This window comes from Globicephala melas, chromosome 11 (assembly GCF_963455315.2).
Source record: "Globicephala melas chromosome 11, mGloMel1.2, whole genome shotgun sequence".
Classification (NCBI taxonomy): Eukaryota; Metazoa; Chordata; class Mammalia; order Artiodactyla; family Delphinidae; genus Globicephala; species Globicephala melas.
The window spans coordinates 5,449,685-5,593,863 of NC_083324.2; the positions used below are offsets into that span (position 1 = coordinate 5,449,685).

General features: G+C 44.0%; 2 protein-coding genes and 1 long non-coding RNA gene across 11 annotated transcripts in view; 2 read left to right on the forward strand and 1 right to left on the reverse strand.

Moving 5' to 3' along the window:
- Nucleotides 1–4,544: 4,544 nt before the first annotated feature.
- TAMM41 (TAM41 mitochondrial translocator assembly and maintenance homolog) lies at nt 4,545–59,583 on the forward strand. Of its 5 annotated transcripts, none has more exons than XM_030840849.3 (8): nt 4,545–4,913; nt 7,355–7,537; nt 9,916–10,008; nt 16,981–17,131; nt 33,151–33,296; nt 48,289–48,454; nt 49,967–50,029; nt 59,430–59,583. In XM_030840849.3, the coding sequence occupies exons 1-8, from the start codon at nt 4,779–4,781 to the stop codon at nt 59,504–59,506; spliced, it is 1,014 nt and encodes a 337-aa protein (XP_030696709.1). In that variant the 5' UTR covers nt 4,545–4,778; the 3' UTR covers nt 59,507–59,583. The 5 variants fall into 5 exon arrangements, with proteins under 5 accessions (XP_030696709.1, XP_060163486.1, XP_060163485.1 ...); XM_060307503.2 differs by lacking the exon at nt 4,545–4,913 and adding an exon at nt 5,171–5,340; XM_060307502.2 differs by lacking the exon at nt 4,545–4,913 and adding an exon at nt 5,374–5,586.
- On the reverse strand, nt 47,888–80,256 carry LOC115844089 (uncharacterized). The gene is made up of 3 exons (XR_009565741.1): nt 79,693–80,256; nt 75,845–76,492; nt 47,888–53,872 (listed from the first exon to the last, which is right to left on the reverse strand). It is a non-coding gene; the product is annotated as an uncharacterized lncRNA (long non-coding RNA).
- A 32,484-nt stretch (nt 80,257–112,740) lies between these two features.
- Nucleotides 112,741–144,179, forward strand: part of VGLL4 (vestigial like family member 4) — a 161,916-nt gene continuing 130,477 nt past the window's right edge. The window contains exons 1-3 of one of the 5 annotated variants that reach the window (XM_060307172.2): nt 112,741–112,852; nt 114,375–114,551; nt 134,368–134,433. In XM_060307172.2, the coding sequence (XP_060163155.1) occupies nt 134,370–134,433 (64 nt within the window). In that variant the 5' untranslated portion in view covers nt 112,741–112,852; nt 114,375–114,551; nt 134,368–134,369. Of the gene's footprint in view, nt 112,853–114,374; nt 114,552–120,474; nt 120,664–121,293; nt 121,319–121,603; nt 121,756–121,824; nt 122,182–134,367; nt 134,434–144,179 lie in introns of those variants that run through there. The other 4 variants (XM_060307171.2, XM_060307170.2, XM_030840840.3 and 1 more) reach the window with 4 other exon arrangements.

Sequence of the window (144,179 nt, forward strand, 5' to 3'; positions counted from 1 at the left end):
TTACCACAGGTATGGTACAGACCATCTCTGTATTTCACTGTAATTGGTTTGTATACATGTCTATGACGTTCTCAATTGCAGAAATTTTGTTTCAGGCACTGTGCTAGGTACTAAAGGATAGAAATATGAATAAGATATGGCCCCTGACCTCGGAGAGTCCCCAAGCCTTTTATAACTCTTCTTGATGGACACATTTCGTATTTAAGACCAGGGCTGGAGAGCTATAAGCAAAGGGTTACATGTGGGCATGGAGGACAGAACAGTTACTTCTGATTAGAAGGGGGTGATATTTGAACTGAGGAAGAGGAAGATTTCAATGGGAGAATGAATGAATGAATGAATCCCTTGGGAAAATAAACGGTTTGTGTTATTTTTATGGTACAAGAGGAAAAGAATTAGATTTGGCACTCTATTGGGACTTCCAGCAAATGACTTCATTATTCTACACTTCAATTTATCCATCTGTAAAATTGGACTAGTAAATGCTAATTTCCCAGGGTTTGTTTTAAGAATTAAATAAAACCATGTCTGGAAAAGTTCTTTGTGCGAAATGCTAAGTGCCATGAAGATACTAGGTATTCTTACGCTTCTTAATTCCTCTTGTACATTGTCTCTTCAGAATCCAACACGACGGAGAACATTTACTGAGAGCTTGCTCTGTGGCAGGCACTTTCTGGATACTGTTTCATTGGCTGTCCCAACGATGCTAAAAGGTAGGTATTATTTGCATGACCATCCTACAAATGAGGAAAAGAAGGCATAGAGATCTTCAGCTGTCTTGCTCAAGGTCACACAGCTATTAACTCCTGGGGCCCTGATTCAAACTCAGGTGGTCTCTCAGCGCCCCGATGAGAGACTAAAAATGTATTAAAGATGCCCTCAATCTGGCCCAGTTTTGACACATCCGTCAGCTGAGAATGGACAGATGTGGCAGGTGACCCACCTCTGATGAGACAGATCAAGACATTTCTCCTTTACGCCCGTTAGCAGGTCAACTGAAAATTTGGTTAATTGTAAGGATCACAGTACCTGAAGTTTCTTTTCCCAAACACTTTATGCCTTTTACTTAAACACTGATTAGAAGAAAAACTAAGGCATAAAAGTTTCAGAGATTTCACAGGGTTTTTTAGAAAATGGAATAGGTGAACATTCTCTTGGTGAAACCTAGCCTGACTTGGTCATTGTTAAGGAGCACAAAGCCAACAGCGGGATAAATCAGGAAAATGAGATCCAACGTGCAGTCAAGTGGCATTTATCTATATTTTAAAATGGCTCCTAATGCTTTTATTTCATTGGTTATGAGAGTTCCATAGAACCCTAAAGCGATTATATAGAACACTGGAGCTTCTTAATAGCTTCTAACTTAGCAAGCCACGGTAATTTAAAAGGAAGTGGATGAGCTGCTAGGAGCAGGGAGAATTCTGATGAAGAATACAAATGTGTTCTTGCTACATTGCTTCTGCCTCATTCTGGGGAGAGGCGAAATGCACACAGGAACGTGATGGAACTTTCCAGTTGGTGTTTTTGCATTATCAGGAAGGAAAGTGTTTATGGAAACGAAAATTACTGATAATTACGTGTGAAAGCCTGCAAGGGAAAAAAACGGAGCAACGTTGCAGAATCTTTATTTATATCCAGGGCTGAACTCCACTGGTGGGAGTGGAAATTGGTACAATTTTTTTGGAGGGGACTTTAGCAATGTCCTGACACTTTGACCCAGCAAGTCCCCTTCTAGGAATCTCCTTTTTAGCAATACTTGCATATATTCCAAAGCTCTATGTAAAAGGATGTTCACTGTAGCATTGTTTGCATGTACAAAAAAATGGCAATAATCTATATCTATCAACATGAAAATGTTTAAACAAAAGATGGCATATCCATATTTTAGAAAATTTTGCTAATAAATGGAATGAGATAGATCTACATATTCTGATATGGAAAGGTGTCTGTGATATTTTAAATGAAAAAAAGCAAATTGCAAAAGAGTATCTATCATGTGCTTCCATTTTAAAATGTTTTTAATGTTAATATATTCATAGAAAATTATGTTGAGGAATATGTACCAAAGATTACCAGTGGCGATCTCTGGCGGACGGTATCCAGATTTTTGTAATGTTTACATTTTTATGAGTATGGATTACTTTTGCGAAGAGAGGGGGAAATAAAATAAGCTGAATTATTTCCTCAAGGGAGGAAAGAAAAAAAAAGAAAAGAAGTACGCCTGCAGAGATTTATTCACTATCTTTAGGTGAAAGGTGTCAGTGTAATTCCACGGTGAGTGCATCTCAGATTCTGGCCATCTGGGCAAGGGTAGTGTTTAGTCAGAATGAACCAAAATGCCTGTGTTCCCAGAAGGGGACTGAGCCGCACTGTGTCTCCCTTCTGCCGTCCTCTTTCTGGCCTTGTGGTCGCCATGGCAGCTGCTCCTCAACCTTGGTTGATGGAGTAAAACCAGCTGGTTTCCCATTCCCTTCCCTTGCCTCACAAGGTGCACACTTTATTTCTTTTTCTTTTCTTTTTTTTTTTTTCTTTCTTTTTTTTTTTTTTTTTTTTTGCGGTATGCAGGCCTCTCACTGCTGTGGCCTCTTCCGTCGCGGAGCACAGGCTCCGGACGCGCAGGCTCAGCGGCCATGGCTCACGGGCCCAGCCGCTCCGCGACATGTGGGATATTCCCGGACTGGGACACGAACCCGCGTCCCCTGCATCGGCAGGCGGACTCTCAGCCACTGCGCCACCAGGGAAGCCCACAAGCTGCCGACTTTAGAAGGCTCTGAAACAAGGTGGTAAAGAGCTCGGCCTTTGGAGCTCAGGAGCCCTGGGTTCAAATCCTGACTTCACCACGCTCCTAACTGTGGGACTGGGGAAATCTGCTTCTCCTCTTAGGTGGTCTGTTTCCTCTTGTGAAAGATGATAGTCTAAAAGAACCTGCCTCAGGGGTCTTTGGAATGACGAGAATAGATAAGTATAGATAATGCTTGGAATAGAAAATAAACAATTGTCACCTATTATTATTGTCCTATCGATCGATCCTTCCTTGGTAGAATCTCCCATCTGTCTTCTGCTTGATAATCTCCTACCCATCCTTTAAGGCCTGGCTCAAATGCCATCACTGCAAAATCTCCTCTGGTCTCTCCCTGCACATCCAGAACTGATTGACGCTCCCTCATCATAGGTCCTGCAGGGCACTGGGTACCCAGCTTCACCACCGCATGTTATATTCTGGGTTTGCTTGTCTGTTTCCTCCATAGACCCTGAGTGCCTGTAAAGCTTCATTCCTAGTCATCTTGACTTACCTCAGAGTTTGAATTCCAATAATCATTTCTCAAATTGAATTAATCCCATCCCTGCCTCTATCACCCCAGGCCAGGCAACTTAAATCACAATGAAACTATGGTAACAGCTTCCTAATTGGTCTCCCTGCCTCTCTTTCCCCACTCTGATCCAGGCTAACGTTTGAGCCTGACAAGTCCCTGCTCAAAACCCTTCAACGACCGAGTGGAGTCGTAGGACATGGAGCCAGATTCTTCATTCCAGTTTTGCCACAAGCTGATGTGATCCCAAGCACGTTGCTTTCTCTAACGCTTAGCTGCTTCATCTGTAAAATGAAGGCAATCACATCCTCCCACAAGGCCGTAGAGGGAACTCAGTGAAAAATGCATGTGAGTGCATCACTGTTACCCAAATTTAGCTATTACTACTTCTGTTATTGTTGAGAGGACATGAGCATCAGGGAAGAAGGGAAGAGTATCTGAAAAGTCTCTGTCTGGGGACTCAAACTACATCCTGAATGGCCCTGTGACCTGGAGCAAGTTTCTCTAGTTATACACAAAGAGGTGAGCTCTTCACCTGGGGTCCCGTTTCCACCAGAAACTGCATTTAATGTGCCCTTTTGTGAGCCCAGTCCACAAAACGAAGGGGCAAATACTCCTCCCCATGCTTAAAATTAAATACAAATATCAGAGAACCTTGGTGCAGGCTTTTTGTTGTTTTTGCTTTTACCATTTATGGAACGCTTTAATACCCATTATCGGATCTGAAAAGGGCTTCAATGGCAAGAAGACACAGCAAACTCTTACCAGTAATAATCTCTGGATGGTGGGATTGGGGGTGATTTTAATCTTATTTGTGTTTTCCTAAACCTTCAAAATCTTCTGCAGTTTTCGAGCTGCATAGAGACATGGTTACACACGTTGCGAATGCAGTAAATGCCACTGAATTGTAAAGCGTACAATTTTAGGTTATATGAATTTCACCTCATCAGAAAGATGATGGGAAGCTGCAATACTACATGCATGATTTCCTAGTCACTTATTAAAGTGTGGTTTGAGGCGAGACCAAAAGAGAACTTTTAAGGTTGAAAAGCAGTTCAATCAGCTGTTACATTCCCCCACTCATGTTCAGGTCACTGTCCCAGGCTGCCAGCCTGCAGTGCGGTCCTCCGACCACCAGGGATCTCTGCGAAGGCCTCGCGTCCCCGCTCGCGAGCGAGCGCCTGCTCTTACTCTTGCGCCTTCGGAGCACTTGTGCGTGCAGGAGGCGTGGCCCAGGGTGGGCGCTAGACAGGCCAGGCAGACGCCTACCCGGTTGCCTGTTGGGTTCGTACCAGCCTCGTGTCTGACTGGTCTGCAGCCCCGAGTCCTTGCCGGGTCTTCCACTCCCCGCCCCCGGCTCCAGCCTTCTCCCGTCTGGGCCGGTCCCCGGCTTCCATCTCCCCCCCTCAGCGGGTACTCGTTCCCCGCCTGCTGCCCTCCACGGGTCCCTGTCAGAGCCCCGGCCCCATGGCTCTGCAGGCTTTGCAGAGCTCGGGGGTGGCCTTTCGCAAGATCCTGTGTCACTTCCCCGAGGAGCTGAGCCTGGCTTTCGCCTACGGCTCGGGGGTGTACCGCCAGGCGGGGCCCAGCTCAGACCAGAAGGTGAGCCCGGGTCGGCCCCACGCCGGGAATGTTCTCACGAGTTCCCTTTGCCTTCGGTCCCTCCAGAGCCGTAGAGCTACCTGTTTGCTCTGCGCACTCCACGTATCAACTGGCAAAGTAGAAGCCGTACAAAAGTGCTCCTAGTAGAACGACAGCGTCAGCTGAGTTTTGAAGGATACGTAGGAGTCAGCTTAGGTCTAGAGCGGGAGGTGCAATCATGCGGAGGGAAGAGCTGATGCGGGGACAAGATGGAAGAAAGGAAGAGAAATATTTGCCAGGAGCTAGTTCAGGTCTCCCAGCCTCGGCTGAACATTGGAGTTTTCTGGGAAGCTTAAAAAAATACTGATATCTGGGTTCCAACTGCGGAGATTGAGATTTAATTGGTCTGAGATGAGCCTGGGCTTCAGGAATTTTAAAAACTTACCAGGTGATTCCACTACGCAGCCAAGCTTGAGAATCACGTCTCTGGTTGTAGGAGAAAATACAAAATGATTCTCCTGACTTTGGGAAGCTGACGGAGTGATTGTAGGGTCAGGGCATGTGCAGTGACGTTAACTGACCGCAGAGTTAGTGATGAGCAGTATATTTGCCCCTGCTCAGGACGTGTAACAGGAGTCTGTTTAAGGCTACGCATTGTTCTCTTCAGAGTTGGCTGAGCACAGCAGTAATGAGGGTACGGTTTTCCTTGTGATTGCAGGTTTTTTTTTTTCTTCACCTTTGCTTCCAAGGTGGCGACAAGATTCAAGACATAGCAGACAAGTGGCAGGCAGGTATTTTCCATTTAAATGAGGCTTTTAATTGACTTTGATACAGCTTTTGAGCTCTTGCTGAATTAATGTAAAAGGAGCGGGAGTCTAGATGGAGATGTTTTCTGTCTGTACAGCTCGTGTTCTGGACTGGGTTTCTTTAATAAATGAAGGAAATGGTAGTGTGCAGTTTGCAATAGGGCCTCGTGGATTTGGACACCTGGCTGTAATCTTTCAGTTAACCTTCGTCTCTTCGCTTCCTGGTGAGGCCGTCTGTACTGTTGCTTGGATTTCCTGTTTCCCACCTATACTAGTATTTAAGTAATAGTTTTCTTTAAATTGAGAGCATATGAGAAATTACAGATGTGGGGCATATAGGTTGGGCAACCTAATTGTAGTTTGCAATAGGCTAGTTATTTTCTTGTAACATAAATTAACATAAAGTTTTAAAAAAACGTGTCCACCCCAAATCTTAAGTATCACCACTGGTTTGTGGATCACACTGTGGGAAACTCAGAACAGGCCTTGGCCTCCTGATTCTATGGCCGCCTCTTCATTTTCCTGTGTAGATTTTCCTTTGAGCAGACCTGGAATTCCCTCCAAGAAAAGGTCCTTCATTTTCCCTCACCTTCATTCCCTACAAGTTAACAAGTAAACTCCAGCACCTAAGTCTCTCCCAGATGAGCCCCTGCCCTCAGTGCCTTAGTGGCAGTTAGCCTCGTGTGGTGTTCCATCCTTTAGTCTCTCCTCCTCCCTTTCTACTGCAGGAACATTAGCATGGTAACCAGCCTCCCTCTCTGGTCCCATCTCCCGCCACTCCCCTGCCTGCGTCGCATTCCAGTCCTACCAGCTCTCATCTCCACAAGAGTGTTTTCCTCTAACAGTACTCCCTCCCTTCCTCAGGCCTCCTAGTACTTCACCAAGCCTACTGAACTCTTGCACATTCTTTTAAGACTCAGACTTATCAGAGTCTGGAAGGATATAAACCTGTAGGAAAATTCCTCCTTCTCTGACCCCACTCTGAGTGAAGTTAGTGCCTTTTGTGTTCTACCAAGTTTTTGCTAGCAACCTGTCTATTCTCCCCAGTAGACTTTGAGGTCTTTACCTCTATCCCAGGACCTATCAGAGCTCATCGTAGGTGCTCAGTGAGGGGTTGGCAAATGGGTGAGAGTTAAAATAACTTATTTCCCTTTACATAACACTTTATAGAGCTTGTCCACGTGGTGTTATTTGATCTGGGAGAAAAGTAGAGCACGTTTAACTAGATTTAGATGAAAGACAGTGTGGCCAAGTGGTCCAGCACAGAATTTGGGACCAGATTATGTCTGTCACTCAGTAGCCATGTGTCCTTGGGCAAGGAACTTACTCTGTGCCTTGGTTTTCCTTTCCTATAAAAATGGGATAATGACAGTACCTACCTTGTAGGATTGTTTTGAGGCTAAAAAGAGTTACTATATGTATAATATATAAAGTGTTTAAAAGAGGTCTGGAACATCACTTCAATAAGTGTTACTGTTATTATGTGAGTTGACAAAAACGAAGCTCAGATTGGTTCCAGAGACTTGCTTAAGTTTCTGATGACAGCCCTGGGTCGGCTGTTAATCACAGCAGCATAGAGTCTTAGAGCTTTCCACTCTGCCTAGGTGCCTTTCTAGGAATTAAAACTAAAATTATTCTCTTTTCTTCACCTCCCAGAACGCCATGCTGGACTTCGTGTTCACAGTTGATGACCCTGTTGCATGGCATTCAAAAAACCTGAAGAAAAATTGGAACCATTACTCGTTCCTAAAAGTTTTGGGGCCCAGGTTTATCACCACTGTCCAGAATAACTACGGCGCCGGGGTTTACTACAACCCATTGATCAAGTGTGATGGGAGGGTAAGTGACTGCGGGCCTTTGTCTTAACTTGGGTGGTTATTAACCTTTGTTAATAGAATACCAGCTAAATAGATGTGTTCTTACAGTTAGGAAATGTTCACACTTTTGCTGGATGAAGGTGGTGAATGTGACTGTTTTTATTTTTTGCCTTTGGCCAAATTTTTTTGGTTCTCAAATTTTAGTGTGCATCAGAATCACCTGGAGTGCCTGTAGGACGTACAGATTGCTGGTTCCCACCCCCAGAGTTCCTGATTCAGTAGGTCTGGGGTAAGGGTTTGAGGATTTGCATTTTTTAAAAACTGAGTGGTAATTGTCATATAACATTGTAGTAGTTTTAGGTGTGCAACGTAATGATTTGAGATAGATATAGATAGATAGATAGATAGATAGATATAGTGAGATGATTACCCACAGTAAGTCTAGGTAACATCCATCACCACATGTATTTACAATTGTTTTTTTTTTTTCTGGTGATGAGAACTTTTAAGCTTTACTCTCTTAGCAACAAAGATTTGCATTTCTAACAAGCTTTCAAATGTTGCTCATGCTACTGGTCTGAAACAAACTTTGAGAGCCACTGGTTTGGGCAGTGGGAGGAATAGGCGGACCCACTGTGGATCAGGGTGGAAATTAATCTTATCTACATACAGAGGGGCAGACACTCCCAGAAAGAAGTTGGAAGTGGAGAGGGTATCATAGGCGAGGGTTTCATAGGTAGATGGGAGCATATGGTGCCTCTTGTTGCCATCGGGTGGGTGGAATTTGATGAGGGGTATTGGAGAGCAGGTGAGAACCCCGATCCCAGCAGAGGGTTGTGTGACAGCAGGAACCCTGCCCAGCCGTCTTTCATATGGAGGGCCCAGGCTCTAAAAGGGCTTCCCGGAACTAGGCAGGACCCCAGTCTGAGAGGACCAATGGGGAACTGAGTCAGATGCCTCCTAGAGGTCAGCTGGGCTGAGGGTGACTCTGCTGTGCCAGCTTTGCTCCATGCTGCTGATGGCTTAGAGCAGTCATCCTTTGATGTGCAGACGAGTCACCTGAGGCTCCTTTTGAAATGCAGATTCTGATTCATTTGGTCCGGAATGGAGCCTGGTATTCTGCATCTGGTGATGCTGGTGCTACTGGTCAATGGACCACACTTTGAAGGGCAGGAGGTTGGAGTACTGACTTGAGAAGGATTTTGAAGACCTATCTGAACGTGGCAGGAACGAGTGCTGTGGTTGATTGGTGACATCTTTGGGCCATACATTTACTTTTCTGGTTAAGGTCCCACCTGACACCACCTGTGGTTCGCAGATGAGGAAACCAAGGTTCACAGAGAGGAAATGACCTCCCTAAGGTCTTGCAGCTAGTTAGTGACAGGCCCCTGTGATGTTCCCATTACCTCTCAGCTGTTACGCACCTGCAGCAAGAAGGGCTGTCTGCAATACTGCGGCCAGAGTGGAGGGAAGAAGGTTATTCAGCACAACGTTGCACATCCACTCTAGTCCTGCCAGACGCGTAGCTGTGTTCTTTCTCCATATTAATATTATGCTGAGCCGATCTGTAATTAGTAGTTTCAAATCATATTACAAGCTCCAGTAACCCAATGTTTGGGCATAATTATGTGCCAAAGGGACTGTACTTTTTAATTGAAATTCTTTAGCTACTTTTTAGATATCTGCAGCCTGAGAAGGCTGTTTGGGTACTGAAGTTCAGTGAAGTGAGTCTGAAGATATTTGTTGAAGCAAATGGGATTTCATAACCTGGAACAACTGCATTCAGGGTTTGTGTGAATTACTATTGAAGTGAGCTTGACCATAATTCCATGTGTTCAGCACTGATAAAGAGGTTTTATTTTTGAATGTTGCTTTGTGATTATAAAAGTGTTTGAAATAGCCTATAGTGAAAGAGAACTTCACCATGTAAAGGATGTCAGTGAAAACGTTAAAGAAAATTTCTTGTGCTCTGTCGTGAAGCAAACATTGGAAGCCCAGACTGAAATTCGGGGACCTGGTTTAACTCTGCTATATGTGGTACCATCTTGGGCACATCATCTGTTCTCTCCGAGCTTCAGGTTTCTTATTTCTCAAGTGAGAAACGTGAACTATGTTATCACTTCTTGAAGTGTCTGTGGTGAAGGACCGTCACGAGAGCCTGAGTTAAAACAGTGGTCACTTCACCTCGAATACCTGAGGAAACACACAGTCTTGGAAACTAATCCTTTGCAGAAGGTTTTGTGGAGATGTGTATTTTTACAAGGTAGGCAGTTTGAGTGGCTTTGGAAATGGAGCTTCTGCTCTGGTCAGAAATTCATTTTATTTCTTTACGTTTTGTACTTGCATAAGCATCAGTGTGGTATTTTGCTATTTTTCATGCCCATTTCTTTTCTTTTCCAGCTTATCAAATATGGCATTATTAGCACTAGTGTTTTGATTGAAGATCTCCTCAACTGGAATAACTTATACATTGCTGGACGACTCCAAAAACCGGTGAGTGAGTGTTTTATTAGGGACGTCTCTCCTCTCTGAACCTCACCTTCCTTTAATCTTTGTGATTGCAATGACGTAGAAATGAGTTTCACACTCCTTTCCCTCCCTACAGAACTTGTTGCCAGACAGTATCCAGGTATTACCTACACTGCTCCCTCCCTCCCTCTCAAGATTCTCCAGTTGTCTGAATGCATCAGGTTCAGAGTCAGTCCGTTTGGCTGCGGAGGATGGCAGAAGAGGTGTCCAGTGCCTTGGCGGAGCCTCGGTCGGCCTCCCCAGATCGCCACCTCTTCTGGAATGCAAGTGCCATGGGGCACTGTTTGCCCCATGTGCTTTGTCCCAACAGTGCCTGGGACGATGCCTGGCTTGTAGTACGCATTCAGCAAGTGTTTGTTGAATAAATGAATGAGGCAGGTCATCATTCTGAGGCTAGTGGACTCTGTTCCCCTTTATTCTCCTCCTCAGGCCCTACCCTCATTTGCGACGTTGCTGGAGGAGGCTGTAGGGGCAGGCTTCTCCGGCTTTACTAGAAATGGAAACAAACAGAAAACAGGAAAAAAGTCGAGAGGACTTGAAATTTTGACTCGCATTCACAAATAATCAGGTTTCCTCTTTTTTCCAGTTGTATAGTCTGTTTTCTGAGAAGGGATATTTTCGTAGTTTAAGAACTATTTGAGGACTTCCCTGGTGGTCCAGTGGTAAAGAATTCGCCTTCCAATGAAGGGGGCTCAGGTTCGATCCCTGATCGGGGAACTAAGATCCCACATGCCGCAGGGCAACTAAGCCCACGTGCCACAACTTTTGAGCTCGCGCACCTCAACAAGAGAGCCTGCGTGCTGCAAACTACAGAGTCCACACGCTCTGGAGCCCGCGCTCCACAACTAGAGAGAGAAAACCCGCATGCCACAACTAGAGAGAAGCCTGCACACTGCAATGAAAGATCCTGCATGCCGCAGTGAGGATCCCACGTGCCACAACTAAGACCCAGTGCAGCCAAAAAAATTTAAAAAATAAAAAAAGAAAAAACTAGTCGCAGTTGTCTGCGACTGCCTCCAGTTTCCCTTTCCCGCAGAAATCACGGCTAACTGGAGAATTCTTAGGATAACTAGACAGTTGCTAATCTCCCAGCAAGGAAGAATTTTCTCTGTGCTGTCAGAGGGTCTTAGGTCCCAAAGAGGGTTCAGGAATTATTCCCAAATGCCTCTCATGGGTGACTATGCTGCTCCTTTTTTGTCAGCTATGGCAAGAAATTAGAGAAATTTATACAGTCCTAGCTTGCTTGGTTGTGTCATAAAATCTCTGTTGATATATGTGGGAGGTTCAGATTCTCTTGCCTTGTATCTGGGCTTAAAATTTAACAGTGTAGATCATTAAGACATACAGAAGCATTTGATCAGGGTGATAGTTACATGGGTACATCCATGTGTAAAAATTTGTCAAGCCGTGCTGATTAGATTTCTTTGCTTTACAGTATATAATTTTTACTCCACTAAAAACACATTTTAAGTCTGGAAACAATAGGTTACTGATTTAATTTCATATTTATGTAGATGAATTTCTCATTTCTAGGCTGGATAACTAGTAAGCCTCATAATTAAGCAAATAAATGTAATTGGAAATTTGTAAATATTCCTTTTCTTTCCAAGTTTCTTTTTAAATATACAAAATATGTAGTTTGATGGGACGATTAATAAACGTGGAATTAGAAGCCTTGGGCCTTATTCATTCCTGCTACTTATTAGCTGTTTATGTGATCTTAGGCAAGTTGTTTTACCTTTCTGGACCTCAGGTAGTTTCTCTGTAGAATGGGAGTAGCAATCCTTGCCCTGCCTACTTCACAAAGGTGTTGAAAATTGGAAGCAGAATGGTAATGCTGGAAAGGACACAGGTGTTTTAGAATCAGACAGATCTGGGGTTTGGGTCCCAGCTGTGACACTCCCCAGCTGTGTGACCCTGCACCAGTGACTTAATCTCCCTGGGCCTTGTGACACCCTCACCTGGGGACAAGGCCAGTGACACCGACCTCAAAAGGTGTTTGAGAAATGCCTAGATCTAAAATGTCTGGCATCTACTAGACACTCAGGAAACAATCTTTCTCTTCTCTCTGTCCTTGCCTGTCTCAGAGTTATTTTGAGATAAAATGAGATATTGAATGTGATATTATTCTCTGTACTATGTTTTGTGCTTGGAATAGTTCAAGTTTTTTTAGAAATAGGCTGTAGAAAACTATAATGCCATGAAATCTCAGAATGTAAACACTGGAAATGACCTCACATTTCATCTAAATGTCATGTATCCTAAAAAGATTAAAACATCAATTCAAGGCAAGTAGTGACAGATACACTTATCATACAAAACTGCATTTCTCAGCTAACTTGGAGAAGAAAACGTTCTTTGTAACAGTGACTGCCCCTCCGACTTATTAAGAAGCTTCTAGCACAAGAAAATTAAACAATCTTAAAAACCATTTGAGGTGTTGAATATGACACGATTTTAAAAAATCAAAAATCATAAATGGGTGAATTAACTCTTCCACCCACACCTGCCTCCAGTTTCCCTTTGCCGCAGAAATCACGGTTAACGGGAGAATTCTTAGGATAACTATCTTTAAACTATTTTTACCTCTAGGTGGCAGCAAATATTAATCAAACTCCATGAAACAAATCCGATGGAAAGAAAGGGTTGGTAGCATTTTGGACAAAAATAATGGGTGACTGTCTTAAGAAAGAATTGTGAGAATGAGTGTGAATTTTTTGTTTCTATGTGTTTTAAAACGAGTTACATTAAATTATATTGTCTAAAGCTCTAAAATTATCTTCCATATTGCAAATAGAGTAGAATTTCTCAGTCACTAGCAATTTAAGTCTTTAAAAGGAATATGCAGAGGATATATGGGAACTCTCTGTACTTTCCATTTGGTTTTGCTGTGGACCTTAACCTGCTCTAAAACATAAAGTTTACTATCAAAAAAATATATAAAGGAGTACTTGGCTTAAAAAGATGGACATTTCTGGAAAAAGTTGAGTGCAAATTAAATTTCTATCAGACTTTACCATTACCTTACCTCATAATTGAGGAGATAACCCATTTTTACTTCTAGTGCAGCTTTAAGTTTGAGTTATTTACCAGTCAGTTTTCCAAGTCAAGAAACATGAAAAGTATTTAATAGAACCTTGTTGTGGCCAATCTTTTTTTAAGTCAGAAGAAGTCTAAAGTAGTATTTTCACTTCTGTAATTTATTTAATGTAAGTTGGATTTTTGTATTTCACGTTGTTTTGTATTTCATGTATAGATAACATGGCTTGAATTTTTAAAGCATTCACGTTGGCAAACAATGGTATTTTGCCACCTTGTTAAGAGGATTTTAATTTATTTTAATGTATTCATTCCAATATATTTTCTCTTTTACTTGCTAGTCATATAGCTTTTTATAACAGGTTTACTGAGATATAGTCACATAGCATATAATTCAGCCCTTTAAAGTGTACAATTCAGTGGTTGTTAGTATATTCACAGTTTGCAAGCATCACCATATTGTAACTTTGTTGATTTACTTTCTTGTAGATAGTAAAATCCCAGCGGTATAAAAGGTCCCTGAATGGGACTTGGAAAGCCCAGCTTACTATCTTGGCTCTGCCCGGCTGAGAGCAAATCTTTGGACTTCTAGCCTTGGAAATGAAAAGATTAAGCCATTCATTTACTTATTCAAAAGACAACTAAGTTTTTTTCTCTGTGCATGCCAAACGAATTTTTTTTAAAAAATCACCACATTGCTAGCCTCAAGAGCCCACAATCCAACAGGTAGATGATAAGGTTTTTTTTAATTCAGCTCAAATGTTCACTATTTCTTTTTGGTCCTCCAGCAAAAATTAGCCTTTCTGTTCATTTGGAATGGAAAACTACTGCGGGAAGTGTCATTTGCTTAATGGTCGAGTATTTGAACACTGAGGTAGGACTGTGTTCTTTGTGACTATAACTTCACTCTTTGCAATTCAAGCTCTGTCTCCATGTGACTATTATAGAGGAGACCACATGTGACTTTCTCTTTTTTTCTATCTTGAAAGGTACTCACAAATCTCTCAAGTTGGGCTTTTGAAAGTCCCTTCAAGTGTTGCCCCTTCCTCTCTCCAGTAAAGATTTTCCCCTTGGCAGTAGTGCTAATGCTATATCTGTGGTTCAGTTCGGGGCATTCCCAGTAAGATACAAACAGCTATTCACAAATCTGAGGACTTTCTTTTTTTCCCAGGCCTCTCTGGCAGTGTCCCAAGGGTTCACTGGCTTTTCACTCTGAACAACAAATAACAGTGCTTCTGAGACAAGTTGCTAGTTCACCTTACACTGGAGAACCAGATCAGCACAGTAGCAGAGTCTTCTGAACTGACATTTTTCCTTTGAGTAAGGATGATTTTATTTTCACTCTCTTAACCTTAAGTAGCAAACAGACTGCCTTTTTTTTTTTTTTAACAACCTCACGTAGACACTTTCTTGGAGAACAAGGGTATTTTATTGAAAAGGAAAATTTCCCCAAACTTTTTCCTTTGCATCTTTGTTAATAAAATAACTTCTGTTTTCATTGAGTTTCTGTAAAAAGTTCCCCCCCACACACACACACAGAAGAGGGTGAGGAATTATTGAGCAGGACCTGGTGAATGAGGATGAAAATAGGAATTTGGAAGTAAACAGGCTTCACAGGCTCACTTCACAAATCCTGGGTCCTGGTACGGTGTGCCACTGTTCCTCGTGGGGAGATCTTTTAACCCTCTGGGCCTCAGTTTCCCCATTAGTGAGATGAGGAGGTTGCCCTCCTAGATCCTTGATTCTGTATGGAGTATAAGGAGGGAACGTTATTCAAGGAATAGACATAGGAATTATAATAGGACCTTAAATTTTGTTTTAATCATCTTTCAAAATTAAAAGTTAACAAGAACAGAATGCATGAGGATAACTCAAAATATTTAGATCTGGATTTGCCAAGTACAAGGGTGTTACCCTGATTTTTGCCATCAACTCATTATGCAACCTTGGGCAGATCATGCTGCTGGACTGCTTCTTGCTTTGACTATCTGCAGATGTTTGCAATAATACTGAACTCACCCAAGTGCTGCAAGCCTTAATTCAGGGCCATTAAGTCCTTGTAATTATGAGGGAGGAGGTGGTAGTATGGAATTAAGCGGCTTACCTATCACATGAGAGGTTTGTATGTTATAAATATTCCCTTAAAAAAAAGTAGGGACAAAAGGTAAAAGACAGATTTTAGGTTCTTAAGCCAGATTTATAAAATAGTTATGTTTTCTAATATTGCTTTTCACAATTAATAAAAAAATTAGAGAAGAAACTATACTTGGGGATATACATCATTCCTGTCTTTCCTTGCTATCTAATAAAATTTTAGTTTGGAGTTTCTCATACTGTATGTGTCTTTTATGTGCCATCTGAATTTTGTCAGAAATTATCTATATTTGATAAATAAAAGGCAATTTAAGCCCTACTTTCTAGAACATGAGAAAAATGTGGTGACAGCACTAAATGATTTAGAGATGGTGGTTACATTTCAGATACATGGGTGTCCTTATTAGGGATTTCTAGATCCTTCACTTGTTGAGAAAATCAGTCAGAAGCAACATGATAGTTTAAGATTATGTCAGGAGTGCAAATTGGCACAATTGCTACAAAGAGCAATTTGGCAATTCTAGTTCAAAGTAATTATACACCTTAGAGCAGTGGTTCTCAAAATGTGGACCCTGGGCCAGCAGCATCAACGTTACCTGGGAACCTGTTAGAAATGTACATTTTCAGGCCCTAGCCAGGCCTACTGAGTCAGAAACACTGGAGGATGGGCCTAATAATATGTGGGGTTTTTTTGGCTGCGTTGGGTCTTTGTTGCTGCGCATGGGCTTTCTCTAGTTGTGGTGCACAGGCTTCTCATTGCGGTGGCTTCTCGTTGTGGAGCACGGGCTCTAGGCGCGCGGGCTTCAATAGTTGCGGCATGCGGGCTCTGGAGCGCAGGCTCAGTATTTGTGGCACACAGGCTTAGTTGCTCCGTGGCATGTGGGATCTTCCCGGACCAGGGATCAAACCCATGTCCCTTGCATTGGTAGGCAGATTCTTAAGTACTGCGCCCTCAGGAAAGTCCCATAATATGTATTTTAACAAGCCCTGCAGGAGATTCTGACGCTTACTAAAGGTGAGAACCCCTGGCTCAGAAAAACGCTTGCGTGTGCAACAAGAAACACACAAGGAATCTCACTTCAGCTGCGGCTTCAGATGAAACATCTCATTTAATCTCCCCAGCAACCTTATAAGCTTGGTTCGGTTATTAACCCTGTTTTACTGATAAGGAATGATGCCCATAGTCAAAGAGCTAGTAAGAGATGGAGCTAGGACTTGAACACATTCTCTGAACTGCAGTGCAGTCTTTAAAACCAATCTGAACACACTGGAGCAATTTGTATCTTGATGGATTGGGAGAAGTCAAAGACAGCAGATTCTACTGTAGCTAATTTTCTTTCCCTTTTCCTTAGTCACATTCAAAATCAGTTCAAAATAGAGCATGACCTGCTTAGGTTATGTATGGTTAAGAACAGAGGTGAGTTCTAAATAAAGAAGTAAAATGCCTTTTTCCACCATAAAATTAAGTGAAGAACAGTGAGATTAAAAAATAAAAAAATACTAAATTTCCCAAAGGTCATTTATTCCATTTTGTGCTGACTTCTTTTTCAAAACTCATGTTGAATTTCCTCATTTAAGAACAATATTTGTTTTTCTTTCCTATGTCACGAGTTCTCTGATTTGGGCTTAAAACAGGAGACTCTGGAATTGCTTATTAGAATAATAAATATTTCATGTCAACTGGCCTAACTCAAAGATCATCAGGGCTAAGTGTTTAGGACAGTTCCAGTGTATGTGTAAACACATAGATTGGGCAGTACTCCACTTCTGGAATTTTTCTTCTGAATGTTCTGCTTTTTCCAGGTGAAAATCGTAGCAATGAATGAGAACGTCGCTCTCAGGTCGGCCCTGGATAAAAATCTGAAGAGTGCCGTGACTGCTGCTTTCCTCATGCTCCCCGAAAGCTTTTCTGAGGAAGACCTGTTTATAGAGATTGCCAGACTCTCATATTCAGGTCAGTAGGTTTCATGCCTGTACTTTCTACAGGAAGGAGATTCGCTGTTGGAAGACCGTGCAGGCCAGACACCCCGCCCCTCGCCCTGCACTGGAGCTGCAGCAGCCGAGGCTCGAATCCCACCACCTCTTTGAAGGTCGAGGCAGGAGTTCTTTGATTTGCCTCCTTGCCCCCAGGGTCTCTTCCTTTCCACTTCTCTACATAGGGTCACCTTTTTGTTGTTGTTATTGTTCAATTTTATTTTGAAACAATTTCAAAGGTACAGAGAAGTTTCAGTAATGATCCAGAAAACTGCCATGTGCCCTTTCCCCAGAAATGTTTCGCCACACTTGTTTTATCACTCTGTATCCGTGGTTTTCCAAAGCTAGTGGGCAGCTGAATCCTCTGGAGGGCTTGTTAGAACAGACAAGACAGCTGACTTGCGAGGTCTGGGCTGGGGCCCGAGAATCTGTATATCAAGCAAGTTCCAGGTGATGCCTGGTGCTCCTCCAGGGATCTCACTTTGAGAACCACTGCTCCCTCTGTATGTGTAAATGCGCCATATTATATATATTTTTTCTGAACTACTAGAGAGTAGGTCACAGATATCGCGTCCCCTCTAGGCCAGATTCTTCAGTACGTGTTTCCTAAGAACAAGGACATTCTCTTACATAACCAGAGTACAGTCACCAAATTCAGGAAATTTAACATCAATATAGGACTTCTGTCAAATTGCTGATCCTTATTCCAGATGTTGTCAGTTGTCCCAATAATGTCCTTTATACTGTTTTTTTCCTTCAAGTACATGATCCAGTCAAGGATCATATATTGTACTTCGATGCCATGTCTCTTTTTTTTTTTTTTTGGTGGTACGCGGGCCTCTCACTGTTGTGGCCTCTCCCATTGCAGAGCACAGGCTCCGGATGCCGCAGTCTCCGGATGCCACCATGTCTCTTTTATCTTTTAATTTGTAATGTTTCCTCAGCCTTCCTTTGTCTTGCATGACATTCACACATTTGAAGTCTACAGACCAGTGATGTTGATGCCCTGACAAGCAGCGTTTTCTCCTTTCTAAGCGAACTCTGGGGAGACATTTGAAGGTGAGGCAAATACGCTGCTTCTTACTAAACTTGCCCTCCTAGTGTGAGTTTCCACTGATGGTCCTTGCTTGAGCCAGTCTTTACTATGATGGGCACAAAGTGGAGACTTGCCCACTCCGTCTTTCCTCACGTTAAAGAAAGCTTGCCCTCCTTCCCCAGTCATCTCTTTATTTATCTAAATATTAACTTCCTTTCCCCTTAAACCAGTTGTGCTCCTCAGAGATGTCAGGGCACAGGGGAGGCTGAGAGGGCGGATCCTGACCCCTCACCGCACCCCACTGATCTTTTTAATGTGTTAAGGGTCCATGTAAAACTCCGTTTACAGAAAAGTAGCCTGCTACCTAAAAAATAGTTTGAAAACCACTATCTTAAATAAATATCGTCTTTCCCAACTTTTAAGTATGAGTCAAAGAACTCTGTACTCAAAAAATTGCAAAGCAGGCTTCCCTGGTGGCGCAGTGGTTGAGAGTCCGCCTGCTGATGCAGGGGACACGGGTTCCTGCCCCGGTCCGGGAAGATCCCACATGCCGCGGAGCGGCTGGGCCCGTGAGCCATGGCCGCTGAGCCTGCGCGTCCAGAGCCTGTGCTCCGCAACGGGAGAGGCCATGCAGTGAGAGGCCCACGTACCGCAAAAAAAAAAAAAAAAAAAAAAAAAAAATTTCAAAGGCAGTTGACTCATTTTGTGAATCCCTGTACAGATAAGATTTCATGGAAACACAATGCTGAAAGAGACCTGAAAGGTCTTGTTCTTCAGTCTTTTTTCCAAAATGTGTGTGCTGTGACCACAGCTGTCATTGCAACACGGCCGAGAAAGGAGGTGGCATAACCTTGGTCTTGGTTGCTTCCAGCTTCTCATGGCAAAGGCAGGGGAGCAAGCGTGGCGTGGCTGCCTCCAGGGTGAACATGTGGGGAGGGCCTCTGGGTACCTCCCTCCCCACGCTCCCCTGTGAGACAGCGGGGACCAGAAGCCTTTTGTCGACTTCTGTGGGAGAAGATGCAGAGCCGTTCTCTGCTCTGCCCACGTTGTCAAGATCAGCATAGTGTTAGGTGGATTCCAGTTCTCTGTAAATTCAGAACACTGACTAAAGACATTTATCGAATCTTATCACTGCTCCCACCTATTTGCAGACTTTAAGTCGGCACTCAGGCTGCTCTCAGTCTTGAGCTGAGTTTTGCTCTGCCTCCTGGAAGGGCTGTGTCTTATGCTCCTGGTTTCTCCTGTTGTTCAGTAAACACTTGCTGATTCACAGCAGTATCATCCTCTGTTTCGCTTCTTCTATAATATTTATTAAGGGCTGCTGTATAGAGACACTGTTCCAGACACAGATAAGGAGGTCAGTAAGTAGGTAGATAGATGTGTAGGTAGGTGGATGGATCATTTATTCCTTTATTCCATTACTGAATCCTCGTACTACAGCCCTGTTTGTTCAACAGATGTGTGTTGTGTTGTGTGTCTTCCCTGTGGCACACACTGTGCTAGGCCTGGGTGCTCACTAGCAAGCGTGGCGCGAGTGAAACTCCTCGTGGAGTTTCTGGTCTTTTAGGGAGAGGCAGGCAGTAAAGAAGCAATAAGGCAGTTTGAGATCGCGCTAAGTGCCATGAAGAGAAGAAAATATATCAGGCTGAGGTTAAGGCTGTCTCACAGTGGGTAGCCCGGGAAGGCAGTCTGAGGTGGTGATACGGAGCGTAGGTGGAAATAGTGACAAGGAGCCGGCCCTGGGCTTTTGGGGGAAGAGCTGGCAGAGGAAGCGGGCTGCTCCCCACAGCCGGGTCTCGCACCTCGCTGTGTGTGACTCCAGCCCCTCGGCCTCCGGTCACTTCCGTTCCTCACCTTGCCGCTTCCTGTTATTTGTGATTGCTTAACCCAGATTTGCATCTGAGAATTTGGCCAAGTAGCCTGCATTACTCATTTCAAAGAGGTTGGCTTCTTTTTCCCGCAAAACTTAGGACACAGTACTTGCCAATCCTCTCCAGGGGGACTACTTCCAACACTGTGTAGTCCCTACCTTATGAATGAGACATTTTCCAGAAAGTCTTCTGTAAGCCAGTTGTTTAGACTGGGGATATATTTTCCCATTGAAACAACACTGTATATGATGGTTGTTCCTCAGCCAGGACACAGTGTAATTAATGGTTACCTAGCCTATAATATGATGGAACTATACGAGGAGAGTGCACATGGGGAAGGATCTAGGCCCTGCAGGCATGTGTCCTTCATAGGTATGAGACTTGCCCCAGGCGATGTGTTGAAAGGCAAGCTTTTCTACCTGCCTTTCTTAGGCTTCTGAGAACCCAGTATCCTTGAATTGATCAGATTCTATCCCTTGGGCAAACTACCTAAACCTCCCAAGCCCTCAGAATATTCCAGACTTCAAGTTACCCACCAATGTATTTTTATTTCCAACTTAGACATTTATTTTCCACCTGGTTCCAGTTGAGAGAGAGAATATGTTGTCCCTAACCTGTGAAATTCAACATTTCTCCCAGGCAGGGTCGGGAAGGACACAGAGAAAACAGTGTCTCCGTGTTATTGGACACGTTCCTGCCAGTAATTACTGGCAGAGGCAAGATCTGTCAGTATTGCTGGTAGTAATAATAACCCCTATATTTTATGCAGTATTTAAGGATCACTTTAACTGCCCTGGGGTCAGTATTTATGGCATTATTGTTATAAATGATGGTGAGAAAGGAGTAGGTGGATGATGAGAGCCTGCAAAATTGGGGAGGAGAAAGCTTTCTGATCCTTCAGTTATTCTTAGAAGTCAGCATTTAAGTAAACAAAAAGAAAACCAAGTGAACTTTAAAGGGCCACCTTGAACATTCTTATGGAAGTACAAACTATTAAATGACTAATTTTAGGTAATGATCCTTGTTGAATATTTATCAAGTGAATCAGCGCACCATAACATATGAAGAACTAAAGCTGCAGTTTCTGCTGTACAGAACTGCACAGTAATAAACGCATACAGCCATGGTGAGTCAGTGGTAGATTTAAAAAACAGCCCATGTGGAAAAGGCAGGGGAGTGTGAAAAGCATGGCTTGTTTAGGGAAGAAGGAGCAGATTGACGTGACTCAGGTCCATGGCTTATGGCAGGAGAAAGTCGCATTTTTTATTGTGTACCAGGAATGACTCTGAATACTTTTGATCTAATAACTAGCTTAATCCTCACCACAACCCTTTGATTGAGTGCTCTATTATTGTCGCCATTTAACAGGTGAGAACACCAAGGCCCAAATCTGTCTCAGGTCAGTTGTTTGGTAGATTAGTAGGTGGTGGAGCTGGAATCTTAGCCCACACTCTTAACCATTTAAATTCACTGCCTCTCTGGTATTTTGGAGAAGAGGTTAGGCCGGTGTTGGGCAGGGCACTGAATACAAAGTGAAGAGGTGGGAATTTCACAAGCGATACACAGCTAAGAGCCACAGAAGTTTTCAGGCATTGCAAGTTGGTCCAGGATTTGTTGTTTTGGAAAGATAATTTTGCCAGCACTGTGCAGGAGGGAAAGAGACGAAAAACAGGAAAGTTTTTTCATTCAGCATATAATTAGGGGAGTCTTCTCTGCCCGGCGCCCCTGTAAGCTCTGGGGATGAAGGAAATAAACAAGGCAGGCACAGTCCCTGCCCTCATGGGGCTTTCTTTGTAGGTAAAAAATCAGACAGCAAACACATGGCAGCACAGAATAGGGGAGGAAGGAGAACGTTACTTTAGTGTAACCAGGGAAGGCCTCTCGCAAGGTGACGTTGGAACTGAGCACCAGCCTCTGAGGACCCGTGAGCAGAGCCCGGGTGAGAGCTGGCCAGGCAGAGAGGCGTCTGTGGGGAGGACAGTTAGGACCGAGTCTGTGTCCGTTGCCCTGTATCCTTGACCTCCGGAGCTCTGCCATGGCTCATGGTAGGCATCTGTGCATGTGTGTTGGGTGGATGGACAGAGCCCAGCAAGTCTGGATGGTGACGAGGGCTCGAACTAGGGCAGTGCCTCAGAGATGTGAACAGTTTCACATGAAAATAATCAAGGTCAAACCCTTAACTGCTTCAATTAAGTATTCTATTGATATTTACTACTTTGCTTTTTTTTTTTTCTTAAGTCATAATATTACTTCATGGAAGGGAGCATTTGTAAAGTGTTAAAAACCCAGTCAGACTCCTGGGTTCACGTCTTAGCTATAACCTTAATTAACTTTCTGCCTCCTTGTAACTCAGTTTCTTTCTCCCTAAAAAAGGTTTTTATAGGGATTAAATTAAATCATACATGTAAAGTGCATAGCCCAGTGCCTGGCACATAGTAAATGCTCAGTAAATGTTAGCCCTTATTATTCTGGATACATGTTTGCTTGTATTAACACAGACACTTAGAAAGGGCAAGACTACAGTCAGACCTGAGTTTGAACACCAGCCTTGTGGAGGTGCTGGAACCTTTCTGAGCCTGTTTTCTTCTTTGTAAAACAGAAATAACAATCTCATAAAAAGGTTTTCAATGAGATAATATTTATAAAAGCCCCCAGCTTCATACCTCATTGATGGTTGGGGCTCAGAAAATGACTGCTATTATTATTTATTACTATTATTGTGTACTATTGCTGGCTATAGAGGTTTTCCTCAGGCTGAGACACCTTTATTCGCTCGATCATTCAGTGATTGGTGGGTGCTCAGGCTGCCTCCGTCCATCATTGTTTTATTAATGACACTGCTGCGAATCACTTTGGCCAAGTTACTTTGGTACAGAAGGGGGCAGAGTTGGAAGTTGTCTAACTTCCTTGGACACATTCTCCAAATTGGAATTATGTTGTCAGTTATAATAATTATAAAACTTGTTACATGTTGACAAATAATGCCTGTTGAAGTTAGAAGAGTACTTAAATCAGGTGGATTCACTTGGCCCTTTACAGTCCTTAAGAAACAAAAAACACCTTCAAGCACTGTCAGTAAGAGAGAGAATGGGTTTGTTTCGATGCCAGATTGTCTGAACGCAGTCTCAGCTACTTCTAGGAATAAGACAAAGCAGTGAGGAAGTGCCAGTTGAGTGATTCTTGGAGGAAAAAATTAGAAACGGGTGTCCGGACTCTAAGTGGGAGTAAACATCCCCATTTCTGGATCCTGGTCAAAGCTGGTAAAGAAACATTTTCTCTGGGGTGAGAGTGTTAAGATTTATTCCATGGCAGTCACACCATCTGTGGCCTTGCAAGCAGTGTCATTGAATGACTTGCATGTTGGGGATTGACTCTTTCAGTAATTTGGAAGCATATTTCTCCAGGCTTGGCAAGCTCGAGCTTGTGCTGAAACCTCACTTGGAACTCTTTTTACTCAGTCGCTTGCTAATTTCTGAGCATGCAACACTCCTGAAGGGATGTTAATCACCAGTCATATCTAATGTTTCTGGATTACTTACTGTGTATCAGGTATTGTTCTAAGTGCTTTACATGTATTAACTCATTTAATCCTGGAAACTTGTAAACTAACAACTACTGCTGCTTCCACTTTACATTTGAGGATACCGAAACCCAGAGAAGTGAGTTGCTTGTCCTGGGTCATGTAGCCTCTAGTCCTGAGCTTGGATTAGAACACAGGCACTCTGGTTCTAGAACCCTTGCTCGTAGCCCGTCACTGTTCTACAAAGTGTCTGTGAGGCATGTGTCATTCCTGGTTTACACCTGGGACACTCTTCCCCCAGGGCCCCTTGTGTCTCGCTCCCCATTTCCGGTCAGCTTTTGCAGCTTGTGTTTTCTTCGGCGCACTTTCCATCATCTGAAGTACTGTTTATTTGTTGGGATTCTTGTCTCTGGTCTTTGTTCTACCACTTAGGATGCTGAGGGCAGACGTTTTTGCCTTGCTTTGCTCACTGTCCTCCAGTGCTTACAGTGGTACCGGACATGTACTGGGCGCTCAGTAAATACTTGATGAATGAATGGGTGGATGGTTGTGACATTGGTTCCTTCCTGAACCAGTATCGTAAATCTGATTCCTCCCCGTCCCTCCCTACACCTCTCCGTTATGTGTTCTCTACAGGAAGAGAAAATTTTATTTATTTATTTATTTTAAATAAATTTATTTATTTATTTTTGGCTGCGTTGGGTCTTCGGCATTGGGTTTTTGTTGCTGCGCGCAGGCTTTCTCTAGTTGCGGCGAGCGGGGGCTACTCTTCATTGCGCTGCGCGGGCTTCTCACTGCGGTGGCTTCTCGTTGCAGAGCACAGGCTCTAGGTGCGCGGGCTTCGCTAGCTGTGGCACGCAGGCTTCAGCAGTTGTGGCTCGCAGGCTATAGAAGGCAGGCTCAATCGTTGTGACGCATGGGCTTAGTTGCTCCGTGGCACATGGGATCTTCCCGGACCAGGGCTCGAACCCGTGTCCCCTGCATTGGCAGGTGGATTCTTAACCATTGTGCCACCAGGGAAGTCCCCAAAAATTTTTATATGATTCAAATTTATATCACCAAGTACATCAGCTGTTTATTCTTATCTCATTCTCTTCCACGTGCCATGGAGGTATTTTGGGGATGTATTTCGAATGATGTGTTAGGCTGCCTCCTAGAAATACTGCCTTAGTCATCTTTTTTCAAATAAGAATTATTTTGTCCACATGCAAAAGAATGAAGTTGGACCCCCTAACATATACCCTACACAAAATTAACTCAAAATGAGTCATGGATGTAAGAGCTAAAACTGTAAGACTTTTAGAAGAGTCACTTTGGGTTATGCAGTGGTTTCTTAGGTATACACCAAAAGCACAAGCAACAAAAGAAATAGATAAATGGGACTATATACAAATTAAACTTCTGTGCTGCAAACAAAACTGTCAAGAAAGTGAAAAGGCAGCCAACAAAATGGGAGAAAATACTTAACAAATCATGTATCTGATAAGGGACTAGTATCCAGAATGTATGAAGAATTCTTAGAATGCAGTAAAAAGACAACCTAATATAGAAACGGGCAAAGGACATTTTTTCAAAGAAAGTATACAAATAGCAAATAAGCACATGAAAAGATGCTCAGCATCATTCGTAATTAGGGAAATGTCAAACAGAACCACAGAGACCCTGTTTCACACCGACTACAATGGCTATAACCAAAGTGACAGGTGAGAACAGGTGTTGACGAGGATGTGGAGAAACTGAAACCCTTGTACATTGCTGTTAGCACATAAAATGGTACAGCCGCTTTGGAAAAATAGTCTGGCAGTCCCTCAAAATATTAAGCTTAGAGTAACTATATGACCCAACAGTTATACTCCTGGGTATCTACCCAAGAGAAATGAAAACATATATCCAGACGAAAAGTCATACACAAATGTTCATAGCAGCGTTATTCATAAAAAATGGCCCCAAAGTAAAAACAACCCAAATACCCATCAACTGAGAGATGGATAACTAAAATGTGGTACATCCATCCAGTGGAATATTATTTAGTCATAAACAGGAATAAGTACTGATAAGTGCTACAACATGATAAACTTTGAAAACATTATGCTAATCATAAGAGACCATATGTTGTGCAGTCCCACTTATATAAAATGTCCAGGATAGGCAAATCTATAGAGACAGAAAGCAGATTAGTCTTTGCCTGGGGCTGGGGGTGGATGGGTGGAGGGAGAGTGACTGTTAATGGTACAGGGTTTCTTTTAGGGAGGCTGAAATGGTCTAAAATTAGATGGTTGCATAGCCCTGTGAATAAGCATGGAATTATGTAGTTGACATAGATGAATTGTATGGTGTGTGAATTACATCTCAAAAAAACCCACAACTGTTTAAAATGAGTATTATGCTGCTGTGTCGACTTCCAGTTTGGGCTCCTATTCCTGAACACTTTCACATGGGAGTCCCACGTCGTAACCTGCACTGAAATGCTCTGTTTTCATGTCACTTACCTCCTGGGCAGAGCCTGTATCTTTGTATCCCCAGAGTCCAGCACGGCTCCTGGCACTTAGAAACCACCCAGATATTTATTGAACTGAGATGACAGTGGTAGTGCAGTTAGTCTAAGAGGGGAAAGTTACCCAGTCAGTATCTTAAAAACTCAGGGCTTCCTGCACCCTCTGTCCTTGCCCTTCCCATATACACATCGTCACAACAATATCTGCTTCACTATTTACAAAGCATTTTCTAATACCTTAATCATTTGAACCTAAAAGCAATTTTGTGAGGTTAGTATGACTATTACAGACATTTTTCAGAAAAGGAAACTGATTCAGAAAGGTTAAGTAACTCAACTGCAGCCACCCTGGGACATTGCCAGACTTGAGAGCCGGGGCCTTTCCACTCACATCCCTGCCTTTGTAATAACGTCCCTGACTGCTGCAGACATGCTGGAATCATAGAGCAGGCCAGCTACAGATGGGTTACAAGCCTCTGAGTTTGTCTTATTTCAAGTCAAGGAGAGGTTACCCTTTTGGTTACCCATTGAATTAGACTGGCAGTTCTCTGGCTTGAGCAATTATAAACCCACCGGTAGAGGCATAAAATAAAAGTCAGCAGTCAGTTTTTCTCAATCCCTGTATTTTGTTGTAAACATATATTTGCAGGTAAGAAAAATTGATTCCTATGATGCTGGTTCATGCTGTGCTCACGATTTTATTCATTTTGTTCTGAAGCAGCAGGTAATAAGCCCATTTGCTTGCTGTTCCCCATGGCTGAGCACAGCAATTGGAGAAATTCAATTCAGCAGACATTTATTGATGTGCCTTCCTATGCCAGGCAGTGCGTGAGGAGCTGGCGGTTCAGGGACGAATAAGCTTCAGTCCGCGTTCTCAGAAAGTCCATGGTATTTTCCAGCTCCTTTCATTGTGGCATGCAGTTGTTCTTTGGGGAGGATTTGGATTTGTATACCCTTACATTTTGGTAATGTACAGTCCCTCTCTCAGAAAGTTACTATCTAAAATATAAGAACTTTTTGTTTGTGGAATGTACAGGGGAGAAGAAATGGCACAAATATTGAGAACTCAACAGTGATGCAATTTGATCTTTCACTTCCGAGCCAGCCTGTTAGATTCAGAGTTTGATGACATTTCACCCCTTCAGAGATTAATAGAAGACATTTATAGGCTCTGAATAAAAGCGTAAGGATTTACACAATTGAAAGTTAACCCAGCTGCCTCTCCATTCACATTTGCTGAGCTAGCACATCTGTGCATCTGCGAATTTATTTTAAAATGCCAGAAGTAGTGTGCCATCGTTACAGAAGTGAGGGAAATGGAGGAAAATTACGAAGTGAAGTAAAGCTATTACCTAAGACATTGCTGCCCTGATACTAAGAGGTGGCTGGGCCTTGGGCAAGCTGTCTTTGCAACCCCATCTCCTCATCATTGAAATTGAGAATAATCAGTACCTTCTTTTTTTTTTTAAATTTATTTATTTTCTGCTGTGTTGGGTCTTAGTTGCTGCGCACAGGCCTTCTCTGGTTGCGGCGAGCGGGGGCTACTCTTCATTGCGGTGCACAGGCTTCTCACCTCTGTGGCTTGTCTCATTGCAGAGCATGGGCTCTAGGCTCATGGGCTTCAGTAGTTGTGGCACGTGGGCTCAGTAGTTGTGGCTCACGGCCTCTAGAGCGCAGGCTCAGTAGTTGTGGTGCACGGGCTTAGCTGCTCCGAGGCATGTGGGTTCTTCCCGGACCAGGGCTCGAATACGTATCCCCGGCTCTTACAGGCAGATTCTTAACCACTGCGCCACCCGGGAAGTCCCAATCAGTACCTTCTTTACGAGGCTTTGCCAGCCCTGAACTAGACAGCCAGTGTGAAGCACAGGCCATTAAAAAGCCCACAATAAATGTGTATCTTATTAGAGCAAACATAACCATTTTAAAATAGCCCTTTTGTCTTGTTTTTCCTGTTTTTTACAGTTGTTTCCTTCTTGTACTTCTGTATCCTGGTTTCTTAGCTGCACATTATTACATGGTCATTTTACATCTCACAGTGTGTCGTGCCTGTAATTTTTAGTGGTTGCACCCTGCTCCGTGGTAGGTGTGGGTGCACCGTTCCCCTGTCGTGGGACATTTGGTTGCTGCCAGGATTTCAGTGTTATGAATAGTGCTTCAGTGAACCGTTGTGTGTGTGGAATGTATTCAGTTGCTTCTTGTGAAACCTCAGGCGGGTTCCATCATCCCTGTGTCTCTTTTGCCTTCGTGCTCGATCGGGATAGGGCCGCATCCACCGGAGAGGACAGGTGCGTGGACAAATGAGGTAATATGACAAAGCAAATGCTCAGCGAAGTTTGCCTCCTAACCTCTGTTTGGGTTTGTTGCTTGGGGCTTCCTCTCCAGAGATGAGGTTTCATCATTCACCGCTTCCAGAAGTATGTTAGCAGTTTATAAACTCAAAAGCATTATGTGAAAGAACCAATTTCTCTACACCCTCACTAGCAGTCGTCCCAGGGTTTAACTATGTAACTCTCTTCCCTTTAAAATAATAGTGAAAAAAACAGTCTTGTCTGTATTTGAGCAGCTTGTTAGGACAGGATTCACTTGAGCTCACTGCTCTAACCAGTCCCGACCTCATCTCACAAAGGTCGGGTTCCAGAGGCTGTTTGTAACTCTTTTTCCAAAGCTTATAGTCCCCACATGCTTTCTACCAAATTGTAGTGTAAGTTGGTCCTTTGAAGCTTAAAAATCCAGTGTATTTTATTCCTTACTGAAGTACATACTGACTATTGGATATCTTTTTATTTTTCCAAACAGACCAACAGTTTGCTCTAGAAGATCTGCTGTGGCTGGTCATAATTTTGATGATTCCCTTCCCTGCTCCCAAGAAAAGAAATCGGTGAGGGTAACCACATGTCCTGGTTTGCCCAGTTAATACTTGTCCTGATGACTTTGCATTGCCCACTTCACCCTCAAAAGTGACCTAGTTCGGATGATAAGTTACATTGTCACCCTCCCCCCAGGGGATTCCTCAGCAGCTGAGGTATCTGCCTGCTCTTTCCACCTCACTCCTCCCCCAGACTTCTTTCTATCTTCCCAGCAAAGGCTTCAGCCACATGGCTTTCTCCAAGCTTCCCCAGGGGTTCCTCACGTGTGCCCAGCCTCTTCTGAGTTAACGTTAGCCCAATAGGCATTCACACAAGTTTTCCCATTTCATCACTCTTTTGCCCCCATATCTTGCTGATGGTTGCCAGTGGCTTGGGCAGGGTAGGGCACTTTAAGGTTGTTTCAAAAGTTGCTCTTTATCCTTTGGAATTAGTATTTTGCAGCTCAGTTCATTCCACAGGCCAATGTAAGGTTCCTCATTTCTCACCACTTGCAATTTTTTTTAACTTTAAACTGAGCGTAGTCTTTTTTCTTCTTAAACTAAATTTCATACTTTTTTTCCAGATGCTTTGGCATCATGTAGAGGCAGCCTTTTGGTGCTTTTTTTTTTAATTGAAGTATAATTGACTTACAATATTATATTAGTTGCAATGTACAACACAGTGATTTTATATTTTTATACATTACAAAATGATCACCATGATAAGTCTAGCTATCATCTATCACCATACATAGTTATTACAATGTAACTGACTATATTCCCTATGCTGTATATTACATCCCTGTGACATTTCTTTTATAAATGGAAGTTTATACTTCTTACTCTCTCTCACCTATTTCACTCATCTCTCTCCCCCATCCCCTTTGGCAACCATACGTTTGTTCTCTGTATCTGTGAGTCTGTTTCAGTTTTGTTGTTTGTTTTGTTTTTCAGTTTCCACATATAAGTGAAATCATACAGTATTTGTCTTTCTCTGACTTATTTTGCTTAGCATAATACCCTATAGGTCAATCCATGTTGTCTCAAATGGCAATATTTCATTCTTTTTTTATGGCTAATATTCCATTGTGTGTGTGTGTATGTGTATATATATATATCCCATCTTCTTTATCCATTCATCCATCAGTGGGCACTTAGGTTGCTTCCATATCTTGGCAGTTGTAAATAATTCTGCAGTGAACATAGGAGTGCATATATCTTTTCAAATTAGTGTTTTGTTTTCTTTGGAAAAATACCCAGAAGTGGGATTCCTGGATCATACAGTAGTTCTATTTTTAATTTTTTGAGGAACCTTCATACTGTTTTCTGTAGTGGCTGTACTAATTTACATTCCTGAATGAGGGTTCCCTTTTTTCCACATCCTTGCCAACACTTGTTACTTGTAGTCTTTTTGATGATAGCCATTCTGACAGGTGTAAGGTGGTATCTCAGTGTGGCTTTATTTTGCATTTGCCTAATGATTAGTGATTTGAGCATCTTTTCAGGTGTTTATTGGCCATCTTTATAAAACTTCTTTGGAAAAATGTCTATTCAGATCTGCAGCCCATTTTTTAATCAGGTTGTTTGGGTTTTTTTGTTGTTGAGTTGTATGAGTTGCATATATCATTTGCAAGTATCTTTTCCCATTAAGTAGACTGCTATTTTGTTGATAGTTTCCTTTGCTGTGCAACAGCTTTTTAGTTTGATGTAGTCCCATTTGTTTATTTTTGCTTTTATGTCCCTTGCCTGAGGAGACAGAGCCCCCCAAAATATTGCTAAGACTGATATTAAAGCTCATATGGACAGAGTTTTATGGTTTCAGGTCTTATTTTTAAGTCTTTAATCCATTTTGAGTTTATTTTTGTATGTGGTGTGAGAAAGAAGTCCAGTGTCATTCTTTTGCATGTAGCTATCCAGTTTTCCAGTACCATTTATTGAAGAGACTGTCTTTTCCCCATGATATATTCTTGCGTTCTTTGTCATAGATTCATTGAATGTGTAAGTGTGGGTCTATTTCTGCACTCTCTGTTCTGTTCCTTTGATCTATGTGTCTGTTTTTGTGCCTGTGCCATACTGTTTTAATTTCTGTAGCTTTGTAGTGTAATTGGAAATCAGGGCGCATGATACCTCCAGCTTTGTTCTTCTTTCTCAAGATTGCTTTGGCTTTTTGGGGTCTTTTGTGTTTCCATATAAATTTTAGAATTATTCATTCTAGTTCTGTGAAAAATGCCACTGGTACTTTGATAGGGATTGCACTGAATCTGTAGGTTGCCTTGGGTAGTATGGTCATTTTAACAATATTAACTCTTCCAATCCATGAGCATGGTATATCTTTCCGTTTGTGTAGTCTTCAGTTTATTTCATCAATGTCTTATAGTTTTCTGAGTACAAGTCCTTTACCTCCTTGGTTAGATTTATTCCTAGGTATTTTATTCTTTTTGATGGAAGTGTAAATGGGATTGTTTTCTTAATTTATCTTTCTGATATTTCATTATTAGTGTATAGAAATGCAACAGATTTCTGTATATTAATTTTGTATCCTTCAACTTAATTCATTTGTTCTAATAGCTTTTTGGTGGCAACTTTAAGATTTTCTATGTGTAGTATCATGTCATCTACGAACACTGACAGTTTTCCTTCTTCCTTTCCAATTTGGATTCCCTTTACCTCTTTTTCTTGTCTGATTGCTGTGGCTAGGACTTCCAATGCCAGGTTGAATCAAAGTGGCGACTGTGGGCATCCTTGTCTTATTCCTGATCTTAGAGGAAATGCTTTCAGCTTTTCACCATTGAATATGATGTTGGCTGTATGTTTATCATATATATCCTTTATTATGTTCAGTGTGTTTCCTCTATACCTACTTGGTTGAGAGTTTTGATCATAAATGGACGTTGAATTTTGTCAAAAACTTTTTCTGCATCAGTTGAGATGATCATATGATTTTTATTTTTCAATTTGTTAATCTGGTGTATCACATTGATTAATTTGCAGATATTGAACCATTGTTGCATCCCTAGGATAAATCCCACTTGATCATGGTGTGTGATCCTTTTAATACATTGTTAAATTTGATTTGGTGATATTTTGCTAACGATTTTTACATCTAAGTTTATCATTAATGTTGGCCTGTAATTTTCTTTTCTCTTCTTTTCTTTCTTTTTGTGGCATGTTTGTCTGGTTTTGGTATCAGGGTGATGCTGCCTGCTTGTTTGGTTTGGCATCAGGGTGATGCTGGATGTTTCCCAATCTTGGAGGAGTGGCCTTATGTAGGAGACGTCCTGTGGGTCCCAGCAGCACTCTTCCTTCTGGTCACCAGGACTATATAGGGGTGCCCCCTGTATGGGCCACATGGGCCCTTCTCTTGTGGTGGGGCTGACTTCTTTGGGCATGCTCATAGGCAGGGCTGGTCCCTGGCCCAGTTAGCTGTCAGGCCCTGCCAGTGTCGTGGCCACTGGCTTGCTGGTGGTTGGGGCTTGTCCAAGGGTGATTGGCTGTAGGGCCTGGGGCTGGTTCTGACCCAGTAATGAGCAGGCCTTGTGCTAATAGGCTAGAGGGAGGACTCCAAGATGGCACTTGCCAGCACCAGTGTCCTCATGGTAGAATGAGCTCCTCAGAATGGCCACCATCAGCGTCTGTGTCCCCAGGAGTCCCAGTTGCCTCTTGGCTTCTCTAGAAGATCAGCAAGTTCACCACTTGCAATTTTTTAAATTATATCTGCTTTAAAGTTTATCTTAAATGTAAACCTTGCCCTTATCAAATATAATAAGGTTATTTATATTCATAAAGCACCTCAAAAGCCCTCACGCAAACAGCAAGAGGGCCAAGCTGAGTAAGCAGTACCAAGGACACAGCTGTGGTGAGGCACACAGCCCCCATCTCTGTGATTGGTCACAGGCAGAGTTTTGTTCACAAGATGAAAGTTTATAAATACAGAAGCTTCTGCATTGGAAAAACAAACACATATTAACCTCTCAATGGTGACTACCTTTTGTACTTAGGTAACTATATTTTAACTGCTAAAGGGCTTTGCGATTTGAGAGGCTCTCTTTCCCCCCGAACATGTGCCTGCATTTCTGGGGTACTGTGTTCCCAGTTTTAAGGTGAAAAAGCAAGTGTTTTGAATGAGAGATCCTGCCAGGTTGAACTAGTGCAGTGTCAGCTGGGGGACTGTAGTTCACAGGTCAGAATGTGAATTCGCAGTGGAAAATTCGTTTTTCTGTTTGTTTTAACCAGGTGACTTTCGGATGGTGGTTGGAGAGGATAAGGCAAAAGTGTTGAATATTGTGAAGCCCAACATAGCCCATTTTCGTGAGCTCTACGGCAGCATTCTACAGGAGAATCCCCAAGTGGTGTATAAAATCCAGCAAGGCAGCCTGGAGGTAAACTATCTGTGGGAAATCCTGTGGACTTATGTTCTTCCGTATATTTGAAATAAGGCTAAAAGGTACACAAATGACTAGTAAGTGACTAGTAATAAGAGGCTGCCTTTGGAGAAGGAGACCAAGGGCTGACATGAGGCGGGGGGAGGTGGGGACTGGTCCTCACTGTGTGTGTCTTTTTTGCCATTTGAAGTTCTTACTATGTATGTTAATTATTAATTAAAAATGAGTGAAAATAAACTCTGAAATTACCTTCTTTCCATCCCCAAGCCCACCTGCCTCCCCAGAGGTAGCCTTATTAACAGTTTGGCATGTTTTCTTCCAGATCTTGTTGCATGTACTTTTGTATGTATTTGTACATATACACATGTATGAAGCAGTTTGGTCTTTTTTGTTTGGTTTTATTTTACATAAATGTATTCATACAGGTTATTCTGAAGCTTGTTTTTTCCCCACTTGTTATATGTATCATGTCTTGGAACTTTTCTTTGATACATCAAACAAAACTTTCTTTCAAGGCATTCTTCAAAATATTAAATTTTTTGAAAAGAAAAATCAAAGAGCCTTTCCTTTGAGAAAAGTAATTTGGATTTAAGATTTTTTAAACTATAGAATTCATAGTTTTTTTATCTTTAAGTTAAGGAATACTATTTTACTTTTTTAATGCTCTTCCTCTTCCACATAATAGGGGCAACTAATATTATGTTGAATGACAAGTTAATGGCATTTCTAGAACTGAAAGGAAACTTTAAAAAAGTAGGAATTATTTTAAATGTAATGTTGGAGAATAACATGAATGCCCAGAATACCCACCACTCAGGTTAACAGATTTTGCCATGTTTGCTTTAGATTGAGGTATTTTGTTTTTAATTTTTACTTTTCTCAAAGTAATGCATACATATTGTTTAAAAACCAGGTGGCACCCCAAGGTTTGTAACAAAAAGCAGCAGTTCCCTGCTGTACACCTTCCTACTTGTCTGTGCTACTTCCCAGAGCAACTGCTTTCGTCTCCTTCACTGATTCTTCTTACGTTTACCTCCATATTTCTAAGTAATATGGTTTGATTGTTATTCTTGATTTTTTTCAACTTGTACTTTATTTTTGTCATCTTTCTATGGAAAATGAGGACTTTTTACTCTCTTATGCACCGCAATCAACACACATACATTCTCTCTCTCTCTTTCTCTCTCTCCTCCTCTCCCCACCCCCCACCCCCACTCCTCCACCGCTTATGCTCCATGTATAGTTATTACATAACTTTGGGTTAGGGTAATAGTCGATATTTACTTTATTGTGACACATAACTTTCTTCATTGCTAAGATATACTACTATGAAATTTCCTTTCCTGTACAACTTTGTTTTTCTTGGAGTTAATCACTGTCTCATTTTTTTCACTTGCTTAGTTTCTACGTACCTGTAACTAATTCACCCTCAAATTCTGCTACAGACCTGTAGAACATCTTCCACTGTAGACAAACACATCACGTGTGTTCTCTGTTTCTTACTGTTCTTGGGGACGTTCTTCCTGGAGCCCTGTGTCCCCTGTTCCTTTCGGGTATGGTTCCATTCTAGGCTTGATGCACAGCTCTTCTCCTGAAACTTTCCTTCATTAATACCCGAGAATTTCTTCCCTCTCCTTTGCAAGTTTTTGGTTTACTGGATCTTTTCCTCTTTCACAATTTACACTTTAATTTTGATGAAGTATACCTTTTAGTACTTCCTAACATAGGTTGTGAAGGACGTAAATTTTTTGAGACCATGTACATCTGAAAATTCTACCTCACACTGATTGATAGTTTGAGCTAGATATAGAATTCTAGGCTGGAAGTAATTTTCCCTCAGAAGTTTTAAGTCACAGCTTCATTTATTCTAGCTTCTAGAGTTACATTCAGAAGTCCCACACTAGAGACTGTCATACAGAATGAGGTAAGTCAGAAAGAGAAAAACAAATATCATATATTAACACATGTAGGTGGAACCTAGAAAAATGGTACAGAGGAACCAGTTTGCAGGGCAGAAGTTGAGACACAGATGTAGAGAACAAACGTATGGACACCAAGGGGGGAAAACCGCGGCGGGGTGGGGATGGTGGTGTGCTGAATTGGACGATTGGGATTGACATGTATACACTGCTGTGTATAAAATTGATGACTAATAAGAACCTGCAGTATAAAAAAACAACAAACAAACAACTAATACTAAACTTTCTTTGGGTTATTTGTATGGAAATATGTTAACATAAATGTTTCAGACATTACATGAAATTTCTAAAAATCTTATATGTTCTGGTATAATGTTATAAGTCATAATTCTAGTTATTACTTTAAAGTGTATATCTCAGAAATAACTAAATTTCCTTGTCAATTGCATTATTATGAACTTTCATCAAATCTTTAACCGTGGTCATTTTTAAGTCTTTTGTCATTTACAGACAGTTCTGGGTGTACTCTGATGCTTTTGCAAAAATGTTCCTATAAAAGGGTTTCATCTTCAAGGAATTCATAGAAAAGTCTCTGACAAGTACAGGTTTCTGGTAACTGACTGTACTGCTGAACTGAATGAATAAGGATTTTCATAGCTCTAATGGAAAACTGATGAATTCATAAAAGTGGTAACAAAAATCAAGAATGAAAAAAAAATTAATTACATGGGACTGAGTGAACTGATGAGGATGATTATAATTTTTGTGACTTTCTGTTTGAATTAAAAAAATAAAATGTCCAACACTATTCAGATTCCCTATCCTTTGGATGTGACCTTTTTAATCTCTCTGACAGTATTTAGGATCTTTTCCTTTTTTCCAGTATTCTTAAATTTCATGATGATTTGCCTTTGTCTTTGTGTGTATGTTTTTCATTTATTTTTAAAATTACTATTAGTTTTATGGCTGCACCATGCAGCTTATGGGGTCTTAGTTCCCCAACCAGGGATCAAACCCTTGCCCCCTGCAGTGGAAGCGTGGAGTCCTAACTGGTGGAATGCCAGGGAATTCCCATGTTTTTCATTTATTAGTCTGGCATTTCATGAGCCTCTTTTGGAAATTCACGAGCTTCAGTTCTAGGAAATTTTCTTTTATCATTTCTGTAATGAAATTTTCTTTCATCATTTCTTCATATCCATTTTCTTAGCTTGTTCTTTCTAGAATTCCTGTTAGTTGGTTGTTGGACCTCCTTGTTCGATTGTTTCTTTCCCTCATTCCTGTTTCTTTGGGGTTTTGTTCTGTTTTCCAGAAGAATTGTTTGAATCAATCTTCTAACACTTCTTTTGAATTTTTAATTTCCTCTGAATGTTCTTTTTTATAGCATCCTGTTCTTGTATGAATGCATTATCTTTCCTCATCTCTTTAATGATCTTTATTAAAATTTTTGAAGTTTTTTCTTGCTCCCTATATTGTCTCTGTTTCTCTTAGTTCCTTTTTTTCTATGGATTCACTCTCATCTGTTGTGTTAGAAGCTTTTCTCAAATGTTTGCACATCCTTTGTGGCCTGTATTTTAAAGAGCAAGGCAGTTTAAAAAATGCAGACTGGGAGTTCTTTGTGATAGATAGAGCATGTCAGCTAGTGAGCTTCACTATAGGATTTGGGACAAGGACCTGGCTGTTTCATTGGAGGACCCCAAGTTTCAGTATTTGTAGAATTTCTCCAAAGAGACATCATCTACTCTCTGGTTAGAGGATAGGGAAAGATAATGTGCCTAGCTGCCAACTTTTAGAAACTGAGCAAGAGAAAACAGCTGGGAATTTCCTTTAACTGTGAAAATAAACTTCCAAATCCCTCAGTTTGGCCTCTGAAAGCCTGGATGGTCTATGTTCTAACTGGCTTCTTATTGTGGGGAAATGCACAAGAATAAGATGAGTGGGCTGAGCTTCAGTTCCCAGAGATGCATCTAATCTTAAAGCTGCCACTGATACCCATCTTCTCCCGCCTCTGCTGCCCATTCCAAATTCCCCTCACCCTTTCTAGCATTTAGGCTGGTCTAGCTAGGTGAGGTGGCCCAGACTCTCATCCCTGAGGAGTCTGAGACTCTGGTCACCATGCCCATCTTGGACTGTAGCTACTACACTTTCCATTTACCATCAAAGTTGGGCAAGAGGTAATAAGAGATGTGTACCAGCAGCCCTACCTCCTGATGGTCAGGTTTAATTATTTCTGCTAGTATGGTGATTCATTTCTTTGTCTTCTGGACTTCTTGTCTGCCTGGGATTCTAAAGTGATTGGATGGCAGTTATAGCTTTAAGTTTGTTTGTTTTTAATTAGTTATCCATTTTGTACATATTAGTGTATATATGTCAATCCCAATGTCCCAATTCATCACACCACCACCACCCCCTGTGACTTTCCCCTCCTTGGTATCCATACTTTTTGTTCTCTACATCTGTATCTCTATTTCTGCCCTGCAAACCGGTTCATCTGTGCCATTTTTCTAGGTTCCATATATATGCATTAATATACGATATTTCTTTTTCTATTTCTGACTGACTTCACTCTGTATGACAGTCTCTAGGTCCATCCACGTCTCTACAAATGACCCAATTTCATTCCTTTTTATGGCTGAGTAATATTCCATTGTATATATGTACCACATCTTCTTTATCAATTCGTCTGTTGATGGGCATTTAGGTTGCTTCCATGACCTGGCTATTGTAAATAGTGTTGTAGTGAACATTGAGGTGCATGTGTCTTTTTGAATTACAGTTTTCTCTGGGTATATGCCCAGTAGTGGGATTGCTGGTTCATATGGTAATTCTGTTTTTAGTTTTTTAAGGAACCTCCATACTGTTTTCCATAGTGGCTGTATCAATTGACATTCCCACCAGCAGTGCAAGGGGGTTCCCTTTTCTCCACATCCTCTCCAGCATTGATTGATTGTAGATATTCTGATGATGCCCATTCTAACTGTGTGAGGTGATACCTCATTGCAAAATTGTAGTTTTGATTTGCATTTCTCTAATAATTAGTGATGTTGAGCAGCTTTTCATGTGCTTCTTGGCCATCTGTATGTCTTCTTTGGAGAAATGTCTATTTAGGTCTTCTACCCATTTTTTATAGGGTTGTTTGTTTTTTTAATATTGAGCTGCATGAGCTGTTTATATATTTTGGAGATTAATCCTTTGTCCGTTGATTCATTTGCAAATATTTTCTCCCATTCTGAGGGTTGTCTTTTCGTCTTGTTTATGTTTTCTTTGCTGTGCAAAAGCTTTGAAGTTTCATTAGGTCCCATTTTTTTATTTTTGGTTTTATTTCCATTTCTCTAGGAGGTGGGTCAAAAAAGATCTTGTGCTGATTTATGTCAAACAGTGTTCTTCCTATGTTTTCCTCTAAGAGTTTTATAGTGTCTGGTCTTACATTTAGGTCTCTAATCCATTTTGAGTTTCTTTTTGTGTATGGAGTTAGGGAGTGTTGTGATTTCATTCTTTTACATGTAGCTGTCCAGTTTTCCCAGCACCACTTATTGAAGAGACGCTTTTCTCCATTGTATATCCTTGCCTCCTTTGTCATAGATTAGTTGACCATAAGTGTGTGGCTTTCTATCTTGTTCCATTGATCTGTATTTCTGTTTTTGTGCCAGTGCCAGTACCATATTGTCTTGATTACTGTAGCTTTGTAGTATAATCTGAAGTCAAGGAGTCTGATTCCTCCAGCTCCGTTTTTTCCCCTCAAGACTGCTTTTGCTATTCGGGATCTTCTGTGTCTCCATACGAATTTTAAGGTTTTTTTGTTCTAGTTCTGTAAAAAATACCATTGGTAATTTGATAGGGATTACATTGAATCTGTAGATTGCTTTGGGTAGTATAGTCATTTTCCATGTTCCTGGATAGGAAGAATATTGATTCTTCCAATCCAAGAACATGCTATATCTATCCAACTGTTTGTATCATCTTTAATTACTTTCATCAGTGTCATAGTTTTCTGCGTACAGGTCTTTTGTCTCCCTAGGTAGGTTTATTCCTAGGTATTTTATTATTTTTGTTGCAGTGGTAAATGGGAGTGTTTCCTTAATTTCTCTTTCAGATTTTTCATCATTAGTGTATAGGAATGCAAGAGACTTCTGTGCATTAATTTTGTATCCTGCAACTTTACCAAGTTCACTGATTAGCTCTAGTAGTTTTCTGGTGGCATCTTTAGAATTCTCTATGTGTAGTATCATGTCATCTGCAAACAGTGACAGTTTTACTTCTTCTTTTCCAATTTGTATTCCTTTTATTTCTTTTTTCTTCTCTGATTGCCGTGGCTAGGACTTCCAAAGCTATATTGAATAGGAGTGGCAAGAGTGGATATCCTTGTCTTGTTCCTGATCTTAGAGCAAATGCTTTCAGTTTTTCGCCATTGAGAATGATGTTTGCTGTGGGTTTGTCGTATATGGCCTTTATTATGTTGAGGTAGGTTCCCTCTATGCCCACTTTCTGGAGGGTTTTTATCATAAATGGGTGTTGAATTTTCTCAAAAGCTTTTTCTGCATCTATTGAGATGATCATATGGTTTTTATTCTTCAAATTGTTAATAATGGTGTATCACATTGATCGATTTGCATATATTGAAGAATCCTTGCATCCCTGGGATAAATCCCACTTGATCATGGTGTATGATCCTTTTAATGTGTTGTTGGATTCTGTTTGCTAGTATTTTGTTGAGGATTTTTGCATCTGTATTCATCAGTGATATCGGTCTGTAATTTTCTTTTTTTGTAATATCTGTGTCTGATTTGGGTATCAGGGTGATGGTGGCCTTGTAGAATGAGTTTGGGAGTGTTCCTTCCTCTGCAATTTTTTGGAAGAGTTTGAGAAGGATGGGTGTTAGCTCTTCTCTAAATGTTTGATAGAATTCACCTGTGAAGCCATCTAGTCCTGGACTTTTTTTTCTTGGAAGATTTTTAATCACACTTTCAATTTCATTACTTGTGATTGGTCTGTTCAGATTTTCTGTTTCTTCCTGGTTCAGTCTTGGAAGGTTATACCTTTCAAAGAATTTGTCCATTTCTTCCAGGTTGTCCATTTTATTGGCATAGAGTTGTTTGTCGTAGTCTCATAAGATGCTTTGTATTTCTGCGGCATCTGTTGAAACTTCTCCTTTTTCATTTCTAATTTTATTGATTTGAGTCCTCTCCTCTTTTTCTTGCTGAGTCTAGCCAGTGGTTTATCAATTTTGTTTATCTTCTCAAAGAACCAGCTTTTAGTTTTATTGATCTTTGCTATTGTTTTCTTTGTTTCTATTTCATTTATTTCTGCTCTGATCTTTATGATTTCTTCCTTCTACTAACTTTGGGTTTTGTTTGTTCTTCTTTCTCTAGTTCCTTTAGGTGTAAGGTTAGATTGTTTATTTGAGATTTTTCCTGTTTCTTGAGGTAGGCTTGTATTGCCCTAAACGTCCCTCTTAGAACTGCTTTTGCTGCATCCCGTAGATTTTGGATCGTCGTGGTTTTGTTGTCATTTGTCTCTAGGTTTTTTTTGATTTCCTTTTTTATTTCTTCAGTGATCTCTTGGTTATTTAGTAATGTATTGTTTAGCCTCCATGTGTTTGTGTTTTTTACGGTTTTTCCCCTGTAATTGATTTCTAATTTCATAGCACTGTGGTCAGAAAACATGCTTGATATGATTTCAAAATTCTTAAATTCACTGAGGCTTGATTTGTGACCCAAGATGTGATCTATCCTGGAGAATGTTCCATGTGCACTTGAGAAGAAAGTGTAATCTGCTGTTTTTGGATGGAATGTCCTATAAATATCAATTAAATCTATCTGGTCTATTGTGTCATTTAAAGCTTGTGTTTCCTTTTAATTTTCTGTTTGGTTGATCTGTCCATTGGTGTAAGTGAGGTGTTAAAGTCCCCCACTATTATTGTGTTACTGTCGATTTCCTCTTTTATAGCTGTTAGCAGTTGCCTTATGTTGAGGTGCTCTTATGTTGGGTGCATATATGTTTATAGTTGTTATAGTCTCCTGTTGGATTGATCCCTTGATCATTATGTAGTGTCCTTCCTTGTGTCTTGTAACATTCTTTATTTTAACATCTATTTTATCTGATATGAGTATTGCTACTCCAGCTTTCTTTTGATTTCCATTTGCATGGAATATCTTTTTCCATCCCCTCACTTTCAGTCTGTAGGTGTCCCTAGCGGGGCTCTTGTAGACGGCATATACATGGGTCTTGTTTTTGTATCCCTTCAGCGAGCCTGTGTCTTTTGGTTGGACCATTTAATCCATTCATGTTTAAGGTAATTATCGATATGTATGTTCCTATTACCATTTTCTTAATTTGGGGGGGTTTGTTTTTGTAGGTCCTTTTCTTCTCTTCTGTTTCCACTTAGAGAAGTTCCTTTAGTTGTAGAGCTGGTTGTAGAGCGGGTTTGGTGGTGCTGAATTCTCTTAGATTTTGCTTGTCTATAAACCTTTTGATTTCTCCGTCAAATCTGAATGAGATACTTGTTGGGTAGAATAATCTTGGTTGTAGGTTCTTCCATTTGATCACTTTAAATATATCATGCCGCTCCCTCTGGCTTGTAGAGCTTCTGCTGAGAAATCAGCTGTTAACCTTAGAGTTCCATTGTATGTTATTTGTCATTTTTCCCTTATTGCTTTCAATAATTTTTCTTTGTCTTTAATTTTTGTCAGTTTGATTACTATGTGTCTTGGTGTGTTTCTCCTTGGGTTTGTCCTGCCTGGGACTCTCTGTGCTTCCTGGACTTGGGTGGCTATTTCCTTTCCCATGTTAGGGAAGTTTTCGACTATAATCTCTTAAAATATTTTCTCAGGTGTTTTCTCTCTCTCTTCTCCTTCTGGGACCCCTGTAATGCAAATGTTGTTGTGTTTAATGTTGTCCCAGAGGTCTCTTAGGCTGTCTTCGTTTCTTTTCATTCTTTTTTCTTTATTCTGTTCCACGGCAGTGAATTCCACCATTCTGCCTTCCAGGTCACTTTTCCATTCTTTTGCCTCAGTTATTCTGCTATTGATTCCTTCTAGTGTATTTTTCATTTCAGTTATTGTATTGTCCATTTCTGTTTGTTTGTTCCTTAAATCTCCTAGGTCTTTGTTAAACATTTCTTGAGTCTTCTCGATCTTTGCCTTCATTATTTTTCTGAGGTCCTGGATCATCTTTACTATCATTATTCTGAATTCTTTTTCTGGAAGGTTTCCTATCTCTGCTTCATTTAGTTGTTTTTCTGGGGGTTTATCTTGTTGCTTCATCTGGTACATAGCCCTCTGTGTTTTCATCTTGTCTATCTTTCTGTGAATGTGGTTTTCGTTCTACAAGCTGCAGGATTGTAGTTCTTGTTGCTTCTGCTGTCTTCCCTCTCATAGCTTTAAGTTTAATAGGATGCTTACTGTGTCCTCTGGGAGAAGCATTTCTTCTTTTGAAACTAGGATCTCTAGACCCACAGTCCTAAAGTTGTGGAGGTGGGAAGCACAGATGGCCCAGGTGGTCCCTGGGAATGACAGTAAGCAAGGCTGTTTCTCCTTTTACCCCGTGGTTCCCAGACTCATGTAGTCTAGCAGTTGGGAACATAGTACTCTATAACGGCCATGAATTTAGGGTATATACTGTGCCCCACTCTCACAGGGTATCATCTCTAAGCTGTTGCTCAGCTCTTCTTCAAAGCTCTTTCATTGGGTTTTTCAGTAGTGACACTATTGACATCTTAGGCTGAATAATTCTTTGTTGTAGGGGCCAAAAATGTCCCCCTTTTGAGAACTACTGCTCTCCCAGGCTGGCAGCTCTGGCACACTGTGTGGTAGGAACAGTGGAGCCGTGATCCTGTGCCCATCCTGCACCTGTGCCCTGTGAGCCCTGTACAGTGGTATTGGCTGAGTCCTGTGGGCAGGAAAGGCAAGCCCATGCTTAGAATATGAGTCACTTCCAGGCAAGAGGAGTTGCTGCCCGTTCCCAGGTGGAAGGGATCCAGTGTAGTCAACTTATCACCAAGTGGCTGGTTAGTCTCAGGAGATGGTCGTGTTATGAGGATCTCAGTGTTGGCCTCTGTTGCTGTCAGGATAGACTTTCAACCACAGCAGTGGCTCAGTCAGCCTTGGTGAGGAGAAGCCCCTGATATTGGATCTGGGCAGAGCCTCTATCTCTCCCGCCCACTACTCCTGCTACAAGCCGTTATGCCATCACTGGGATGAAAGAGCCTGTTGAATCAACTGGCTAAATTGTTCTTTTGGTTGTTGTTGCTTCTTCTGTGTTGGATGCTCTCAGATGGAAGCATTAACGTACAATACAAAGATCTTCATACTTTGTGTCCCCTCCCATAGGTCCATCCACATGCCTCTTCCCCCCAGATCCTGTCTTCCACCTTCTAATCTTCTTCCTTTTAGGTCCCTAACCAACCAGTGAACCATTGTCCACTCTTTGAGTCTTTGTATATTCTTATCTTGGGCCACTTTTCCATGTAAAGTGGGTAACCAGCTGTGCCACCTGCAGCGTACTCACTGGGACGATGGCTCCTCATCAGTGTCTTCCAGGGCCATCCCTGGGTGCGGCTGTAATGCATCATTTTCACCCCGTACATACTTCAAGCCAAATCATCCATGAAGCAAGCCCATCCTTTATCCTCCTCCAAAAGCCTCCTTGTAGCCGTGTGCATGAGCCAGTGGAGAAGTAGAACATTATGTGCTGGTGCAACAGTGGAAATGATGGGGGTCTGGGTTTCCTGTTTGTGCAGCTGACTTGTGCCCTCTGGCCTTGCGCACGTCCAATGCTGGTGTATCTCTTACGTCCTGCAGTGGATTGCTCTTGAGCTTCGTGACCTTATGACTTGGTGAATCTGGCAGATCCCAGTTCATAATGGGCAGTTCTTGATACATGGTCATTTGATGTCCCATGGTTAGAAGCTCTGTCTCTGCCGGGGTGTAGCATCTAGGAGCTGATTTCAAATGGTGTGTGGTTCTTCACTACAGGTGGCGTGGCCTTGCTCCAGAACCCTAGCAGTCTCCATTGTGATCTCCCACTGGGAGCCCACTGTAACTTCCCCTGGCTTCTCTGTACACTGAGGAGGCCTTTAGTACCATAGTTTACAGGGAGGTGTGCCCACGTGGTGGAGGGCTGCTTACCCTGCTGCCTGTATCTATCGCAGGGCTCGTTTTTGCTCTTGCCCCTCACAGACCTTGCATCCTTTTATATCGCTGGGTAAATGGCTCTGAGCATTATTCCCAAGTGTGGAATATGCTGCATCTAGGACCTGAAGAAGCCTATCAGGCAGTGTGCTTCCTTCTTAGTGGTGAGAGGTACGAGATGCCGTAAGTTGATCTTTACTTTGGAGAGGCTGTCCCAGAGCTCCAGGTCACTTGACCCCTAAACTCCTCCCTGATGTGGTGTGCTCTCACAATTCATGAGGTTTATCTTTTACCCGCTGGGGTGCATATATCTCCCAAGGCCTCCAGTGTACTTGCCCTTTAGCGCTCACCAGGTGACAGCAGCAACGTGTCATTGATGTGGTGGACCAGTGAGATTATACAGAGTATCCAAACAGTCTGGTTTTCTTTGAATATCTTATGACAGGGTGGGGGAGTTAACACGGCCCTGAGGCAGGTGGTAAGGCGCACTCTGGTCTGTCCTGTGCGGCCGCGAGCTGCTTCTCATCCTCCTTGCTCTGTGGATGGCAGAGAATGCGCTCGCCAGGCCTGTGGCCCCGTCCAGACACCTGAGGCTCTGCTGATACGCTTCAGCAGACTTCCCACATCTGCCACAGCTGGTACAGCGGGGCTTCTACTTGGTTGAGTTTGTGGTGGTCTGCTACCATCTGCCAGAATCCATTTGGATTTTGTGAAGGCCAGACTCAGTGGAGACATGATGGGACCGTCAGCTCTAGTATTAGTCAGGGTTCTCCAGAGAAACAGGACCAATAGGATATATAGAGAAAGATGTATTTTAGGGAATTAACTCACAGAGTTGTGAGGGTTGGCAAGTTTGAAATTTGCAGGGCAAGCCAGCAGGCCGGAGACCCAGGGAAGAGCGTGTTGTACTCTTGAGCCCGAGGGCAATCTGGAGGCAGACTTCCTTCTTCCTCAGGAAACTTTAGTCTTTTTTCATAAGGCCTTCAACTGACTGGATGAGGCCCATCCATGTTAACGGGGGTCATCTGCTACTCAAAGTCTACTGGCTTAAAAAGATACCTTTGCAGTAACATCTGGACTAAAGTTTAACCAAGCAACTAGGCCCTATAGCCTAGCCAAGTTGACATACAAAATTAAACATCACACCCCTGCATCCTGCAGGCCTATAGGTGGCATTAATCTCTGCCATTCCTCCTGTGATGTGGTTTTGTTTTTTCATTACTCTTTTGGCCAGGGGGTGAGAACGGCAGCTTCAGAGGCTTCCACTTGGCCTTCTGCACTGCGATAGCTCCAAAATGCTGTCTGAGAATGTGCTTTCCAGGACCACTCTTGGTACCAGTTGTGTAGGATCAGGATTGGGGAGATTAGAAACAAAGACTCCATCTGATCCTGTGATGGCACTGTGGAGCTCGATGGCCCTTCCTAGCTGTCCCCACTTGGGGCAAAGAGACCAAGCCTTTGGACTCCTGCATTTTCCAGTCTTTGGATACAGGCAGCTCCCTTTGCCTGAGGACAGTTGCGGGAGGGACTCTGAGGGAGGGAGTCAGCCAACTTTCCCAGCAGCTGGCAGAATGAGTACCTTGCCCCAAAGCCAGGATGTGGTCGGTGCAACACAGCATCCACTATCATATGCCCATATCTGCTTTTTTAAAACATCAGCCTTATTGAGATATAATTTACATACTGTAAAATTCGGTGGTTTTTAGTCTGTTTACACAGTTGTGCAACCATCACCACAATCTAGTTTTACAACATTTTCATCACTCCAAAAAGCAACCCCATGCCCAGTAGCAGTACCTAGCTTCCCCTCCCGGCAGGCAGCCACTAATCTACTTTCTGACTCCGCGGATTTGCCTCTTCTAGATACTTCCTGTAAATAGAATCATAGAACATGTGGTGTTTTCCATGTCTGCTTTTAAAATGCAATTTGACTCATAATTTAACTGAATGCTTTCACTTTTGTGTTTTAATGAGAATTGAAGAGTAAGGATAATTAAAATTTTGCAATTTATTTGAACATGTCACCTAATATTTTGTCTTGGAACACATGCTTTCAAACAAAACCTCCAGTGCATTCTTTTCCTCAAGAGAAAGCAGTGGCAAATAACTGTTTTCTAATTCCTCATATTACTCAGCCATTTTGGCATCTCTAAAATTCCTGGAAGTCTCATAGGTAAAGCCTTGAAATATAAGATCCTAGTGACTAATCTCAATACTTGGCCCCAAAATATGAGTCTATAAATGTCATTTCTAGCATCTTTTACAGAAATATTCACATTTTTTGTCATTTATCTAGCCAAAGCTAAGTGGAGGTTGAATCCTGTGAATTTAGGACCATCTCCATGATAAATATGAAATATTTAGGTTAAAAAAACCTTCACCTTATTGAAGCCACTATATAATAGCATTTTCTTCTTTTTTGCATAGATTTATAGATAAAACTAGAAAATCTAGACATTGGCATATACTCAGTAAATATTTGTTGAATGAAAAAGTGGTAGAATGAATGAATTCTAATTATTAAGAAAGTTGGTCATATCTGGAAAATCCAAATCTAAAATTTAATACATTCACGTATCTATTCTTTTTTCTTACTGTTCTCTTAAAGTTAAAACCTAAACGCTTGTTGAAAGAATACAAGACAGATTCTTACTGGGAGAATAATGTGATGAGCTGCTGAGGGCAGTGGTACTGCTTTTCACCTTGGCAGGGAGTCATGTTTACATGATTTTGGAAAAATTTAGTTCCATGACGTAAAATATATTAGACTAGGAGTTAGGGAAGCTGGGTGTGGGCTTAGCTCTATGGATAACTTTTGATTCACAGGTTTCCAAGTAAAGTCTAATGCATAGTTTTATATATGCTTTATTTCTGTATTTTTCTTTAAATTTGATGTATTTTAGAATACACTGGGAACAGAAACCATTGGTATAACTTACTGCTGTTTAAGAAATAATGACAACTAAGCTTTATTGGTGCAGTTATTCATCCTCTTATTCAACCGATGTTTTTTGAGTACTTACTATGTGCCACGGGATTAAAAGTGAATAAAGATTAGTCTCTGTCATCAGTTTATTCCTACAGTTTATGAAATACAGCATGGTACATAAAAGGCCCTACAGACAGGAGACGCGAATTTAGATCCCACTCTCTGATTGGCTGCATGTTACTGGCTATGTTACTTTGTGCCCCTGTGTTTAAAATGAGTACATGGGGAACTTCCCTGGTGGCACGGAGGTTAAGAATCCACCTGCCAATGCAGGGGACACGGGTTCAAGCCCTGGTCTGGGAAGATCCCACATGCCGTGGAGCAACTAAACCCGGGCGCCACAACTACTGAGCCTGCGCTCTAGAGCCCATGAGCCACAACTGCAGAGACCACATGTCACAACTACTGAAGCCCGCGCGTCTAGAGCCCATGCTCCACAACAAGAGAAGCCACTGCAATGAGAAGCCCACGCACCGCAACGAAGAGTAGCCCCCGCTCGCCGCAACTAGAGAAAGCCCGCGCGCAGCAACGAAGACCCAACACAGCCAAAAATAAATAAATAAATAAAATTTAAATAAATAAATAAAAGAAAATGAGTACTTGGGTGAGCCGGTGTGTCGATGAATTTTAGCTGAAATTTTACTTTCTTTAACTACCGGATTTAGAACAAATAGAAATTTTAAAACTGAGAGTCAAAAATTGATTCTTGAAAGAAATTTCTATTCTTAAGTACAAGTAGAATATCATAGGAAAAGAATTAACTTGTTCGAAGGAACTTAGAATCCTTAACACCTAGGCATTCAGTTTCAGAAAGGAGAAAGTCTCCTTAGCACCTGCCTAGTCTACTAGGTGTGAGTTCATATATGTTCATGTGGTTTTAAGGAGAAGCCATGTGCTTTGAATATTTATAGAATTCAAAGCACTTTCCATAGACGTTATCTTTTTTTTTTCCTTAGATCGATAAAAGCCCAGAAGGACAGTTCACTCAACTAATGACATTGCCCAAAACCTTACAGCAACAAATAAATCATATTATGGACCCTCCTGGAAAAAACAGAGATGTGGAAGAAACTTTATTGCAAGTGGCTCATGACCCCGACTGTGGAGACGTGGTGCGTCTAGGTACGTGCATGAATCTGACGGGGAGGAAGTGTTGGCTGGAGGGGGTCGGGGGGAGCAAACTTTGTGGCTGAGACGGGTTCTCTATTCTTTCTTGCCTAGTGAGATGGAGAGAGAGATTTCCTCTCAGAATAAGAAAGCACTAACAGTCTGGGGGTTTTCCCAACCTAAATTCTTGTTTGTTTGAAGTAGGGTGCTGAAAGTACTTCTATTTTCAGATCCCTGGGTCCTAAATCACTGACAGAGAGGGAAACAATGATTCTTTTGGTCCCAAGGGCATAATGTTTAGAAGTTATTTCAAAGACATGTGTTTGTTCCTCACGGTGGTCTGAGGAGGATGGAGACTGGTGATTTTTTTTTTATTGTGGTACGCGGGCCTCTCACTGTTGTGGCCTCTCCCGTTGCGGAGCACAGACTCCGGATGCGCAGGCTCAGCGGCCATGGCTCATGGGCCTAGCCGCTCTGCGGCATGTGGGATCTTCCCGGACCGGGGCACGAACCCGCGTCCCCTGCATCGGCAGGCGGACCCTCAACCACTGCGCCACCAGGGAAGCCCGAGACTGGTGACATTTTTAATGCTTTTATAACATCAAGAACACCACTCTCCTTGGCCGACGCCCCCTCGGTGTGGCTCCTGTGTGCACAGTAGGTCTGCTCCAACATGGCCCCTGTTCCTCACGTCATCCCCAATGTGGACCAAAAATCTGAGCCTGATCTTCAGAGACTTGCTGCCTTTTGAGGTGTTACAGGTAATTTACAAGGTCAGTCAGCAAGTAAGGAAATCATGAAATTGAAAATGATGAAAAAAAGAAAAGAAAATGATGCCCTCCCTCAGATGAGTGCACCGTTTACTGTTGAGTACGTATTTGCTGAGCTTCCCCAGGGAGCAGCCTGGCCACCTGGCAGGATGCAAGTCACAGTGACGGTGTCACATGGAGACACCTGCCCGTCGGGCAGAGCGGAGCATGTGCCTAGGGTGCCGGCTACCTCTTCTGAAGATACATGTGGAGGCGTGTCTTTTCTGGTCATGGTGTGAGTCCTTCTGCCTTTCTGTGGGCCTGAAGGACTGTCCTGCTGTCCTCACCGAGGAGTCCTCTGAGTGATTTCAGAATAAGTTTTCCTCCTAGGCAGAAACGTTTGGTGTTTTTTTCCCCAATCTTTCCACATCTTGGAATTGAGAGCCAGCAGACTTAAGCAGATTTAAAGTGAAAAAAATGACCTTCAAGGGTCACCTAACCCACTGGTTGTAAGATGAGGCGTCCCAGACCCAGAGTGGGGAGGTCATTTGCTTGTGTTCACACAGCTGGTCAGTGACACAGCTGGTCGTTGACACAGCTGGCAGCTCCAGTCTCCTGGACCTCGATCCTGATACTCTTTTCACTGTCACTCTGACACCAGAGATAGATTTGCTGGTTTTATTGGATAGCTGGAAAGAATATTTAGTTTCAAGTTTTAAAAGTGTTAGGATGACTCACATCTGGCTTTTTTGGCATTGTTATTGTTTTTTTCTCACAGGGCTCTCAGCAATCGTGAGACCTTCCAGTATGAGACAGAGCACCAAAGGCATTTTCACTGCTGGTAAGAATTGTTAAAAATCCACACTTAACGTACCTGCTGGATTGAGCAGCCTCAGTGCTCCTGGTTAAAATGTAAAGCTTTATCTGTATCCTGCAAGTACTTGCGAAATGCTGAATTTTGATGGTCATAACCTAGGACACGGCAGTAACATATAGACAGGCAGATGGCGCTGTAATCCGGAGTCTGAGGTGCTGCTGGGAGGATTTGCTGCCCCTCTGCGTTTTCCCAGTTACTCCTTATGTGCAGGTTTCCCCTTGCGTTTTCATATCTGTGGGAGTTACACATGATATTGTTGCAAAAACAGCAGTACCTTGCCCTCCCCGCCGGCCAGTGTTCCTCTCCAGAGACAACCACTGCTGACTCTCCTGGTGGGTTATTTTTGTTTTCACTGCTGTTTCTCTGGATAATGAGCTTATATTGCTGCTTCTCTCCTTTTAATTTTAGGCATCATCTGTGGACTTCTCACTCTAGCAGATTAGAATTCAACTGCCCCCACCAACGCGCACACACACACCCCCGCACCCATCCCTCTGTGTTCCAGATATGGTTGTGCCGTAGCTTTAGTGAAGCCAACCTTGAGTTTCCATTGTCTGACTGTGTTACTGTGATTCATAGCTGAGCCATGTGATACACTTCTCCTTGCCGTCACAGCTTTCTTTTCCCACAGAGGCTGTCGTCACCTGTCTCATGTGAGGAACCCTGTTTCCTGTATCTGGTGTCTTTGACTTTTGTGGCGCACAGCCTCATCATTTTGGTGAAGCGCACCATCCAGGAACTTCGTGGGAAAGGGGGCAGAGGAGGCAGATTTGGAGCCCACGTGTGGCCAAGCGTATCTTTAGTCCACCCTCACGCCTGACTGAGGCTCAGGCTGGAGATGATTAGAAATAGTTGTCCTTTAGAATTTTGATACCATTGCTTCGATTATCTTCTCACTTCTAGGAAGTTCTGATTCTTAATCCTTTGTGTATGTTCTTTGTGGAAGCCTTTTAGGTCTTCTTTTAACCCCAGGGCTCTGAAGTTTCTCAGTGGTGTGTTTCGATGTGAGTCTGTTTTTTATCTGTTACACTGAATACTCATTACCCTTCAGTTTGGAAACTCAGAGTATAAGAATATAGGAAAAATTTATTGTATTCGCTCTTCCCATCTGTTTTCTCTCTTCTCTTTCTGGAACGCCTTTTATTCAAACATTGGACCTCCTAGACTGGTCCTTTGGTTTTCTTTCTTTCGTGTCCTCTTTGTCCTTTTTTTTTTTTTTTTTTTGCGGTACGCGGGCCTCTCGCTGTTGTGGCCTCTCCCGTTGCGGAGCACAGGCTCCAGACACGCAGGCTCAGCGGCCATGGCTCACGGGTCCAGCCACTCCATGGCATGTGGGATCTTCCCGGACTGGAGCACGAACCCATGTCCCCTGCATCGGCAGGCAGACTCTCAACCACTGCGCCACCAGGGAAGCCCGATCTCTTTGTCCTTTTGCTTTGCTTTCTCCACTTGAGTTTCCATTGAGTTGTTTTATTTTTGTTATTTTAATTTCTAGGAGCTCTTCTCTTTTTTTGTTCTCTGAATATTCCTTCTTTTTTAAATTTAAAACATCCTGTTCTTGTGTTATGGGCTTAAACATTGGAACATATCTTTGGATATTGCCAAATTGCCAAAGTGGTTTATCATTTTATCATCCCACTAGGGGTAAACGAAAGTTCTTGTTTCTCCCCATTCTTTCCAACACTTGGTACTGTCTGATGACAGACTTTTCCAGTTCAGTCTCTCTTTATGCAGCTGTCTACTGAGCATCACTTATGTGCTCGCCACGCAGGATACAGGGTGAACCCTGTACCATCCTGCCTTCAGAGGCTTCATCATCTAGAAGGGGAGATGGACACATAAATAGAAGTTTGCATTACTAGGGATAAATGGCACAGAGGGAACCTGAAGAAGGAGTGGTCTTTCAGCCTGATTCTGGTCCCTGGCTTGAGATTGCCAGGGAGCTGCACGATCACACCTCTTAAGGCCTCGCTTCGGTTGCCTGGGGACACAGCCAAATGTTGCCGTCCTGAATCTTTGGAAAGATTCAGCCCGTCCACAAAGGTTTAGTAGCACGTGTGCCAAACCTACTCAGCTGAAGATTGTCCTACCACTCAGGGGTGCATAGCTTTGCATTTCCAGTTAAGATATTTATTTAATCTGTCTTCTTGCTGAGTTATCCTGGCAAGGCTGAAGATGAGGTACTTTTGTTTGCTTGGGTGGCTCAGGCTATTAATCTGTGTTTTGCATGATTGCACCTCCCTTACCATAATCCTTGGGTGAGGCTGGATGCTTCGGGTTTTTTTATTTTTGGCTTCCTGTGCTATAAGCAACTACTAGATTTATTGATTTTTTTTTTTTTTTAGTTGTGATAATGGTGGTGTTACGGGGTTAAAAAATCATTTTCTTGTGGAAATACATACTAACATATTTACAGATGAAATGACAGAATGTCTGAGAATTGCTTCAAAAGAAAACATGTTGGAGGGAAGTGGGTAAGGGTGGGGATGACTCGAGATTGGCTATGAGTTGATACATTGTTGAAGCTGGTGAACATACATGGGAACATAATATGCCATTCTTTTATAAGCTTGAATTCATCTCTAATAAAAGGTTTTTAAAAATCCACCCTCATCATCTCTATTTTTTTTTTTTTTTTTTGGCTGCATTGAGCCTTTGTTGCTGTGCATGGGCTTTCTCTAATTGTGGCGAGCAGGGGCTACTCTTCGTTGCAGTGCGCGGGCTTCTCAATGCAGTGGCTTCTCCTGTTGCGGAGCACGGGCTCTAGGCATGCGGGCTTCAGTAGTTGTGGCGTGCGGGCTCAGTAGTTGTGGTGCACGGGCTTCCTTGCTCCACGGCACATGGAATCTTCCTGGACCAGGGCTCAAACCCATGTCCCCTGCATTGGTAGGCAGATTCTTAACCACTGTGCCACCAGGGAAGTTCTATCCACCCTCATCATCTCTTGACACGTCAACCTGAAATGGATCTTTGGTCCTCTTTCCTCTTGTTCTTCCTGGTTGCCAGCAGAGGGCAGTGGGTATCATCTCATGGAACCCGCAGCCCAGATTTCCTTGTGGCAGTGGAATGCCCAGTGCTGCCTCCTCTGAGTGCTCACTGATTTTCTCCCTTCCCCTCTAAAGATGTCTCATTGGATTGTGGAACCAGAGGGACAGAATGTCTGCAGCCTGCTCTGAGGTTGCAGGAATTGTGGAAGGTGATGCGCGTTCCTTCAGATTTCGCTGGGTTTGCTTACCCTGTGCTCTGGCTTCTCTGGTTTCTGGTGGTTGAGGGCTGTGATGAAGGTGGCCCAGGCCAAGGGCAGGGGTTTGCGAGCCTCAGAGATTAGGGTTCGAACTCCAGCTTAACTACTGTGACTTGGGTAAGTTACCTAATTTTTCTTAGTTTTAATTTCATAGAGATAATTATGCCTGCCTCACTGGGTTGTGAAAATTATATCTCAAGACATATAAGAGCACCAGCACTGTGCCTGGTCTTTCCTTTTTGGTATCATTACCTAAAGGCTTCCTGCCGTCTCTTTAGAACATGCCTCCTTGCATTTTCCTATTCAGCTAGCAGTAGCCCCGTCACTAGGTCTCCAGCTGGAGTAGACTAGCAACCGTAGGCCCTGAGTGGCTGGTTTACTCTTTCTCTGTCCTCTAACTTCACAGCAAGCGTCAGAACCTCTCTCTCCTGTGCGCTGCTCTTTAGAAGTCCTCTGGATGTGGCCATAATTGCTGTTGTTCTGCCTGGCTTGTGCTGGGTGCATCTTCCTGAAATCTCCCAAGTTCTGCCTCTGGTCAGGTTTTCAGCCAGCTGATGTATCACCTGCAGAGTGAGAAAATCCCGGGTTATTTGGTTGCACTTTTCCTCCTTTGTAGCTCTTATCACTCCTCCCCTCTGCAGCCAGCCACTCGTAGTGGGGGTAAAAAGGAAGGGTCTCCTTAGCTAGTGAATAACTTTTATATTCAAATATTGTTAAATTCAGAGAGAGCGAAGCTAAGATGGTGATAAGAAGGCCTTGGCTCAGAGTTGTAGTTCACGTCTTCGCTCTGTAACCTTGGTATGTTAACAGCCCTTCTTCCTTGAAATGAAGGGGATACTAATACCCAACTCGTGGCATGTTGTGAGAGTGTCCAGTATGTACCCAGTACCTAGTAGGTGCTTTATAAACTTCAGTGAGTCTAGATCTAAGTATCAGTCTCTTCCTGGAAGAGATGGAAGCCAGGCTCTGTGTCAGCCCAAAGGGTTGCCCTTTCTAATGAACTGTGTTGGGTGACACGGCAGGTGTCCTCATGTGGTCTGACACTCTGTCTGTGTTAGTTCCCTGAAATTCCCCTACCATCAGATATACCCATGTTCCAAGGTGAGTACAGAACTACTTCCAAAACCAAACACTGTTTTTCCCTTTAGCCTGGGAGTCGGTTATTGGCAAGATAATACTGACTTCTTAGACTGTGCTGTTAATGGAGCAGCGGTTTTTATCAGGGTCTCGGGGCAGCAGCTGCAGCCAGGCAGCTCGGGAGAGCAGGAGACTGTTTAGCCTCCTGGTCCTTGCCTGCGCCGCCCTGCAGGGCAGCAGCACACCGCATCACGGCTCAGCCCGGCCAAGCAAACATCACGTTCTGATCAGCCACAGCCGTTTATGTGTCTAACCTGAATGAGTAGAGAGGAGTGGAATTCTTTGCATCTTTGCGGGACGGCGGCGGGGAGCTTGGGGAGAAATGGGTCAGGGGCTTAGCAGTTAGACTGAGAAGGAAGCAGGAGCCAGACAGGGGAAGGCCTGTAAAAGCCTGAAGGGGAATCCAGAGTTTCACTGAGGGGAGAGGGAAGCCGCTGAAGGATTGTCGAAAGACGGCTGTAGCGAGAGGATAGAGAGCAGCTTGGAGGGAGGTGACGCTGTTGCTTGGGAAACTGATCGACTGCGGCTGCAGCCCGCCAGGTGAGGAGGCCTGGCCGCCCTGACTCAGGGTTTTGCAGGAGAGGCAGAGGAGAGATGCAGGCAATACTTGGAAGACGCATCCCCAGGTCTTGGTGATGGGAGGGATTTGGGCAGTGAAGCAGAGAGGAGTCAGAGAAACTCCCAGGTTTCTGGCTTGGGGAGCGGAGGCGGAGGTACCTTTCCTGGGGTGAGGGAACGTGGGGGAGGATGACAAGTTTAATCTTTGAAATATTGCTTTATTTTTCCCCACCTGACTTTCTGGTCAATCAGAATTCACTTTGGAGTCAAATACCTATTTACCTCTGTAGCTTCAAAAGATTCAACTTAAACAAGACAGGTTTAGTCTTGTGCCTAAAAAGATTCCGGCACGCCTCGGCCGGTCCTTACCAGCCCTTTCCTGAAAGTGATAGAATGTATCATTGATTATCTTCTCCTTCTCATCTCTTATGACTGAAACATTTTATCCCCATTTTTTGGTACCTACATGTTTCAATAAGAAGAACACATGATAATAAAGATTTTTCTGGTGATGTATTTATCACTTAAACCTGTAAGTTTTAAAAATAAAACTGCCTCAGAAAAGATTTTCTTTGTAGATGTAGCTAACTGTGGTTGGAAATTAACTGGAAGAATGTTTGAGGCTTGCTGATTTTCTCTCCTAAATATCTGAAATATAGGATTATGGGAAGGTAGAGACCTCTCACAACCTGGTCTCATCTCTGCCTCACATTGTTTCCTGGAGCATTTTGTCTGTCACTGGACCTATCAGTTTAAGGTCACGCAGGGAATTCATAGTATTACATATGTAGTGATTTTGCTGTAGGTAACGTGAAACATACTGGAAACCAACAGAAGAAAAACCTTAGGAGCCATGTATTAGAGTAGATTTCCGTTTGCTTCCAAAACAAAATCCTGACTTTGGTTACTAATCAGTGTTCATAACGACCAGCTTTAGGTAAATAAGGATCTGCCTAAACAGGATGTCGCTAAGGAGATGTTTGCACCTTTATCCTCTGGGGAAGGAGCAAAGTCAACAATGATGGTTCTTAGAATAGAGTTTCTCTCTTAGCAGGCTGTCTTCCTTCAAGACGCATTCTAAATGCAGACTTCCTAAGTCACCATCATCTTTAGAAAGGAAGCAGAAACCACACAAAAGCTCAGTGTCGGCCAAGTAGAAGTCTGTGGATTATAAACTCTGTGAGGGCAGAGACCAGGGCTGTTGTTCATACCGGTGTCCCGAACAACTAGCTCCGTGTCCCGTATGTGTTGGTGCCCAAGAAATGCCTGTTCAGTGTATTTCAGTGACTGAATAAATGGAAGATTCTGAATTTTCTGGTAGTAGGGAAAGTCTCCATATATACAGAAAAGTACACAAATCATAAATTTGGTGAATTTTCACAAAGTGAACAGACTCGTGAACCCAGTACCTAGATGAAGAACTAGAATAGGGCCAGTTCCCCCAGAACCCCACTGTGCCCCGTCCAGTCACTGCTCCTCCCAGAGTACCTACTCTCCTGACCTCTAATGCCATGCTTCTGTTTTGCCCATTTTTGAACTTCATATAAATATGTACTCTCTCATGTCTTTCACTCCTTGTAACAGCAGTGAGATTCCTCGTGGTGTTGGGAGTAGTCCGTTTATTCTCATTGCATCCATCGTCTGACTAGAGCACAGTTCATCCCTTCTACTGTTGATGATCTCCCGGGTTGTTTCCAGTTTGGGGCTATTTCAGAGAGTCCTGCTATGCATGTTTTGGTACCTGTCTTCGAGCGAGCATAGGTATGCATTTCTGTTAGGTTTTTAGTTGCGGGTGGAATTACTGTATCATAAAGTGTGTGAATGTCCAGTTGTGGTAGATACTACCTAACGAGTGTCTAGGTTACACTCCAAGCAGCAGAGTTCCTGCTGCAGTACCTCTGTGACCAGTGCTTGATAGCAGGTCTTTTTCTTTTTAGGCCCTCTGGTAGGTGAGTAGACGTATCATATTGGAGTTTTAACGTGCACTTTCCTGATGACCGATAAAGTTGAGCGTTTCTTCACATGCTTACATGGTCGGAGATCCTCTTTTGTGAAGTACCTATTCTACTTTTGCTCATTTTTCTTTTGAATTGTCTGCCTTTTTTTTTTTTTTTTTTTACACTGAAATCTCTGTATAGTGTGGATACAGGTCCTTCGTTGGACAAGTGGAATGCAAAAGTCCCCCACTCTAGAGCTTGTTGTCTCGCTGTCTTAATGGTGTCTTTTGATGAAAAGTGCTTAATCTTACTTAGTCCAGTTTATCAGTTTTGTCCTGTAAGGTTAGCAGCTTTTTGTGTCCTGTTTAGGAAATATTGCCTACTCCAAGTTCATGAAGTTTTGTCCTCCACCTTCGTTGCAACTAGAATATTAAGGCAGGATCCTTCCTTCTAATCTCTTGGTTCTTAACCTCTTGAAAATCCTGGCTCCCAGTGAGACTCTGACTAAAACTCTGGGCCCTCTGCACAGACATGCACACGTGCGCACACTCAGCAAACCTCCCTGCAGCTTCAGGGAGTTCTCAGACTGAGGCCTGTCTGTTGGCCCCTCGTTGGAGAACCCGTAACCTAGTCCAACCTGTCAGTTTGCAGATGAGGAAGTCGATGCCCAGAGACGGGGAGTCTCCCTGTCCCCAGCGGGGACTAACATTCCGCTCTCCTGACTCCCATTCCAGCGCCCTTGCCAGATCCGTCCCCGGCTGCAGCCATCCTGAGAACATGTCTCTGGCAGAGCTGCCGAAGGGAGAGACTTCTTAATTAAGGGAGGTTTCTATCCACTAGCAGCAAAACATGGCTCCACAATGCCGCTCGTGGACTGTGGTGTATTTACCGTAAATGTTAAGCTCCCCAGAGTCTGTGAGGAAGGTTTGTGAAGCTGAGCTGGGACTCATTATGGTCGATGCCTCTTCCTCTCGCTGTGACTCAGTGCCCTGGAGTTGCCGCGTTGACCCTTACTGTGTGCAGCTACCTTGGTGTCTTGATCGGTTCTGCCTGGAATTTTAAAAAGCACCTTACGTAATAAGATTCCAGTCCCAGTGCTCGAGTGGGTGAGGTTTACCAGAGTGGTTGCTCCAGGGAGAAAATTAAAACGGGTGGAGGCAGGAAAAGGAGCTCTGAGTTTCTTGACGAGTCTCGGTTTGCAGGAGTCGGTCAGTGGACAAGCGGGGCCACAGCTTCTAGAAGCATTCACTAATGACTTTATCGGTGCCCTGCCTTTTTACCTGCCGCTGCCTGCAGTGGCGGCGTAAAAGGTCCTAAGTGCATGAGGCGGCCTACAGGTAACATGATCAGGTATTTTTGAGAGCGCTTACACGCCAGTGCTCAGAGCCTCCGGAACCAGTCCTGTTATACCTTGTGAGCGGTGCCCACACTACATGTCACACCTGCAGCGCAGACCACGGTCTGGATCCCAGGGTGAAAAAGACTGTTCGGATCTTTGGGCCACACCCTGAAACACAGACTGAATGATCTCATCCTCAGCACAAAGAAGGTCAAGCCCGTAACACCGTCTGCAAATGGGATCCTGTGAGTCCCGACAGATAGCAGCACCCCGCTTAGTCCATGCCGTCGGACTTCTTTCCCGTAAACTCCCCCGAGAGCCTCTCCTCTGGTTTCATCAGGCACTTGTGACTCAGTAGATGGGGTGCTGGAAGGGCAGGTGTCTGAACAAGGTACATCTGTTCCATCACTGCAGGTGTTTACTGAGCACCTGCTGTGTGCCGGGTGCTGCACTAAGTAATGGGGAACCCGGGATGAATAGGACAAGGTCCCTGTCCTCAAGGAGCTCCCGGTGTAGGCAGAGGGACAGGAGAGCACTGTGCAGTGTGGTGAGTGCTGAGCTGGGCGTCAGCACAGGCACCGTGGGACCAGGAGGAACAGTGGCTGAATCGGCTGGGGAGCCCGGTGCTTCCAGGGGAAAAATCTGAACGGGATCGCGGCGTCTACCAGGCAGGGTGTGGTGGGAACGCCCTTCACCGCGGGCAAACTGGCGTCACACGCAGGGACATGGCAGCAGTGCGCTGGGGGTGGTTGGGAGGCATCGGGGGCTAGAAAGGGGGCCAAGGACGCTCACTTACATATGGCGTCTTGTCTTTGCCTTCCTTTCTCCTCCTTTTTCAAAGAGCTGCTAAATTCAGAGGTTGCAGCATGCTCCTATCTGAAAGGACTCCCTTACCCCAGAAGCTTGGGTGCCTTTGGCATCCGTATCACTGCTTCAGCAGATGCGGAAATCACTCTTTTCCCTCCTGTTGATCACGATGGCCCCCAGGGTCTCCTGGACCCTGTCAGGCCCCCAGGCTCTCCTGGAACCCCAGTCAGCCCATCGCTGTTCTACTCCAAAGATGAGTCTGATCCGAATACCACAGGACCTCCACTGAGCATCTACTCAGTAAGCCTCAGTGTTCTTACTCTCTCTTCTTTTCTCTTTTAGGCCTGAAGAAATCAATGATTTATAGTTCTCTAAAACTGCGTAAAATGTGGAAAGGATGGCTGAGAAAAACATCCTGATTTTGCTTGCTTTTATCTATGTTATGTGTAGCTGAATAAAATGATCCTTTTTGACGGAACAGCGTCTGTTACTCTGACCTATTTGGTTGAATTTGAAGAGGTCTTGGTTTGCATGATACTGTACTGGATTTTGGAAATGTATGCGTCAGACCTTTATCCGGGGGGAACCAATACCTTTGAGGACTCAGCATGAGAAGAGTCCTCGTTACACACAGCACCATCTGGGCCCTGCTTTCCTGAGAGCTTCGGCTGTGGTCTGTTTGGCAACGAGGGTCAGAGGTCTAAGTGGCGGTGCACGCGCTGTGGACCGGCAGCCCCGCGCTAGGGCAGGAGCTTTGGCTCTGTCTGCCTCGGCTCCATCCGCTCACTCGGTTTTCTCCAGTGAGAGCGCCAGTCAGCATCTTCCTGGATCTGGGTGTTTAACATTTCTCCTTGTTCTCCATGAGGGTGTGTGGCAGTGACTCAAGTGAGGAACCTGCAACAGACCGGTGCAGAGCTTTCCCATGTAACAGGAGCGTTTGGGGAGCAGGAAACGACAAAGGACTCATCAGCTCAAAGAACTGGAAAGTCAGAGGTTGGTGGGCTTCAGAGTTGGATTGATTTAGGGGGTTAACAGACCAATTTCTGTCCTTTCTCCATCCTTTGCCACATTGACATCACACTAAGGCCAGCTCTCCTCTTAACTCTGAGACCCCTGACAACAGCCTCAAGGGCTGTGTGCACCCCCATCTGCATCTGGGGAGACAGGGGGAGTTCCTTTCAGAAGCCCTCTTAGAAAAGCAACAGAACTGCAACAGTTCCCAGCAAGCCTCTGTCTGGATTCCTGGGCCCTAATGGGTAACTTGCCCATCACTGCACCAGGAATGGCTGGGGGGAACCAGGCCAAGGAGCTTGGACCGGAGCCTGCCTCCCCTCCAGCTCATGGGCTGCAGGATGAGCTGACAGATGGATGGAAATGGGGGGATGGGGGGGAGGCAGCGTCTGTTCCCTCACCTGGCACATCATCTCTTCAGTCCAAGCTCAGGTTTTGTCTTTCTTTTCTCAGATTGTCTCTACCTCACCCTGTTTCCATTGCCCAGTGCTCTAGTGCAGACCCTTAGGTTCTTTTGAAAATTTGAACAATAGTTTCCTACTAATTTTTTCTACCTTTGGGTTCAGCTCATTCCAACCCAAAAGAGCTCAGGCTTAAGATATGACCAAACTGGGTTGAATCTTCGCTCCACTGCTGACTAGCTTTGTGACTTTGGGCAAGTTATTTAGTGTCTCTGAAGAGTTTTACCATCTCTGAAAAGGGAATAACAGTACAGACCTCCTTGGGCTGTAGTGAAGGTCCTGCAAGCCAAGTGTCCTATGTACTAGGACACTGCCTGGTAGCATTCAGTAAATGTCACTTCTGTCATTACTTTCTATTATTGTTTTTGTTACTGTTTTCTTCTGCAAGTGTTTTTGTTTTATTGGGTCAGGTTCTTCCTCAAGAAGCTAAAATGATTCCCCACTGCTTATGGGATAAAATAAGTATTTCTCATCAGCCTTGGTCAGTTCGGGCTGCCATGACAGATACCACACATTGGTTGGCTTATAAACAGCAGAAATTGATTTTTCACAGTTCTGGGGCCTGGAAGTCTGAGACCAGGTTTGCTGATATGGTCGGTTTCTGGTGAGAGCTTCTTCCTAGTTGCAGAGGCCTGTTTTCCCAGTGTCTTCTCTCACAGTGGAGCCAGCAGACCCAAAGCAAGGTCTCATGTTTCTTCTTATAAGGATACTAATCCCATTCATGAGGGTTCCACCCTCATGACCATGTTACCTGCCAAAGGCCCCACCTCTGAACATCATCACATTGGGGGTGGGGGTGGTGAGAGAATTCTGAGGGAACACAAACATTCAATCCATAACAAGATTATTCAAGACCTATAAGCTACAAAGTTGGTTCAAGATGGTGGAGTAGAAGAACGTGTGCTCACTCCCTCTTGCGAGAGCACTGGAATCACAACTAACTGCTGAACAGTCATCTATAGGAAGACACTGGAACTCACCAAAAAAGATACCCCACACGCAAAGACAAAGGAGAACCGCAGTGAGACGGTAGGAGGGGTGCAATCACAATAAAATCAAATCCCATAACCGCTGGGTGGGTGACTCACAGACTGGAGAACACTTATACCACAGAAGTCCACCCACTGAAGTGAAGGTTCTGAGCCCCACATCAGACTCCCCAACCTGGGGATCTGGTGACAGGAGGAGGAATTCCCAGAGAATCAGACTGCGACGGCTAGCGGGATTTGATTGCAGGATTTCAGCAGGACTGGGGGAAACAGAGACTCCACTCTTGGAGGGCACACACAAAGTAGTGTGTGCATCGGGACCCAGGGGAAGGAGCAGTGACACCATAGGAGTCTGAACCAACCTACCAGCTACTGTTGGAGGGTCTCCTGCAGAGGCCGGGGGTGGCTGTGGCTCACCATGGGGACAAGGACACTGGCAGCAGAAGCTCTGGGAAGTACTCATTGGCGTGAGCCCTGCCGGACTTGAGTCTGCCATTAACCCCACCAAAGAGCCTGTAGCCTCCAGTGCTGAGTCACCTCAGGCCAAACAACCAACAGGGAGGGAATGCAGCCCCACCCATCAGCAGACAAGTGGATTAAAGTTTTACTGAACTCTGGCCACCACCAGTCCCTCCCATCAGGAAGCTTGCACAAGCCTCTTAGATAGCCTCATCCACCAGAGGGCAGATCACAAAAGCAAGAAGACCCAGAATCCTGCAGCCTGTGGAACAAAAACCACATTCACAGAAAGACAGACGAAATGAAAAGGCGGAGGATTATGTACCAGATGAAGGAACAAGATAAAACCCCAGAGAAACAACTAAATGAAGTGGAGCTAGGAAACCTTCCAGAAAAAGAATTCAGGATAATGATAGTGAAGATGATCCAGGACCTTGGAAAAAGAATGGAGGCAAAGATTGAGAAGATGCAAGAAATGTTTAACAAAGACCTGGAAGAATTACAGAACAAACACCTAGAAGAATTAAAGAACAAACAAACAGAGATAAACAATACAATAACTGAAATGAAAAATACACTAGAAGGGATCAATAGCAGAATAACTGAGGCAGAAGAACAGATAAGTGACTTGGAAGACAGAATGGTGGAATTCACTGCCACGGAACAGAATAAAGAAAAAAGAATGAAAAGAAATGAAGACAACCTAAGAGACCTCGGGGACAGCATTTAACGCACCAACATTCGCATTGTTGGGGTCCCAGAAGGAGAAGAGAGAGAGAAAGGACCTGAGAAAATATTTGAAGAGATTATAATCAAAAACTTCCCTAACATGGGAAAGGAAATAGCCACCCAAGTCCAGGAAATGCAGAGAGTCCCAGGCAGGATAAACCCAAGGAGAAACACGCCAAGACACATAGTAATCAAATTGACAAAGAAAAATTATTAAAAGCAACAAGGGAAAAATGACAGATAACATACATGGGAACTCCCATAAGGTTAACAGCTGATTTCTCAGCAGAAACTCTACAAGCCAGAAGGGAGTGGCATGATATATTTAAAGTGATGAAAGGGAAGAACTTAGAACCAAGATTACTGTACCTGGCAAGGATATCATTCAGATTTGATGGAGAAGTCAAAAGCTTTACAGATAAGCAAAAGCTAAGAGAATTCAGCACCACCAAACCATGTACAACAAATGCTAAAGGAATCTCTCTAAGTGGGAAACAGAAGAGAAGAAAAGGACCTACACAAACAAACTCAAAACAATTAGAAAATGGTAATAAGAACATACATATCAATAATTACCTTAAACGTGAATGGATTAAATCCTCCAACTAAAAGACACAGGCTCACTGAATGGATACAAAAACAATACCCATATATATGCTGTCTACAAGAGACCCACTTCAGACCTAGGGATACATACAGACTGAAAGTGAGTGGATGGAAAAAGATATTCCATGCAATGGAAATCAAAAGAAAGCTGGAGTAGCAATACTCCTGTCTGATAAAATAGATGTTAAAATAAAGAATGTTACAAGAGACAAGGAAGAACACTACATAATGATCAAGGGATCAATCCAAGAAGAAGATATAACAATTATAAATATATATGCACGCAACATAGGAAAACCTCAATACATAAGGCAAATGCCAACGGCTATAAAAGAAGAAATTGACAGTAACACAATAATAGTGGGGGACTTTAACACCTCACTTACACCAATGGACAGATGATCCAGACAGAAAATAAATAAGGAAACACAAGCTTTAAATGACACAATAGACCAGATAGATTTAATTGATATTTATAGGACATTCCATCCAAAAACAGCAGATTACACTTCCTTCTCAAGTGCACACGGAACACTCTCCAGGATAGATCACATCTTGGGTCACAAATCAAGCCTCGGTAAATTTAAGAAAATTGAATTCATATCAAGAATCTTTTCTGACCACAATGCTATGAGATAAGAAATAAATTACAGGGGAAAAAATGTAATAACACAAATACATGGAGGCTAAACAATATACTACTGAATAACCAAGAGATCACTGAAGAAATCAAAGAGGAAATCAAAAAATACCTCAAGACAAATGACAACGAAAACATGATGATCCAAAACCTGTGGGATGCAGCAAAAGCAGTTCTAAGAGGGAAGTTTATAGCATTACAGTGCTACCTCAAGAAAAAGAAAAATCTCAAATAAACAATCTAACCTTACACCTAAAGGAACTAGAGAAAGAAGAACAAACAAAACCCAAAGTTAGTAGAAGGAAAGAAATCATAAAGATCAGAGCAGAAATAAATGAAATAGAAACAAAGAAAACAATAGCAAAGATCAATAAAACTAAAAGCTGGTTCTTTGAGAAGATATACAAAACTGATAAACCTTTAGCCAGACTCATCAAGTGAAAAGAGAGAGAGGACTCAAATCAATAAAATTAGAAATGAAAAAGGAGAAGTTACAATGGACACCAGAGAAATAGAAAGCCTCCTAAGAGACTACTACAAGCAACTCTATGCAAATAAAATGGGCAACCTGAAAGAAATGGACAAATTATTAGAAAGGTATAACCTTCCAAGACTGAACCAGGAAGAAACAGAAAATCTGAACAGACCAGTCACAAGTAATGAAATTGAAACTGTGATTAAAAATCTTCCAAGAAAAAAAAGTCCAGGACCAGATGGCTTCACAGGTGAATTCTATCAAACATTTACAGAAGAGCTAACACCAATCCTTCTCAAACTCTTCCAAAAAATTGCAGAGGAAGGAACACTCCCAAACTCCTTCTATAAGGCCACCATCACCCTGATACCAAAATCAGACAAAGGTACTACAAAAAAAATTACAGACCGATATCACTGATGAATACAGATGCAAAAATCCTCAACAAAATACTAGCAAACAGAATCCAACAACACATTAAAAGGATCATACACCATGATCAAGTGGGATTTATCCCAGGGATGCAAGGATTCTTCAATATACGCAGATCAGTCAACGGATACGCCATACTAACAATTTGAAGAATAAAAACCATATGATCATCTCAATAGATGCAGAAAAAGCTTTTGAGAAAATTTAACACCCATTTATGATAAAAACTCTCCGGAAAGTGGGCACAGAGGGAACCTACCTCAACATAATAAAGGCCATATATGACAAACCCACAGCAAACATCATTCTGAATGGTGAAAAACTGAAAGCATTTGCTCTAAGATCAGGAACAAGACAAGGATGTCCACTCTCACCACTCTTATTCTACATAGTTTTGGAAGTCCTAGCCAGCGGCAATCAGAGTTTAAAAAGAAGTAAAAGGAATACAAATGGGAAAAGAAGAAGTAAAACTGTCACTGTTTGCAGATGACATGGGACTATACATAGAGAATCCTAAAGATACCACCAGAAAACTACTAGAGCTAATCAGTGAATTTGGTAAAGTTGCAGGATACAAAATTAATGCACAGAAATCTCTTGCATTCCTAGGGACTTCCCTGGAAGTGGCGCAGTGGTTAAGAATCCGCCTGCCAATGCAGGGGACATGGGTTCGATCCCTGGTCCGGGAAGATCCCACATGCCACGGAGCAACTAAGCCCGTGTGCCACAACTACTGAGCCTGCATTCTAGAGCCTGAGTGCCACAACTACTGAGCCTGCGTTCTAGAGCCCGCGTGCCACAGCTACTGAAGCCTGCACACCTAGAGCCTGTGCTCCGCAACAAGCTAAGCCACCGCAATGAGAAGCACACGCACCACAACAAAGAGTAGCCCCACTCGCCACAACTAGAGAAAGCCTGCACACAGCAACGAAGATCCAACACAGCCAAAACTAAATAAATAAATTTATTTTAAAAAAAGAAATAGGGCTTCCCTGGTGGCGCAGTGGTTGGGAGTCCGCCTGCCGATGCAGGGGACATGGGTTCGTGCCCCAGTCCGGGAAGATCTCACATGCCGCAGAGCAGCTAGGCCCGTGAGCCATGGCCGCTGAGCCTGCGCGTCTGGAGCCTGTGCTCCGCAACGGGAGAGGCCACAGCGGTGAGAGGCCCGTGTACCGCAAAAAAAAAAAAAGAAAATAAAAGAAAAATAAATAAATAAAAGAAATAAAATAAATCTCTTGCATTCCTATACACTAACAATGAAAGATCAGAAAGAGAAATTAAGGAAACAATCCCATTCACCATTGCAACAAAAAGAATAAAATATCCAGGAATAAACCTACCTAAGGAGGTACTGTACTCAGAAAACTGTAAGACACTTATGAAAGAAATCAAAGATGACACAAACAGATGGAGAGATATACCATGTTCTTGGATTGGAAGAATCAATATTTTGAAAATGACTGTACTCCCCAAAGCAATCTACAGATTCAATGCAATCCCTATCAAATTACCAATGGCGTTTTTTACAGAAGTAGAACAAAAAATCTTAAAATTTGTATGGAGACACAAAAGACCCCAAATAGCCATAGCAGTCTTGAGCGAAAAAAATGAAGCTGGAGGAATCAGACTCCCTGACTTCAGACTATACTACAAAGCTACAGTAATCAAGACAATATGGTACTGGCACAAAAACAGAAATATAGATCAATGGAACAGGACAGAAAGGCCAGAGATGAACCCCCACACCTATGGTCAACTAATATATGACAAAGGAAGCAAGGATATACAATGGAGAAAAGACAGTCTCTTCAATAAGTGGTGCTGGGAAAGCTGGACAGCTCCATGTAAAAGAATGAAATTAGAACACTCCCTAACAGCATACACAAAAATAAACTCAAAATGGATTAGAGACCTAAATGTAAGACCGGACAGTATAAAACTCTTAGAGGAAAACATAGGAAGAACAGTTTGACATAAATCACAGCAAGATCTTTTTTGACCCACCTCCTAGAGTAATGGAAATAAAGTCAAAAATAAACAAATGGGAACTCATGAAACTTAAAAGCTTCTGCACAGCAAAGGAAACTATAAACAAGACAAAAAGACAACCCTCAGAATGGGAGAAGATATTTGCAAACAAATCAACAGACAAAGGATTAATCTCCAAAATATATAAACAGCTCATGCAGCTCAATATTAAAAAAACAACCCAATCCAAAAATGGTCAGAAGATCTAAATAGGCATTTCTCCAAAGAAGACATACAGATGGCCAAGAGGCACATGAAAACTGCTCAACATCACTAATTATTAGAGAAATGCAAATCAAAACTACGAGGTATCACCTCACACCAGTTAGAATGGGCATCATCAGAAAATGTACAAACAGCAAATGCTGGAGAGGATGTGGAGAAAAGGGAACCCTCTTGCGCTGTTGGTGGGAATGTAAATTGATACAGCCACTATGGAGAACAGTATGGAGGTTCCTTAAAAAACTAAAAATAAAATTACTATATGACCCAGCAATCCCACTACTGGCCATATACCCAGAGCAAACCATAAGTCAAAAAGACACATGCACCCCAATGTTCATTGCAGCACTATTTACAATAGCCAGGTCATGGAAGCAACCTAAATACCCATCAACATACGAATGGATAAAGAAGATGTGGTACATATATACAGTGGAAAAATACCAGCCATAAAAAGGAATGAAATTGTGTCATTTGTAGAGACATGGCTGGACCTAGAGACTGTCATACAGAGTGAAGTAAGTCAGAAAGAGAAAAACAAATATCGTATATTAATGCATACATGTGGAATCTAGAAAAATGGTACAGATGAACTGGTTTGCAAGGCAGTAACAGAGGTACAGATGTAGAGAACAAACGTATGGACACTAAGGGGGGAAAGCAGGGGTGCGGGCCTGGGGGAGTGGGATGAATTTGGAGTTTGGGATTGACACATATACAGTAATATGTATAAAATAGATAACTAATAAGAACCTGCTGTATTAAAAAATAATAAAATAAAATTTTTTTCAGAAGCCCTATAAGCTGGCTTTATTTTAACTTTAACTTGTCCCCCCTGTATCTAATATAGCCTTTTATGTCCCCAACTAGTTTAGACGGTAAATACTCAGAAGAGCACAGAACATCAGGGTAATTTTCCAGTGTGGGGATAACTGAGGCCGCAAGAGAGAAAATGACAGCCGAGGGTCAGAATGCACATGAGCATCGTGGCTGAGGCTTGACGCAGGCCTGCAAACTCCCTGGTCTGGTGCCTTTTCCTACACACCCCGTAGCTTCATAATTGATGAATGCTTGAGTCTCTTGTGTTCCACTTCTCCTAGATGTATTCTTATCTTCCTTTTCCTCAATGCATTTTGAAGTATAGATATCTAAGTTGGGAGTCATCAAACAGGTATATAAGGATGAGGGCTGAGACTTCATCTGAGGAAAAAGGAATTCTATGGCAGGAAGTAGCTCTTCTCGAACTCCAGGAGACCCAAAAAATAAACGTACCTGAGAGTCAGACTTCCTTCCAGCCGTGTTCTTGGGCAAGTTATTTAACCTTTCTGAGCTTCAGTTTCTGTGCTGTGAGGTAGGTACACTCATACCTCTCTGGCAGGGCTGGTATTAGAATTAAATGAGGAAACATATGTTCAGCACCTAGCATGGTTCTTGGCACACGATAATAGTTCATGTTTCTACAAGTCACTCTACTATTCAATTCAGATGGTGAGTTTGGATAGCTAGGGATAGCCTGCATATATCCGTCAGGAAAAGAGAAACAGTCCTGGGTATATCAAACAGGGGATTTTATCAAGGGAATTAGTTACAAAAGGGAGAAGGAGGGAGGGATGACTCCCAAGGATCAGGAAGCAGCTAACATCCCGAGGCTGCAATCTCCAAGCTGACCTGCTTGCTGTGATCCAGAGATGCTGCCTGTGGTGGTTTCAAAATATGTTTGCAAATTCTTTGACCGTCTTCCCATCAGTAGGTGGACTCTTAATTCTCCTTCCCTGAATATGGGCTGGCCTCAGTGACTTGTTTCTAACAGATAGAATGCAGCAAATGAGATAACCTGACTTACAAGATGAGATCCTAAAATGTGGCACACCTTCCCCTTGGCTCTCAGGGCACTCGCTCTTAGAGCCCAGCCGCCATGTTGTAAGGAAGCCCAGGCCACACAGAGAGGACGTATAACTGCTCTGGCCGACAGCACCAGCTGCCAGGCAAGTGAGTGAGTGACCGCGGCCAAGCATGAGACCCCAAGCCAGGACCACCAGTCAAACTCCCAGGACTCTGAGGGGGAATCACAAAATGATTATTGTTAGAAGTTGCTAAGTTTGGGGGAGCCTTGTTTTGCAGCATTGGATAATCGGCCCAATGCCCCTGCCACTGCGGGAGCTGCTAAAGCGGTCTCACCCCTGCCCAGAGGCCACAGGGGACCACGAATATTGGAGGCAAACCGGGGAACTTCGCTCTTCCCTCACCCTCCGACCTCCTGCCACCATCTCCAACTGGCAAAACCCGATAGGAAGTCACCAGGTAAGAAAGCCTGAGAAAGGTAGTTTACATTCCAGAGTGGAGTGTAAAGAATAGACGTGTGTCTGCATCCTACCAGATAAAAACTGCCACGTCCACTCCAGTGACAGGGCATCCGTGCACACCATTTAATCCATAGGTGACCCTCCCACGGTAACAGCAGCACCCCCAGCTCCACCGACACCAGGCACTATCCTTGGTACAAAAGAAAATGCTCTTGCTTTCTGGCAGAAAAGAACATTATATCCGTCTCTGGGTGATGCTAATTCCTCTTGCAATCACAGTCTCACCTGACTGTCGTGTAACCTAGAAACTAACATGTAAAGTTCACCACCGCTTCTTACAGAAAATGATAGAGGAGAATAAAGGGGGGTAAAAATACATACGAGGGCTTCCCTGGTGGTGCAGTGGTTGAGAGTCCGCCTGCCGATGCAGAGGACACAGGGTCGTGCCTCGGTCCGGGAGGATCCCACATGCCGCGGAGCGGCTGGGTCCGTGAGCCATGGCTGCTGGACCTGCACGTCCGGAGCCTGTGCTCCACAGTGGGAGAGGCCACAACAGTGAGAGGCCCATGTACCGCAAAAAAAAAAACATATGAGCCGGTCAGTGAGTGAGTGTGTGTACTACACATTATCAAGCAAGGAAGAAAATACACCCACCTAATTTTTCTGAACTGGTCAGGGTGTCACAGCAGACACGTCCAGCATCTTTCTTTCATCACCCGTTCCGTGTTTCTACTGTCCTACTGGGGTGACCCAATCTTCCCTCCTGCAGGACCTGCATCCTTAGTGGTCCTGTCTTTATTGGGTCGTTCTAGTCTTTTATTAACTTTCACTGTTGAACATGTTCCAAGTTTTGCGTGTTGAGTAGTGAGAATTTGATAATGCTTACTGTGCTAAGGACTGTTTCTTGCATTAACTCATTTACCCTCACTGCAACCCTATAAGGTCGGTACTATTACTATCCTACAAATGAGGAAACTGAGGCTCAGAGAGGTTAAATAATTTACCCAATGTCACACAGCTAGTTAAGCGGTAGAGCCAAGATCCACACACACGTTTGAATAGTCTGAATCCAGTCTAGGCGCCCGTAACCACTGTGCTTATCCACAGCTGGGCACACAGAAGGTACACGGTCAACGGTAGCTGTTACCATTCATGTTGCTTCCATTTGACTAATACTTGACTTTTGGGGAAGCTTTTACTCTCTGCCCTATAAAAATGACTAGTTGACTAAGTAAAGCCTAAATAAAGAAATCTCCCTGATATCTGGCTAGAATTCCTTAAAACACTCTGAGAATTCACAACTGTCTAATGCAAAGCCTGATTCCCAAAGCAGCGTCCCCTAGAATTGAGTCATGGCTTCCGGTCATAACATGTCCCTTTCTCAGCCGGGCAACCTCGGAAAAAGTTTGGGACTTGGTGACCCGAGACTCATGAGCAAATCCCAGGTGAGCTCTTCCCCAGAGCAGCCGGGAGACATCGGGCCTACCTGAGGGAGGCGACGGCTGAGCTTGCTCATGTGGTTGCAGCAGGAGCAGTCTTTGCGGATGGGAGAAAAAATGGCAAGGGTACGAGTACAAGGCAGTGCGGCCCTGGAGGGCTGCCCCGGCACACTGCGTGTGCCCACACAATCCCCAGGCGAGCGTCGGGAGAGCCGCGTGTTGAGAGGCCTTCTATACTCTGTCACGTGAGCAGAACTCCTTACAAGTAAGAGGTAGTCCTGTCGTTCCTAAGGTGTCTCCACGGCCAGTCCTGTGTTGTGGCTCCAGCTGGATCATGGATTCCTGCTCCACTGAGGTACTGTGTGGCCCCGTGTCTCCCCGCTGAGCCCTGCTCTCCAGGACCCCCAGTGCTGCTGGTCCCCTAACTACCAAAACACCCTCAGTGAACAGAAAGAAGCAGGAGTGTGAATTTGATCAGACTCACTGTATCTGACTAAGAGAAGATGCTCGTCGACCCAGGCATTCTGTGTGGTCCTGACCAAAAAGTTCCCGAGCTCATCTAACCACAGAAATGCCCACTGCCAACCTGTGCTGAGGAGCAAGTGGGTCCAGTGGCACAGGTACCAGTGAGTGTGCAAGTCCTTTAAATTAATGGAGGATGGAACGGAAGAGGGAAATGACCCAACAGTTGCCAAAGGCCTGTGAACACCAGGGGTCATACATAAACCGCTTCCTTTAATCCTTACCCTGCTTCAACAGCATCCGTATGATTCCTGTTTTTTTTTTTACAACCGAGGAAACTCAGGGTTAAAGAGGTTCCGTAGCGGGCCCACCACCCCACAGCTAGTACGTGGCGAGGCTGGGGTTTGCGTTCGGGTCTGTCCGGCTCAGAAGTCCACTTGCTGTTCAGCATCACACCCCACTTTGGCCCTTGCCTGCAAGAGGTGGGTAATTCTCTCCAAGTTCATCCAGATGATCTCTCCTGTGATTATTTTCAGCCATCACTAGCCTTGGGACTAAAGTCATCTGGCTTAGTTTCTCCTACACTATTTCTATTTCTTCTGAGATCAAGTGGAATGATAAAAACATTCCTTCCTAGAATGAGCTCCTTCTGGAGAGATGATGCCTGAAATATCAGACTCGCTGGGGAGCCTAGAGACCGTTTACCCTCCCTCACTGTCCCAGTGGGATAAGGAGGTCCCAGACAGGTTGCACCTTCCAAGGCCACACGTATTTGCTGACAGCCTGGACTAAAACCTGCAGCTTTTACATCCCACTTAATCCCCCCTTCACTTCAGCCTGCTCTTCTACCCACCCAGCAGGTAGGTCAATTGTAACAGCACCTAGGGTTTCAGTAGCTTTTATGAGATCAAGAAGAACAAAATCTCCAGGCTCATATTCTTTTCAGAAATTACAGGACACCCCACCTAAATGTAGCTCCTAACTCTAACTTGAGTTTCATTATCCTCAACCCCTTCCTATATGACCGACCAACTATAATGTTTGGGCTACAGATAAAAGAAAGTCTTTCCCTGGAATTCCAGGTTACCATGGGTTACGTGGAAGTATTATACATCAGGGACTGTAGCAGGTGGAAAAGCAGGAAAAGGCTAAAGGCTCTCAAGAGAATTGAATTCAACTGATAGTAATTCAATGTTGCTTAGCGATGTGGGGCTGGGGGGAGATGGGATCCCGCCCTCTGTAAGATTAGCAAGTAGGGAGAACAGAGTTCATCCTCATATCATAATACAAGATGAGAAGGGATCAATGCCATGAGGAGAAGTTCATGGATTAATTGACTTCGTACTTAATAAATGTTTAATAAATGCTAACTACATGTCAACTGGAGCACTAATAATGAATAAGACATTGTCCCAACCTAAGGATCTTACAATGCAGAAAAGTAGTCAGGTCAGTAAATTGTGAATTATGTTTCTCTGATAAATGCTGAATTATAGGGGTCACTATAGGCTGCTATGAAGATACATAAAAGTAAAGGCAAGTATTGTTTGAGTCCTCCCAGTGTGTCAGGCGCTATTGCCAGCATTCTCTCTGTATTTATTCATTTAATCCTCCCCACAGCCTTATGTAATAGGGACTCTTATCATCCCCTATTTTATACCTGAGGGAAGCTATACCCTGCACACTGTTTCACATCACAGTAGATGACAGCCAGGATTCAAAACTGGGGCGTCAGGTTCCAGAGCCCTTCCTTTTAGCCTCTTAGCTAAACCATCTTCCCATCACTTAGTGATCGCCTAGTCTGAAGGAAGGAGCAAGTGATGCCCAGCCTAGTACTTTAAGAACAAGTACGATTTACCCAGAAGAGGAGGAACAGTATCGCACACGTGGGGATAAAAGCCCTGAGTGAAGTCATCACCGTGCATTTAGGGAACTAAAGTTAACTCAAGAGCAATAAAATGCCAGGCTGATACCGTACAGAAGTGAGGCTGGAGAGATGACTGAAGCCAGATCATGAAAGGTCTTACAAGGCCTGTTAGTGTATTAATCATTATCCCCAGAGCAATGAAGAGCCAGCAGGGATTTTGAGCTGGAGAGTGGAAAACGATTTTCATTTTATGGAAATGATTATGGCCTCAACATGGAGAATGGATTTGAATGGACAGGACTCTGATCATCCAGTGGAGAGACAGTGGTGGTCTAGGGCACAATCACCAAGAATGGACCCAGAGAGACAACTTCAACTGATGTTTAGGAAGCAGACTCAGTACACGTTGATGGTTGAACATGGAGAAGGTGGCGTCAAGGTTCTGGCTGGGGCAACCAGGAGGATGGGGTGCTGTCTCCCAAGTCAGGGGTCCAGGACGAGGAGCAGATTTTGGGGTGATGAGGACGGTGATAAATTCAGGTCCTGGCATGCTGAGTTCGGAAGGAAAACCAGGAGAACAAGGCATCAAGTCATACAGGGGATAGTGAGGAAGTGTTAAATTGTATTCCTGTTCCCCTGAATGATCAGTGTTTCCTCCTTGGAGTGCCTGCCCTACGGGAGGATTAATTTTCTTTCCCCATAGACATCAGATTTAGCCTTATGACTTGTTTTGGCCAATGAAGTGAAAATGGAAGAGACACATGTCACTTCTGGACAGAAACTTAAGGAGTCAGCCCAGAGTCTATCCTGTCTTGTTTCCCCCTGCCATAGGACTGGCAGTGTTCCAGGCAGAGGCAACGCCAACAGTCTGGGTCACAGAGTGAAGAAAACGTGGAGCAGAGCCACAGCTGACCCACAATGCACTCTTAGCTTGAGTGGAAAACAAACATTTGTGGTTGTAGCCTCTGAGATTTGGGAAATACTTGTTACTGCAACATAACCTAGCCTATCCTGACTGACTAAGTGGGAAAGGTCACATTCAATTGGGAGTGTCAAAAAAGCTGAACCCTTACCTCACACCATACCAAAATTAACTCAAATGGATCAAAGCCTAAGTGTAACAGCTAAAAATATATAACTCTTAGAAGAAAACATGAGTAAATCATAACTTTGAATTAGTCAATGGTTTCTTAGAACACCAAAAGTGCAAGCAACAAAAGAAAAAAATATACTAGACATCATCAAAATTTTAAACTTTTGTGCTTCAATGGACACCATCAAGAAAGTGAAAAGACGACCCACAGAATGGGAGAAAATATCTGCAAATTATATATTGGAGAAGGTCCTTGTACCTAGGATATATAAAGAACTATTTAATTCAATAATAAGAAGACAACCATATTTTAAAATGGGCAAAGGATCTGAATAGACATTTTTCCAAAGAAGATAAACAGCCAATATGCACATGGAAAGATGCTCGACATCATTAGTCACCAGGAAAATGCAAATCAAACCACAGTGAGCTACCAGTTTACACCCACTAGGGTGGCCCTAATCAAAAAAACAGAAAATGGCAAGCATTGGTGAAGATGTGGAGAATCAGAGCCCTCAGCCACTGCTTGTGGGAACTGAGGGTGCAGCTGCTGTGGAAAACCATCAGGCACTTCCTCAAATGGTTAAACAGTTACCACATCATCCAACAAGCCCACTTTAAGCTACGCACCCAAGAGAAATGATCACAGATGCCCAAACAAAAACGTGTGTGCAAATACTCACAGCACGGTGATCCACGATAGCCGAGAAGTGGAAACATCCCAGTGTCCATCATGATGATGGACAAAGAAAATGTGGTATACCCCTTACAACGGAATAGTATGCAGCAATAGGAAAGAACGAAGTGCTGACACATGCTGCAGCGTGGGATGCACCTTGAGCACGTTACACTCAGCGAAAGAAGCCACACGCAAAAGACCCCATATTGTATGACTCAGTGTCTACTGAATACCCAGAATAGACAAATGTATAGAGAAGGTAGGTGAGTGGTTACCTGAGGCCAGAGGTGGGTAATGGAGGGGGCTTGGGAATGACAGCTAAGAGATGAGGGGTTTCTTTTTGGGTTATTGAAAATGTTCTAAAACTGATCGTGGTTATGGTTGCACAACTCTGGGAATACACTAAAAACCATTGAATTGTACTTAAATTCAGTGGTTTAAGTATATTAAACAGTGAATTGTATGGTATGTGAATTATATCTCAATAAAGCTTTTAAAAATAAACAGAAGAAAGGTCTTATGGAGAAGTCCCTTGAGATGGCCTCATAGGAATGGTAGGAGTTAAGGAGTTGACAGGAAACAGCAAGTAGGGCTTTAATTTTTTGGCCTGAGAATTTAGAGTTTAGTTTTAGGGTCTCAAACCAGGGCTGCCTCTCATCTCTAAGCCAAGCTAGACTTTAGGACACAGGGACAACTCAGAGGAGGTCCTACTCTGTTCGGTTGCCCTCCAGTGCAATGCCAAGAAATGCCTGGGTACATTGCTTCCAGCCCTCTGCTGGAGAGTAGGACTCCTCAGCCTGCCCCAGAGCCAGTGGTGCACTCCGAAGAGCTGCTGGGACTTTCGACTTGAGTATCTACACACCTCACATGTGAGGCAGCAGTGGCAAAACGGGGGGCCCATTGTGACGTCCGATGACATCCAGTCTTACCACAGTCGCATACTGAGTGCAAGTTTCTCAATGTCTTATAGAAATTGGAGAAGCAAGGACGATTCCTGAGACTGGAGGGACTTCTAAGAGGGAATTTGCAGTGATGACATATTTTCCTCGTTTGCTGCAGAGATGTAGCTAATCATCCTACAAAAGGCCCACAGACCTCCATGTCCTTGGGCAACTATGGCAGACGAAAGTCTCAGTCTGTTGATAGAGTCACTTCCCTCGAGAAGGATGGTGTAAGTCCTAGGGGGGTTCCCTGGGAAACAGACTCTGAGAAGGGGATCGGCCTGCAGGAGGTTTATTGGGGAGTGGTAGAGGAACAGCCCCTGGAAGAAAGCAAGGGCAGCGAGGGCAGGCTGAGGGAGAAGCTGGGCTGGGATGCAGCTTCAATAGCGGCCTCCGCTGGTCCTCCAGGGAAGCTCTGGGGCCGGGTGGCCTTGCAGAGTAATCCAGATTGGAGCACGGCAGCCAGGTCTGTGTTGCAAGGCAACAACTCTTCAGAACAGTTTCTTTCCTTTTCAGTTGTCTGGAACAACTCTCTTCCAGGTGTTTTCAACTATAGCACCTCAGAGCCCCTGTAATATAGAACAAACATTCAAATATTGGCTGTTTATATGTTAACACTTTTTTTTAGCCCTTTTCTCTAAAGATCTCACAGACCTGTGCAGCCCAGCATGGTGGCCACTAGACATGTGGCCATAGAGCCCTTGACATATGACCGCTGCAAAGTGAGATGTGATGTGCGTGTAGAATTTATGCCAGATTTCGAAGACTTAGCATGAAAAAAAGAATGTAGGATGGCTCATGAATAATTTTTAGTATTGATTGTATATTGAGATGATAATATTTTGGATACCTTGGCTAAATATATCATTAGTGCTAGTGTTAATACTAATTTCACCTGTTTCTTTTTACTTTTTAAGATTTTTTTTTTCTTGATATGGACCATTTTAAAAGTCTTTATTGAATTTGTTACAATATTGCTTCTGTTTTCTGTTTTGGTTTTTTGGCCCTGAGGCATGTGGGATCTTAGCTCCCCGACCAGGGATTGAACCCACACCCCCTACATTGGAAGGTGAAGTCTTAACCACTGGACCGCCAGGGAAGTCCCTACTTTTTTTGTTTTAATGTGCCACTGTACAGTTTAAAATTGTGGCTCCCACGATGTCTCCCCTGGGCAGTGCTCCCCTGGACCTTTTCAGACAGTCTGTACCCTGGTTTCTTTCTGAAGTGCCATGAAAACTGTTCTCTCTTCATGGGATGACCGGTAAGAACTCTCTTCATTTCTTCTAGTCACCCATGCCTTGCCCATGGAAGCTCTCACAAAAGTTTGTTGAGGAAAATGATGAAGCAGGAACATCCCACTTTGTTTGACTTCCCTCTTTTAGATGTTCCTGTGCCATTGTATCAGCTTCATCACGGATGGGAAAGAAGAAAGATTGTGGGTGTGTCGAGGGTGTGTAAAAGAAAGAGTAGCTTCTTAGGACTTCGTGATGTCATTCAAAGAAAGCAGTTGGGGAAAGATTATACAAACACAATGGCCACTATTTGTGCAGAGTCTTAACAGCTATATACATGTCTCTGAATCCTTTTTCACGGGCATTATCTAACTTAAGCCTCATAACAGTGCTGTGAGACATATATTTTTATTATTCTCATTTTGCAGGTGAGGGAACCCATCTCTCCAAACTCTGGTTTATATTACCTGCCTGGCCCTGTGGGATCTGAGGTTTTGACACCCTGTTCCTTGGCCAATTACATATTTTTATATTGAAAACTTAATTGAAACCAAATGAGTAAGGTTCCAATATATGCTTTAGTCCAAAAACCTTGATTGAAAATTTTCATCAAATGCATTTACATTGTGATTTAAATATTTATTTAGACTTGATTCCATCCCTGGTACAGGAGATTCCATTTCAGTTTTTCTTTTGTAACTATACTCTAGTTGTTTAACATAACCTTATTATGCATCCTTCATAACTCAAAGATAATTTTAAGGTTTCCTTTTTGGGAGGACCAGATGCTGAAAGCAGTTTGGTTTTCAAATTTTGGAGCTCTTCCAGAATCCGATGCTAATCGAAGCACATAACTGTGAATTCACTGGGAGGTGACCTATTTCCAAGTCAGCAGGTCAGGAAGGGGCTTGGGTAATATTTTCATTATTTTTATTAAGAGTACAGCCACAGCCACCACAAATGTAGAGCTCTCAGTGGTTTTATTTAACTAGAACAACAAACATATGTTTCCCAGATATCTTTATTCAAGGCAAAAGAAACAGATTTTCTTCCAACAAAAGAATGAGAGTTTTACAAATGTTTAACTCATTTATAAATGTAAAATACATTTATTTTTAAAATATGCAGTAAGCATATTTTATGATGTTTCTATCAGAATATTTTTATGCTTTATATATATATATATATATATATATATATATTTTTTTTTTTTTTGCGTTACGCGGGCCCCTTACCGCTGTTGCCTCTCCCGTTGCAGAGCACAGGCTCCGGACGCACAGGCTCAGCGGCCACGGCTCACGGGCCCAGCCGCTCCGCGGAACGTGGGATCCTCTCGGACCGGAGCACGAACCCGCGTCCCCCGCATCGGCAGGCGGACTCTCAACCACTGCGCCACCAGGGAAGCCCTATATATATTTTTATGTTTCCATCAGGTTTGCGTGTGAACCTTAAACTACATGATTATTTTACACGATTACGTACGTACGTACGATTTTGTAGCGAACACTCTTCTCAGTTTCTCTTTCCTTTTTACTCAAAGAAGACAAAGCGTTTCTACTTTCCAATTCCCAAATGATATTTCCACATAGTATTAACTTATCTAAAGGAAATACATATTCCTTCTATGCTTATTGCTGTTAGAAGCTTAATTATTGACTCAGAAAGTGCGTGGTTTAACGGGAAAGGTGCGACCTCTGGGGGTCGTTAGACTGGGGTTCCAATCCCAACCCTGCTGCTTGTCACCTGAGAAGCCCCAGGAGGTCATTCATCCTCTAAGAAGTTGGGTTTCCTCGTCTGGAAAATGGGGATAATGCCTACTTTGCAAGGGTTGGCATGAAGCTCAAAGTAAATGACTGTGGTAGTATTTTATCCATTGTAAAGCTGATGTATAATATCCTCTCTGATGAACTGCAGTGAAGAGGAGGCAGAGTGGTATAATGAAAAGAGCTGAGACTCTGAAGATGGAGGGGAAGGAAGGCAACATTGCTGTGCTCGCCTCCCCTTCACGTAAATTGTATCATTTTCCTACAATAACCCTGCCAGGTGGATGTTAATATTCCCATTTTGCACTCTGTTCTTCTCACTATACCTCTTAGATTTAAGTTCAAGCTTCCATTATACCAATTACTATGTAGCCTTGGGGACCACATTTATTCTAAGTCTCAGGGTTTGTTTTTTTCATTAATTGATTGATTAATTAATTAATTTGGCTGTGTCGGGACTTAATTGCTGCATGTGGGATATTTAGTTGTGGCATTTGGATTCTTAGTTGCGGCATGCGGACTCTTAGTTGTGGCATGCGGGATCTAGTTCCCCTACCAAGGATCGAACCCGGGCCCCCTGCCTTGGGAGTGCGGAATCCTACCCACTAGACCACCAGGGAAGTCCCGTCAGGGTTTTTTTTTTTAATCTGTAAAACTGTAGTGATATTAATCCTGACATCACATAGTAGCACCACAACTGCTTTTTTAGAGATGCCCAAACCCTTTTTAGAGCTAGATTAACTATAAATCAAAAGTAAAAGTTCAAATGCTTACCTTTAGGATCCGGTGGGATAATGTGCTTCGTAACACCTCGCTTTCAGTAGGAGTGCAGTAGAAAGTCTGGATCTGTACTAAGATTCCTGCACCAGCACAGTGCTTTGACTTTATTTTAAGATTTCTCAGCACACACGTCTCCTAAAATTTGTAGCAGTTTACATAGTGGAAATGGGACTGCAGAACGATTAGACCCTGGCCACCTTCCTGAAACAGCAATGCTGTCCTGAGAAACATAGTTGAAGGGTGAGTTGTGCACGTAGATGTCAGAAATCGCCAGGACAGCAGCAGGGAATGTGACCCTGGGGGGGCTGGTGAGCAGGGCTCCAAGGCCTGCAACGAATGTCGGAGGTCAGCAAGAGGAACAGTGTTCTGGCTCGTGGCCTGAGCCTCAGAGGGAGAGAGGTGCGGTCCGAGGGCAGCTGTGGGAGTCAGGAGATCGCGGGCTCCACCCCCTGGGCCTGTGGAGTGTGGTCCCTTCATGGCAAGTGCCCCCCTTCTGTCCGTGGTCCAGCTAGTCCATCTGTGCTAACCCCGCCAGCTAGTCAACAGCCATCCTGGATCTCAGTGACTGCTCTTGTTGGCAGGGTGGAGGGCCTGCCTGTGTCAGTCTGGTTTGATAGAGAACTTTCCAGGTGCACATTTAAAGGGAAAGGACATCTTCTGACTCCCAGGGAAGAGAAGCAGACACCTCGCAGGGCTGGGTTTTCTAAGGTGCTGAGAGAGCTCTCCCTCACTCTGTTCGTCCAGGAAGTTTTCCTGCCCGTAAATTGCATCTTCTTGGAGTCAGAACCAGGGTGCGCAAACCTGTTTTCGGTCGCAGAGCACCTGGAAGTCAGCTTCCTTTGCAGAAGATGATGAAACACCTGTATTTCTATGTCTCATACGAACCATGATTTAGCTGAGAATATGTTGATGTACTTAGCATCTAGTTGGGTCAGAAATGTTCTGCTTGATTAAACTTGCACACTGACGTGCCTCAAGCAGACTGGTTCATGAAGGAGGCGAGCTGCTGAGGCTCCAGACAGGTTTCCTCAGGACCCAGTTTCCAAGAGTCTCCAGTACATTCATTTCATTTCCAGTATTCATTTTCCAAGAGGTTTGGGTGTTCTGCTACTATTTGATAGTAGTCATCAAAGAAAAATATTGGGAGAAAAACTTAAAATTGACCAAGTACTAGTCATTAGCTTTTTTTTTTTAGCAAATCAAAAAGGAAAAAAATAATTATATTTGGGAGACTTTGCAGTCAGAAAGACCTGGGTTCAAATTAAGAGTATTAGCTGTGGGACAGTGGACAGGTTAATCAATCTCTTGGAACCTGCTTCCTCTTCTAAAATGGAGACGATACTTACTTGGCAGGATTATTCTGCAGATTAGCACCAGTATCTGTAAAGCCCCCAGCACAGCACCTGCCCCATGGTAGGAAGGTTAATAAACACCAGGCATTATTAATACTATTGGTGTGGGAACACCTCGTTTTGCCCCTGGAACACCAGTGTTCCATAAGCCTGAGATGGAAAAGGCCTGGAGATGATTGGATTGTATCCTGCATCCCACAGGGGAGGTAACAGAGACTCAGAGAAGAGCCCAAAAATCACACAGCAAGTTTGCAGCACATCAGGGGTAGAATCCCAACCTCAATGGCTTCCCTGCCACGTTGTGCCGTTCCCTTCTGCAAACCCAGAGCCTTTCTAAAATTCCCCACATACTGTCCCTTGAGGCCACTGGCTGTTTTGCCTGCGTTCTCTCCTCTGGTCGCCTGCTAAGGCCAGACGATATGCAGTGACTCCCCAGGTGAGCCCGGCCCCAGCCCCTGTTGTGTTAAAGAAAACAGTCCTCTCCCGGCTAGGCCGACACGTTTGTGCTTCTCGTCATGTTCATTGGTCCCGCTGTGGCTTTGCTCTGTTGGAGAATTTGTCAAGGAGGCTGCCTGCCCCAGCACCAGGGCACAGCTCGAGATGCTGCCAGCATGGCTGCTGGAGCAGGGAAAGCCCCGGGGGCTCAGCCGGCCTGGGCTGCCCGCCTCCGGGCTGCAGAGAGCAGGTTTGGGCAGAGAGGGGGACTGGCAGTGGAGGGGGACCTGTCGGCACTTGCCTGCAAGTCTCCAGGGAGAGAGAGAGTGAGACACCTGGGACGGGGGAGGCAGAAGCAACACAAAGGAACCCAGGTACACCTTAGGGACCATGCAGAGATATCACTATCTTGAACACCGTCTTTATTATTTAAAACAGCAACCCGATGCTTTAAAATGTGTTGGTTGGTGGCTCCCCCCCCCCCCCATTCTGTTCCTTTTTTAGGTTCACGGCTCAGCAGCCGCGCCTGGCCCACCAATCACCTTCCTGAACTTCTATTATGTCACCAGCAGCCAATCAGAGAAGCTGGTGAGTGTGCGATTCCAGTGTTACTGCCTAGGTTGACTTAATCCCGGCCAAGAGCAAAGAAGCTTGACAGTTTTCATCAGCAGGCCGAGCCTTTTAAACGGACTTTTGAAAAGCCTGCGTATTTTTTTAGGGCCACTTACAAACTTTCTCTGTGTCTCCACCCTAGGCTTATGGATGAGCCCTCCACACATCAAGGTAGAAAGCCGGCTTGCAAAGCCTGCAGCAGACACTGAAATAAACAGGCACCTGCTTCCAACTGTGCAGCTCCCGGCTCTGGTCCAGGACCACCTGTGCATCCCACCTCTGGGTTCCAGGGGGTGCCCTGAACAAATTCTTTAAATTACCTTGAATCAAGCCTTCCTGTCCCAGACCAAGTTATGCTTTGCCAGGACTTTCTACCTTGTTATCCAGGCTCCTTCTTCCCGGACTGTGGTTCCTTGGCAGGATGGTCCCTGATTTAGGCTCCATATCTCCCATGTGGCTAACACAGGGGCTGACAGAGAACTCCAGTGGCCTGAAGGAATGGTGTGCTTTGGCAGAGCCTCAGAGTTCTGCCTTGCCTCGTATCAAATGCTGGCTGAGGGTTGGATGGGGCTGGGAAGCAGAGTTCCACTCTCCAGCCCATCCCATGTTGAGGACATGACTCTTCTGGCACTCTGAAGGTAGCATCTGCCTCAACTAAAACTTCCCTTGTGGAAAACCAAAAAATAACATGCAGAGGAATCCCCATAATGTTATCAGCTGATTTTTCAGTGGAAACTCTGCAGGCCAGAAGGGAGTGGCAGGATACACCTAAAGTGATGAAAGAGAAAAACCTACAACCAAGATTACTCTACCCAGCAAGGATCTCATTCAGATTCGATGGAGAAGTCAAAAGCTTTTCAGACAAACAAAAGCTGAGGGAATTTAGACCACCAAACCAGTGGGAAACACAAGAGAAGAAAAAGACCCACAAAAACAAACCCGAAACTATTAAGAAAATGGTAATAGGAACATACATATTGATAATAACCTTGAATGGACATGGATTAAATGCCCAAACCAGGAGACACAGACTGGCTGAATGGATACAAAAACAAAACCCATATAGATGCTGTCTACAAGAGACCCACTTCAGACCTAGGGACAATACAGACTGAAAGTAAAGGGATGGAAAAAGATATTCCATGCAAATGGAAATCAAAAGAAAGCTGGAGTAGCAATACTCATACCAGATAAAATAGACTTTAAAATAAAGACTGTTACAAGAAATAAGGAAGGACACTACATAATGATCAAAGGGTCAATCCAAGAAGAAGATATAACAATTATAAATAAGCACCCAACATAGGAGCACCTCAATACATAAGGCAAATGCTAACAGCCATGAAAGGAGAAATCAACAGTAACACAATAATAGTAGGGGACTTTAACATCCCACTTACACCGATGGACAGATCATCCAAACAGAAAGTAAGTAAGGAAACACAAGCTTTACATGACACAGTAGACCATATACATCTAATTAGTATTTATAGAACATTCCACCCCAAAGTGGCAGAATACACTTTCTTCTCAAGTGCACATGGAACATTCTCCAGGATAGATCACATCTTGGGTCACAATCAAGCCTCGGAAAATTTAAGAAAATTGAAATCATATCAAGCATCTTTTCTGACCACAATGCTATGAGATTGGAAATCAATTACAGGAAACAACTGTAAAAAACACAAATACCTGGAGGCTAAATAGTGCGCTACTAAATAACCAAGAGATCACTGAAGAAATCAAAGAAGAAATAAAAAAATACATAGAAACAAATGACAATGAAAACACGAAGACCCAAAACCTATGGGATGCAGCAAAAGCAGTTCTAAGAGGGAAGTTTATAGCAATCAGTCTCACCTCAAGAAACAAGAAAAATCTCAATCTAACCCTACACTTAAAACAGGTGGAGAAAGAAGAGCAAAGAAAACCCAAAGTCAGTAGAAGGAAATAAATCAAAGATCAGAGCACAAATAAATGAAATAGAAATGAAGAAAACAATAGCAAAGATCAATTAAACTAAAAGCTGGTTCTTTGAGAAGATAAACAAAATTGATAAACCTTTAGCCAGACTCATCAAGGAAAAAAAGGGAGAGGATTGAAATCAATAAAATTAGAAATGAAGAAGGAGAAATCACAGCTGACACTGCAGAAACCCAAAGGATTAGAAGAGACTACTACAAACAACTATACGCCAATAAAATGGACAACCACAAAGAAATTGACAAATTCTTGGAAAGGCACAATTTTCCAAGACCGAACCAGGAAGAATTAGAAAATATAAACAGACCTATCACAAGTAATGAAATTGAAACCAAAATTTAAAATCTTCCAACAAACAAAAGTCCAGGACCAGATGACTTCACAGGCGAATTCTATCAAACATTTAGAGAAGAGCTAACACCAATCCTTCTCAAACTCTTCCAAAAAATTGCAGAGGGAGAAACACTCCCAAATTCGTTCTGTGAAGCCACCATCACCCTGATACCAAAACCAGAAAAAGATACCACAAAAAAAGAAAATTATAGATCAATATCACTGATGAACATAGATGCAAAAATGCTGAACAAAATACTAGCAAACAGAATCCAACAGCACATTAAAAGGATCATACAAGATGATCAAGTGGGATTTATCCCAGGGATGCAAGGATTCTGCAATATACGCAAATCAATCAATGTGATACACCACGTTAACAAATTAAGGAATAAAAACCATATGATCATCTCAATAGATGCAGAAAAAGCTTTTGACAAAATTGAACACCAATTTATGATAAAAACTCTCCAGAAAATAGGCATGGAGGGAACCTACCTCAACATAATAAAGGCCATATACGACAAATCCACAGCAAGCATCATACTCAATGGTGAAAAACTGAAAGCATTTCCACTAGGATCAGGAAAAAGAAAAGGATGTCCACTCTCACCACTCTTATTCAACATAGTTTTGGAAGTCCTAGCCACAGCAATCAGAGAAGAAAAAGAAATAAAAGGAATACAAATTGAAAAGAAGAAGTAAAACTGTCACTGTTTGCTGATGACATGTTACTATACATAGAAAATCCTAAAGATGCCACCAGGAAATTACTAGAACTAATCAATGAATTTGGTAAGATTGCAGGATACAAAATTAATGCACAGAAATCTCTGGCATTCCTATACACCAACAACGAAAAAACAGAGAAATTACGGAAACAATTCCATTTACTTTTTTTTTTTTTTTTTGCGGTACGCGGGCCTCTCACTGTTGTGGCCTCTCCCGCTGTGGAGCACAGGCTCTGGACACGTAGGCTCAGCGGCCATGGTGCACGGGCCCTGCCACTCCGCGGCATGTGGAATCTTCCCAAACCGGGGCATGAACCCGTGTCCCCTGCATCGGCAGGTGGACTCTCAACCACTGCACCACCAGGGAAGCCCCCATTTACTATTGCAACAAAAAGAATAAAATACCTAGGAATAAACCTGCCTAAGGAGGTGAAAGACTTGTACTCAGAAAACTATAAAATGCTGATGAAAGAAATCAAAGATGACATAAACAGTTGGAGATATACACCATGTTCTTGGATTGGAAGAATCAATATTGTGAAAATGACTATACTACCCAAAGCAATCTACAGATTCAGTGCAATTCCTATCAAAGTACCAATGGCATTCTTCACAGAATTAGAAGAAAAAATCTTACAATTCATATGCAAACACAAAAGACCCGAATAGCCAAAGCAATCTTAAGAAAGAAAAATGGAGTTGGAGGAATCAGGCTCCCTGACTTCAAACTATACCACAAAGATACAGTAATCAAGACAGTATGGTACTGGCACAAAAAGAGAAATATAGATCAATGGTACAGGATAGAATGCCCAGAGATCAACCCACGCATCTATGGTCCACTAATTTATGACAAAGGAGGTAAGCATATACGATGGAGAAAAGACAGTCTCTTCAATAAGTGGTGCTGGGAAAACTGGACAGCTCCATGTAAAAGAATAAAATTAGAACACCTAACACCATAACCAAAAATAAACTCCAAATGGATTAAAGACTTAAATGTAAGACCAGACACTATAAAACTTTTAGAGGAAAACAGAGGAAGAACACTGTTTGACATAAACCACAGCAAGATCTTTTTTGACCCACCTCCTAGGTAACAGAAATAAAAACAAAAATAAACAAATGGGACTTAATTAAACTTAAAAGCTTTTGCACAGCAAAGGAAACCACAAACAAGACAAAAAGACAACACTCAGAATTGGAGAAAATATTTGCAAATGAAACAACAGACAAAGGATTAATCTCCAAAATATACAAACAGCTCATGGAGCTCAATATCAAAAAAACAAACAATCCAGTTAAAAAATGGGCAGAAGACCTAAGTAGACATTTCACCAAGGAAGACATACACATGGCCAAGAGGAACATGCAAAGATGCTCAATATCAGTAATTATTAGAGAAATGCACATCAAAACTACAGTGAGGTATCACCTCACGCCAGTCAGAATGGCCATTATCAAAAAAGCTAGAAACAGTAAATGCTGGGAAGGGTGTGGTGAAAAGGGAACCCTCCTACACTGTTGGTAGGAATGTAAATTGATAAAACCACTATGGAAAGCAGAATGGAAGTTCCTTAAAAAACTAAAAATAGAACTACCATATGACTGAGCAATCCCACTACTGGGCATATACCCTGAGAAAACCATAATTCAAAAAGAGACATGCAGGGTTTCCCTGGTGGCGCAGTGGTTGAGAGTCCGCCTGCCAATGCAGGGGACACAGGTTCATGCCCCAGTCCGGGAAGATCCCACATGCTGCGGAGCGGCTAGGCCCGTGAGCCATGGCCGCTGAGCCTGCGCATCTGGAGACTGTGACCTGCAATGGGAGAGGCCATAGCAGTGAGAGGCCCGTGTACCGCAAAACAAAAAAAAGAGAGAGCCATGCACCCCAATGTTCATTGCAACACTATTTACAATAGCCAGGACAAGGAGCCAACCTAAATGTCCATCAACAGATGAATGAATAAAGAAGATGTGATACATATATACAATGGAATATTACTCAGCCATAAAAAGAAATGAAATTGAGTTGTTTGTAGTGAGGTGGATGGACCTAGAGACTGTCATACCTAGTGAAGTAAGTCAGAAAGAGAAAAACAAATACCGTATGCTAACACATATGTATGGAATCTAAAAAAAAAAAAGGTACTGATAAACCTAGCTAGAGGGCAGGAATAAAGAGGTAAATGTAGAGAATGGACTTGAGAACATGGGGTGGGAGAGCAAAGCTGGGGCGAAGTGAGAGTAGCGTCGACATATATACACTACCGAATGTAAAATAGTTGGCTGGTGGGAAGCAGCAGCATAGCACAGGGTGATCAGCTAGGTGCTTTGCGATGACCTACAGGGGTGGGATAGGGAGGATGGGAGGGAGGCTCAAGAGGGAGGGGATATGGGGACATGTGTATGCGTATGCTGATTCTCTTTGTTGTGCAACAGAAACTAACACAATATTGTGAAGCAATTATATTCCAATAAAGATTTATTAAAACAAAAACAAAAACTTCCCTCGTTTGGTTTTGATTTTCACCACCAATAAGAGAACTTCTGGATAGTCAGGGGCCTACTTGCTTTCATTCTTCCCTTGGCCTAATCTAGCGGTCAGTAAACCAGACAAATAGACTCTGCCTTGTTTTGTAAATGAGCTGTATTCGGACACAGCCAGGCTTATACATGTAAGTGTTGTCTATGGCTGCTTTCACGCTACAACAGTGGAGCTGAGAAGCTGGGATGAAGATCATATTTTGGCAAGGCAAAAAATGTTTACTATTTGACCCTTTAGAGAGTTTGCCAACCTCTTAAATCATTTACCTGGCTACCCCACACTGATCACTTAAGCCTCAGATTCAATCACACCATTCTTCTGCTTTAAAAAAATCTCCAAATTTACACTGTGTAGACAGAAGCTCCTTCGTGCGGCTCTACACAGCCCGGCCCTCACTCCCTTCCATCTCGACTTTGCACCCTCCGCCTCTGCTCACGATCAGCCCTGCTGTCATGCCTTTGTCCAGCCTAGAACACCGTTCCGCTTTCTCCATCTGCCAAGCCTCTAGACATCCTTTAACACCAAATTCAAATGTCATCTCCCCTATGCACCCTTCCTAGATGCTTGGCCGAATTAATTGCTCCCTGCTCGGTGCTCCCATGCCTCTTTGGACAGACAACCGCCATTGTCTTGACCATATGGGATGGCAGTGGTGTCTTTCTGTTCTTGTCTCCCCCGCTAGACAGTGAGCTACTAGAGATCAGGGACCTTGTCTCATTGGCTTTCTGCCCCTGCCAGGGATGAAGATGAATCATCTGGATGATATGTTAAGTCAGAAGCAGACCTTTATAAAAGTGCCAGGAACCTGACTACAACATCTTATCCATGCCACCTCTCATGATCGATGGTAGGTTTTTTTCTTATCTCTGTACCTCCTGGTAGCTGGAATATCATAGGTGCTCAGAAAATGTCTTAATAGTGAGTGTGTAAATACATATATTTTTTTTCTTCTATTCCAACATCAAAATGCAGTAAACACATTGTTACATTCCCTTTATCATCAAGTACCTTCAGGACTTTTAAAAGTCGTCTATCTCTACCCAAAGATATACAAATGGCCAATAAGCACATTAAAAGATGCTCCGTATTATTAATCATTAAGAAAATGCAAATCAAAACTACGATGAGATACTTCACACCCACTAGGATGGCCATAATCAAAAAGACAGATAAGCGTTGGTGAGAATGTGGGGTAATTAGAAGCCTCGTACACTGCTGGTGGGAGTGAGACATGATACAGATGCTGTAGAAAACAGTTTGGCGGTTCCATCACATTACCAAATGACCCAGTAAATGTGCCTCCACACGAAAACACACACAGCAGTATTCCCAGCAGCATTATTCATAATAGCAAAGAAGTAGAAATGACATAAGTGTCCATCGACTGATAAATGGATAAATACAACTTGTATCCCATGCAATGAAATATTATTCAGCCTTAAAAAGGAATGAAATTCTAATGTGTTCCATGAGATGGATGACCCTTGAAACATTAAGCTATGTGAAAGAAGCCAGTCACAAAAGGCCACATAGCATATGATTGCATTTATATGAAATGTCCAGGATAGGCAATCCACAGAGACAGAAAGTTGATTAGTGGTGGCCTAGGTTTAGTGGGGATGGAGGTGGGGGAAGAGATGAGCAGTTACTGCTAATGCGCCGGGAATTTCTTTTTGGGTTGATAAAAATGATCTGGAATCAGATAGTGATGATAGTTGTACCAGTTTGTGAATATACTAAAGTAATTGAACTATACACTTTAAATGGGCTTATTTCATGGTAATGGATTATAACTGCATTGTGAGTGTGTGTGTGTGTGTGTTTTAAGTACTCTACATTAAATAGAGCTAAAATTGGTGAATTCTATCAATTCAATATCCAATTCAATATCCAAATTGTATTATAATTTTTTTCATTGTAATGTAGTTGATGTACAATATTATTTAATTTCAAGTGTACAATACAGTGATTCACAATTTTAAAGGTTATGCTCCATTTATAGTTATTATAAAATATTGGCTGTATTCCCTCTATTGTACAATATATCATTGTAGCTAATTTTATTTATATCTTTTGGCTATGCCGCATAACATGTAGGATTGTAGTTCCCCAACCAGGGATCGAACCTGCGCCCCGTGGAGTGGGAGCGTGGAGTCCTAACCAGTGGACCGCCAGGGAAGTCCTTAATTTTATACATAGTAGTTTGTACCTCTGAATCCCCTACACCCATGTTGCTCCTCCCCACTTCCCTCTCCCCACTAGTAACCGCTAATTTGTTCTCTATATCTGTGAGTCTGTTTCTTTTTTATTATATTCATTTGTATTTTTTAGATTAAGGGATATCATACAGTATTTGTCTTTCTCTGTCTGACTTATTTCACTTAGCATAATACCCTCCAAGTCCATCGATGCTCTTGCAAGTGGCAAGATTTCATTCTTTCTTATGGCTGAGTAATGTTCCATTGCGTGTGTGTGTGTGTGTGTGTGTGTGTGTGTGTGTGTGTGTGTATCACATCTTCTTTATGCCTTCATCTGTTGATGGACACTTAGGTTGCTTCCATATCTTGGCAATTGTAAATAATGCTGCAGTGAACATTGGCGTGCATGTATCCTTTTGAACCAAGTTTTTCTTTGGATATATGCCCAGGAGTGGAATTGCTGGGTCATACGGTAGCTCTGTTTTCCATTTTCAGATACATGTATCTTTTCGATTTAGCGTTTTTGTTTCCTTCAGATGTATACCCAGGAGTGGAATTACTGTGTAGTTCTATTTTTAGTTTTCCGAGTAACATTCATACTGTTTGCACAGTGACTGCACTGATTTACTGTCCCTCCAATAGCGTATGAGGGTTCCCTTTTCTCAACATCCTCGTCAACATTTGTTGTTTGTGTTCTTTTTGATGATAACTATTCTGGCTGATGTGTGGTGATCTCTCACTGTGTTTGTTGTTGTTGTTGTTGTTGCTTTTTGAGGTACATGGGCCTCTCACTGTTGTGGCCTCTCCCGTTGCGGAGCACAGGCTCTGGACGTGCAGGCTCAGCAGCCATGGCTCACGGGCGCAGCCACTCTGCGGCATGTGGGATCTTCCCGGACCAGGGCACGAACCCGTGTCCCCTGCATCGGCAGGTGGACTCTCAACCACTGCACCACCAGGGAAGCCCTCTCACTGTGGTTTTGATTTGCATTTTCCTGGTGATTAGTGATGTTGAGCATCTTTTTATGTGTCTGTTGGGCATCTGCATCTCCTCTTTGGAAAAATGTCTATTCAGATCTTCTGCCCATTTTTTAATCAGGTTGTTTGTTTTTTTGATGTTGAGTTGTATGAGCTGTGTATATATTTTGGATGTTAACCCCTTATCAGTCATATCATTTGCAAACATTTTCTTCCATTCTGTAGAGTGTCTTTTCATTTTGTGGATGGTTTCCTTTGCTGTACAAAGGCTTTTAAGTTTAATTAGGTACCATTTGCTTATTTTTGCTTTTGTTTCCTTTGCTTTAGGAGACGGATCCAAAAAAAATATTGCCATGATTTATGTCAAAGAGTGTTCTGCCTGTGTTTTCGTTTAGGGGTTTTATGGTTTCTGGTCTTACTTTTTGGTCTTTAATCCGTTTTGAGTTTATTTTTGTATATGGTGTTAGAGAATGTTCTAGTTTCATTCTTTTATATGTAGCTGTCCAGTTTTTCCAGCATCACTTACTGAAGAGATTGTCTTTTCTCCATTGAATATTCTTGCCTCCTTTGTCATAGATTAATTGACCATAAGTGTGTGGGTTTATTTATGGGTTTCTTATCCTATTCCATTGATCTATATGTGTGTTTCTGTGCCAGTGCCATACTGTTTTGATCACTGTAGCTTTGTAATATAGTCTGAAGTCAGGAAGGTTGATTCCTCCAGCTATGTTGTTCTTTCTCAAGATTGTTTTGGCTATTCGAGTTCTTTTGAAATCGAGACTCGAAGAAGTTAAGAAACGTATCCAAAGCCACAGAGCTACAAGAGGTAAAGACAGGATTCCAAACCAGGTCACCTCTGGGTTTCAAATTCTCATGAAACACCACATTAAATATTAAGTATGTATGATACACACACACACACACACACACACACACGCACGCATGCACACACACAGAAGTATATGAGCTGAGTTGAGTTACAGCCGACTGTTTGATGTAGGATCATAGTTTGTAGACATGTAAACATTTGTCAATGATTCTGTGGTTTTCTTTTCACCTTTTGGAGTCAATAAACATTTTTGGTGCATCCAACACTTTGGTCAGCTCTTGAAAAATTCATATTGTCAATGAACTGGGCCTGTGGTTTCCAAAAGCAAAAGATGCCACCGAATAGCAACATCATTTAAAGAACAGGGACATGCTGCTCCTGGAAAAATTCTTATCTTGGGAGGAGAGGAACAGGAAAGAGATTGAGTATGTTTTAAAATTTTATTTTGTATTTTTAGATCACTGTAAATTCCATGCAGTTGTAATAAATAAAAGAGAGAAATCCATGTGCCTTTTATCCAGTTTCTCCCAGTGGTAACACCTTGCAAAACTATAGTACAAACTAGAACAAATAATTTAAAAATGCAATCATATGCTATGTGGCCTTTTGTGATTGGCTTCTTTCACTTAGCTTAATGATTTCATTTTCTGTGTAAAGAAAATTGCAGTATCTACTCCATAGAGGTGTTGTGAAAGTTAAAATTACATGAATAACTAATTCATATAAAAGGCTCAGTAGATTACATGCCCCATAGTAAGGAAGTTATTATGATGATGATGTTACACAGGACAGTGATTTACTCACTGTTGACCCTGATGGATGTTTATAGGTCACTGGGGCTGATGATAAAAGCCTTGAGCCCAGGAGGTCCTTGGGTCCACTTGACAATGGCTTTGTACTTAAGCAGAGCCAGAGTGACGGCTTCTATTGTCAGCTCTGCTGGAGGAACAGTTGAAGCAGAAGAACAATGACCTGGTTATAGTGGAGGCTCCAGCTAACATTATTTTAAATGAAAGCTACAAAAACAGTGTGGAAAAAGCACAGGAGGTGTAGAGCCAGCTAAGGTTTGCATCCTGAGGTCAGCTGGTAGTTGATTGAGTCACAAAGCATTTCATACAAATCGTGATCTGACAATGACTGTATTTTCCTTGCTAAAACACAAGATACCTGTTTTTTAAAAGTTATTTTTAAAAATCTGTGCAATTTGTGGTGTCTGACCTATGAAAAGGCTTGTGTAGAACTTAAATCACATGTGGTTATACATTTACTCAGTCATCTTTATTGAAAAAAGTAAGACTGTGTGCCTTGGGACCTCCCTGCCAAGCCTGAGCTTTAAGGTTGTGTCACCTTTGGGATCACTGTTTGGGACAGCTCTGAAAACATGTGTCAGGGGCTCGCACCTCACTGAGCACTGAGGATGCAGAACAGCAGCTCTGGCACTCAGTACCATACGTATAAAATGTAAAAGGCAAACAACGATAAAGCAAAACAAAACAATACGAAACACAAAAAGAGATCTTTAACAGATAAAAATCAGTGATTCTGTGAATGTTTTATCCTATTAGTCAAAGATAATGTTGAAACAAAAATGATTATGAAGGTCATATTCATGTTTCTGGCACTTGAAAAGTATTGTTTTAGAAAAACAATAGAACAGTAGAAATGCACTGATATACTAGGCAATACAAAGGTTAGATATGAAAAGATCTGGGTTGTGTTACAGGTTCTGCCACTTACCTACTGTGCAACTTTAGCCAAGTCACTTAACCTCTCTGAGCTTCATTTTCCTCATCAGTAAAAAATGAACAATACCCACCTCACTGGTTTGGTGTGAAACTAAGTAAGAGAAATTGAACCTTATTCAAATATAAGCAACATTATGGGAAGTTATAGCAAATGTTCTCAGTTGTGGGCTGTTTACAGATAACCAGGACCACAGAATTGTATTATTTCTAAATGTGTTTGTTTTTCAGGTTTTAGGCCAAAATTAGTGTGAAGTAAAAATTCCAGGACAATAGAAGGAGACCACTGCATGAAACTAATTTATAAAATTTCCCTGTTTTGTTTTTCAAGAGATTTAGGAACTTCAGTTGATAAAACAAAAATTTGTGTCTCCTCTGGGAGGTCAAATGCTCATCAACTAATAGTGAGTGTCTGAAGTGCTGGGTAAAGAGGGGTCATGCATCAAGGTCTGGGCAATAAGAGAGAGTCTCACTGATTGTAATGTTTGCTCTGCGCATGGGAAGGGCAGGATAGGTAAGAATTAGGTGTTCACTGACCTTGCATTTCTAAGGAGAGGGATACAGTGTTAGCTTAGGGAAGAAAAAAACAAAGGAGGATTATGATAAATCTACAAGATAGCAATGGGAGTCTAACATTAAGTCACTCAACAAACATCAACGGAGCACCTGTTTTGTGCCAGTTGTTTACTCCTCAGTGTTCTAGACAAGAGGCCTTGGAGTCAGTAGACTGAAGTTCAAATCCTGGCTCTGCTACTTGACCTATGGCTTTGGACGAGCTGTGGAGTCAGCCGTGTAAACGCTTTTAGTACCAGGTAGCTAGTGGGCTAACAGAAGTGTGTGGAGAGGACCTGGGAGGCTTCTGCTTGAGGTGGTGTCGTCAGGTCATGCTTTGAGGCTTTCCGCTGCTCCAAATATATGAAATGACAGAAAAAGTGTGAAAAGAGAGAGAAAAAACATAGCCACACTAAAAGACATAATAAATATCTCTGTGCAGCATAAATGGAACACAGCGAGTGATAAATGGGCCAGCAGGGCTCTGGGTGGGAAAGCGGGCAGAGGTCACCAGGAGTCGGCCTTTTGTGTAGTGACAGGAGAGGCAGGGGCACCAAGCAAGGGGAAGGGCCAGGCTCAAGCTCCCTGGGGAAGGATGTCCTCTTTGTTCACACACGTGCACACACACACGTGCACACACACATACACCCAGGAAAGGAGGCTAAGAAATGCACAGCTCTCTGGACGTGTGGCTTGTGAAGGTATGCTCCCTGGGAGATGGAGAGGCCAAGACCTGGGCAGCCTTTCCAGTGACTTGTGCTTCGATTGGCATTTCCCCTGTGTGGGTGGAGAGCCCAATATGGACACCCAAGGCACCAACGCGACACTTGATTCTGGACTAGGAGCCGGAGGGCCTGGATGGAGGCCACCAGAAACCTGGACAGGGAAGAAGGAAGGAGAAAAGCAGAGAGACCGGGCCGGGGGTGGGGGTGGGGTCAGGAGGGGAAATGCGGCCTCAGGATGAGCATGCAAAGCAGAATCCCAAAGTCTATAAGGAACATCAATGCTAAGACACAGAGCCAAAGAACATATATGTCTTTACTTCAGAATGCTTCCTGGGAGGACAGCAACTCGCCCATCCAGAATGACTGCAGTTGTGCGTTATGGAAATATTATTAGGTCCATCAACTTGTGGGTTTTCGACTGAGGAATGTTTTCTTAAACCTGATTTATAGAATTTGGTTTTAGTCTAGCTACTTAACCCTGGAGAGAGGAAGAGCTGGGCTGGGGTGGTGGGAGTGAACATTTACTGAGTCACACACTGCCCTTGTTTTCCATACACTTCTCATTAATCTCCACACCAACTCTGGAAGTTGGGTGTTTTGATCCCCGTGTTACAAACTGAGGCTCCAAAGGATAAAGGGCTTCAAATTTCCCCTGGAGCCCAGGAGGTGGTGAGGTGGGAATTTGAACCCATGTCTGCCTGTTCCAGTGCTCTTTCCACTTCAAAATAGAGACCATGTCACATTTTTGTTTGTATTTCTGGTGCCTAGCACAGTGTTTGGCACATGAAAGATGCCTAATAAGTGTTGGCCCAAGGAATGGAAGCCCCGTTGATCAACCCATAGGTTCCTAAACGGGCAATCAGTCCTTTCCCTGAATAGTACAGACCGGAGCTGATTAATACCAAGCACAGGGACTTCCCTGGTGGCACAGTGGTTAAGAATCTGCCTGCCAATGCAGGGGACATGGGTTTGATTCCTGGTCCAGGAAGATCCCACATAACATGGAGCAACTAAGCCGGTGCACCACAACTACTGAGCCTGTGCTCTAGAGCCCACGAGCCACAACTACTGAGCCCATGAGCCACAACTGCTGAAGCCCGTGCGCCTAGAGCCCGTGCTCCGCAACAAGAGAAGCCACCGGAATGAGAAGTCTGCTCACCGCAGCAAAGAGTAGCCCCGGGTCACCTCAACTAGAGAAAGACCGCGTGCAGCAACGAAGGCCCAATGCAGCCAAAAATAAAATTAATTAATTAATTAATAATAAAATTAAAAAAAAAATAGATAACAGCAAGCACAGGTTGGTGAATCCCTGATGGATATCTTTTATGAGAAAGATGAAAAGTAGTTGCTGTTCCATCATTACACTCTGTAATCTCACCAAAGCTTGCTAATCCTCACTCTTAAATCTCTCTCAAACAATTCACTCCTCTCCACGCCCACCACCTCCATCCCAGCCCGAAACACCTCGGTTTCCCACCTCCACGGCCGCAGTGGCCTCTCACCTGCCTGCCCTCTTCTCCCTTCTGTCCATCCCACGCTGCCGAGACGGTGGGATGCTTAAAACCCTTGAATGTCTTCATCACCCTTAAAAAACAAAAAGCACTGAAACCATTCACGCCTTAACCTGGCCTACGGAGTCCTGTACAATCTGTCGTGACCTGGTGTCCTCTTCGCCTTGCAGCGCCCTCCCTCTGGCTCTCTACCCTTCAGGCAACTGGAATTGTCTCCGTTCCTTGGACGTGCTGTCTCCTGCCTTCGTACATGCTGTTCTTCCCTTCTTTTACCTGCCTCGCTCCTTCTCTACCCCCAGCCTCAGTTAGACATCGACTCTGCAGGGAAGCATCCTCTGTCCTCCCAAGACTGAGTTGGGACCTGTGTTGTGGACGCCCAGGGCTCTCTGTTCACCTCCTTTAAAAACTCCTAATACAACTCTGTTCCTTAAATGTCCCCCTTCCCACCTTGACTCAGTTCCTAGCCCACAGGGACTGTCCCATCCTTATTCACCATCGTCTCCTGCGCACCTTCTCGGTGAATGGGCGTGAAGCTCTCCATGAATACATGTTTGTCTGCCTGGATAATTTTCAGGCCGCACTGAAGAAGTGGTGACATGCCAAGTGATTGAAGGGAAGTGACACAGAATTGCTGCTAAATCGCAGAATCAGAGCAAAGATTAAACAACCCTGTGATTTACTTCTGAGTGACTTCTAGCTGGGGCGCTACTGACGGTCTGAAGAGTCAGTTTAAAAGCATTTTGCTTTCTGCGGCTGGCGGTTAATCAAGCCCCAGTGGGGCCCGATTCCCACGAGGGGAATAAACAAGGTGATATCATGGTGACACAGTCCCGAGGGACTGTGCAAGTTGTCCGCTCTGTTTGCTGGTTGGAAGAGTCCTTGCTCTCTTGGGCTGCTCATCATCTTTGTACGGCTTCTGACTCTGTAGGTCTCCAGGGATGGGTGACAAACTTCATCTCCCGGTTCCTTTGCCCTCCTCGTGACCTCAGGATCTAGCCCGCCCTTCTGTGGTGGTGGCCTCCACTGCACATGCAGAGTTCCAGGAAAACAGTGCCTCTGTACACAGGCTTTCAAACCCTGAGCACAGTCAGTATTGCCCCTCCCCTGAATTTCAGCATAACAGCTAACAACAAGGTGTGTAAAACTCACCCACTTATTCCCTCTGTCATTTGATTGTGGGTCTTATGCTTCTTGAAGAAAAAAGATAAATTGAAGAGTGCAGTGTTCCGCATGTTATATATACAGATAGATTCTGCTCACGGTCTGGACAAGTCATTTCATCTCCTATGCTTCAGTTCTCTGAAAAACTGGATAATAATAGTTCATAGGGTGTTTGCAGAAGTTAATTAGATTAATACATGTTCAGAGTTATAATAATAATTCCCAGGAAATAGGTAATCGCTAAGTGCTAACTATTTCTATTACTATTATTGTTATATTGTAATTTTCATGAGAGGAAGTGTGGTCTATTTATAAGGATACGGGCTTTGGAATCCAGAAGACTGGCTTTCTATCTTGACTCTCTCAGTTGCTGGCTGTGTAACTTCAGGGAAGTTATTTAACTTAGAGCCTCAACTTGGTCAGAGTAGGATAGGGATTAATACTACTGACCCCCAGCAGTCATTGTGAATATTAACTGAGGGACTGTCTTGAAAACACCTGGTGAAGGTCAGACACAGAGTAGACACCCAGTAAGTGATAGCTCCTGTCTGTTACTCTGCATGGAAAATACATCATTTCCAATACATAATAAAATTGCACACATGTTAACCTGTAAAGGGAGGTCAAGGAGGAAGGGAAAGGCAGTGCTGTCAGACGCTGCAGGTAGCATCCCACAGGCTAGCTGTTCGGTGACTCTAGAATTAGGATCAACATTTATTGAGTGCCTCAAGGGCAAGAAAGAGAGCTAACATTTATTGAGCACCTACTATGTGCCAGGCACTTTAAATAAGTGCATTTGAGCCTCAGAAGGACCCACAAGGAAGGGTTTGTCTAGTTTCCTGGTAATAAGACAGACAAAATGCTTGCTAAGGTCTCACACTGAGTAAACAGTGTAGCTGGAGCTCTAATCCGGGACTGTGTGATGCGCAAACATGGCTTTCCTCCCCCTTACATAATACTCAGACATGGAATGGCAGTCGTAAGGATGAGCAGAGCATAGCCAGGAGATGGGCAGGGGTGAAGTCATTGCACGTATGAGAACAGCGCATGGGAGAAGCAAGAGCCGCAGAGGCTCACAGGAGGGTCTGAGTCCTTTCCAGGAAGGTAACAGAGGAGGTGGGAGAGGTGTGTGGGAGGAGGGGGGCCGCGGAGCATCCTGCGAGGCGGTGACCCCTTCACAGTGAGAGGAGGGCACAGGATCCAGCAGCTGTAGTGCTGGCCAGCGAGGGCACATCGGTCACATGGGTCACAGGGCCACGCGAAGTGGTCCTTCTCTTCAGCTTCAAGCTGAATGTTCCCACTTGACGGTACCCAGAGTGCTCAGGGTCCTCCCATGCTCGTCCTGTCCAGATGCCTTTTGCTATCTCCTTGACCCGCCTGTGTCCTCAAAACCTAGATAGCGACCCTGTTTGCATATCTCGAGGCTCTGTGTTGTTTTGCTGGATCTCTCCCTCTACCTTCAATCCCATCCTCAAGGCTTCCTTTTGTTATCCTGGCTCAGGCATCTGCCAAGGTCAAGAAGAACTGGGCTGGGGGGTGGGAGGAGGGAGAAAAAGTAGATCCCACCACCACACTGGGAGGAGTTCGGACTTTTCCACGTTCACCCCCTGCAGACTTAACACTTCAGCAAGTTCAGAGTGAAGAGCGTAGTTGAGGGGACAGGTCTGAGGGAGGGGGACGATGCGGGACGACTGCAGCTGCCCAGGGAGAGCTGTGGCCCTCTGGTTTAGGACTGTCATTAGGCAGGATAGTGAGGAAAAGAGAGATCTGAGACATATTTACGAGGTTAGAATAAATCGGTAATTGGCTGCGGAGGTGAGAGAGAGGGAGGGATTCAGGAGGACACTCTGGTTTCTAGGTGGTTGTCTGGGTAGCAGGGAGCGTTGTTACCTGCTGCAGCTATGGGGGTGGAGCCGATTGAAGGGGAGGCTACCGGGGACCTTGCACAAGTTTGAGGGGCCTCTGGGCTAGATGGGGGGTCCAGCTGCATCTGATACATGAGCACGAGACCCAGGAGGGGTCTTGATGGCCAACTGAGAGCAGTCAAGATCCCCCCACCTCCCTGGGTAGAATGAGAAAAACAAGGGGCAGGGAGAGAAGCTGGGAGAACAGCAAAGCTTAAGGGGCAGGTGGAGAGAAAGCAGCTCTCAGAAAACCCAGAGACGCACAAGAATACGGGGAGTATATGAGGCTTCCCGCTGCTTTGAGCGTTAAGTCTGAACTCCCTACTGCTGCCCACAGGGCCCTGCCTCCTTGATCTCCTGCCTCCAGCCCCTTCTGCCTGGATGCGCACCAGACCTTCCTCTTTCCTCTGGCGCACCAAGCTCGTTCCTGTCTTGGGTCTGTCCTTCTGACCTTCCCCACCTTCCAGGGCAGCCGTTTATTAAACCACTTTATTGAGGTATGATTGACATGCAGAAAAGCTGTGCGGATTTAATGTACACAACTCAGTGGGTTTGGGGATAAGTATACACCTGTGAAACCATCCCCCATCAAGGCTATACCTGTATCCATCACCTCCCCATTATATTTTTTGGGTTCCTCCGCCCCCCTTAGTAGTATTGTGTGTGTGTGTGTGTGTGTGTGTGTGTGTGTGTGTGTGTGTGTGTGGTAAGCACGCTGAACATAAGGTCTATCCTCTCAGCATATTTTAGGTATGCAATATGATACTGTTAGCTCCAGGCACTATGCGGCATAACAGATCACCGGAAATGATTTATCTTGTCTAACTGCAGTCTGTACCCTTTGATCATCACCTCATTGTCTCCCTCACCAGCCCCTGGTTACCACCACTCTACTCTTTCCTTCTATGAGTTTGATGATTTCAGACTCCTCATGTCACTGGAATTCTACATTATTTGTCTTTGTCTGGCTTATTTCACTTAGCACAGTGTCCTCTAGGTTCATGCATCTTGGCGCAAAAGGCAGGATTTCCTTCTTTTTTTAAGGCTGAACAACATTCCATTGTATATATGTGCATTTATCCATTCATCCATCGATGGACCCTTAGTTTGCTTCCATGCCTCGGCCGCTGTGAATCACGCAGGGCAGACACTCTCGACCATCCTGTCTCAGGTAGCTCTTTTTCTTCCTACTCACTTCATCCTGAGTTACTTCCTGTCTAGCTCGTAGCACCATCTGAAATCTCTGGAACCTCAGTAGTTATTTGTCTCTTTTCCCATCCCCCATTAAGACACAAGCTCCATAAAGACGTGAGCTTGTCTGCCTTGTTCGTCCCCATATGCTCGGCACCTACCTGAGTGCCTGGCACCTAGTGCACACTCAGTGCATACCTGTAGAGAGAATGAATGGACCGGGAGGGGTGATGTCACAGCAGCCTAGGGCAGTGGTTCTCCATCAGGGCTGCTTGCATCAAAGTCACCCATGAGGTTTTGTAAACGTGCAGATGTCTGTCCCCTGCCCCAACCTCATACCCGTGAAATCTGAATCCCCTGGGCATGGGTAATGTAAAATTCTCCACTTTGATGTACTTTGCTGACAGCCAGGTCGGGGAACCTGTAGAGTAGAGAATTTCAAGGATCAACAGCGCCAAATGCAGCAGGGAGTTTCATGGATCTAAGAACCGAACAATGTCCAGACTTGACATGCTTTAGGGTTAAGCCAGTCAGTTCAAAGTATGGAGGAGGCTACCCAGAAGGGAATGTACCCCCAGCTTCTCCCACCACCCATGTGGTTTAGAGGGTCTGACGCCCTCCTCCCCCAGAGCAGGCACTTACTGGTCACAGCGATGGGCTTCCCTTCTGCAGCGTACAGCTCAGGGCTGGACACAGCCAAGGACTTCCAAGAGGAAGCTTGCTCAGGCTCCTGAGTAAGTCTCTTCTGGAAACTCCTGGAAAAGACCCTTCCTCTTCCTCTGGATGTTGTCGTGTGGGAGTGTGCGACCTGGACCTGCAGTAGCCATTTCACTGCCACAGAAGCAGAGAAGCTTAGAGCCTGCAGATAAACTAGGTCCCCCGGGAAGGGAGAGCTGAGGGAGGGAGAACCCGGGCCCTGTCTGGAGCCCGTCCCCTCTGAAGCTTCAGTTCCACGACTCAGTACACGAGAAGGAGCCTGACCGACCCACCCAAGATGTCAGCCTGCACGTGTGCTGAGTTGACAGTGAACCAGGCCTTTGTTGTTGTTGTTGTTTTATAAATTTATTTATTTTATTTACTTTTGGCTGCGTTGGGTCTTTGTTGCTGCGTGCGGGCTTTCTCTAGTTGCGGCGCGCGGGCTTCTCATTGCGGTGGCTTCTCTTGTGGCAGAGTATGGGCTCTAGGCACCCGGGTTTCAGGAGTTGTGGCTCGAGGGCTCAGTAGTTGTGGCTCGTGGACTCTAGAGTGCAGGCTCCGTAGTTGTGGCGCACAGGCTTAGTTGCTCCACGGCATGTGAAATCTTCCCAGACCAGGGCTCGAACCCGTGTCCCCTGCATTGGCAGGCAGATTCTTAACCACTGCGCCACCAGGGAAGCCCAACCAGGCCTTTGTTGTTGTGCAGACCCTTCAACAGACTTTCCTGAAGCAGGATGGGAATCTGAGCCGTGGGCTGCAGTCAGCAGAGTGACATGAGCAATCGCAACACCCATCACAATCTGTCCATATTTTTAGAGGGTTAGAACCTGGGTCTAAAGGGTTGGAAGCCTAACATGGCCTGATTCCGGGAAGTAGATCTTTTACAACCAATGCAGAGAAAGCTATTTAGAAATAGACACTCTGTGAAGTCTTTTATCTTGTGGTCACACACCAACGCCAAGATGTTCCAAGATCCAGGACGGCCTCAGTAGTCTTCACAACCAAAGTCAAGTCTTGACATCTTTAGAAACCAACATGGGAACAAGCAGAACCAATAGGTCTCAAGCTACTGTGGGTGTGAATGAACATTCCCTTTTGCGTCATGGCCCGAAAGCTGTACATCTGTTTTCGATTGTACATTGTGTCTGTGCTTTGATCCACAGTAACTTCTCATGTTATGGAATTGATTTGCATTGAACACCACTGTAAATTAAAAGAAATTAAAAAAAGAAAAAGAAAAAAGAAATACGTGTCTGAAAAAGAAAGCTACCTGCCAGCAGATCCTGACCAACAGTAGTAACAGTGGACTGTTTGTCCTATGTAGGTTGGAGTTGCACAGAATTTGGGGGCTCTCCTGGGGACCCTCATCATTGTAAAGCAAAGGAAATGGGCTTTGGTGGCAGGACCCACAGCATATGACCATAAGATTCCAGTTTTGGGGTTTGTGGTCAAAAGAGTATGGACTTTGGAGACAGAGTTAAGTTCAAGCCCTAGTTCCACCACAAGGAAGTTATTTAACAACTGGAAACACGAGTGCAGTCAAATCTGCTTCTTAGGTATTGAGGATCAAACGGTAATAGATATCATTTGAAGGTGGCTTGCAGGCCCCCTCTGGGCTCTCAGACTTTTCATGGCAACAAACTAGTGGCCACAGTTTCAAATGTCAGGCTCTCCACCATACCATCCAGATGACCCCTGTGGATCCTCTTCTCCCCCTTCAAAGAGAAAACTCTGGAAAGTGTCAGTTTTTGCTTCTTTACTTTCTCTATCATTTTACTGCTGCATTGTAAGAGTACCCAAAACATTTATAACATTAATGTGAGACATTCTAATTTGAGGCTGAAATCTAATGTTTGAAACATAGATACTGAGTACACTTTCTCATCTGCGTCCTCCCAGCATTCTTTCAACTGTATCGACATATAATTTAGATCTGTTTTAGGTGCATGCCTCAAGGACTTTTGACAAATGTATGCACATATGTAACCACCAATAAAGTATAAATGATTTCTACCATTCCAGAAAGTTCCGTCATCCCTCTTTGCAGTCAATCCCTGCTAAGCCCTATCGCAGGCAACCACTGACTGCATCTCCATCACCATAGATTAGACGTGTCTTTTCTAGAATTTCATAGAGATGAAATCACACATGTAGTCCTTTGTATCTGGTTTCTTTTTTTCACCATAATGTTTTTGAGGTTCATCCCTGCTGTTGCATGTATCAGTAGGTTATTCCTTTTATTACTAAGAAGTAATCCATTGTGTCCATCTGTCTCAATTTGTTTATCTTTTTACCTATTGAGGGGCATTTAATTTTTACTATTAAAAAGTTTTAATCGTTTTCTGCGGTTTTTTACTATTAGAAGTAAAGCTGCTCTAATGTTTGTGTGCAAGTCTTTTTGTAACATTTCATTTCTCTTGGACATCTATCTAGCAGTAGAATCGCAGAGTCATGTGATAAGTAAATGTTTACATTTTTAAATGTTTATAAAATGTGCCCAACAGTGTATGAGAGTTCCAGTTGCTTCACAGTCTTTGCCAGCACTTGATACTCTTTTAGCCATTCTAGTGGAAATGAAGTGGTAACATTGTGGTTTGTTACTAACCTTTTAAAAAATTTGTGGAAAAAACCATCTTAACCATTTTTAAGTGTACAGTTCAGAGGCATTAAGTACATTCACATTATTATGCAACCGTCACCACCATCCATCTCTAGAACTCTTTTCATCTTGCAAAACTGAAACTCTGCCCCCATTAAATACTATCTCCCCATTGCCCCTCCCCCCAGCCCTTGGCAATCACCAGTTTACTTTCTGTCTTTATGAATTTGACTCGTACTCTAGGTACCTCGTATAGTGGGATTGTACAGTGTTTGTCCTCTTGTGACGGACTTATTTCACTTCACATAATGTCCTCAAGGTTTCTCCATGTTGTAGCATGTGTCAGAATTGCCTTCCTTTCAATTCTTTAGGGTAAATATCCAAAAGTGGGATTGCAGGATCATATGATAGTTCTATTTTAAAATTTTGAGTAATCACCATACTGTTTTCCATAGAGGCTGCACCATTTTACATTCCCAGTGTCAGTGTACGAGGGTTCCAATTTCTCCACATCCTTACCAACACTTGTTTTCTGTCTTCTGGGTTTTTTTTTTTCTTCTTCTTCTTTTTTAAAAAAACAGCGATCCTAATGGGTGTGAGGTGTAGCTCACCGTGATTTTGATTTACATTTCCTTACTGATTAGTAATGTTGAGCATCTTTTCATGTGCTTATTCACCACTTGTATATCTTCTTTGGAGAAATATCTATTCAAGTCCTTGGCCAATTTTTTTTTTATAATTTATCATTTTATTTTTGGCTGCATTGGGTCTTCGTTGCTGCACGCGGGCGTTCTCTAGTTGTGGTGAGTGGAGGCTACTCTTTGTCACAGTGCACGGACTTCTCATTGTGGTGGCTTCTCTTGTTGCGGAGCACGGGCTCTAGGCGTGCAGGCTTCAGTAGTTGTGGCACACAGGCTCAGTAGTTGTGGCTCGCAGGCTCAGTAGTTGTGGCTCACGTGCTCTAGAGCACAGGCTCAGTAGTTGTGGCGCACGGGCTTAGTTGCTCCGCAGCATGTGTGATCTTCCCGGACCAGGGCTCGAACCCGTGTCCCATGAATTGGCAGGCGGATTCTTAACCACTGTGCCACCAGGGAAGTTCCCCTTGACTAGTTTTTAAAATCGGGATGTTGGTTTTCTGTTGTGGTCGCCACTGACTTTTCAACTGTCCTTCCCTTAGTGGTGTTATTCCATTTTATAGATGAGGAAACTTTAGTTCAGAGCGGCAAAGTGACTATAATAGTACTAGTCACAGGCATTGTTCTTATCTCATCAAAGATAAAGATGAGTAATCATTTGAATTATCATTTGAAGATTGACTGAACATATACTAAGGGCAATAGAAGTGTGACACAGGCTGGAGATACCGGTTTACAGTTCCTGGAGGGAGACAGATAAGTAAACAGGCAATGTTAGTACAGTAATAGGGGAAGTACGTGCCGCTCTGAATATTTGGGAAACTGGAGGGAGCTTAGTAGAGCTGGAGCACTAAGTTTAGGAGTGGCTAGCAATGAGGCTAGGGAGGGAGATTGGTTATGGTTCTTAATTGCAAATAACAGAATCGGGGCTTCCCTGGTGGTACAGTGGTTCAGAGTCCACCTGCTGATGCAGGGTACACGGGTTCGTACCCCGGTCCGGGAGGATCCCACATGCCGCAGAGCAGCTGGGCCCGTGAGCCATGGCCGCTGAGCCTGCGCGTCCGGGGCCTGTGCTCCGCAACGGGAGAGGCCACAACAGTGAGAGGCCCGCGTACCACACACACACACAAAAAACCCAGAATCGACTCAAGTTTATTTGAGCCGAAAATAAATTTGTAAAAGAATATTAGACATTTCCAAGAGGACCAGAGAGGGGGGCTTGGAGGCTACAGGACCAGAAACAATGCCCAAACCACCCCACGGGACTTTCAGCAAAGACCCCACTGCCGCAGCCCAGCTGGTATAGTCACTGAAGCTCACGAGCTGCAGTGACATGGACACCCAGCCCCCACCAGTGCTGCCCCCAAAGCCGGTTGCCTCTGCTCTCATCCTTGTCTTAACATGATTCCCTGGAGTGCCTGCTTCCTCACCCTGCTCACTTGTGAACAAAACCTTTCATGGCTGTGTCTGATGGACAGAACTTGCTCCCCAGATGCATGTTGGGAAAATGAGTTTTTCTGGCTCTGTCTTCAGTGAGCAGGACTCTAAAGGAGGGAATTCCCCAGTCACAGAAAGGGTTCAAAACAGTGGGCAGGTTCACACAAACACTTGTACAGGAACATCCACAGCAACTTTGTTTGTAGCAGCCAGTGACTGGAGAGAGTCCAGATGTCCTTCAACATGTGAATGGTTAAACAAACTGGTCCGTCCACACCGTGGAGTATTCCTCAGCAGGAAAAGGAATGGGCTGTTAATACACACAGCAGCTTGGATGGCCCTCCAGGGCATCACGCTGAGTGAAAGAAGCCAGTCCCCAAGGGTTGCATGCTGTGTGTGATGGAAGTATGACAAATAGTCTGCAAAGCTGCAAATCCAGCCTTGAGGCAATCAGGGAAGGCTCCACTGAGAAAGAGATCTTTTGAAGAAATGGTCGTAGAGGGAACTGCACTGCAGGTACCAAGGCCTAAAAGGGCCTGTCAAGTTTAAGACAGAGAGGAAAGTCTAATGGTGTTGGAGCATAAGAGTGTTTTAGGAGTGTTAGAAGAAAAGGCCAGAAAAATGGGCTGGGACCAGAAGAGGAAGAGCCTTGAATGCCGTGCTAAGAAGTCTGGACTTGTTTCTATAAAGCAGCAATTCTCAGACCATAGCATGCTTCAGGATCATCTGGGGTGCGTGTTAAAATGCAGATTGCTGGGCCGCACTGCCAGAGTTTCTGACTGAGTCTGTCTGGGATGGGGCCTGAGAATTTGTGTTTGTCCCTGCTGATGAGGGGACCCCATGTGGAGAACTACAGGTGTAACGAATAGGAGATAGACAGAAGTTTTCAAGCAGGGGAATAATGGATCAGTTTTTTTAGAAGGACCTTCAATGGAATTAACCTGGGGACTGAGTGACTTCCTGCAGTGTAAATCCCTCAGACGATCTACACAGATGGTATTAAAAGCAAAGGGCTAGGTGTTGAGAAAATTTGGGTTCCAGTTCTGTCTCTGTGACTAGCTGGCTGTCTGAACTGGGGCAAATATGTTAACCAATTTGAATGTCAATTAGGATGCCAGTAACAATAATTACTACCATTTATTGAATAGTTACGTAATCATCTTGTGAAATACAGCTGTTCTAAGAGATAGGTATTATGGTTCCGTTTTACAGGTGAGAAAATTAAGACTCAAAGGAGTTAACTTGCCCAAGATTCCAAGACTATTAAAGGGTGGGGTTAGGATTCAAAACTAGGATTTTTTTTTTAAACTCTAAAGCTTGTGCTCCTAACTGCTTTGTCGAGATTTCTGAAACTGAGGTTTACAAATGTAGTCTTAGGAAGTTATGAGTTTTCTATGAAAATTTTTAAACTCTGGTATTTTTTATGTTAATCTTTAAACATTTGATATAAGCAAATACTGGGTCATCTGGGTGACGTTTCTAGCTGATTTCAGGCCCTGCATTTGCATATGTGTTTACAGTGGCATTTAAGCGGCGTAGAATCATTGTAATTGTCCCAGCCTAAGCCAAACGGACATCAGTGGTCCTCAGTAGTGAATGATGTGCCCATGCAAAATTAAGAGCCAAGGACCCCAACACAAGCTGGATGAATGAAGCGTTCTTGGTGGTTTGAATGGAGAAAAGGCAGGAGAGTTAAGTCGCCAAGGGGCCCACGGTAGTAAGAAAATACACACACACGAGCCCAGAGGTGAGTTCCATATTCACACTGCTAACATATTTAGTTTCACGGAACAACATCATCTGTCATATTAAGTTAATGCTGTTGATTTCAACATTGCTGACTTAGTGGCATTGCATATATTTAGCTTGCAAATATGTTTGTGTTTTATAATTGCTTAAAAGCTACAAGCCAGGGAATTCCCTGGCGGTCCAGTGGTTAGGACTTAGCACTTTCACTGCCGAGGGTCCGGGTTCAGTCCCTGATCAGGGAACTAAGATCCCACAAGCTGCACAGTGTGGCCAAAAAAAAAAAAAAAGCTACAAGCCTTTTAACAAGGTACAAATCCTAAGAGTTCTCATCACGAGGAAAAAGTGGTTTTTTTTTTTGTTTTTTGTTTTTTTTTTTATATATATATTTTTTATTTTTTTTGCAGTATGCAGGCCTCTCACTGTTGTGGCCTCTCCCGTTGCGGAGCAACAGGCTCCGGATGCGCAGGCTCAGCGGCCATGGCTCACGGGCCCAGCCGCTCCGCGGCATGTGGGATCTTCCCAGACTGGGGCGGGAACCCGTGTCCCCTGCATCGACAGGCGGACTCTCAACCACTGTGCCACCAGGGAAGCCCGAAAAAGTGGTTTTTTTCCTATTTCTTTAACGTTGTATCTGTATGAGATGACGGGTGTTGAAAATGTATTGTGGTCATTATTTCATGATGTCTTAACTCAAATCGATGCTGTATACCTTAAACTTATACATATAGGTCAATGATATCTCAGTAAGACCGGAAGAAAAAGAAAGCTGCAAGCCTCTAAGGGACTTGCGTTGAGTTTTATGGTGTCCATATTCGAGCGACATGAGAACAAAACAATATAAGTGAACTCTGGGAGTCCCAGGGAATCTTTGTTCATGAATGGGGGTCTGCAGATGACTTAAGAGTAGGCCAGGGTTCTGGGTTATAGTCAACAGAAAAGGTCTCTGGTTAATATAAGCAGAAAGAGAGGTTATAGGATGGGTATTGGGTGGCCAAAGAGTAGATGGGAGGCTAGAGATTCAGACTCAGGATGTGGTCAGGAGCTCGGGAAGGGAAGAAGCCCTGGCTGTCCTGGTGCTGCACTCACCACTTCAGCCCGGGCACTGGAGTCCCAGGACTCTTGACACGGCTGCCACCACCAAGCCTTCAAATCACTGTCTCAAGAAGGAAGAACCCTGGCAGGAACGTCCAGTTGGCTGACCCTCGCTCATCCCCCTACCTCCTGGCTGTCAGGGAGGGACCATGTGGCCGCCTTTGGTTTCTGTAGACCCAGCCAATGGAGAGTCTCTCCCAAATAGGTTAAACCTCTAGATGCTGGGGAGCCAAAACCCAGTCCAGTATACACACCCCACTGTGGATCAGAGAAAACGGGCCCAGTTCTAGGGATGTCAGCATTAAATAAGACAACCTCAGGAGCATCAGCTAGAAAGCCCCGCCCACATGTTTGCAGTTACTGCCGGCAGCGGCAGTGTCCTGCCAGGTCCCACCGAGATCCAGGGCAGAGATAAAACACCCAGCCTCCACCCTGGCTATTTTGGTTCCACGGCCTCACTGCAGTGGGCAGATCAGGAGGGAACCACGCACAGTAACTGAACAGAGAAAACAGAAAATTTTTTTCTTACTGGAAAAAAAATGTGTTTTCATTGAAATCAGCTTCTTCTGATGTCTATAAAAAGAAGCCAATAAAAGGCCTCGAGCTCAGATTTTGGAGCTGAAATTCAGAAAACATAGTATTTATCATCGCAGCACTTTTCTGTTCCCATCCTCCTGGGCCGATCACACAACTGGTTTTGCTAGGAGCAGGAGTGCTGGGGGGTGTTTGTCCCGGTCTCTGATGGCGCTGGCTTCAAACACTCCCCTGCAGTGCTTCACATGTGACTGCAATTAACTGCAGCAAACCTACTGCAGGAGGAGAGATTGTGTGTCTTATACTTCGCAGTAGGAAACTGTGACCCTTTCTCATTTTGGTCGCAAATCCTCCACTTCGAAGGTGTTTCATTTGGGGAACTGCACAGGAAGTCCTTGATTGTGTGTTACTTTTTTTGCAAAGATTTCTGCACCCGGAAATAGTGTTTTTCTCCCTCCTTCTCCAGTTACATGAAGGTGTTGGGGGGGAAAAAAAACCTGTTTTGGCTACTGCATGACCTGCCCCCTGCCCATCTCTCTGACCTCATCGCTACCAGTCTTCCCCTCCCACCCCTCTCCAGCTACCCTGGCCTCCTGGCTGGTTTCAAAACACGCCAGGCCCTCTTCTGCCTCTGGGTCTTTGCACCTGCTTGGTCCTTGCCTTGGCACATCCTCCCCGCTTAGAGACACACGATTTGCTCCCTCAACTTCCTTCCAGTTTCTGCTCATGTATTTCTTACTACAGAAGTCCTCCTGCTTCTAGTATTTTCTTACTCACCCTGCCCTGTTTCTCTTCAGTGTACCTGACGCCCTATACTTACTCCTTTATTTCTTTATTATCTATCTTCTCCTACTAGAATAAATCTTCATGAGGCAGAGACTACGTCTTCTTCCTTGCTAATCACTAGTGGTCAGCACATAATAGACACTCAATAAAGTGTTGGATGAGTGAATGCATGTAATAGTAAAAGCTATCATTTCATGCGTAGTGGAATGATAAACATTATCTCTAAGGAGGAGTGAATTTATGCTGATGTAGTTAGTGCATTGAGGATCAAGGGCAATGGGGGACCTGTACCGGGATCAGAAGCCACCGGGAAAAGGGAAAATGCAATATTTAAATCTTCACTCTTGACACCTCCTTTGCAGTCCTGGCTCATATACCCAACTGCCTTTCCAACAGTCCCTTTTGGATATCTCAGAGGCAGCTCACATTACATACGTCCAAAGTGGAAGTCTTAATTCCTCCTGCTCCCAGTATAAATCTCCTCCTTCCCGAAGTTCCCATTTCACTTAAAGCCCACCTTTCACCTTGCTCATGCCAAAAGCCAAGGAGTCATCTTGGGTACCTTGCTTTCCTCCAACCCCTACGTGCAATCCACCAAAAAGTCTGCCAACTCTGCCATGACAGAAATGGCCAGCTGGATGCAAATCTGTGTCCCCTTTCCACAGCGTAGGACCATTGATGGGAAGTAGTTGCCTAAACAGGGACTACATTTCCTAGCTCCTGTCATTTGGGCGAGGTCACGTGACTAGCTCTCATCAAGAGATGTAAGTGGAATGATCTGTGCCACAGCAGGCCCACGTGTCCTTCTGCATCTGTCCGCTGGATGAAGAGGATCCTCAAAGGATTCTGGGGCCCCAGGGGTTGGCAGAGTCACAAGATGAGGATCCTGGGTCCCTGAGTCACCACTTGGAGGAGAGCCACTTGCTCTTCTAGAACTGCTCACTGTTTGGACTTTATGTCAAAAACCACTAAGTTTTTGGGGTCATTTGGTTCAGTAGCTGATGTTACATTACCTAGTACATCTATCTCCAAACTATACCTCAGATCTGTCCACTTGTCTTCGTTAGTCTCTTATTTTATTTGGAACCTCCATCCTCTCTCATCAGAAAGATTGCAGAAGTCTCCTAACTTATCTCCTTCCTCTATCCCTGCCGGCTATAGACTGAATGCTTACGCCCTCTCCCCCAGTTCATATGTGGAGACCTACTCCCCAGTGTGATGGCATTTGGAGGTGGGGCCTTTAGGAGGTGATCAGGTCATGAGAGCAGAACCTTCATTAATGGGATTAGTGCTCTTATACGAGACTCCAGATAGCTCCCCTGCCCCTTCTGCCACGTGAGGGTACAGCAAAAAGATGCCCATCTAAGAACAAAGAAGCCAGGCCTCGCCAGACACCAAATATGCCAGTGCCTTGACCTTGGACTTGCCAGGCTTCAGAACTGTGAGAAATAAACGTTTGTCATTTAAGCCACCCACTCTATGGTATTTGTGTTATAGCAGCCCGGAAGGAGTAAGACCACCCCCCCCCTCCCCGATAGTCTATTCTCTACGCAGCCATCAGAGAGACTTTTAAGAATCCAGGGCTTCCTTGGTGGCACAGTGGTTGGGAGTCCGCCTGCCGATGCAGGGGACACGGATTCGTGCCCCGGTCCGGGAGGATCCCACATGCCGCGGAGCGGCTGGGCCCGTGAGCCATGGCCGCTGAGCCTGCGCGTCCGGGGCCTGTGCTCCGCAGCGGGAAAGGACACAACAGTGAGAGGCCCGCGTACCGCAAAAAAAAAAAAAGAAAAGAATCCAAATCGTGTCCCCCCCTCAAATAGCTTCCCTTTGCCTGTAGAATAAAGTCTGAACTCCCTCCCATAGCCAGTCCACTGCCCCAGCTTTATCTCTATCCTCTCTTCTCCCCCGTTTATTATGGTCCAGCCACCCTGGCCTTCACTCAGTTCTTCAAGCACAGCAGACTTGCTCCTGCCCCAGAGCCTTTGCACTTGCTGTCCCTTCTGCTTGGAAGTCTTTCCCCCAGATCGTGGTATGACTGGTTCCTTGTCATCATTCAGGTCTCAGCTCAAACGTTACCTCCTCATAGGAATCCTCCCTGATCACACTGTCAGATTGATGCCACTCTGCTGCCTCAACGGGTCATTCTCTATTTCATTCCCTGTTTTATTTTCTTCATTGATCTTATCACTATTTTAAATGATCTCTTTTAAGTTCACTTACATGACTTAAACCATGTTTCCTGGCTAATCATGTCTCTCCCACCTCCTCCCCAGCGCCCCTCCATTAGAGCATTAGCTCCGCGGGAGCAGGACCTTGTCTGAGTTATTGGCAGTTGAATCTTCAATATCTAGAACAGTAAGACAGAAGGAGCTCTAGATAGAAGGAAGAAAGGGAGGGAAGGGGGGAAAAAGCGTGGCGGGGGCGGGGGGTGGAAGGGAGAGAGGAAGAATTGCCCTAATCAGATCAAGGACCCTCGCAGCACAACCCCAGGATCCACACAGAGTTGCTGGAGAGGTGGAGTGAGCTGGGGAGAGGCAGATGAAGGCAGGCTGGGCAGCCCTTCTGAAGCAGCCTCCCGGGTACAGAAATGACATCACCTACCACCCCAGGCCATCAGCTTCCTATTCTTTGGGAAGCTCTCTCCCCCTATGGAAAGAAAAAAAAAAAAAACATACCTTTGCCCTTCTTTTTTCTCTCTGTACAGAAACCTTATCTATTTTGGACCCAAACCCACTTTCCGTGCTTCCAGTAAGCACTGGAAAGGTTATCATGCCTCCTTGTCTGTGTGATTCAGAAGGATATGAAGCTGTAACTGTAGTATAAAGAAGACGTGGTTTGTCCAAGGTAACTAGTTATTTATCAATATGTCTCAAATTCTTCAAAAAGTTTTGTACATTTGTGGTGTCTTAAATACTAACACAGTCTGCTTACTGGGTATTCCAGGGCGGCATGCAGTGGGGTCACATTGGACTTTGAAATGGGACCCACTTTTATTGATTATGTGACTGTTCCAATGTATACAAACACTTTTTTAAAAAAATACAAGCTAATACAAATTCATCAGTCTAAGCAAGGTTGACCTGGATTTTAAAGCTGTCCTAAGTAATCAACTGTAGGGTCAATCAGACGAATGATGAAGTGGAAGAAAAAAAAGCCATGAAAGAATTTTAATACTTTATAAAGTACTTAATAATTTTAAAAACGCTGCCTTTTTTTTTTTTTACTTAGGCCTTTTTCTTTTCCTTTTTTCTTTTTTTCCCAGTTTTACTGAGATGTAATTGACATACAGCACTGAATAAGTTTCAGGTGTACAGCAGAATGACTCGACTTACCTATATCGAAACAATTACCACAAGTTTAGTTGACATCCATCATCTCAAATAGATTTTTAAAAAGGAAAAAAAATGTGTTTTTCTGACTCAGGATGAGAAGTCTTAGGATTTCCTCTCCTGACAGCTTCCACATACACCATACAGCAGTGTTAATTATATGGCGCATGCTGTGTGGGTTACAGCTCTAGTACTCATGTACCTTATAACTGGAAGTCTACCTTTTGACCACCTTCACCCCATTCCCCCTCCCCCCGCCACCTCTGGTAACCACACATCTGATCTCTTTTTTATGACTTTGGTTTCTTTCTTTCCTTTTCTTTTTTTTAAGATTCCACATATAAGGGAGATCATACAATATTTGTCTTTCTCTCTCTGTATCTGTCTGTCAGTATTTGTCTTATAAGCACCTTTCTAAGTGGGAATCATCCCTGTTGTATAGGTGAGAAAATGAAAGTTTGAGCAGGGTCCACGTTTGTGCCTGGTGTCATGCAGCTAGAAAATGGTAGAACCATGGTTTGAACTCTGGTCTGTCTGATGCTGGAGTCTCAGCCATTCTCATGTGCCAAGGGCTTCTCCATCCTTTGACAAACAATGTCAGAAATGATGTTAAGACCCTACTAAATTCCAATTCCACATGGTAGCCCACAGGGAATGGGAAACCAGGAGGAGATACTTCCCTTCAGAATTGAAGTGTCGGTCTAGGAGTGTAGATTCAGTGATTTATTTAGGGATTATCAAAGGGGTCTTTTCTGGGTGAACTGAGTGATACTGTTGAAAGATTATTGAATGAGGAGTCAGGCCAGGTGGTTTGAATCCTGGTTTGGCACTGCTCACGTAGTTGCACTAAGGCAAATGTTCTACCTGCTCTGAGCCCCCATGTCCTCATCCGCTGAATGGGGTCATCAGTGCTCTCTCACAGGATCATGCTGCATTAAATGAGCATGCTCAGCACAGCACAGTGCCTTGCATGTGGTTGGCACCCAGTATGCTGATCTCCTTCCTTCCCTGTTTACTTTCTTCTTGCCTGTGTACAGCACATGCTTGTAAGAGTTAATGCCAAAGAAGCAATTGGAGCCAAGAGAGACGTGGCAATCTTGGTTTGAAGAATTTCTCTCTGAGATGATGTCCTCTGAGCGCGTCCACCCTCAGAAGAAAAACCCATGCTTATTTTTGGTGGAGTTCCCCAGCTCAAACCATTCTCCATCTGAGAGGTAGGTAGTCAACGGTGGCCAAACTCTAGCCGGCCTTGAATCCAGCATCTGCAACATTCTTTTCTACGGAACATGGCTCTTCTTATCTCCCGCCCCAGCCCACCGAAGTCTGTGTCTAAGAAAGACAACAAGAATAGATTGCCAGGCGCAATCATCCTTACAGTATTCGAAGGAAAATTTCTTGTGTGAGGACAAAGCCAATCTTTGGACCAGTGTTAAATATCACTTAGAGATCCGAGGTCTGAGCAATTGATCTGGCCATAAATCTGGTCTTGCTTAAGGGGACTCATTCAGATCCATGCTGTGAAAAGAGCTGACATTCAGAAAAAAGCTCACCACTGACTCCTTGACAGGTTTCAGATGGTGCGTTCCCTTGGAACACAGCCCTGGAGCAAAGGCTCTCCGTGGAATTCGGCATGGGGCTCGAGGCTCAGGTTACTACCACTCCAGCGGCCCCACCATGGGATTCCATCCAGGTGTGTGGGGGGTAAAATCCCTGCTGGGTCATGGTGGAGATGAGGCTCACTTCTGCGCTCTGAGACGGAAAAGAAGAAAGGGGATTGAGTGCTTATTGCCTGTCTGGCACTGTTAGAGGCCTTCATATACATCTGCCTAGAAATTTTGCAAATGTTTTAACCATTCACAGGTCTGTTACTTACCACGTTGTGATCCTGTGACCATACCTCTGAAATCTGGGCACTAGAGGACTTGGCAAGCAGCTCTGGGTTTGCATTATGACTGCCCACCCAGCACTGATAGCTCAATGAGGGCAATGGGTTCACTGCTGCAGCCAGCCTCCTTGCACACAGGAGGGCCTCCATACTCATTTGTTAAGTTGAATTACCCTGGGCCTGCTTACTTAGCCTCTCTAAAGCTTCTGTTTCCTCAACAATAAAAGTAGGAAAAATAAAACTTAGATTATAGGATTTTTAAATTATGCTTTAAATTGTGAGGTTGTTGTAGATGCATATGCGATTGTCAGAAATAATACAGAGAGATCCCATATACCCTTTACCCCACCAGTAACATCTTGCAAAACGATAGCACTATATCACGGCCAGGATGTTGACATTGATCAATCCATTGATCTTATAGGATTTCCCTTCTAGGACTTTTATGTGGATTAATTGCAATTATGCAGGCATAATGTTTAGCAAAGTGCATGAGTACTATAAACATTTAACAAAGGCAGCTAATATCCTTCTAGGAGACAATACGATGTAGACCAGTCCTGCTGAAAACATAATGCGAATATGAATCATCTGGGGGGCTTGTTGAAGTGCAGATTCTAATTCAGTAGGCCTGAGGGGGCCTGAGAGTGTGCATTACTAGCAAGTTCCCAGGGGGTGTCTGCTGTGGCTGACAGGCTAAACACATGGACTCCAGAATCAGACTGCCAGGGTTCAATTCTAGTTGTGCCCTTATTATCTTTAAGACCTCGACAGGTTATTTAACCTTTCAATGCTTCAGTTTCTTTATTTGCTTCATAGGGGTATTTACAGTCCCTATCTCACAGGGCTCTTGTGAGGCTTAATTATCTTAAAGCACTTAGTGCCTGGGCCGTAGTAAGTGCTCATTAAGTGTTAGGTATAATTATTTTAGATTATTTCTTATTCTGCACTCTCTCACTGAAATAAGACCATTTGGGTTTTCCCACTAGTTACTTTGGCCCCCAGAAAAGTAGAAATTCACCTGTTCTCTATGAGAAAAGAGAGAAGTTATTGCTAGAAGGTATTTGTAGAGCTCTTCTAGATCAAAAATGGCAACCATCTGATTCAGCAGTTCCTATTCCCCACCCACAGCAGACATTACTAATCAATCTTGACATTCTTTTTTCATTGAAACTCAACAATAGCTTCAGAGGCCTTCTTAAGGGAGCTTAAGCACAGCTGGTGCTCAAGATGAAACCTGTGTGCCGAAAGTGATCTGGTCTAAGCTCCTCCCAGAAGTGGAGGCTTAGCCCCAGGGCTGCAAGCTGACTTCCAAGGCTCACACTATCACCCGGAGACTGAGTGTGAACTAGAACCTACATCTGTGCTCTCTGCGGAACGAGTTGGAGTGAAGAAATCAAGAAAGGAAGACCAGGAGAGATTCACAAAAGCACGTTAGAAGCAAAGGGATACGGGTAGAGAAAGACTTTCTTCATAGACAGGTTAGTGCATCTAGAAGAACAATCAGAGTCCCTATGCACTGCGACCATTTCAGATTGGCAGCCATTGGGGTTTCCCTTATGACCCCTATGGCGTATGACATGGGAAGACACCCTGAAAAGTGAACTACTTATCGGGAATGTGGTGTGGAAAAGAAAACTGTCTTTACAGTACTAACTGGGGAGGCCTTAAAAAATCGAAAGGAGCAAATGAAAAGGCAAAGACCTTATTCCCACTGAACTGAACTCCTGAGGGCTTTTCCATGTGTGAGTTATTATCTGCCTTGATGGGGCAGCTGTGCGCTCCACCCTGTAATTCTGCCTCTCCCCGCTCTCAGTTTTCATCACTGGACCGCGCTTGACTTTACAGGCCGTCGTGGACCCAGGACTTCAAGGTAAATCAGATTGTGGCCATTTTTGTGGATTGGTAGAAAGACAAGAATCAGATCTTCTCTCTGAGCAGTTTGAATGATGAAGGTATGAAAGGAGTCAGTTACTGGTGGGGGCAAAAGCCAAAAGGGGGAGTAGGGGCAGTAATAAGGGAGCCAAAGTGAAGAGGAGGCTCCTTGGTAGATAAATGAGGAAGAATTAAACTGCGAGGAGGCACACAGAAACGGAGAGGGAGTCTGGGTAACGACTCTGTGGCCCGTGGGGGAGGCAGAACCGTGGTTCCCAGAGCCGCCTTTTCGTGAACTTTCTTCCCCTTTTAATTAATATGGAAAATTTCAAATCTATGCAAGATTCGACAGAACAGGGACTTCCCTGGCGGTCCAGGCTTCCACTGCAGGGGGCATGGGTTCCATCCCCGGTGGGTCGGTCGGGGAACCAGGATCCCGCATGCTGCCGGGCTTAAGAAAAAAGAAAAGAGTAGACGGAATAGTATAACCCCCGGCCCCCATACCCATCCCTCCGCTTCAACCGTGATCAACTCAGGGTCTATCTTGTTTCTTCTCTATCTCCACTCACTCACCTTCTTGATTATTTTTATTTATTTTAAATAAACTTCTGATGCACTTATAAAATCCTTGCTTTGAAACACATTCTTATCAGTGGTCCATGCACAGCCTTCCTTATTATTATCATTTTAGTTACTTACTTAAAGTAGTTTTTTTGTTTGTTTGTTTTTCAATTTAGAAGTTTGCCCAATTTTTTCTTTTACCTCCTTAAATATATTTTTTATTATGGTAAAATATACATAGCATAAAATTTACTATTTTAACCATTTTAAGTGTGTAGTTCAGTGGCATTCGCATTGCTGTGCAACTATCACTTAAGTAGTTAATTTTATTTATTATTATTATTTTTTTTTTTGCGGTACGCGGGCCTCTCACTGTTGTGGCCTCTCCCGTCGCGGAGCACAGCCTCCGGACGCGCAGGCTCAGAGGCCATGGCTCACGGGCCCAGCTGCTCTGCGGCATGTGGGATCTTCCTGGACCGGGGCACGAACCCATAGTCCCCTGCATCGGCAGGCGGACTCTCAACCACTGCGCCACCAGGGAAGCCCTAAGCAGTTAATTTTAATAGTGAACCCGTGAACCCATCAACCGAAAACTAAGACTTTGACAATGACCTACATCTAACCAATGGTTCCCTGCCACCCACCCCGTGCAGTTCCCCTCCCCAGGTAACCATCATTCTGAATTCTCTCATCATCCTTCCCTTACTTCTTTTTTACATAGTTTTATTGCAGGTGCATGTACTGCCACAATTATTTTTCATGGTATTTGTAACATTACAAATAGGATATTATGCTGCGCGTAATCTTTGGGGACTTGCTTTTTTCACTCATTATTGTCAAGATTCCCCTCTATTGCTGCAGGCCTCTGTGGAAGTCGCTCGTTTAGGCTGCTGTTTACATTCCCTTGTGCGGACGGTCCGTGTCTGACACATTCCACCTCCAGCGCACTTCTGTCTTGACAGCATACCTTCCTTTTCTTACGGTAGCTTGAGCGTGTCTCTCATCTGCTTGATCAAGACATTCAGACTGAAACCACCCTGGTTAGATGTGGCCAGGGAGCAGTCACACTAATGCTGATGTAAGGGAAGCAGCGAGATTAATCCTTGGAAGGGTTGAAGACTGGTCACGTCCATGAGGAAAGGCCCTCTGTCCCCATGATTTATCTGCAGAGTAAGGCTCACTCTAAGCAGTGATGGAAATTAAAGAGGCAGCTTTAGGACCTCCACCTTGACCCAAAATGGAAATCATTTTGCAGTACACAAACGGCAGAGCTGTCATACAGATCAAATGAGATAATGATATGTGGGGACACTTTGTAAACCCCAGAGCCGTTTTATAAACGTGCAGTTGCATGGTGACTGTTACCATTACTCATTTGCATTATCTAGACAAATCATTTTCCTATCCCTCCATGATTACGGTGGCTGTCTGTGTATATGGTGCCCCAGCAAGACTGGGTTTAAGGGAGGTAGAGAGAAGGGGAGAGATGTGAATGTTCACCAGATATTCTGTCTGGTCTTTAGTCCCTGCAACAGCTCTTTAAATTAAGAATTGTCTCTGTTTTACAGATGAGAAAACTGGGCTTGATAACGTGCCCAAAGTTATAACTTTGGGCATGTTATAACTTCATAACTGACAGAGGTGGGGTTTGATTCAAATTCAGGTTTGTTCAAATCCAAAGCCCCTCCTCCGTTGTCACACTTCCCGAAATCTGCCCCAGCAGTCCGCACCCTTTCCTCATTCCGCGTCCTAATGTGGCAGGATGAAAACCTCCTCTTTAGGATCTTTCTCAGGAATTTTTTCCCCTGGTCTGAGACTATTGATGAACTAAAATGGAGTCTAAGTAAAAATGACTTTGGGAAGACTGGGAACCTTCCCGAGCTTTAACCTGTGCACTTTAATCTGGGAACCAGGGGAACAGGCGTGGTTATGCTTGGGTCAACTTGTCACCTGGGTCATCCTATCTCCATTGGCCCTGTGTGGACAGCAGGAGAGTGTATTTCACAGGGGGCCGCAAGACCGTGGCTCGGGTTCAGGCAATGCCTCGCCGCGGTTTAGGTAAAGCTAATCTCACTGTAAAGTGGAACTATCTATACCTGTCCTGCTCCCCATCCCGGGGCTAAGATCCAATGAGATAACAGGCTGTGACCCCATATAATTGGATGAGGTAATACATGGGAAAACAGTTTGAAAACTGCAAAGCATTTCCCCCCAGCATTAATGTAAGCCGGTATTTGTTTTCGTTATCATTCCATCTCAGCAGAGCCGTCTCCCAGGGAAAGCCCTATAGCAGGAACCCCTAATGATGACTGAGGTCTGAGAACAGCCAGAAGGCAAGCAACATGAAGCCATTTCAAGCAAACTAGAGGAAGTCCAGTCCCTGACTATTTATTTTATGAAGTTAGCGGCTGGGTACGTTAAGCAAATGTTTTCTTAATTGTGGCAGTATGGGAAAACAATGGGGCAAGGGCTGCCGGGGACCGGGGAGGATCAGGCCCCCACCCCTCCTACCCACACCCCGAAATCTCCAGAGAATGACAGCAAAAAAATAAAGACAGGGCTTTTCTTTTCGTGGTCACATGTCTACGCTGCTGCTGTAGTAAGAACCTGCACCGATTAGAAATGTTTCGCCCCCTCCTCTCCGCCCCTTCCCGGGCACGTTCCGGAGCAGACCGGGCTGTGGACTCCGGGAGTGTGCCAGACACAGCAAACACCGGTGTGTGAGCGCCTGGAGGGGGCTCTTTCCACCCCGAACTCTCTCCCTTCCTCCTCGGTTCCCTCCCTTCCACACTGACTTCATTTACTAGGACTTCCTCCTCCGGGCGAGGGAGGGGGAGGAAAGACGCTGCCGTGCGCCCGTGGGGTGTGTGTGGAGTGCGGGGTGTAAAATGCTGTAATGAGAGGCAGCTGAGCGGCGTCTGAGAGCCGGGAGCTGCAGCAGCCGTTCTGATCGCGGTGGCACTTGAGCGCTCACCTCCCCAAGCTAGTGCGACCTGTCCCTTCAGGTGCGTGTGTGGTCGCCGGCCTGTCGGGCAGAGCGGCTGGGGGTGTGCGGGTCACGAGCGGGTGAACCAGTGCCCCAAGTCGGCGGCCCGTGGAGCTTGGAGCCCGGGAAACGGGAAGCGCCGGCGTGCGCGGCGCTCCGGCGGCTGAGCTGGCGTGGACGCCGACCCCCGGGCGCCTTCCCTGGGCAGCTTAGCTAGCCGCTCTGCGTGATAGGCGGGGACGCGTGCGGGTCTGGAGCCGAGGGCTGCGGAGGTGCCGCAGGTCCGGCGCGAACGCGCGGGCACTTGGCCGGCTGCGTGGCGGTTAAGGGGCAGGGAGATTAAGGGACAGTGGGTAATGGATCGGGTCGACTGTGGTCGTCGTGGTCATGTGTGCTGTGTCCACCGGATGCGAGAGCCTACTGTGTGCGTGCGGGGGAGGGGGGAGGCGTGCTGGCCCGGAGCGGCGAGCCTCTGGGCGCGCACGAGAGGTTCGTTTATGTTCGTGCGTGTGCACCAAAGCTGTGTTCCCGCTGCCTGGGCCTCTGGGGTTCGGTCCGGTGTGTGTCAGAGGCCGGTGCACACCGCGTGCGCTGGGTCCACGCGCTCCCCGGGGTCGATCGCAGCCCGGGCCCCATGCGGACGTTGGCCGCCCGAGCACGTCTGCATCCGTTGGGTAGGTGCGAGCTGCCGTCAGGCGTGGAGCGGGTGAGGGAGGGGAAATGAGCCTCCCCCGGGCGCGCGAGGCCCTGCCCCCGCCTCCCCGCCGTCTCACCTGGGCCCGGCCCCCACCTGCTGGGCTGGAGGGGCGGGCCCGGGGGCGTGGCCCGGCGGAGCCCGGCAGAGCCCGGGAGAGGGCGGGCGGCGCCTCATTCCAGGGATTCCTCGCGCTCCCGCGCTCGCGTCCGCCGCGGAGCCGGCTCGGCGCGCGCCGCCCGTGTGTGCGTGTGGGTGTGCGGAGCGGCTGGGGTCGGTGCGGGAGCGCGGGCGCGAGGGCGCCTGCGCGTCGGCGCGCCCCCGGAGTGCGCCCGGTCCCGCGCGCCCCGTGGTCCCGCCCCTGCCCCCAGCGGGGCCCGGCCGGCCCGAGGCGGGCGATCCCAGAGCCGCCCGGCGGTGAGTGCGGGAGAAGGGGGCAGGGCGAGGGCTGGCTTGCGGGGAGCTCAGGGGTGGACTGGTTCGGAGCGGGACGCGGGCGTCCTCCTGGAAGGACGGACGAGGCGGCTTGTTCTTGCGGGGCAACTTGAGGCTCCTGGTGGGAACGGAAGCGCCAGGACACTCAGAGGGAGAGGTCTAGCGTCTGGAGTGGAAGCTGTCCTGGGAGTCGGCGGCGAGGGGCCGGCCGGGGGGTGCCCGCGCCCTGTAGCCCCTTGGCCTTGGCCAGCGGCAAAGGACGGCTGTGGTGCGGGACCGCGGGACATGGCTGAGGATGGGCAGCTGGGATCGGCTCTTTCCTCTCTGTATACTTCCTGCCCCCTTTCCAAAACAAAACGGCACACTCTTCCTGCAGTGAGTGAGTGCAGGCCTCGCCGCAAAGCAAAGGTCTTTTCCTTTTTTGTTTTGCTTCAAGTCTCCGTTTATTCATCTCCCTAGACCTTTAAATCTCTTAGGTTAGGATGACAGCACTGTTGGGGCCGCTGGTCTTTATGCGCTTTAGTTGGCATGTGTTCGTCTGTTCAAGCCAGCTGACTTAAAAAAATCGGTTTCACTTTGATCATTGGTGCTGTGTGTTTGCTAGTCGTTATTTCCTTCTCTGCGGTTAATAAGAACCAGCAGCCTGGGGGGCGGGTTGGAGGCGGCTCTTCTAGTTTTTACCAGCGGCTGGTTGCCCCCTCTATTTGGAAGGTACTGTCTCCTGTAGAGTTTGAGTATCTTTTTTTACAAACCCAAGCCTATCTTGACGAAAATGAAGGCTCTCATTTGTTTCCTCTGAACTTTCGAAGACAAAGGCAACAAATGTTAATTCCTATTAGTATTTGGAGGTCAGTTTTGCGTTCCATTTTAGCATACCAAACTTTTAACTCTTTGCAGTAGCCTCCCAGTCCACAGACTTGCAGTGTTCATTGTTTCCTGCTTGCAGCTGATTAAGTCTGCGCATGAGCGTGAGGGGAGTAGTGTGGGTCTTTAAAGAGCGCTTAGGGGTCAGCGCCTCAAGGCTGTACTGGGGGCGCGATCTTGGAACAAGTTTTTTATCATCTGTCTCTAAATCTCAGTGCTCTCATTTAAATAATGGGTTTAGGAATACTCAGAAGTTTGTTGTCTTGTACTCAACACAGTTGTGTGTGTGTGTGTTTGTTTGTTTTCTGTGTGTTTCCTGATGTATCTGCCTGAAAAGTCATCTCCGTCCTGGTAGAAATGAGGTAAACCCCTCAATTTGTTGTTTGACTTTGGCAACATTTTAATCCCAGGCTAATTTCCTCCCCCCCACGGTTTTTTCACACTTCTGGGCAGCCTGCCTTTGCTTTCCATTTGGAAGGGAATGCAAACTAAATTTTATGTTGACCAAAACACAATACAATTAAGACGATAATTCTGCTATAAATAACCATGAACTACATTCCAAAACTGTGAATGTTGTAGTAAAAACAGCTCTGGCTTATTTCTGGAGACTTGAGTTCAAGTCCTATCCCTGTCACCTACTAAGTTTGTGACCAGAAAAAGTTACTTCTAGTTAACATTTGTGCTTTATTTTCCTCTGTAAGAGGGTGATAAAATCTGTTCTGATACATCACAGAGTTAATTACAGGGAATAGTGTGCTTTGAAAAGTATTTTGTGTCATGTTATTTATAAAAGTCTTTGAAGACTTGAAAGAGCTTCATAAAACACAGTTGTCACCACTTCTCCCACCCGATTTAGAACTATGACTTTACCTTAAGGTTTCAACACTTCTTACAAAACGACAATTATGAAATGAAAACTTTCCCTTTCAAATGGTTTATTTGACAAGAGTTCTGCCGTGTGAAATTCCTTTTAACTCCTTAGGGAGTCAGCCTTGTCATCAACCTCTGGTGGTTGCCCAAACAAATCCAAAGGAAGATTTTACTTTGTGTTTCTTCCAGGTATCTCTCCTGGATAGTTTTGTTGTGCAACTTTTAGTTTGCCTTAATAAAATAATAAGTCATATAGCCATAATAAAAGTTGCTTTGCAACTTTGAGTATGACTTAATAAAAGAATGAGTTGTCATAAGTTTAGGAGGTAAGAGTCAAATACATTGGGAAAATTCTAATATAACTAAAATGATGACACTATGTGGCAATTTTAACATATCAAGTCTCTTCATTGCTTGTGTTAGACAAGCTGTCGCAGTTACGGGAACCTGGTGAAAGAGAGGTTTTTTTTTTTTTTTTTGGTTAAGAAGTTTCTGCAGGGTATGTTGATTGAGGCTTGTTTTTGATTCTTTTAGGGAGCCTCTCTGAAGTTAATCAAGTCTATATGTGGGAGCTTAAGAGAAGAGAAAGGGGATAATATCAATCAGTCTATTGATAATATCAATAGTCATTTAGGATCTGTCCACATTAAAACAACAAACAAAAAACCCGACAAGTTAGAAATCAGACTGCCAAATCTTGATAGTATAAACTGCCAAGGTAAGGAAGGAAGGAGTGTATGCATGAAGTGCTGAAATCAGAAAAATTCTTTCTACCTGGGCTACACCGTAGTAGCTCTTTTACAAAAGAAGAAACCCTTGTAGAATGTGCTTTCAGTATCTCAGGCCTCAGGTCTTATAACCAGATTCGTCAATCCTCACTGTTCGTGGATTCCTGTATTTGTGAATTTGTCTCCTCACTGAAGTTTATTTGTATCCCCAAATCAGTACTTGGAGCAGTTTCTTCCGGGGCACATGGTTCAGTACTCACTAATTCAGAGGTCTCAGAGGCTTTATAGAACATAATGACTGCAAATGATAAGAATTTACCGTATTTGATGATGCCGATAATGAAAGAGCTTCCTAGTGATGCAACGTGTCATGGGTTAGAAGACTTTTCTAGGCTGCTCATAGGCTGGGAGTTGAGCTTTTGGTACAGTGGGGAGCTCGACCTGGGTATTATGGGAAGTTGGCCAACTTAGGCTGTGATGCAGGTCCATGTCTGTCATTCTTGGGTGTAACAGGTCCCCAAGAGGACCTGGCACCTCAGTACTTCTGAAGAGGAGATTCTAAGTATCCAAATAAAATAAATGGCAAGAACAAGCGTATCCAGAGTGAACTAGAAAGGCCAAAGGGTTTCTTTTATTTCCTATGAGGTGCTGTAGAAGGCCGAGGTATTGAAAATGAAGAGACAGGTTCCCAATAGCCTAAATATGAGAAAGAAAAGGATAGTTCGTTGTTTGTTTTGACAACCGTGTTGAAAAATCGTGGCAATCGGTAGTCTGCTCAAAAAGTCCAGATTTGAATTTTATTTTTCCTCTTTGGACAGAGTGGTGGTGTCATTGTGGGCCCGCATACAGGCACTTTCCAGGGGGCACTTTAGGGAGACGGATGAACTTCAGCCAGCAGTAAGAATTTTACACCAGCGTTGGGCAGCCTCACATAAAGGACATGAAATACGCTATAACCTGAGTTTGGTTTTGCAGCTTTAAGTCCACACAGGTGACCCTGACAGGCACACGATTGCTTTCGTACTGTCCATGTGTTTGCACAGCTGACACTGATGCTGAGCTGTGTTACGGTAATCAAGGATTTTACTTACTGTGTGGTAGCACCGCTGGGCAGCTTCTGTTGCCCGGGTCATCAGAATGACTAAATATCACATCCCTACAGTCCCCGCCTCGGGGAGGGGGGTGCCTAGGAGGCCCATGGAGCCTTGGGCCATTTTAGCATCAGAAAACCTAAGGTGGCTGAGTTGAGCATTTGTGCAAGGATTGCCATCCAGACTGGTACCCGTTTTTCAGCCCAGCTGACTCTGTGTTGATGTGATGGGAGGTGGAGATGAGCAGGAGACGGAGCTAAGTTGATGGCAGACACCTGAGGTTACCTTGTTCCTGATACCTGACGTGTCCCTGGGGGGGAGGCGGGGAGATGGATGGCTGCCTAGCCTATAGACCTGCCCTATTGAGGTTTCATGGGAGGGGGAAGGGCGTTAAACCCTTACGGAAAGGGTACACACCCTGTACTAACTTAGTGAATTCTTTAGTTTTCTAGGACAGGGCTGGGAGGGTGGGGGAGGAATTGCCAACAGAGCTGGCTCTCATCCTGGGACTTAGGCTTGAGGTTGACAAGCACCTGAAAGAAGCCTAACAAGGGGTTTTACACAGATATATATATATATATATATATATATATATATATATATATATATTAAATTAATTAATTTACTTTTTGTCTGTGTTGGGTCTTCGTTTCTGTGCGAGGGCTTTCTCTAGTTGCAGTGAGTGGGGGCCACTCTTCATCGCGGTGCGCGGACCTCTCACTGTCCCGGCCTCTCTTGTTGTGGAGAACAGGCTCCAGACGCGCAGGCTCAGTAGTTGTGGCTCACGGGCCCAGTTGCTCCGCAGCATGTGGGATCTTCCCAGACCAGGGCTCGAACCCGTGTCCCCTGCATTGGCAGGTGGATTCTCAACCACTGTGCCACCAGGGAAGGCCCCACAGATATATTTTTAATTCTCTGGAAATAAGCATAGAACATGTAGATATGTTGTTCAGATTTCAGACATTTGGCCTTCAAATGAATTTTCAGAAATGATTATGTGTAGAAATAAGGAATTGGATATAAGGGGAAGTCAGGCAAGTCCTTCTGACCTTGTATCTGGTAAGATGTTTCAAATTACGGCAAGACAGGTCCATAATTCATGTCTGGCACATGCCTCGATAAGGAAAGCTAGACAGGCAAAGGGTCCATGCGGTTGAAGGAATATTTTGAATAAGGACTGGTTTCTGTTTAAGAGTGTGACATACAATTTCAGGTTGTGAGAAATACATACAACGCGGTGAAAGTTTTCACATATCATTCATTGAGCCTTGAGAGTTATCCGCTGGAGTTTAATAGCAGGTTGTCTCGAACATGACTCAGTAGGAACCATCCTTCCTGAATACTGAACCTGCTCTTGGAGCTTGAAGTCCTCAGGGCTTATGTTAATTCCTGTGTGGCCGGGGGCCCCAGGGATCCTGTGGCATTGCTGCCAGCATTGTCTGTCCCAGTCTCACCAACGGACTTGGTGTGAGAATCTTCTTACCTGCCTTGGTTACTGTTCATGTGACTCTGTGCCGCTTTCTTTTCAAAGCAAGTGAAACATGTCCTGGTTTTTACGTTCCTAGGAGAGGAGGGCTTGTCTTCCTTTGCTTTCTTTAGAAATTATCAGATTATTGCTTCATATATATCTCAGGTATAGGGGAAAGAGCACAGGACTAGAAGTCTAGCTGGAAGGTATTCTTTATTTTGTTTTTTTTTTTTTTTTTAGATAAGCTAAAAAATTGCTTTTCTCCAAAAGGTCTTTATGAAAATCAGCTGAAAATAGTTAAAATCGCGTTGGATGGTGAGTCAGGAGACTTGGATTCTAGAGTTAGCTTCTTCAGGAAGTCACTTATATTCTTGGCACCTTGGTTTTTCATCTGTAGAAAAATATAGTAATCCTATCTGTGAGGATCAGTAAGCCAGTGTATGTGAGTGTGTTATTAAAAGTATAGGCTGCAAGGCGGTAAGGTGGCATAATGTGAATGTATTTCTCACTTGTGTTGATTGGGCATTTTCAGTGACGTTGTATCATTTAATCCACAGTGCCAAGCTTGTGACCATGTGAAGTAGGCAACGTTGTGACCATTTTCTTTAGGTGCGCGAACTTGGGCCCAGAGAGGTTAAATGGGCCCCACAATTGGTGTTAGGCATTTAGAGCAAAGTCTAGAACATCATCGGCTTTCCGTGATGATGGATTGAATGAGTTCAACGTATTAAAATAGGGCTCAGACTTAGGTTTTCTGAGGCTAAAGTCCCGGCTCTGCTGATTTAACAGATGGTAAAGTGCGAGCAGAAAAAAGGGTTACACCAATGAGAGAGGTTTTGAGCGTGAAGAACAGAGGGGTGACCTGAGAATTGTATGGATGTTAACAGAGACAGTATGTGTGTGTTGCCAGGAGTTAGTGGGGCCTCAGTTGGACACGCTGTGGCGAAGAAACAGCCAGGAGGTTAATTCACGTCTACCTGATGTGCCTGAAGCTATGCTTGCACGTGGCCACCAGAATCTGGTGACGATTCGGTATGAAATTTCATTTCAGTTAAGCTCATTGAGACCCACAGCTAGCCACATCGACCACAGAGTGATCTGCATTTGGTGTAAGTTGCTCAGGGCAGGGGGTTCACGTTTTCTTGTCTGAAAAGTCTCTATGTAGTGTTTGCCAGACATAGGAGATACCCAGTGAAAGCCTCTGAGTTCTTGATGGCCCCAAAGGCCACACCCCCCCCGCCATAGTGAGATACTTCATACTGTAGGCTTGTCCTACAGTTATGTTTCTTAGCTGAGGCCAAGTTAGATTAGCTCAGGAAGTGGTCCTGATAGAGTGATGGGACAGGGCCAGCAGGAATTAGGGATACTGAAGAGTGTGCATCTGGGAGTTGGACGTGCCGTCAGGATCCCAGGATAGTGATATCTTCCTATTTCAGGTTTTTGGTCAAGTGACAGTGTGGCAGGGACATCAGGAGGTTTGAATGGGCCTCTCCCAGCCTCCACTGGTTTCCACCTCTGGCCAAGACTCTCACTCTTTCCTAAATTACACGGTAGTTGGGCCAGTGTTACTGGAGGAGCTGTGCAGTGAGCCAAGCTTGGTGCTGTAGTTTTCACCTTGGAACACTTCTATGACGTACCTTGAAATTCTGTTCCCTTGGAACACTTCTATGACATATCTTGAACTTCTGTTCCCTTGCCTGAAAAAACAAAACAAAACTAATACACCCCATAATTCTATTCCCAAGATAGGAGTTCATGTCCTCTTGTTGATCCAAAAAGAAAAAAAAAAAAAGATGGTCCTTTGTGGAAGCCCAGAATAATGGTGTGCAAATTTAGAGCTGAGCTTTTCATTAGCACCCAGTATCCCTAGAATGTAGTAGCTTTATCATTGATACCTATTATTCCCTAATTCTCAATCTTAAGCTATTTGGAAGGATGTATTATTGGGGGTAAGGGAGCTTCAGGAAAGGAATATGGGCTGTATGGGCTGGCAGAGAAAATACCGACCATTGCCTGGAAAAAAAAAAAACCCAAAAAGCAAAATATGTGTTCTCTTCACCATGAGTTATATTCATAATTGACAGCAACCACGAAAAAAAGACGAATGGATAGACCAGAAACGGGTGGCCGTGCAGTAGAACCCTTACAGACGGACTTGATGTCTTTTTCCAGAAGCACATTCCTCTCCCTTTTACGGGGTTACTATGTTCCAGGTGTCAGTGTTTTAAGTGATTATGTTTTCGGTGATCACGATATTGTAAAAACTATCACGCCAGTGGGAACTCATCACTGGCTTGTACTTAGATTTATTTTCCAGATGCTGTGTAATCTTTTGCAAAAGCTCATAGATGATTTATGGTTCATAAAGGATATAAAATAAACCAGACATGTCGCTCCCCTGTTTAAAACCACTCAGACCATTCAAGGACTTTTCACTGACTAAAGAATAAGATCTCAGCTTTGTCACACCCTGCAGAGAACGCATGATCCGGCCCATGCCCACTTCCCTGCCTTGCCCTGTCCTCTCGCTGTGGTCGTGGGAGCGCCCCACGTTCACAGGGCCAGCTTGGTCTCTCCCCCACCTTCCCCTTTACAAGCCCAGTTCCCCTTATCCTTTAGGTCTCTCATCTCAGAGGAATCTTCTCTGTCTCAAGTACTGGCCAGTGCCCTTTTTCTAGTATGTTTACCATCATTTGCAATTTATTTAATATGTTTGCCTTTGTTTTGACACATAATTATTTTAATACGTGTAAAGTGCATTCACTTCTGACACCCTATGAGGGAGGTAATATCAACATCCCCATTTTACAGATGAGGAAGCAGACACACAGACATAAAGTCAGTTCCCAGGTCACAGAGGTAGGAAGTCGCTGTGCTTATTCAAGCTCACACGGTTAGTGTCCAGAGACCCCCCTCCTAAACCACCGTGATGCTCATTCCCCTCTCAGCAGACTGTGACCCTCCATCAAATACTGTGACCGTAGTTTTCTCCCCCATGTTACTCACATGTCTCACATGTTTTATTGGGTTTCTTGGACTGTGGATATTGTACAAGATGTAAAAGTCAGAAGTGTTTTTTTTTCTTTTTTACTGTTATCTTCCACCTTTATTTGCTTAGGCCTTTTGTGGCTAAGTAGTGCCTGGTCCCTGGCCCTCCTCTCCCACCTGTATCACTGTACCCGCTCTCGTGGTCCTTATCTCACACCTGGTTCCTACAGAAGCCTCCTAGCTGATCCGCGTGACTCCTCACTTCATCCCTGCAGGTCAAACCGTCCTCCCCACACCTGCTAAACTAAAACATCCTTGACATCACCTCCCCAGCCTGCTCAGGGACTCACCACTGCCCGTTGCCTACTCCAGTAAGTGGACACCAGCCTGGCCAGCCTTGCGCTGTCTCCCGAGTTCACCCACATTGTGCTCCCCGCTCCTCAGCAGGGGTCCTCAATCCTGCCTGGGCGGGGCTGAGTCTCCCTCCCGGGCTCTCATACCTGTGGCTGTGCCTTCCCTCAGGCTGTGGATCCAACAGGACTGTACATGTAAGCATCAGACAGGGTACTTGGACCCAGGAAATATTCAGACCGTGTGGTCCAGGTGAGGAGGAGAAGTCAGAGAGTAGAGGCTGCCCAGGGGAGAGGAATGGGAAGGAGACCTTAGAAGTGGCTTTTTTTTTTTTTAAATTTATTTATTTTTGCTGTGTTGGGTCTTTGTTTCTGTGTGTGGGCTTTCTCTAGTTGTGGCAAGCGGGGGCCACTCTTCATCGCCGTGCGCGGGCCTCTCACTATTGCAGCCTCTGTTGTTGTGGAGCGCAGGCTCGGCGGCCATGGCTCACGTGCCTAGTTGCTCCGCGGCATGTGGGATCCTCCCAGACCAGGGCTCGAACCCGTGTCCCCTGCATTAGCAGGCAGACTCTCAACCACTGCGCCACCAGGGAAACCCTGAAGTGGCTTTTTAAAACACACACACACACACACACACACACACACACACACACCCCAAACTGAGAAAAAAATGCATGTTCATGAGGTAAACGCTTGAGCTGACGCTGATCTCTCTTTTATAACACACTACACGTTTCAGTGTTAAATTATATTTTGTCTTTTATTATGCTCTTAAATTTGTCTGTTGTTATCCCATTCCATATACTTTAGGTTCATGAACAAGGTCGTAATTCCTTAAAAGCAGGGATCATATCTTCTATTTCTCTGTGACCTCTCCCGGATACTTTGCTGAACTCAGTAATTGTGTAATAAAAATTGGTCACATTAATAAGGTTGCAGCAGATGGCAGGTGCCTCGTAGATGAACCTTAAACACCTAATCTCTTATCTACCTACTTTGAACCTAAGTAGCTTGGAGTGAATGAACTTAAATAATCTTCCACGTGCTAGAATTCTGGGTCTACTTTTGTGTCATTTGGTATTTTTATGCTTTGATATTTTGCTTCTATGCACATAGTTTGCGTAAGAGGCACATGTTAACATGTATCTTTTGGGGTTTAGAATTTTGAAAGCATTGTCCTTCAACTTAATGAGGCAATTAATTTAAGCAATTGTGAGTCTAAATACTGCTTTACAGAGTAGAATGCTTATCGGCATTTACTTAAAATAAAAGACTTTAAAGTCAGGGACTTCCCTGGTGGCACAGTGGTTAAGAATCTGCCTGCCAATGCAGCGGACACGGGTTCAAGCCCTGGTCTGGGAAGATCCCACATGGCACAGAGCAAGTAAGCCCGTGCGCCACAACTACTGAGCCTGTGTTCGAGAGCCTGCGAGCTGCAACTACTGAGCCCATGTGCCGCAACTACTGAGCCCATGTGCCGCAACTACTGAAGCCCATGTTCTCTAGGGCCCGCGTGCTGTTAACTACTGAAGCTCGCACGCCTAGAGCCCGTGCTCCACACAAGAGAAGCCACCTCAGTGAGAAGCCCGCGCACCGCATCGGAGAGTAGCCCCGGCTTGCCACAACTAGAGAAAGCCCGCGCGCAGTAATGAAGACCCAATGCAGCCCCAAAAAAAGACTTTAAACTCAAATCTTGCCTGAATAGGAAACTGGCTTGTGTGACGAGAATGTAACTGAGTTCTTGTGAGTTCAGCAAACCTTTTCCTGTCAGTCTGTCCCAAACTTTTGTTTCTTTGCCTTTGAACAAGTTTCCAAATCCTTACTCTCAGGAGGTGATCTTTTCTATCTTACAAGGAAGACAAGGATTGTGAATGTCATTTATTTTTCTATCATATGCCTCTGATTTTACTCACCTCCTTCTTGTCTCTGAAAAAGAAGAAATTTACTGTTTGCTTTACAACCTCACTGTCCTCCCTGTCACTCAGAGTCCTCTTGGACTCTCCTCTGACACCTTGAGACCTCCCAGGCTCCATCACTGCTGTCTGTGTTTTCTCTTATCCCCCTGCCTCCAACACACGCCCCTCATTACTTCCTGCCCGCTGTATCCCTGTGTCTTTCAGACTGTCCCCTGCCTTTGGCTTCCTATTGTGTAGGCTGCGACTACAGGGCACTACCAGGATAACTTCCCTGGAACATGTCAAGGGCCAAGTTATTGCTCGGCTCAGAGATTTCAGTGGCTCCCTAATGCGGACAAAATCCAGCCCAAGTCCCGTTCAGGCCCTCGGTCCTCCCGTGCTGTGGCGCCGGTGCAAGTTTCCATCCTCGTCACTTCCAGTCCCCACGTTACTTGTCTTCTGGCTGATTTGGGCAGCTTGTTCTTGAATGGGTTCTGCTTCTGTTCTTCCCTTCTGTGCTTTTAGATTTATTTTTCAGAGGCTCAGCTCATCTTCTGTTTTCTCCACAAAGCCTTTCGGAATTCATTGATATTTCTATAGGATTTTGTTTATAGCACTGTTTTGGCACTTAGCACATTTTGCCTGAATCCATGATTTCCACGTGTCCCCTAGGAGGTGTTTCAGGTTAAAAGAAAGGCCAATGAAGTTTGAGAGACTTCAAGTATATAGAGCTGCCCTCCCTACTGCCTCTGCCCCTGCAGAAGGCACAGCAGCCTATCAAAAGCACAGGAAGGAAAAGAAACTGCTTAGGGGCTTCCCTGGTGACGCAGTGGTTGAGAGTCCGCCTGTCGATGCAGGGGACGTGGGTTCGTGCCCCGGTCCGGGAGGATCCCACATGCTGCAGAGTGGCTGTGCCCGTGAGCCATGGCCTCTGAGCCTGCGCGTCCGGAGCCTGTGCTCCGCAATGGGAGAGGCCACAGCAGTGAGTGGCCTGCGTACCGCAAAAAAAAAAAAAAAAAAAGAAACTGCTTAATTTGGTTTATTCCAGTGTTTTCCCAACTTATTTATCATAGAAAAATTTTTTTCTTACAAAATATGAACATCCAGTGCAACACTTGGGGAAAACACTGCCTTAAACTAGATTTCTTGCAGGCATGTCTACTGTATAAATTGAAAGCTCTTTGAAGGCAACTGTTGGGCTCTGTTTATTTTTCCTGCCTTAGTACATAGTAGATAACGTTTGTTGAATGAAATCACATTGCAAGATCAAGAGCTGATGTTTCTTTGGAGGCCTGAGGTATGAATATTGTAAAGCAAAGCTGGTCTGCTGTGTCTTGTAACTGGCACATGCATAGTAGGGACTCAGTAAAGGCTGAAGAATGCTGAGAAAATGCTGAGCATCTCTAAAGGGTGCACTTAAAGTATTTTCTCTCAGTTGTTGAACTGATAGGGTGTGTCTCTTTTCCTAATAACTGTGTGTGCGTGCATGCATGTGTGCGTGTATATATTTAAATAATCCAAAAAAGGAAAACTGGGTAAAAGTAGCCTGATTCTCTAGGTTTTTCACCATCTTTAACTCTTTTTCAGCGTTTGCTTTTATAGGTGTGCTGTAATTTAAGAAAACAGAGTTAAAAATAAAAATCCAGGTTTTATAAAAAAAAAAAACGTTGGTGTTAGGTGGTGGTGATAGCTTTAAAACATGACATTTAGAAATAACAATTCCTATTGGACTTAAAATACCATTTAACTCACCAGTGGAATTCACACACGTTTCATGAGTACATTGCCTATTTTAAGATACACAGTTTTGCAGAGTCTCAACCAAGGAGGCAAAAGGACAGAATGGTTCAATCTTAGTAATTTTTGTTAAAACTAATAAACCAGCAACAACGACGACTACCACCACGATCTCAGACTGGTATAATGCTGTGTTCACAGAGTAGCCTTTGTTCCGAGAACTGTTTTCTCCTGGGTATGTCTGGACAGGCATGTTGTTACGTACGCACATAAACATTTATAAGCACGAATAACACGGGCAGGAATATTCACAACATCCCTTCTTTTAGTTCCGACTTGAGCTGCTTCCTGGAGTTGGCAAGGATTGGCTGAGTAGGCAGCATGGAATTTAACCCCTTTCTCTATCTGTTCCTGAACCAGGTCCACTGGATCTCGTCACAGGCTGGGAAGACTCAGTACAAGTATAATGCTTCAGCACTGTGATTTGCATTTGGTGGAGGCATCATTCTAATGGTTAACTGCCAAAATTCTATAAAAAGTCTTTGGAATTCCATTTAAATTCTTTTTTTCTCTCTTTTTTTCCTTCTGGGCTCCAACCAGGAATGGAGACGCCATTGGATGTCTTGTCAAGGGCAGCATCCCTGGTACATGCTGATGATGAAAAACGTAAGTCAGGAATGCATTTTACGTGTTTTTCACCTATACCCCCTTGTCTCCTGGAGTATGATAAAATCACGTGTTTTCCCACATGGTTTTGTGGCTGTATGCTGTTAATTTTGGTTGTTTTCTTCAGAGATAACAGCTTGGCATCCTTATTTTTGTTTTCGAGTGCCAGAACATGTAAGTCTTCTGTTATCTTTGGATGCTAGGGCTTGAGCTGTTAACTCAGGAAGTTCTTTTCCTCCGCAGCTTACTCTAGTGGGATCTGGAGTGGAGATACTCCTTACATGTCTCTAGAAGTTTAGATAAATAGGTGTTTGTTGATAGACTAATTGAGCAACAGAGAACTAGAGATGCGAAGAGTCATCTAAGATCATTCGTGTCATTGGAAGTGTGCATATAATGGGAAATAGTCGTGGAAGTTCTATTTGCATAGTTAAAAGAGAACAAATACTGGGGGGAGAGCGCCGCTAATGTGGTGGAGAAGGGGCACAAGAAGAGAGAACACCGACATTGGAAGGCCGTTTGCCATTGTGTGAAAGTGATTTTCCTGCTCGTCCTAAGGTATATTTGTTTTTAAGTGTTACTGTTCACAGTTGATATTTGCAAGAATGTGACTGTTTTCTGTGGAAGCAAGGTCGTGTTCTTTTGTAAGCACTAAAATGCTACTGACAGAAGATGTGGTGAGATTGAGCTTTTATACATGGTAAGTTCTTGAAGGTGAGCAACTTTCAAGTTCAGTTCTTAATAAGTTGGCAGCTGAAGTGCCTGTTGCTTAAGATGTAAGGTCTGCCTTTCTATTAGCTGGTAGGACTTCTATTTGTCTAAGGCTCAGTTTCCTCATTAGTAACCCCGAAATAATAGTAGCTACTTACAAAACATATGTGAAGATTAACTGGACTTTATGTGTATAGTACTTATCTTAACTGTCAACTCCTGGGGCGACTGCCGTGCCCTGTTCTCTCTAGGCACCTTGTTGGCCCTCTGATAGGACTTTCTCCAGTCCTTCATGTTATCCCTGTGCCTGCGGCTTCCTCCCTTCCCCCACTACCACCACTCACACAAGATCATCTTTAGACGAGTGACTGAATGAAATAGCCATTGAAGTTTTTTTTTTTTCCCCAGCCTCTTTTGTAATTTACATTTATTTAGCTTTTGATTGTTGGGAGGTATAATTATCCTTTCCTAAGGAAACTGAAGCTCAGGGATGTTAAGTGTCATTCCCAGGGACATTGAGCTCCGGAGAGGCAGCTCAGGTTGTAGGCTTTTATTGAAACAACAAGAAACTCCTTTATGCCTCTAAGATTGCAATAAGCGTTACTGACTTGAGTAGCTAGTTACAGATTTCGTTAAACATTAATATAGCCAATTTAGAAGTTTTTTATGTAAGACAGTATTTTGCATTTTTCTGTTTTATAATGCCCACATTTAGTTAGGATCAGTAAAACAAAATGGTGTTTGTATAAATGAAAAATAAGTAATGACCTCAGTGTAGCTTTTTGTGTCCTGAGTGAAGAGAGTAAAAGTTTCTTCTCTTTTTCTACTGCCTTCTCAGGTTCTCTCCTGGAGCCCAGCTTCAGGATCGGTCTGCTCAGGTTGGAGTCCTGAATAGTTACCAATTCAGTGAGCAGTGATTGAAGGCTTATGGAAAAGGGGGCCTTTCTGGGGGGCAAGTGGCAGTCCTGCCTTCATGGAGCTTATGAACTGATTTATGCATTGACTCTTGCGGCTGTAAAATGTATGTCAGGGGAGACTGGGTGTACTTGTGACATAGATGCAGGGCCTCCGTGGAGCCTACAGTTTGAGAGAGCTGTTTTTCATAGAAACAGAACGATACTGCCAAGGGAGAGAGGAATTCTTACTTTCCGCCTGCGTTGAACACAGTATATTAGTGTTTTACAGAGGAAGAATATATACGTATGTAAGGTCAAAGTGATCACAGGGTAGACTTTATTCTGAACTCCAATTCGTTTAGGAATGGGCTGGCATGATTCTGGAATCCCTCTATAATGGTTTCAGCATCTCAGGATCATTTTTTACATTTAAAGAAAAGTAAAAAAAAAAAAAGCCCAAAGATGTCTGTAATCACTAACACGGAGGCGACATTTTTGAGAAACTGTTTTACTGTGGTGCTCTGTGTACCACCCACAAGAGTAGAACCCAAGCACCAGGGATTCACCATATTTTCTATTACCTAATAACAATGTAAGAATGTGAAAATTCAGGCAGTTTATAGACGAAGTTGAACATTAAGTTCACAGCCTTTCGGTAGATTTTTCAGACCTACTTGTGCTTGTTCAGCGTGATTCAGCTTTCTGTGCCCCAGATTAATTCTATTTTAGCTTTTGTTGAAAATTGCTCTTATACTTCACGTTCTCCTCAACTTTAAAAAAGTCTTGTGTATGTAATCTGATTTGGGTGTCTTATTACAAACAGAAAAATGTTCTACGACTTGAGATCAGTTTTCCAACTTGTGTTGGTGACCTAAATGGTTGTCTTTCCTTTTGCTCCTGGAGAACCAGTAACTTAGGCATTTTTGAAGATGTTATTGTTTTAGTATCTGGAGGGGAACAGTGTCTGTTAGGAATTGAGTATTTAATACCTGATAGCCTTAAGGCTTCATTATGTCTACCAGCAAAGAATCAAAGAAATATCTCAATAGTACACTGCAGAGCTGAAGTCAATAGTGAAATGGTGGTTTTGTAGTAACACAATAGCCACTTATCTGGATGGCCTAGAAGGAATACACTTACTTAAAATAATCATTCCACTGCTCATGAGACATTGATTTAATCAGCATCCCGGGTAATCCTGGAAGGTACTTAATGAAAATACAACATGAGATGGCCAATTTTCCATGTGCTTGAGGAATCTCTCCTTTCAGGGATCATTAATACTGGTGCTGGGAAGACCTTAACCTTTTTCCAAGTCTATTTTTTAGGAGTCAAAATTGAACAGAATTTGTGGACAGGACAGTAGGCACCTATGTTTATAACGTCACCTGGGTGTGTCTTTAACGTGATACTGCACTTCATCATGATATGTACAGAATGTTTTCTTTTCGGTAATTTTGTTCTTATATCTTCTAAGTTCTTGTATCTGCTGACTTCCTTACTTAGGCTGAAATAGTTTTAAGAAACACGTAGCTTTGGTTTTGAGGATTTTGGTGGAGGGGGTAGTACTTTTGATCTGGTCTAATGAATGTGTATGATCAGAACAAGCTGGGTAAGGTCGGCGTGAGTGACATAGAGCAGTAGGGGAAGAAGCAGCAGTAGGGGAAGAAGAAGCAGTAGGGGAAGAAGGAGCAGTAGGGGAAGAAGCAGTGTTGCTGTTGCATCTGCTCCTAGAAATTCACTAACTCCTTGTTTGGTGAAGGTCGCTGAATGTTGAGTAATTGATGAAGCACAAATTAACCATCATTCTCCCGGGAAAGCATTCCTAGGAGCATAAGCTCTAGTTATTATGGGGGCCAGTGCCTCAGATGTGTGGAACATTTTCATGTGTGTAGGTTGTGTTCTGTTTTGCCTTAAAAAGGGAGAAAAGAAATCTATACACTTCATCATAACATAAAGATGAGTTGCGCTCACATACTGTCTTCTCAGATGGACTTCTGTCCTCCTAGATCACCATCACTTCTTGCCGGCCTCCTCGTCAGTCAGGTCACTGTGTGTATAGGTTACGGTGCTTTAGCCAGTGCTTTCCTGTGACCAGACCAGTCGGGGCTGCTTCTGATTTTTTCCCCATCCTCTCCCTCCCTTTTATCCTCTTGCCTTTCCTCTCAGCACGTGACACAGTGGCTTTCAAACATTTTGGCCACGGCCCAGAGTAAAAAAGCATCTACCTTGTGACCTTTGTACTCATATTGACATAATTGATACAAAAGCTTCATGAAACAATTCTTAACCCTGGCTTTGCACAGCGTAGCTTGATTTGCCTATATTTCCTTGCGTTTTACTTTGTCCAAATAAAAGTTGGGTCATGACTTGGTAAGTTGACTTTAGGATCCACAAATGAATTGGGACCTGCAGGTGAAAAAAACATGATTTGGTTTATGTATCTCTTTCATTGGGTGAACTTGCTTTTGGCTCCTCCATGTGTGTACTGGGGAGATTTGACTAACCCGTGGGGCATGAAGGTACCGTGAGCCAGGGTATTCAGATGAGCTGGAATCCACTGGTGGCTGGACAGGGGTGACGTCCTCACATTGTTCTCGGTCAAGAGCAGTGAAGGACTTGGCATACCCACTGTGAGCAAACAGGACTGCCCCGTTAGAGGCACTTCCTCTCTGTCCTAAGCCTGTTGTGTTCCTGATTTTTAGAGTCAGTGCTCAAGAAAATGGTCACTCCCCTTTGGTTAAACCTACTTAGGTCCCTCTTGCTTCCAAAAGCGTGTTGCATTGAGACTGCCTAACAGACACTGATGGAGAGCCTACCGATCGGATCCTTTGCAGCCTAATTTGATGGCTCCGATCACTGCATTTATGACTTTTATCCTTTATATCCTAACACCTGTAGAGAGACCATGTATCCAAGACAGGGGCTCACCGTGGCAGCGGTTCCCGGAGAGAGGAGGAAGGAGTTTTTGTAAGCATTTTGCAAACGCCTACCCAGGTGATTCTGATGTTGGGTCCCTTCCCCCAGATGTGACTTACTGAGTCACTGGTCTGATAATACTCCTTCGGGAGTTCTGGGTCTGCATCTTTAAGAAGGAGGGGCTAGATCTTCTAGGTATGAGATGCTGTAATTCTTTGGCTATCATAATCCTTTAACCAGGTTGTTTATATTTTGTTCCATTTCCTTCTCTCTCTCTCTCTCTCTCTCTCTCTCTCTATATATATATAGTATATATGTATATATGTATGTAGTGAGAGATACTGTATATATGCTATGTATATCATATCATATATATGAGATATTGTATATATGTATATATGTATGTAGTGTATGTGTATGTATACATGTATACACACATATATATGTGGATTATTTTTACTGAAACATTTGAGAGTAAATGGAAGCTATCATGCCTCTTTACTCCTAAATACTTAAGTATGTATTTCCTACGTATAAGAACATTCTGTTTCATAACCACAGTTTGGTTATCTTTATTGCAGTGTTACTTAAAAATATATAAGAGAACACTGGGCATAAAATCTTTATGCTTACAGTTCTTTTACAGCTGCATAGCCAGAATATGAACTTATCATTTAAATGTAGCCTCTGAAAGTTAGCCATAATCCAATAGATGATGACCTGCTACAGCTGAATTCTGTTCCCCTGGCGTATGGTGCCACTCCTGCTGCGCTGGCCTTGATTCTTTTAACGTCACCGTGCCTGTACTGCCATGTGTCCTTTGACACAATTTCCCCCACCATTTTTATCTGTGCAAACTCTTGTAAACTATTTCATTGCATGCATTATGGTGACATAAACTGGTTTTCTTTTAGTGCAAATACCTCAATCTCATACTAGGTCTGTTTCTGTAGTTTTCTCATTAGACCAGGAAAAAAATGCAAACACAGTCACCAAAATCATGTGCCAACACTTGGTTATATTTATAGTAGGTGTCTGATTCAGGATACACTTACGTCAGATTTAAAAAAAAAAAAAAAAGATTCTCAGTGAAATAACAGCACAAGTGAAAACTCCTTCCAGATCCCTCAGCATTTGCCTGTGGACCTCAGTTTAAGGGTTACTGTGTTCTCTCTTTCAGTTCTCACAACAACCCTCCTCAGGAGGCACTATAGTTAGTCCCATTTTATGACCAAGGAAACAGAGATGTACAGCACTGAAATAATTTGCCTAAGGATGCTTAGCTGGTCATGGCAGTGCTGAGGTTTGAACTCTGAAGCCTGAGCCCTCATTCATCTGCTCGGTGTGTCCTCAGGTGGGAGGCCATTGAAGACATGGTTGCAGGTTAAAAACAAACAAAACTGTCCATGCCCCCTCCACTAATAAGTCAGCAGGGAGGTTTCCATTTGGAAAACGTTTCCCAACCAGTGAAACAGCGTTTCCTAGGTATGAAGTAGCTGTCATCAGCCACATGTGGAGGACGGGTGTTAGCACGTACGCAGGGGCTGCCCGGACTGTCCTCACGCATGCCGGTGGCTCAGCTGCCTGCCGCCCCAGAACTTCCCTTTACCCTGAGCTTTCTTTTCCTGTAAGTACCTCAGTGAACACAAGGAGAGGATCTCGGCTCTGATGACACGGGCTGCTTACAGGGTAACAAGATCCCTTATTGCCAAAGTGCTCAGGCAGAGATGAGATGATGACTGTTCAGAGGCATTGAGGAAGGGAATAGGCATTGGGTGAGTGGCTGGACTTGAGGACCTAAGGTTCTGTGGGTTGGTGTTAGACCCCAGACCTGTTCACGGCAAGGGTTCTACACTCTTCTGCTTCATATCCCACGCATGGACCATTTGGTGCATATGACCAGCCTTTAATCAACATCTGTAGGTAATAAAGTAACTGCTGGAGTGAAAGGCTCATCTCTAAGGAATTAATTTATTGAACACTAGCAAAAATGACTCACTCTAATTATCACTATGACTACTAATAACATACAAATTCAAAGGAGTCCTGATTCCCTCTTGATAATACTTCATAGTTTGCAAAACATTTTCATTTGATTCTTATAACGAGCCTTTGCAGTAGGCTGAGTGGGAGGTGTCAGAGAAAAAATGAAGCATTAAGACTTTGGATGCCTAAGTCAAGATGAAAGTTTAAAAAAAAACTTGAGGTGCTTCCCCCACCCACCCCAGTATCTTGATGCGCCGTCACGTGCTACGATCATCAGGAGAGCAATTAATAACTGAGTGTCAGCCGTTGCTGGGCAGTGCAGAGTCCTCCAGGAGAGGAATGCACAGGTCCTGGGGAGCTGTCTTCTTCTCTGGCTTCGTGTTCCCAAGCCTCCTTCTGATTTTAAAAGTAAGGAGGCTGAATTTACTGCCTTTTCTAAAGGTTGGAGTCCCTCATGATTTGTTTTCTGCGTTCAGTTATTTACCTTTCATGAACAATGGCATTGAAAAGATCATTGCCCAGTAGCCCAATTTACTTTAAAAAGCTTCATAAAACATAAGGCGGGAGAGTATTAGGTGCTTATTTAAGACACTCTCTAGGTGTGGCCAGATGCTTTAATCACCGTTTGCTTCCCAGAGTGGGCACCTGGCATCTAATCAGAAGGGCTGCCCCCCAGAGACGGCTACTACAAATGTCTCTGCTATTTTTGTAGTTTTATATCAGATCAAATTAGCACATTAAATGTTAGAAATGGATCTCACTGGTGAAAATAATGGCTTGTTAATTAGCATAATGGATGTTGGAACTAGATTCTTCCACTGAATAGCTCTTTAGACACTTGAGGATGGTTTATTATTTCCTTTAAATGAATATTTTTCAGTCTTTAGATATCCCTGCTTTCCTTTAATACACATAAAAATGTTTTGAACTATTTTAATGTCATTCACAGTTGAATTAAAAATATCAGAGTCAAAAATCCTTGGCTGATAAACCCACGCACATATGGTCACCTTATTTTTGATAACGGAGGCAAGAATATACAATGGAGAAAGGACAGCCTCTTCAATAAGTGGTGCTGGGAAAACTGGACAGCTGCATGTAAAAGAATGAAATTAGAACACTCCCTAACACCATACACAAAAATAAGCTCAAAATGGATTAGAGACCTAAATGTAAGGCCAGACACTATAAAACTCTTAGAGGAAAACATAGGCAGAACACTCTATAAATAAATCACAGCAAGATCCTTTTTGACCCATCTCCTAGAGAAATGGAAATAAAAACAAAAATAAACAAATGGGACCTAATGAAATTTAAAAGCTTTTGCACAGCAAAGGTAACCATAAACTAGATGAAAAGACAACCCTCAGAATGGGAGAAAATATTTGCAAATGAAGCAACTGACAAAGGATTAATCTCCAAAATTTACAAGCAGCTCATGCAGCTCAATATCAAAAATAACCCAATCCAAAAATGGGCAGAAGACCTAAATAGACATTTCTCCAAAGAAGATATACAGATTGCCAACAGACACATGAAAGGATGCTCAACATCATTAATCATTAGAGAAATGCAAATCAAAACTACAATGAGGTATCACCTCACACCAGTCAGAATGGCCATCATCAAAAAATCTACAAACAATAAATACTGGAGAGGGTGTGGAGAAAAGGGAACACTCTTGCTCTGTTGGTGGGAATGTAAATTGATACAGCCACTATGGAGAACAGTATGGAGGTTCCTTAAAAACTACAAATAGAACTACCATGTGACCCAGCAATCCCACTACTGGGCATATACGCTGAGAAAACCATAATTCAAAAAGAGTCATGTACCACAGTGTTCATTGCAGCTCTATTTACAATAGCCAGGACATGGAAGCAACTTAAGTGTCCATCGACAGATGAATGGATAAAGAAGATGTGGCACATATATACAATGGAATATTACTCAGCCATAAAAAGAAACAAAACTGAGTTATTTGTAGTGAGGTGGATGGACCTAGAGTCTGTCATACAGAGTAAAGTAAGTCAGAAAGAGAAAAACAAATACCGAATGCTAACACATATATATGGAATCTTAAAAAAAAATGGTTATGAAGAACCTAGGGGCAGGACAGGAATAAAGACGCAGATGTAGAGAAGGACTTGAGGACACGGGGAGGGGGAAGGGTAAGCTGGGACGAAGTGAGAGAGTGGCATGGACATGTATACACTACCAAATGTAAAATAGATAGCTAGTGGGAAGCAGCCGCATAGCACAGGGAGATCAGCTGGTTGCTTTGTGACCACCTAGAGGGGTGGGATAGGGAGGGTGGGAGGGAGATGCAAAAGGGAGGAGATATGGGGATATATATATATACATATAGCTGATTCATTTTGTTATAGAGCAGAAACTAACACACCATTGTAAAGCAATTATACTCCAATAAAGATGTTAAAAAAGAAAAGAATCTTTGGCTGAAGTACTTACCTTTCTTCATTTGATACATACCTTTCTCCACGTTCCTCCCTCCCCATCCTCTCTTCCCCTCCCTGTGTCTTGAGAAAATCCTTGCCCTCCCTAATCAGTATCTTGTCCAGACACCCCCAGCACAAGGACCCTTCTTTGTTGGGTGTCTTCCAAACCATCATTTGAAGTCGCTGTCTTCACCCACCCTGGCTCATCAGTCTGCCTCCTGTAGGATGGAACATTCACACCTGAACAGTGATTTGTGTGTGTGGTCTGGGCACAGTGTGCTGAGGACCGCCACCAGCCTTGTCTTAGTCATGAGTCCTTGGGGGTGAAGGGAGAGAGGGAGCTGGGTGGGTTGGTGACAGGTGCCTGAAGTGGCCAAGTGTGAGACTGCAGGGTGCAGGGACCCCTGGAGAACAGAAACTCTTCCTCCTTTTCAGGGGGCGGCCCCCACCCAGCTCCAGCCACTGCTATGCCAGAGCTGGCTCACAGGAGCCGGTTGTGCGAGTCTCCTCCCAACCTCGAGTCACGTTGGGAGCTTGAAATCAGCCCTGGTGGGAGTATTTACACCAGATCCTGGCTTTTTTGTTTTCCCTCCTTACAGAGCCAGTTGTTACTACTGGCTCCAGCTGACTACTTTTACATTTGAATGTGGAGCTCTGATTGTTCAAGACATCATGAAGGCTGGATTTTTATATAAAATTTCTAGATACTTAAAGTTCCATGTGAGGCCAACAGTAGTTCCTTTGCCAAGATGGAACCTATAAGTATCTATCTAGT

Coding starts and splice junctions, on each gene's coding strand:
- TAMM41 (XM_030840849.3), top strand. CDS start 4,779: ATGGCTCTGCAGGCTTTGCAGAGCTCGGGGGTGGCCTTTCGCAAGATC. Junction 17,132..33,150: donor TGCCAGACTCTCATATTCAG/GTCAGTAGGTTT, acceptor TGTTTTAACCAG/GTGACTTTCGGATGGTGGTT. Junction 33,297..48,288: donor TCCAGCAAGGCAGCCTGGAG/GTAAACTATCTG, acceptor TTTTTTCCTTAG/ATCGATAAAAGCCCAGAAGG.